We start from the raw sequence: 144,179 nt of genomic DNA on the forward strand, positions 1-144,179 counted from the left end.
GGCCTTGCTAAAGTCCATGTAGACAATGTCCATCGCCCTGCCCTCGTCAATCCTCTTGGTCACCTCCTCGAAAAACTCAATCAAATTCGTGAGATATGGTTTCCCGCACACAAAGCCATGCTGACTATCCCTAATCAGGCCATGCCTTTCCAGATGCATATAAATCCTGTCTCTCAGAATCCCTTCCAATAACTTTCCCACCACTGATGTAAGGCTCACCGGCCTGTAGTTCCCTGGCTTATCCCTGCTGCCCTTCTTAAATAAAGGCACATTAGCTATCCTCCAGTCTTCCGGTACCTCACCCGTGGCTAACGATGATACAAAAATCTCTGCCAGGACCCCAGCAATCTCCTCCTTTGCTTCCCATAGTATCCTAGGATACACCTGGTCAGGCCCTGGGGATTTATCCACCTTAATGTGCTTCAATACCTCCAACACCTCCTCCTTTGTATGTTGATATGCTCCAGGATATCGGTGTTCCCTCCCTTGAACTCACTAGCTTCCATGACCTTCTCCACGGTAAATACGGACGAGAAATATTCATTTAAGATCTCGCCCATTTCCCGTGGCTCCATCACATTGCCACACTGATCCTTAAGGGGACCTACTCTCTCCCTAGCTACCCTTTTACTCTTAATATGCTTCTGGAATCTTTTAGGATTCTCCTTTATCTTATCTGCCAGGGAAATCGCATGGCCCCTTTTCACCCTCCTAATTTCCTTCTTAAGTGTAGTCCTGCATCCCCTATACTCCTCGAGTGACTCGCTCGATCCCAGCTGCCTATACCTGCCTCCTTCTTTGTCCTGACCAGACCCTCAATATCCCTCGTCAACCAAGTTTCCCTAAACTTGCCAGCCTTGCCCTTCCATTTAACAGGAACATGTCGGCCCTGAACTCTTCCTATCTCACTTTTAAAAGCCTCCCACTTGCTAGACGTCCTTTTACCTGTAAACAGCCTCTCCCATTCAACTTTTGAGAGTTCCTGTCTGATGCCACAGAAATTAGCCTTCCCCCAATTTAGGACTTCAACCCGAGGACCAGTCCTATCCTTTTCCATAACTATCTTGAAGCTAATAGAGTCCTGGTCACTGGTCCCAAAGTGCTCCCCCACTGACACATCAACCACCTGCCCATCCTCATTTCCTAAGAGGAGGTTGAGTGTAGCCCCTTCTCTAGTAGGGCCATCCACATACTGCTTCAGAACACTATCCTGGACACACTTAACAAATTCTTCCCCATCTGATCCCTTAGCACTAAGGCAGTCAAAGTTGTTGGAGCTCTCCTGTTGCTCTGCTACCAAAACCAGATGGTTCTCAAAGATTCTGCATTAATTACCGAAAGTTTGATGCGGTAACTAAGACGGATTCCTATCCGATCTCAATACTCAAGGATTGTATCGTTAGGGTGCGGAACGCGGCCTTTATTAGCAAGATTGATTTGCTTAAGGGATATTGGCAAGTCCCCTGGACCAATCAAGCTGAAGAAATTTCTCCTTTTGTGACATCAGATGGTCTGTTCCAATATGTAGGCATGCCATTTGGTATGAAAAATGCACCGGTTACATTTCAAAGATTAACCAATCAAGTGATTGCTGGGTTGAGTAATCGTCTTGTCTGCATTGATCACCTTTTAGTGCACAGTGACACTCGGAGTGATCATGTCAGACATTTGAGAGCTCTATTTGACAGGCTGGTCAAAGCTAACCTCGTCATAAACCTGGCAAAGAGTGAGTTTGCCAAGGCCAAGGTCGCTTATTTAGGACATATCGTTGGTCAAGATCAAGTGTTACTGTGAGAGGCCAAGGCCCAGGTAATAATAGACTTTCCTGTACCCAAGACAAAAAAGTATTATGGTTTCTGGATACATGTGGGTTCTACAGGACATTTGTCCCTAATTTCAGCAGAGAAGTCACCCCATTGACAAATCTGTTGAAGAAAAAGCAAAGTTTGAATGGTCAGACTCATGCCAAACGACACTAGAGAAGTTAAAGACCATTTCGATAAAGGAGCCAGTTCTTGCAGCCCCAGATTTTAAGTAAGCTATTCAAGATGACTATCAACAGGAGTGATGTAGCGGTAGGAGTGGTGCTGCTTGATATGAATCGGCCCGTTAGCTACTTCTTGAGGAAGCTTAATAAGCATCAAAAGAAAGTATTCAACCATCGAGAAAGAGGCTTAAGTTTCTTAATAGCTCTTCTCTAGTAGGGCCATCCACATACTGCTTCAGAAAACTATCCCGGACACACTTAACAAGTTCTTCCTCATCTGGGTGGCACAGTGGCGCAGTGGTTAGCACTGCAACCTCACAGCTCCAGCGTCCTGGGTTCGGTTCTGGGTACTGCCTGTGTGGAGTTTGCAAGTTCTCCCTGTGACTGTGTGGGTTTCTGTTGGGTGCTCTGGTTTCCTCCCACAGCCAAAGACTTGTGGGTTGATAGGTAAATTGGCCATTGTAAATTGCCCCTAGTGTAGGTAGGTGGTAGGGAATATGGGTTTAATGTAGGATTAGTATAAATGGGTGGTTGTTGGTTGGCACAGACTCGATGGGCCGAAGGGCCTGTTTCAGTGCTCTATCTCTCTATAATCCCTTTACACTAAGGCAGTCCCAGTCAATATTAGGGAAGTTAAAATCACCTAGTATTACAACCCTATAATTTCTACACCTATCTGTCATTTCCCGACATATATGCTCCTCCAATTCCCCCTGACTATTGGGGGGCCTATAGTATAGTCCCATCAAAGTGATCACCCCTTTCTAATTATAAGTTCTACCCATATGGCCTCGTTGGACATTCCCCCCAGAATATCCTCTCTAAGTACTGCTGTGATGTCCTCCCTAATCAATAGTGCAACTCCACCTCTGTCATGCCAGAAGGATCAGTACCCTGGAACACTGAGCTGCCAGTCCTGCCCATCCCTCAACCACGTTTCGGTAATAGCTATAATATCACAATCCCATGTACCGATCCATGCACTGAGTTCATTTGCCTTACCTGTAAAGTTGAGCCTACCAGACCTTCCACGCTCCCTGTCCTGCCCCTGCCAGGCCTGCCTACTGGACTTGCTTGCTTTAACCTCTACATTTGCCTCAGCTATCTCATCTGAGAGACTACTACTTTGGGTCCCACCCCCCCCCCGCAACACTAGTTTAAACCTCCTGAGTAGTACTAGCAAACCTCCCCACAAGGATATTGGTCCCCCTCCAGTTTAGATGCAGCGCGTCCTTCTTGTACAGGTCACCTCTGCACCAGAACAGATCCCAATGATCCAAGTCGCTGAAGCCCTCCCGCCTACACCAGCTCTTCAGCCATGCATTCATTTGCCTAATCCTCCTATTCCTACCCTCACTAGCATGTAGCACAGGGAATAATCCTGATATTACAACCCTAGAGGTCCTGCTTTTTAACCTTCTGCTTAACTCCCTACATTCACTTTGCAGGAACTCATCTCTCTTCCTGCCCATGTCGTTAGTACCAACATGAACCATGACCTCTGGCTGCTCACCCTCCCCTTTCAGAATGTCCTGCAGCCACTCTGAGACATCCTTGACCCTAGCACCAGGGAGGCTACATACCATCCTGGAGTCTCGTTTGTGGCCACAGAAACGCCTATCTGCACCCCTTACGATAAATTAATTTTTATCTTTCGTTACTTTTTCTTTTATTTTTTGTGTTTATTTTATTTTAGTTTGTTCTGTTTCTTTCTAATGTGCCTACGCACTGTTTTTTTCATGTTTGTGCTTGTGGCTGTTCAGTTTTCAGTCCATTAACACACTATCTGTACTAATGCTTTGTCTTTCAGCACACCATTAACATACCATTTGCCTTTGCTCCATGACCTTCTGGTCAGTTATTCTCTGTGACCTTGTCCTATCAACACCTTCTCTTTTGTTATCTCTTGCCCACCCCACTTTACTTGTTTAAAATCTTTTACATTTCTTATATCCTCCAGTTCTGAAGAAGAGTCACTGACCTGAAACGTTAACTCTGTTTCTCTCTCCACAGATGCTGCCAGACCTGCTGAGTTTTTCCAGCACTTTGTTTTTATTTCAGATTTCCAGCATCCGCAGTATTTTGCTTTTATTATTGTGACATAAAGAAAATGTGGGAACATGAAATAAAGCAAACAATTCAAGAGCTGGCTAAAAGGAATAACTGGGCAGAGAGGGGATGTCATCATTAGAAAAATGTGAGGCCCTGGTTTCAATAAATGAACTGGCAGAAGGGTTAGGACAGGTTAGGGGTAAGGTTAATACTGTCATCCTTCAGAACAACACAGAATATAAAGGTACAATGATCTCAAAGACAATCTCTTCACAGAATCGTTACAGTGCAGAAGGAGGCTATTCGGCCCATCAGGTCCACACTAGCTCTCTGAAAGAGCAATTCCCTCAGTTCCATTCCCCTGCCTTCTCCCCATAACTCTGCACATTCTTCCTTTTCATATAACTGTCTAATTTGCTTTTTAATGCTTCAATTGAACCTGCCTCCACCACATTCTCAGGCAGCACATTCCAGACATAACCACACGTTTTTCCTCATGTCACTTTTGTTTCTCATACTTTAAATCCGTGCCGTCTCGTTCTCGATCCTTTCATGAGTGGGAACAGTTTCTCTCTATTCATTCTGTCCAGACCCCTCATGACTTTGAATGTCTCTATCAAATCACCTCTCCGCCTTCCCTTCTCCAAGGTAAACAGTCCTAACTTCTCCAATCTATCTTCATAACTGAAATTCTTCATCCCTGGAACCATTCTCGTGAATCTTTTCTGTACTGTCTCCAATGCCCTCACGTCTTTCCTAAAGTGCGGCGCTCAGAACTGGATGCAATACTCCAGCTGGGGCCGAACTAGTGTCTTATACAAGTTCAACATAACTTCCTTGCTCTTGTAGTCTGCCCTATTAATAAAGCCCAGGATACTGTATGCTTTATTCACCGCTCTCTCAACCTGTCCTGCCACCTTCAAGGACTGATGCAAATATACACCCAGGTCCCTCTGCTCCTGCATGCCCTTTAGAATGGTACCCTTTATTTTATATTGTCTCTCCACGTTCTTCTGATTTGGCCAGTGGTCAGGGACAGGAGAGTGTAGCTGCAGCTGAAGCAGGTAAAGGGACCCAGAGGGCAGGAGTGCAGGAGCCTCAGCTTTTGCAATTGTCCAACAGGTTTGAGGTTCTTTCAGCTTGTTTGGATGAGAGTGGGGGCTGCAGGGTGGATGAGCAACCTGACCATGGCATCATGGTACAAGAAGCCATTCAGTGGAGTGAGAAAAACAGAATGTAGTGGTAGTCAGGGACAGTATAGACAGGGGGAATTGATACTGTTCTCTGCAGCAAAGAGCGAGAGTCCAGATGACTGTGTTACCTATCGGGAGATGTGCTCAGGGCCGGAGAGGAACGTACAGTGGGAGGGGGAGGATCCAATCATCATGGTCCATGTAGGTACCAATGAAATAGCCAGGACAAGGAAGGAGGTTCTGCATAGTCAGTATGAGGAACTAGGCACCAAATTAAGAAGCAGAACCTCAAAGGTTATTACCTGGGCCACGTGCAAATTGGCATAGGCAAATAAGATTAGAGAAATTAATGCGGGGCTCAAAGACTGGTGTAGTAGAATGGATTCCGATTTGTGGGGCACTGGCACCAGTACTGGAGAAAGTGGTGGCTGTACCGTTGGGACGGTCTACACCTGAACCATGCTGGGTCCAGTGTTCTAGTGAGCCGCATAACTAGGGAAATAGAGAGGGTTTTAAACTGAATAGTGGGGGCAAGGGATTTAATTTGGGAAGATATGGAAAATCAAGGAGTAGAGACAAGGCAAGAGAGAAAGGTATTGATATGGGAAATGATAAACAGACTGTGACAGGAAGGAACAGAGCATACAAATCTAAAAGATAAGGCTAGAGGTTACAAAAATAATAAAAGGACAAAACTAAAGGATCTGTATCTGAATATACATAGCATTCGCAACAAAATAGATGAACTGAGAGCATAAATAGAAATAAATAATTACGATCTGATAGCCATTACAGAGACATGGCTGCAGGATGACATATATTGGGGCCTGAATATTGAAGGATACATGGCATTTAGGAAGGATAGGAAGCTAGGAAAAGGTGGAGGGGTAGCTCTGTTAATTAATGATGGTATTAGCACAATAGAGAAAGGATGACCTAAGTTCAGGAGACCAGGATGTAGAAGCAGTTTGGATAGAGATGAGAAATCATAAAGGCAAGATGTCACTTGTGGGAGTGGTGTACAGGCTACCTAACATTAACCACTGTAGGACAGGGTATAAAGGAAGAAATAATGGCAGCTTGTCAGAAAGGTATAGTGATAATTATGGGAGATTTTAACTAAGATATAGACTGGAAAAATCAGATGGGCAGAGGTAGCCCAGATGAGGAGTACATAGAAAGTTTTCGGGATAATTTCTTGGAACAAGATGTTCTGGAGCCAACCAGAGAGCAGGCTATACTAGACCTGGTATTGTGCAACGAGATAGGATTAATTAATGACCCCTAGGTAGCAGCGATCATAATATGATTCCATTTTACATTCAGGGAGGGAGAGAAGAGTCGGTCCGAGACTAGTATTTTCAACTTAAATAAGAGCGATTATGAGGACATGAAAGCAGAGCTAGCTAAAGTGAACTGGCAAATCAGGTTAAGAGATAGGTCAATAGAGATGCAGTGGCAGACATTTAAGGAGATATTTCAATACACAGAATAGATACATTTCAACGAGAAAGAAAAATTCCAAGGGTGGGACCCGCTATCTGTGGTTAACTAAAACAGTTAAAGATAGTATCAAACGTAATGAAAATGTCTATAATTGTGCAAAGATCTGAAGATTGGACAGAAGATAGAAAACAGCAAGGAATGACTAAAAGATTGGTAAGGAAGGTAAAATTAGAGTACGAGAGAAAACTAGCTAGAAATATAAAGACAGATAGTAACAGTTTCTATAGATATTCATAAATGAAGAGTTAACAAAGTGAGCGTTGGTCCTAAAGAAAGTGAGTCTGGGGAATTAATAATAAAGAATAAGGAGATGGCAGATGAATGAAACAGATATTTTGCATCAGTCTTCACTATTAAGGATAACAGTAACATCCCAGTATTAGCTACAGGTCAGGAAATGTTGCTTGAAGTCCTCACAGGACGTTGCTTGAAGACCTCACAGGATGATGTTTTCCTTCTCCAGCAAATTTCAACAATTAATGACTTGCAAACACTTTCAACAGAATCAATCTGACTTTAGAGTTTTTGAGGGAAAGAAGATTGTCCCAGTCTAACCTCCTTTTCTTCAATTTAAATTACCAGAGATCTCTGTTTTAGCTTGACTTTTTCATAGAATTTTGAGAGATAATAATTAAACAGACTAAAATCCTCTTCCTTCAGTTTAAATGGTTGAAAGCTCTTTTTCAGGTGTGCTCATCACAGCTGTGTCTTCTGTGTCTTTTCGAACAAACTGTCTCACTCATAAGCCAGTTCAAAACTGAATTGTAACAAATGTATTGCATCAGGCTCACTCCCAGTGGCTATATCTATGGTAACGAGAATGCACCCTTTGAATTGCAGTCTCCAAATGGCTGTTTCCAAGGCAACGAAAATGCACCTTCCTATAACTCCTAAGGCTTGCCGGCTCTTAAACTGATCCTTTGCAAGCCTTAAAGGCAAACCACATATACTGAAAAAAAAAATACAGGACCATGACACCTCCGCCCCCAGCAGAATGAAACGCCATTCCTGAAATGCGTTTCATTACAATGGGTAAAAAAATTAAAATTGAAAAAATGCCAACACATTTTTTCCCCACACATTTACAATTATACTCTACTAATAATTCACAGCTTTCTCATCACCATGCACATAGTTAAATCCACAACAAAGTATCTGTGATAACATTATTTTTCCCTGAAATGTGTACAGCCTTCAGATGATAAGGCTGTAACAACAGATTCCATCTAAAGATTCTAACATTTCGGTTCTTGAACATTTCCACTAATGTTAATGGGTAATGGCGGACATATACCTCAAAATGTTGGAGAGCTAGTAAGAGTCCCAATGTTTCCTTTTCCACAGTGGAATATTTTTTCTGATGACAACTTAGTTTTTTTGGAAAAATACTGTACTGGCTTCTCTATGCCGGATTCATCATTTTGCAGTAGAACTGCACCAACCCCAAGTCGCTAGCATCGATCGCTAATTTAAAGGGTTTAGTGAAATTTTAGTTTAGTGATACAGCACTGAAACAGGCCCTTCGGCCCAACGAGTCTGTGCCGACCATCAACCACCCATTTATACTAATCCTACACTAATCCCATATTCCTACCACATCCCCACCTGTCCCTATATTTCCCTACCACCTACCTATACTAGGGGCAATTTATAATGGCCAATTTACCTACCAACCTGCAAGTCTTTTGGCTTGTGGGAGGAAACCGGAGCACCCGGAGAAAACCCACGCAGACAGAGGGAGAACTTGCAAACTCCACACAGGTCGTACCCAGAATTGAACCCGGGTCGCTAGAGCTGTGAGGCTGCAGTGCTAACCACTGCACCACTGTGCCGCCCTTTGGAGCAAATTTGGAGCAGCCAACACTGGTTCATTAATTAGGATTGCTTTCAGCTTTTCAACAGCTGCCTGGCATTCATCTGACCATACCACTTTTGTTTTTCTTTTTTTGTAGCAAGTCGGTTAACGGAGCAGCCATAGTACTAAAGTTTCATACAAATTTCTGATAAAACCCGCACATCCCTAAAAATCTCATTATTTCCCATTTAGATTTAGGGATCCGGAACTCCATTAAAGCTTGCACCTTTGCCGTTTTTGGTAATACTTGACGTGCAGGAAGTGTGTCCAACTGCAGCTCTTGTTAGACCGCATGACGGCTCTCGAGCTGCGGATGGACTCACTTTGGAGCATGCGCGATGCTGAGGAGGTCGTGGATAGCACGTTTAGTGAATTGGTCACACCGCAGATTAGGATTGCTGAGGGAGAAAGGGAATGGGTGACCAAAAGGCAGAGAAAGAGCAGGAAGGCAGCGCAGGAGTCCCCTGCGGTCATCTCCCTCCAAAACAGGTATACCGTTTTGGATACTGTTGAGGGAGATGGCTCACCAGGGGAAGGCAGCAGTAGCCAGGTCCATGGCACCGTGGCTGGCTCTGCTGTTCAGAAGGGCGGGAAAAAGAGTGGAAGGGCTATAGTCGTAGGGGATTCGATTGTAAGGGGAGTAGATAGGCGGTTCTGTGGTCGAAAACGAGGCTCCCGAATGGTATGTTGCCTCCCAGGTGCACGGGTCAGGGATGTCTCAGATCGGCTGCAGAACATTCTAAAGGGGGAGGGTGAACAGCCAGTTGTCGTTGTGCACATAGGCACCAATGATATAGGTAAAAAACGGGATGAGGTCCTACAAGCAGAGTTTAGGGAGTTAGGAGCCAAGTTAAAAAGTAGGACCTCAGAGGTAGTAATCTCAGGATTGCTACCAGTGCCACGTGATAGTCAGAGTAAAAATGAAAGAATAGTCAGGATGAATGCGTGGCTTGAGAGATGGTGCAGGAAGGAGGGGTTCAGATTTTTGGGACATTGGGACCGGTTCTGGGGGAGGTGGGACTATTACAAATTGGACGGTCTACACCTGGGCCGGACTGGAACCAATGTCCTTGGGGGTGCTTTTGCTAACGCTGTTGGGGAGGGTTTAAACTAATGTGGCAGGGGGATGGGAACCAATTGAGGAGGTCAGTTGACAGTAAGGAGGTAGTAACAAAAGCCTGTAAGGAACTAGATAATGAAGTCAGTGTGACTAAGGGGAAGAGCAGGCAGGGAGCAGATGATGAATGTAAAGGGACTGGTGGTCTGAGGTGCATTTGTTTTAATGCAAGAAGTGTAGTAGGTAAGGCAGATGAACTTAGGGCTTGGATTAGTACCTGGGAGTATGATGTTATTGCTATTACTGAGACTTGGTTGAGGGAAGGGCATGATTGGCAACTAAATATCCCAGGATATCGATGCTTCAGGCGGGATAGAGAGGGAGGTAAAAGGGGTGGAGGAGTTGCATTACTGGTCAAAGAGGATATCACAGCTGTGCTGAAGGAGGGCACTATGGAGGACTCGAGCAGTGAGGCAATATGGACAGAACTCAGAAATAGGAAGGGTGCGGTAACAATGTTGGGGCTGTACTACAGGCCTCCCAACAGCGAGCGTGAGATAGAGGTACAAATATGTAAACAGATTATGGAAAGATGTAGGAGCAACAGGGTGGTGGTGATAGGAGATTTTAATTTTCCCAACATTGACTGGGATTCACTTAGTGTTAGAGGTCTAGATGGAGCAGAATTTGTAAGGAGCATCCAGGAGGGTTTTCTAGAGCAGTATGTAAATAGTCCAACTCGGGAAGGGGCCATACTGGACCTGGTGTTGGGGAATGAGCCCGGCCAGGTGTTTGAAGTTTCAGTAGGGGACTAATTTGGGAATAGTGATCACAATTCCGTAAGCTTTAAAATACTCATGGACAAAGACGAGAGTGGTCCTAAAGGAAGAGTGCTAAATTGGGGGAAGGCCAACTATACCAAAATTCGGCAGGAGCTGGGGAATGTAGATTGGGAGCAGCTGTTTGAAGGTAAATCCACATGTGATATGTGGGAGGCTTTTAAAGAGAGGTTGATTAGCATGCAGGAGAGACATGTTCCTGTGAAAATGAGGGATAGAAATGGCAAGATTAGGGAATCATGGATGACAGGTGAAATTGTGAGACTAGCTAAGAGGAAAAAGGAAGCATACATAAGGTCTAGACGGCTGATGAAAGACGAAGTTTTGAAAGAATATCGGGAATGTAGGACCAATCTGAAACGAGGAATTAAGAGGGCTAAAAGGGGTCATGAAATATCTTTAGCAAACAGGGTTAAAGAAAATCCCAAAGCCTTTTATTCATATATAAGGAGAAAGAGGGTAACTAGAGAAAGGATTGGCCCACTAAAGGACAAAGGAGGAATGTTATGCTTGGACTCAGAGAAAATGGGTGAGATTCTAAACGAGTACTTTGCATCGGTATTCACCGAGGAGAGGGACATGACGGATGTTGAGGTTAGGAACAGATGTTTGATTACACTCGGTCAAGTCGGCATAAGGAGGGAGGAAGTGTTGGGTATTCTAAAGGGCATTAAGGTGGACAAGTCCCCAGGTCCGGATGGGATCTATCCCAGGTTACTGAGGGAAGCGAGAGAGGAAATAGCTGGGGCCTTAACAGATATCTTTGCAGCATCCTTAAACATGGGTGAGGTCCCGGAGGACTGGAGAATTGCTAATGTTGTCCCTTTGTTTAAGAAGGGTAGCAGGGATAATCCAGGTAATTATAGACTGGTGAGCCTGACGTCAGTGGTAGGGAAGCTGCTGGAGAAGATACTGAGGGATAGGATCTATTCCCATTTGGAAGAAAATGGGCTTATCAGTGATAGGCAACATGGTTTTGTGCAGGGAAGGTCATGTCTTACCAACTTAATAGAATTCTTTGAGGAAGTGACAAAGTTGATTGATGAGGGAAGGGCTGTTGATGTCATATACATGGACTTCAGTAAGGCGTTTGATAAGGTTCCCCATGGCAGGCTGATGGAGAAAGTGAAGGCGCATGGGGTCCAAGGTGTACTAGCTAGATGGATAAAGAACTGGCTGGGCAACAGGAGACAGAGAGTAGCAGTAGAGGGGAGTTTCTCAAAATGGAGACGTGTGACCAGTGGTGTTCCACAGGGATCCGTGCTGGGACCACTGTTGTTTGTGATATACATTAATGATTTGGAGGAAAGTATAGGTGGACTGATTAGCAAGTTTGCAGACGACACTAAGATTGGTGGAGTAGCAGATAGTGAAGGGGACTGTCAGAGAATACAGCAGAATATAGATAGATTGGAGAGTTGGGCAGAGAAATGGCAGATGGAGTTCAATCAGGGCAAATGCGAGGTGATGCATTTTGGAAGATCCAATTCAAGAGTGAACTATACAGTAAATGGAAAAGTCCTGGGGAAAATTGATGTCCAGAGAGATTTGGGTGTTCAGGTCCACTGTTCCCTGAAGGTGGCAACGCAGGTAAATAAAGTGGTCAAGAAGGCATACGGCATGCTTTCCTTCATCGGACGGGGTATTGAGTACAAGAGTTGGCAGGTCATGTTACAGTTGTATAGGACTTTGGTTCGGCCACATTTGGAATACTGCGTGCAGTTCTGGTCGCCACATTACCAAAAGGATGTGGATGCTTTGGAGAGGGTGCAGAGGAGGTTCACCAGGATGTTGCCTGGTATGGAGGGCGCTAGCTATGAAGACAGGTTGAGTAGATTAGGATTATTTTCATTAGAAAGACGGAGGTTGAGGGGGGACCTGATTGAGGTGTACAAAATCATGAGAGGTATAGACAGGGTGGATAGCAAGAAGCTTTTTCCCAGAGTGGGGGATTCAATTACTAGAGGACACGAGTTCAAAGTGAAAGGGGAAAAGTTTAGGGGGGATATGCATGGAAAGTTCTTTACGCAGAGGGTGGTGGGTGCCTGGAACGCTTTGCCAGCGGAGGTGGTAGATGCGGGCACGATGGCGTCTTTTAAGATGTATCTAGACAGATACATGAATGGGCAGGAAGAAAAGAGATACAGAACCTTAGAAAATAGGCGACATGTTTAGATAGAGGATCTGGATCGGCGCAGGCTTGGAGGGCCGAAGGGCCTGTTCCTGTGCTGTAATTATCTTTGTTCTTTGTTCTTGCCCCACTACGTGTCCAAGGTAAGTTACTCTTGCCTTTCCGAATACACTTTTTCCCAAATTTACCATTAAGTCTGCAGCTCGTAACTTTTTAAACAAAAGTTTTCATTGGTTTAAGTGTTCTTGCCAAGTGTTACTATATATTAGTTCTTTTAGGCCTCCTTATCTCAAGAGACAATGGATACGCGCCTGGAGGTGGTCAGTGGTTTGTGAAGCAGCGCCTGGAGTGGCTATAAAGGCCAATTCTAGAGTGACAGGCTCTTCCACAGGTGCTGCAGAGAAATTTGTTTGTCGGGGCTGTTGCACAGTTGGCTCTCCCCTTGCGCCTCTGTCTTTTTTCCTGCCAACTACTAAGTCTCTTCGACTCACCACATTTTAGCCCTGTCTTTATGGCTGCCCGCCAGCTCTGGCGAACGCTATTAGTACATCATCGAGATATACTACACAGTTGGGAACACTGGCTACCACCTTTGATGGCTACCATCAATCTTCGAAAAGTCGCTGGGGCATTTTTTAGCCCGAATGGCATCACTCGGCACTGATAAAGACTGTCAGGCGTTACAAAAGCTGATATCTCTTTGGCTCAAGGAGTCAAAGGAACTTGCCAGTATCCCTTTAACAAGTCAATCTTGGTAAGAAACTTAGCATTGCCTATTCTGTCAATGCAGTCTTCTAAACGTGGAATTGGGTAGGAGTCTGCCTTTGTTACAGCATTAACTTTCCTATAATCTATACAAAATTGGGTTGACTCTTCAGATTTAGGTACTAGAACTACTGACGAAATCCAGTTACTCTGACTAGGTTCAATCAAATTGTTTTCCAGCATGTACTGGATCTCTGCTTTCACTTGGGCCTGTTTGTCTGGACTCAAGCGATAAGGATGTTGTTTTAAAGGAACTGTGCCCCCTATATCCACAACATGTGTGGCTCAGGTTGTACATCCCGGCTTATCCCTACAAACTCTTTTTAACCTTGCGAAAAGCCTGGTTAGGTTTTCTCGCTGTTTTGCCTCGAAGTGTAAAAGCCTATTGTTTAATTTTGATTTGATTTTTTGGATTTTGATTTAGAGATTCTGAACTGAAACAGGCCCTTTGGCCCACCGAGTCTGTGCTGACCATTAACCACCCATTTATAAAATCCTACACTAATCCCATATTCCTACCACATCCTCACCTGTCCCTATATTCCCCGACCACCTACCTATACTAGGGGCAATTTATAATGGCCAATTTACCTATCCACCTGCAAGTCTTTTGGCTGTGGGAGGAAACCGGAGCACTCGGAGGAAACCCATGCAGATACAGGGAGAACTTGCAAACTCCACACAGGCAGTACCCAGAATTGAACCCGGGTCGCTGGAGCTTGAGGTTGCGGTGCTAACCACTGCGCCACTGTGCCGCCATTCTGCATTCACTAATGAGATAGTTGGAGTTTCAATCTGAAAATTTCCTCGGCCTACTTCTGCCTCATCCTCACTATCCTTTTCCTTCTCCACAGTCCCGATTACCTGACATACCCGTACTGGCTTATCCCCCTCCCTGCGGTAATTTGGTTTGAGCAAATTAATGTGACACAACCGGTTCTTCATCCGGCGGTCAGGGGTGTCAATCAAGTAATCTACCTTACCCACTCTTTTGATCACTCTATATGGGCCACTGAACTGTGCATTCACTGATTCTCCCTTTGACAGTAACAACACTAATACTTCATCCCCCGGTTGAAAATCACGGGCTTTTTTTGCATTCTTGTCTGCCCATTTTTTCATATTGGCTTGGGATGCTTTAAGGTGTTCCTGAGCCAGACCACAAGCTTTTGAGAGCCTTTCCTGGAACACAGATACATAGTCTAGTATCAAAGATTCATTCTTTTGTTTCAAGAATCTGTCTTTTATAAGTTTTAGAGGACCTCTTACTTCATGTCCATAAACCAATTCAAAAGGACTGAAGACTCACTTGGTGAGTTTCTGGTGGCAAATAAAAGAAAGTCTAGTCTTTTGGCCCAGGGCGGCACAGTGGTTAGCACCGCAGCCTCACAGCTCCAGGGACCCGGGTTCAATTCCGGGAACTGCCTGTGTGCAGTTTGCAAGTTCTCCCTGTGTCTGCGTGGGTTTTCTCCGGGTGCTCCGGTTTCCTCCCACAAGCCAAAAGACTTGCAGGTTGATAGGTAAATTGGCCATTATAAATTGTCACTAGTATAGGTAGGTGGTAGGGAAATATAGGGACAGGTGGGGATGTTTGGTAGGAATATGGGATTAGTGTAGGATTAGTATAAATGGGTGGTTGATGTTCGGCACAGACTCGGTGGGCCGAAGGGCCTGTTTCAGTGCTGTATCTCTAATCTAAAATCTAATCATACGGATATTCGTGACAGTATGTTCTAATCATTGTTTTGAATGACTAAAGCTCCCTGTGACTGTGGGTGATAGTTGAAATTTTCAACTGTCTAATCCCCAAATTGCTCATAGCTTCTTGAAATATCCGAGACATGAAATTAGATCCTTGATCTGATTGAACTTCAAGTGGCAATTCATATCTCAAAGAATTGGGTTAACTTTTCTGCCACTACTCTGGCAGTAATTGCCCTCAAAGGAATGGCCTCGGGAAATCGAGTAGCCATATCCATGATAGTAAGTATGCATTGATGCCCCACTTTTGTTTTCAGCAAGGTTCCTACACAGTCTACTAATACCCTGCTAAATGGTTCCTCTGTAACCATAGGAGAAACTGATATTTTTGATCCAGCCAAATCATTTCCCTTTACTGGTAAACTGTGAACAACACCTACAGTTACTATGGCAGCATCTGTGGAAAGAGAAGGGACTGAAGGTATGGTTGCCAAATTTGCTGATGACACAATGATTGGTAAGAAAGTAACTGGTGAAGAGGACATAAGGGGACTGACTACAAATGGATATAGATAGATTAAGTGAGTGGGAAATACCCTGGCAAATGGAGTATAATGTGGGAAATTGTCCACTTTGGCGGGAAAAATTTAAAAAAAAGCAGATTATCTAAATGGTGAGAGATTGCAGAGCTCTGAGATGCAGAGAGATCTAGGTGTCCTAGTGCATGAATCACAAAAGATTAGTATGCAGGTACAGTACATAATTAGGAAAGCTAATAGAATGTTATTGTTTATCGCCAGGGGAATTGAATACAAAAGTAGGGAGGTTATGCTTCAACTATACAGGGATTGATAAGACCACATCTGGAGTACTGCTTACAGTACTGGCCTCCTTATTTAAGGAAGGATGTAAATGTGTTGGAGGCAGTACAGAGGTTTACTAGACTAATACCTGGAATCGGCAGGCTGTCTTACAAGGAAGGATTGGACAGACTAGGCTTGTATCTGCTGGAATTTAAAAGAGTAAGAGGTGACTTGATTGAAACATACAAGATCCTGAGGGGTCTTGACAGGGTGGATGTGGAAAGGATGTTTCCCCTTGTGGGTGAATCTGGAACTAGGGGTCACTATTTCAAAATAAGGGGTCACCCATTTAAGACAGACATGAGGAGAGATTTTTTTCTCTCAGAGGGTCATGAGTTTTTGGAATTCTCTTCCTCAAAAGGCGGTGGAAGCAGAGACTTTGAATATTTTTAAGGCAGAGGTAGACAGATTCTTGATAAGCAAGGGGGTGGAAGGTTATCGGGGTTAGGTGGAAATATGGAGTAATCACTTCAGCCATGAACTTATTGAATGGCGGAGCAGGCTCCTGTCCCGTTGGGTGGACAACACTTTGCCTCACACCAACCAAGTTGACTAAAATTGGGATACGTATCAGTGCCAGTAAGGGCCACAATATTAAGAGAAATTCAGGTAAACATGACCCTCCAGGGACTGCAAGCAGTTTTGACCATCCAATTCCACCCCTTTCTCTGAACCTTAAATCTCAAACAAGAGAATCTAACCATCTCCCCTTGACATTCAATGGCATTATGACCGCTGAATTATGAGGGGCATAGATAGACAGGAAAGACCTGTTTCCCCTAGTGGAGAGGTCAATTACCAGGGGGCACAGATTTAAAATGATTGGTAGAAGGATTAGAGGGGACATGAGGAAAAACATTTTCACCCAGAGGGTGGTGCGTGTTTGGAATTTACTGCCAGGGACGGTGGTGGAGGCAGAAACCCTCAACTCATTTAAAAAGGTACCTGGGCATGCACCTGAAGTGCTTTAACCTGCAAGACTACAGACCAGGTGCTGGAAGGTTGGATTAGATTGGGCGGCTAGATTTTTCAGCCGGCACAGACATGATGGGCTGAATGGCCTCCTTCTGTGTTGTAATTTTTCTATGGCTCTATATAAATACCGTGGCCACAAGAGCAGGTCAGAGGCTAGGAATCCTGCGGCGAGTAACTCACCTCGTGACTCCCCAAAGCCTGTCCACCATCTACAAGGCACAAATCAGGAGTGTGATTGAATAATCTCCACTTGCCTGGATGGGTGCAGCTCCAACAACACTCAAGAAGATCGACACCATCCAGGACAAAGCAGCCCGCTTGATTGGCAGCCCATCTACAAACATTCACTCCCTCCACCACCGACGCACAGTGGCAGCAGTGTGTACCATCTACAAGATGCAATGCAGCAACGCACCAAGACTCCTTCGACAGCACCTTCCAAAGCCACGACCTCGATCACCTAGAAAGACAAGTGCAGCAGTTGCATGGGAACACCACCACCTGCAAGTTCCTCTCCATGCCACACACAATCCTGACTTGGAACTATATCGCCATTCCTTTACTGTTGCTGGTTCAAAATCCTGGAACTCCCTAACAGCACTGTGGGTGTACCTACCCCACGTGGACTGCAGCAGTTCAAGGAGGCGGCTCACCACCACCTTATCAAGGATAATTAGGGATGGGCAATAAATGCTGTCCTGGACAGCAAGGCTCACATCCCATGAATGAAATAAAAATGATCACCTTGCATGGTTTATTACCACCCTGGTGATCAGTCCCGGTGGGAGATAGTATACGATATAGGACAACATCCCAGGATAATTATAGCCTCAGCTTTCCTCTTGGTACTGCAGGTCATGCTAATTACCCTTGTATTGATGGTCAGTTTGATGAAGAGAATTCTAAGACAGGTTACAAGGAGAAAAAATAGAATGGAAATGTTTTCACTGACCAAGAGATAAGCTTTGAGGCTACAAAAGGAAGAATCTTTTTGAACCTTGAGGTGGGGAATGTAGACAGAGGTAGGCCAGGTGGGGAAGACCCAAATAATTCTAATAACTTTATTAAACATTTCTCAACAGTAAGGACACTTACACATATTAAAACTAAGAATCTGCAATAGAAGGAGGTTGCAAGAGGTCATTTTGAGGATAAGGTTAGAACCTGTGAACAGACATCAATAGATTAATGATCTGAAAGGCTAGATAGGGTACGTTTTAGGGACTGAGTCAGATGTTTAGAAGATGGACTAAATACAAAGACATTATTAAGCCTATCAGAAAATAATTATATATTCCGTTACAAACTGTGAGAAAAGCAATGATAGCACCCCACAGACTGACTAAAGAGGATTACAGCATTCACCAGATGACTTAATTGGTTAACGTGTTCTGTTCTAATAAAAAATAACCAGAATGTGTCGACATGCTATCACATTAGCAAGACATTACGGAAACCAAAAAAGGTTCAATACACAAAAGCTCAGGGCTCTTGACCTGGTCTAGCTTCGAGCAGACTAACCAGATTAGAACGATGCATTCACAGCTCTTTCTGATGAGTCCTCTCATGAGTATCCAGTAATTAGATTAGAGATACAGCACTGAAACAGGCCCTCCGGCCCACCGAGTCCGTGCCGAACATCAACCACCCATTTATACTAATCCTACACTAATCCCATATTCCTACCAAACATCCCCACCTGTCCCTATATTTCCCTACCACCTACCTATACTAGTGACACTTTATAATGGGCAATTTACCTATCAACCTGCAAGTCTTTTTGGCTTGTGGGAGGAAACCGGAGCACCCGGAGAAAACCCACGCAGACACAGGGAGAACGTACAAACTCCACACAGGCAGTACCCGGAATCGAACCCGGGTCCCTGGAGCTGTGAGGCTGCGATGCTAACCACTGCGCCACTGTGCCGCCCTAATCTATGACTTCGATATGGAATGGGTCGTGTATTAGAAATAAAAAGCATTAAACCAATGTCTCATTGTTTCCCACTTTGAGCTTGTTTAAAAAAGGGTCGGATTATGGATAATCCTGTAAAAACACAGCGTATATTTAGCCTGTTAGGGGGTAAAGCACTAACGCTCTGTAACAATCTGAAATGAATCCCAGGATCCTGAAATGCGCTGTATCCTTTATCAGTGAATTTGTTTCCACAAAGGAAGTAGGTGAATGGCCTCTCTCCACTTTGTATTTGAAGTTTTTGCAGATGTGATGACTGATAGAATTCTTTTACACACACACACAGAGACACAGACACAAATGCCTATATGCAGTGCGAACACACTGGTGTCAGAAATTTAAGTGACCAAGTGAATCCCTTTCCACACACAGAGCAGGTGAACTGTCTCCCCCCACTGTGAACTCCCTGGTGTGCACGAAGGTTGTGTGAACACCAGAACCTCTTCCCACAGTGAGAGCAACTGAACAGTCTCTCGTCAGAGTGAGATCAGTTCTGTGGAGCTTTTAAATACCACAGTTAGAGCATTTATAAAGTAGCTCCTCAGTGTGAACATGTACATGCGCCAGCAGGTTGGATAAAGCAGCGAATTGCTTCCCACATTCAGTGCAGGTGAATGGTCTCTTCCCAGTGTGAACTCGGTGTGTCTGGATAAATTCGTAAACCTTTCCCACATAGGGGGCAGCCTCTCCCTAGTGTGAACATATTGGTGTGTCCGGAGGTTGGATGAATTAATTTCTTCTCACTTTTGGAAGAGATGAACAGCCTCTCCTTGGTGTGAACATGCTGGTATTTCAACAGGTCAGTGGATTCTGTGAATCCTTTCCCACGCATGGAGGAAGTAAATGGCTTCTCCCTGGTGTGAGTCCACTGATCTAACAGCAGGCTCGATGACAGAGTGAATCCCTTCCCACACACTGAGCAGATAAACGGCCTCTCCCCATCAATGAATTTCCAGCTGGAATGGGTAATTGAATCCCTTCCCATAGTCCCCACATTTTCACGGCTTCTCCGTGGTGCAGGTGTCTTTGTTTTTCTCCAGGTTGGACCATCAGTTGAAGCAGCGTCCAAGTACAGAACCCGTGTACAGTTTTCCCTGCTGTGAATGGTGCAATGTTTTTTCAGGCTCTTTAAAGGTTAAAGCTCTTTCCACAGTCAGTGCACTGGAACACACTCACTCTTGTGTGCGTGTGTCTCGGTGCTTTTCTAGTCACACTGATGTTTGAAATATTTGCCCACAGACAGAATGGACAAACACTTCTCCTTCCACATTCAAAGGCTGATAATATTCAGGTCCTGACGAATTGACTCACTGTCAGATCTTGATGCGATACTGGGTTTGAGTTTCTTGTCTATAAATTCTCCCCTTTTAATACCCTGTAAAATGAGTTTACAAAAGCCATCACTGTCAGTACAGAACAGAAATTCAAAAGTCAATTCTAGTTTCCATGGAAGATTTCTTTCCTCTCTTATTCCCCCAAAGTTGTAAATCCCCATCCCACACACTCTCCCTCCGCCCTGTGCTGAAATCCAAACCCATCGCACCATCTGCACTATTTCTTTCCACCGCTCCCACAAGCGATGAGAATGGTACCAGGGATTTGTATGGAGAGATTGGAAAAGCTGGGGCTGTTCCCCTTAGAGCAGAGTAGGTTAAGAGTAGATTTGATTGGGGTGTTCAAATTATGAACAGTTTTGATCATTTTTCCTTATTTACTCTGTTTCCAGCAGAAGCATTGGGTTCGTCTGGGATGACCAAACTCTCGAATTCCAGCCTGGCCTTCTCTGATCAGTCGAACATTTTCAAGACATCAGTTACTCTATCCTTAATTATACACTGTAGTAATTTCCAGACTCCCTACTATTTAAGATGTCGGATATAAACTAACAGCACAGTCACTGACAACAATCTCCTCCTGTCCGATATAAACCAACCCTACAGGACCAGAGAGATTAAAGTCAGCCCATTATTTGGATTGGACTTGTTTCCATTCCCATACCGAGGGAACTGCTGTACCTGATGGGAGGGACAAGATTTTGGGACACTTGATTCTCCATCAATTCCCATTCCCCTTCTTTCTGGTGGATAATGGAGGTGGTGCTGTGTGTAATGTGCAAGTCAGTAAGAATTGTCAGCAGGTGATTAATCAGCACTTTCTAATTGGAGATGTTAATCAGTGGAACATTACAGACACTGAATTGTAGATTCTGTACCAAACACCTATTTAGGATTGAAGTCACATTTCATAAGATTGTTGTAAATGGATATATGATGAGAATTCTGAATTTCTGAATTCGGGGGAAAGATCACAGGCTGTGGCTCTTAAAGGGACATTGCAGCCCTAGAACGCGGTCAGCTATATTTTTTTGTTATTCATTCTTGGGATGTGGGCATCACTAGCCAGGCCAGCATTTATTGCCCATCCCTAATTGCACTTGAGAAGGTGGTGGTGAGCTGCCTTCTTGAACTGCTGCAGTCCATTTGGGGTAGGTATACCCACAGTGCTGTTAGGAAGTGAGTTCCGGGATTTTGACCCAGTGACAGTGAAGGAACGGCGATATAGTTCCAAATCAGGATGGTGTGTGACTTGGGGGGGAACTTGCAGGTGGTGGTGTTCCCATGTATTTGCTGCCCTTGTCCTTCTTGTTGGTAGAGGTCGCGGGTTTGGAAGGTGCTGTCTAAGGAGCTTTGGTGCATTGCTGCAGTGCATCTTGCAGGATTCCTAGCCTCTGACCTGCTCTTGTAGCCACGGTAATAACATGGCTACTGCAGTTCAGTTTCTGGTCAAAGGTAACTCCTAGGATGTTGATAGTGGGGGATTCAGCGATGGTAATGCCGTTGAATGTCAAGGGGAGATGGTTGGATTCTCTCTTGTTGGAGATGGTCATTGCCTGGCACTTGTGTGGCGCGAATGTTACTTTCCACTTCTCAGCCCAAGCCTGGATATTGTCCAGGTCTTGCTGCATTTCTACACGAACTGCTTCAGTATCTGAGGAGTCACGAATGGTGCTGAACATTGTGCAATCATCAGCAAACATCCTCACTTCTGACCTTATGACTGAAGGAAGGTCATTGATGAAGCAGCTGAAGATGGTTGGGCCTAGGACACCACCCTGAGGAACTCCTGCAGTGATGTCCTGGAGCTCAGATGATTGACCTCCAACAACCACAACCATCTTCCTTTGCACTAGGTATGACTCCAGCCAGTGGAGGGTTTTCCCCCTGATTCCCATTGTCCTGAGTTTTGTTCCGGCTCCTTGATGCCATACTTGGTCAAATGCTGCCTTGATGTCAAGGGCAGTCACTCTCACCTCACCTCTTGAGTTCAGCTCTTTTGTCCATGTTTGAACCAAGGCTGTAATGAGGTCAGGAGCTGAGTGGCCCTGGCGGAACCCAAACTGAGCGTCACTGAACAGGTTATTGCTAAGCAGAATCGTAAACTCCAGCCCAGTTATATGGTTAATAATATCAGCAGAAACAAACCCCATCTGTCAGAATGAACATGATTTAGTCCTTGTTGTGATTAACAGCAGCAATAACAGCAGAATCCAACTCCTGCAGTCACTTGTGAACTTGCTGGTGTGTCAGTAGGTGAGATAGCTGAGTGAATCCCTTCTCACACACTGAACAGGTGAACGGCCTCTCCTGAGTGTGAATTCGTTGATGCGTCAGAAGGTTGGATGATGTCGTAAATCCCTTCTCACACACAGAGCAGATAAATGGCCTCTCTCCAGTGTGAACTCGCTGGTGCGTCAGAAGGTTCGATGAATTAGTGAATCTCTTCTCACACACAGAGCAGATGAATGGCCTTTCCCCAGTGTGAACTCGCTGGTGTGTAAGCAGTTGGGATAACTGAGTGAATCCCTTCCCGCAAACAGAGCAGGTGAATGGCTTCTCCCCGGTGTGAACTCGCTGGTGAATCAGTAGTTCAGATGACTGAGTGAATCCCTTTCCACAGACACAACAAAGAAAAGGTCGCTCCCCAGTGTGAAATCGCTGGTGTCTCAACAGAGTGGTTGACTGAGTGAATCCCTTTCCACACAAGGAGCAGGTGAATGGCTTCTCCCCGGTGTGACTGCGTCGATGAATTTCCAGCAGGGATGGGTAATTGAATCCCTTCCCACAGTCCCCACATTTACATGGTTTCTCTGTGGTGCTGGTATCCTCGTGTCTCTCCAGATTGGACAATCAGTTCAATTCTCGTCCAGACACAGAACACATGTACATTTTTTCCCCGCTGTGAATAGTGCGATGTTTTTTCAGGTTGTGTAGCTGGTTAAAACATTTCTCCTTCCATATTCAAAGGCCGATGAAATTCAGATCCTGATGAAATAGGTGATTCTCTCCTATTTTGATGTGATGTTTCGTTTGAGTTTACGTTCTCAAATCCTCCCCCTTCTATTACCCTGTAAATGGAATTCACAAAAGGCACCACTGTAAGTACAGGATAGAAATTCAGAATAGACAATTCTAGTTCCTATGGAACATTTTTTTCCTCTCTTGTTCCCAAAAGCTGTAAATCCCCATCTCTCACATTCTTCCCTCCTCCTGGTGCTGAAATCCAAACCCGTCACACCATCTGCACCATTTCTTCCTCCACTGCCAGTTTTCTCCCTCCCTTTACTCTGGCTGGGTTCAGTTCTCCAGCCCCAGTGCGCAGAGTGAGAAAAAAAATCAATGAGTCAATGATTTTCTCTCCTGGTCACTGGGACGCTGAAGCCCCGCCCAGTCTCCGGTCACCAAGATGGCTGCACATGCGCTCTACTCCTTGCTCAAACAAGATGGTGGCGATTAACATGGAGCTATTCCTTGGAATAAAATACGGAGCTGCAAACGAGGGACATGACAGTGCTAATTCAAGGCCTGCTGCCTACACCAGGTATTTTGAAGCTTCTCCGCCCACCCACTGGCTCCATTCCTCCCCTGTGCCCCGCCGACTCTCACCTGCCGCGAAAGCGTCTCTTAACACTCACACAGCTCTGATCAAAGTGATATTGCGCATGCTCCTGTTACAGTCCAGCACTACGCCTGCATGCTGGGCTCCGTAATGTGAATAGGGCACATTCATCTCTGTGGGGAATTAGAACCATAGAAAACTTACGGCACAGAAGGAGGCCATTCAGTCCATTGTGTCTGCGCTGACTGAAAAAACTAGCCACCCACCTTTCACAACTGGTCTGTAGTCTTGCAGGTTACAACACTTAAGGTGCATGTTCAGGCACCTTTTAAAAGAGTTGAGGGTTTCTGCATCCATCGCTTATCCAGGAAGTGAATTCTAGATGCCCACAACCCTCTGGGTGAAAAAGTTTTGCCTCACGTCCCCTCTAATCCCTCTACCAATCATCTTAAATCTGTGGCCCCTGCTAACTGACCTCTTCGCTAGGGGAAATAGGTCCTTCCTCTCTACTCTATCTAGGCCCCTCATAATTTTGTACACCTCAATTAAGTCACCCTTTAGCCTCCTCTGTTCTAAGGAAAACAACCATAGCTGATCCAATCTTCCCTCTGCAATTTTCAAACCCTGGCAACATTCTTGTAAATCTCCTCTGTAGTCTCTCTAGAGCAATTGTATCCTTCCTGTAATGTAGTGACCAGAACTGTACACAATACTCCAGCTGTGGCCTAACCAGCATTTTATACAGTTCCAGCATTACATCCCTGCTTTTGTATTCTATACCTCAGCCAATAAAAGGAAAGCATTCTATATGCCTTCTTTACTGCTCTTTCTACCTATCCTACCACCTTCAGAGACCTGTGGACATGCAGTTCTTCTACCCGTCTCAATATCCTCCCGTTTATTGTGTATTCCCTCGTTTTGTTTGCCCTCCCCAAATGCATTACCTCACACTTCTCCGGATTGAATTCCATTTGCCACTTTTCCACCCACTCAACCAAACCATTGATATCATTCTGGAGTCTGCAGCTATCCTCTTCACTATCAACTACACGGCCAATTTTTGTGTCATCAGCAAATTTCCCAATCATGCCTCTCAAATTTGAGTCCAAATCATTAATATATACCACAAACAGCAAGGGACCTAACACTGAGCCTGTAGAATGCCACTCGAAACCGCTTTCCATTTGCAAAAACATTCGTCGGCTATTACCCTTTGTTTCCTGTCACTGAGCCAAAATTGGATCCAATTCGCAACATTCCCCTGTATCCCATGGGCTTTTATTTCTCTGACTAGTCTGCCATATGGGACCTTGTCAAATGCCTGACTAAAATCCATGTAGACCACATCCACTGCACTAACCTCATCAATCCTCCTTGTTACTTCCTCAAAAAATTCAATCAAGTTAGTAAGAGGCAACCTTCCCTTAACAAATCCATGCTGACCATCCCTGATTAATCAGTTCCTTTCTAAGTGACAGAAATAATTCTGAGAGACAGGATAAACTAATAATTTACCCACTACCAAGGTCAGACTGACCAGCCTAGAATTATTTGGCCTATCCCTTGCACCCTTTCTAAACAATGGTGTAACGTGCGCACTTCGCCTATAGTGAGGATTTGAAGATGATCCTCCGATCATCCGCTATTTCCTCCCTCGCTTCCTTTAACAGCCTGGGATACCAACTATCCGGCCCTGACAATTTATCCACTTTCAAGGACGTACTTCCTCTCTCATTATGCTTATCGTATCTAATATTTCACACTCCTCCTCTTCTGTTACACTGTCTGCACCATCCTTCTCCTTTGTGAAGACAGAGACAAAAAAACTCATTAAGAACCCTGCCCACATCTTCTGCATCCACACACAAGTTCCCTTGTACATCTCTGATAGGTCTACCCTTTCCTTAGTTACCCTCTTGCACTTAATGTATTGATATAACGTCTTTGAGTTTTCTTTGATTTTACCTGCCAATAATTTTTCATGTCCTCCCTTTGCTTTCCTAATTTCCTTTTTTACTTCACCCCTGCACTTTCTATACTCCTGTAGGCTTCCTACAGTATTAGGTTTTTTTGTGATTGTCATAAGCTTTCTTTTTCTGCTTAATCTTACCCTGTAGGCTTCTAGGTCCCAAACAGGTCCCTCCAGGTTTTACAGGTCGCAGCTGGAGGCTGGCGGGATTGGTCCCTGGCAGTCAAGTATGTGGATTTAAGCGGCCGGATCCACAGCGGGGTCGTGTCGGAGTCGGAGGTGCAGTGCCTGGACTGGGACGATGATGGGCGGGTGCCGGGGGCCCAGCGAGGCCTCGGCCCCCCCACCCCCACTCTCGTGTGGAAAATCCTTGGTCGGATCCCGGGAGAAGAAGCTCCACTTCGCGGCCGGCTATAGCGGCGGCCCACCCCCTCCGCACCCCCTCCCCTCCCCCCTCACACCCACTTCCCTCTCCCTCCATGAAAATCGCAGCTTACTTGTTAGGGCCCCTGCTCACGGATGGGAGCTAACAACGCCACTTCCTTGTGGGCGTCTCGGGATAGACCAAGGCTAAGGGAGTAAACCCTAACAGAAAATCCGGAGCGGAGCCCCGAAGGCGGTCATGTGTCACCTTTGGCATATTTCCGGCAGTTCCTGCAGCCATACCGGTGCCAAACGTCATGCTCTGCACTCCTTTGGACCCCACTAGGAAGGCAGAGAGGGGTTTTGACGCTTGGGCTACTCACAACCACCATACATCTGCCCAGGCATAGTCGCCTCACAGGGACACGGAAGGTAGCAGTTACGGGTAGTAAGTCCAGCTCAATTGGCATAGAGATTGGGCGCCACGGGTTGTCTTAGTCGGTGGGAGAGGTCATTGCATCTCACTGGACAGCTACCACCCGCCTCAAACCGGGCAGCCCCTGGTCAGAAAGGTTCTGTCCCGCCACAGTCCACCTGCTTCAATGGGTGCTTGGCGCTCAGGGTCATTGCCCGACAAGAGGATTGTAACACCGCACCAAACAGCACAACACAAAAAAGGAAAGAAGGTACCAGCCCTTTGTTTTGCAAGCTGGAACGTCAGAACTGTGTGTCCTGGCCTGTCGGAAGACCTTACACAAACCAATGACTGCCATCATTAACAATGAGCTCAGTAGACTCAATGTGGACATTGCAGCACTTCAGGAGACATGCCTCCCTGCAAGCGGATCTCTAAGAGAGCAAGACTACACCTTCTGCTGGCAGGGTAGGGATCCTGAAGAACCAAGACAGCATGGAGTGGGCTTCGCCATCAGAAATTCTTTGCTCAGCATGATAGAGCCACCTTCAAATGGCTCGGAACACATACTGCCCATCCGACTGCTCACCGCCTCTGGCCCAGTACACTTACTCAGCATCTATGCTCCAACACTCTGCTCCCCACCTGAAGTTGAAGACCAGTTCTACGAGGAACTCCATAATATTAGCAGCATCCCCAATACCGAACATTTGTTCCTGTTGGAGGGCTTTAATGCCAGGGTTGGGGCCGACCATGACTCATGGCCCTCCTGCCTTCGGCACTATGGCATTGGAAGGATGAATGAGAATGGACAGAGACTGCTGGAGTTGTGTACCTATCACAACCTCTGCATCACCAACTCGTTCTTTCATACTAAACCCTGTCACCAGGTTTCATGAAGACACCCAAGATCATGTCGTTGGCACCAGTTGGACCTAATTGTTGCAAGGCGAGCCTCTATAAACAGTGTCCAAATCACACGCAGCTTCCACAGTGTGGACTGCGACACCAACCACTCCCTGGTGTGCAGCAAAGTTAGACTCAAAACAAAGAAGCTACATCACTCCAAGCAGAAGGGATACCCCCGCATCAACACTAACAGAATTTCTTATCCACAGCTGTTACATAAGTTTCTAAATTCACTTGAAAAAGCCCTTCAAAACCTGCAGGAGATGCAGAGACAAAGTGGGCCCACATCAGAGATGCCAACTATGACTCAGCAACGACCACCTTTGGCAAATGTGAGAAGCAGAATGCAGACTGGTTTCAATCTCACTTTGAAAAGCTGGAACCTGTCATAGCCGCTAAGCGCACTGCACTGTTGAACTACATGAAAGCCCCCAGCGAGTTAACATCCGTAGCACTTAAAGTAGCCAGATGCCCTGCACAAAGAACAGCCAGGTATTGTGCAAATGGCAACACCTAGGCAGTCATATTCAGCTGGCCTCTGACACCGGAAACATCAGAGGAATATATGATGGTATCAAGAGCGCTTTTGGGCCAACCATCAAGAAGATCGCCTCCCTCAAGTCTAAATCAGGGGAAACGATCACTGACCAACACAAGCAAATGGACCGCTGGGTGGAGCACTACCTAGGACCGTACTCCAGGGAAAATGTCACTGATACCGCCCTCAGTGCAGCCCAGTCTCTGCCAGTCATGGATGAGCTGGCTGAACAGCCAACAAAATCGGAACTCATTGATGCCATTGATTCTCTAGCCTGTGGAAAAGCTCCTGGAAAGGATGGCATTAACCCGGAAATAGTCAAGAGTGCCAAGCCTGCTATACTCTCAGCACTCCATGAACTGCTTTGCCTGTGCTGGGATGAGGGAGCAGTACCACAGGACATGCACAATGCCAATTATCACCCTCTTTAAGAACAACTGTGACCGCAACAACTACCATGGAATCTCCCTGCTCAGCATAGTGGGGAAAGTCTTTATTCGACTCATTTTAAACAGACTCCAGAAGCTGGCTGAGCATGTCTATCCTGAGACGCAGTGCTGCTTCCGAGCAGAGAGATCCACCTTTGACATGCTGTTCTCCCTTCACCAGCTACAGGAGAAATGCCGTGAACAACAGATGCCCCTCTACGTTGCTTTCATAGATCTCACCAAAGCCTTTGACCTCGTCAGCAGACACGGTCTCTTCAGACTACTAGCAAAGATTGGATGTCCACCAAAGCTACTAAGTATCATCACCTCATCCCATGCCAATACGAAAGGCACAATTCAGCATAGCGGTGCCTCATCAGACCCCTTTCCTATCCTGAGTGGCGTGAAACAGTGCTGTGTTCTCGCACCTACACTGTTTGGGATCTTCTTCTCACTGCTGCTCTCACATGCGTTCAAGTCTTCAGAAGAAGGAATTTTCCTCCACACAAGATCAGATGGCAGGTTGTTCAACCTTGCCTGTCTCACAGCGAAGACCAAAGTACGGAAAGTCCTCATCAGGGAACTCCGCTTTGTTGACGATGCTGCATTAACATCCCACACAGAAAAGCGTCTGCAGAGACTCATTGACAGGATTGCGGCTGCCTGCAACGAATTTGGCCTAACCATCAGCCTCAAGAAAGCGAACATCTTAGGACAGGACGTGAGAAATGCTCCATCCATCAATATTGGCGACCACGCTCTGGAAGTGGTTCAAGAGTTCACCTACCTAGGCTCAACTATCACCAGCAATCTGTCTCTCGATGCAGAAATCAACAAGCGCATGGGAAAGCCCACTGCTATGTCCAGAGTGGCCAAGAGGATGTGGGAAAATGGCGCACTGACACGGAACACAAAAGTCCAAGTGTTTCAAGCCTGTGTCCTCAGTACCTTGTTCTACGGCAGCAAGGCCTGGACAACGTATGTCAGCCAAGAGCGACGTCTCAACTCATTCCATCTTCGCTGCTTCTGGAGAATCCTTGGCATCAGGTGGCAGGACCGTATCTCCAACGCAAAAGTCCTCGAGGTGGCCAACATCCCCAGCATATACACTCTACTGAGACAGCGGTGCTTGAGATGGCTTGGCCATGTGGGCCACATGGAAGATGGCAGGATCCCCAAGGACACATTGTACAGCGAGCTCGCCACTGGTATAAGACCCACCGGCCGTCCATGTCTCCGTTTTAAAGACGTCTGCAAACGCGACATGAAGTCTTGTGACATTGACCACAAGTCATGGGAGTCAGTTGCCAGCGATCGTCAGAGCTGGCAGACAGCCATAAAGACGGGGCTAAAGAGTGGCGAGTCGAAGAGACTTGGTAAGAAAAAAGACAGAAGTGCAAGGAGAGCCAACTGTGTAACAGCCAATTTTATCTGCAGCACCTGTGGAAGAGGCTGTCACTCTAGAATTGGCCTTTATAGCCACTTCAGGCGCTGCTCCATAAACCACTGACCACCTCTACGGGCTTACCCATTGTCTCTTGAGACAAAGAGGCCAAAGAAGGCGGCGGCTTCTCGATAACCAGGGGGCTCTAGATTTGGCCATACCACCCTTTATCTTTGTGGGACATGTCTACACTGTGTCTGTCGTATCTCGCTTTTTAATGCCTCCTACAATCTGTCACTGATTTTCCTTCAAGTAGCTGTATCCAGCCCACTTTCGCCAGATCCTCTCTCAGCTTCGTAACGTTTGCCTTCCTCCAATTTTTTTTTAATTTCCAAAATATACTTTATTCATAAAAATCTGTAAAAAATACATTCCCAAACCGTTTCAAACAGCACCAAGTCAAAAAATACAAACAGTGCAAAGGCAGTCCGTTTCCTTCTATACAATCATGAGTTGCCTCACAACCCTTTGTAAACCGTGGCGCGGAGTCAACTCCCCCTTGTCCCCTTTATTCCCTGCACCCACTTGATCCTGGCTGTCATGTGGGACTGAAGTCCTCTTAATTCAGGCTCAGGCTGGCTGTTTGGGATATCAGGTTTTAAGAGAGCCACCCTCCAGCTTAATCCACAGCTACAGTTAATGGCTTAGTACAAAGAGGAGGAACTCAGTCCTTTCTTTAACTATCAATTTACTTTATTCACGTTGTTGTACAATGTAAGAATAAGGCTTATACTTTTTTTTAATTTCCAAAATATACTTTATTCATAAAAATCTGTAAAAATTACATTCCCAAACAGTTTAAAACAGCATCAAGTCAAAAAATACAAACAGTGCAAAGGTGATGTTTCCTTCTATACAATCATGTGTTGCCTCACAACTCTTCCATTTCATAGTCATGCCATATACATTTTTACATTTACAGCACACCAAATTTTCCCGATACAGTTCGAGGGGTTTCCCATGGATCCAGCCCCTCAGTTCAGCTTGGTGGGGGGACCTTACACTGTGGTCTTTCCCCATTGAGCCTTTGCTGTGGCTGCCCCAAGCTTTAGTGCGTCCCTCAGCACGTAGCCCTGGACCTTGGAATGTGCCAGTCTGCAACATTCGGTGGTGGACAACTCTTTGCGCTGGAAGACCAGCAAGTTTCGGACAGACCAAAGGGCGTCTTTCACTGAATTGATAGACCTCCAGCAGCAGTTGATGTTTGTCTCGGTGTGCGTCCCTGGGAACAGCCCGTAGAGCACAGACTCCTGTGTTACAGAGCTGCTTGGGATGAACCTCGACAAAAACCACTGCATCTCTTTCCACACCTGCTTTGCAAAGACACATTCCAAGAGGAGGTGGGCGACCGTCTCTTCCCCACCACAGCCACCGCTGGGGCATTGTGCGGAGGGGGCGAGACTTCGGGCGTGCATGAAGGATCTGACGGGGAGCGCCCTTCTCACCACCAGCCAAGCTACATCTTGGTGCTTGTTTGAAAGTTCTGGTGATGAGGCATTCCGCCAAATGACTTTGGCGGACTGCTCGGGGCACCATCCGACAGGATCCCCCGTCTCCTTTTCCCATAGGGCCTTGAGGACGTTCCGTGCAGACCACTGCCTGATGGATCGGTGGTCGAAGGTGTTTTCCCGCAGAAACTGCTCCACGAAGGATAGGTGGTACGGCACGGTCCAACTGCATGGAGCGTTCCGCGGCAATGTGACCAGGCCCATCCTTCACAACACCGGGGACAGATAGAACCTCAGCACATAGTGACACTTGGAATTTGTGTACTGGAGATCTACACACAGCTTGATGCAGCCGCACACGAAGGTGGTCATCAGGATGAGGGCCACGTTGGGTACATTTTTCCCGCCCTTGTCCAGAGATTTGAACATCGTGTCCCTCCGGACCCGGTCCATTTTAGATTCCCAGATGAAGCGGAAAATGGCTCGGGTGACTGCCACAGCGCAGGAGTGGGGTATGGGCCAGACCTGCGCCACGTACAGCAACAACGTGAGCGCCTCGCACCTGATGACCAGGTTCTTACCCAAAATGGAGAGAGATCGCTGCCCCCACATACCCAACGTTTGTCGTACCTTGGCGACTCGCTCCTCCCAGGTTTTGGTGCACGCCCCGGCCCTTCCGAACCATATCCCCAGCACCTTCAGGTAGTCTGACCTGACGGTGAAGGGGACAAAGGATCGGTCAGCCCAGTTCCCAAATAACATGGCCTCGCTCTTGCCGTGGTTAACTTTGGCTCCCGAGGCCAGTTTGAACTGGTCGCAGATGCTCATCAGTCTGCGCACGGACAGCGGATCCGAGCAGAAGACGGCGACGTCTTCCATGTACAGGGAGGTTTTCACCTGAGTGCCTCCACTGCCTGGGATTGTCACCCCTCTTATGCTCGCATCCTTCCTAATAGACTCAGCAGAGGGTTCAATACAGCAAACAAACAAGACCGGGGAGAGAGGACAGCCCTGTCTGACTCCAGATTGGATCGGGAAACTTTCCGATTCCCACCCATTGACTGAGACTGCGCTACTGATGTTTGTGCAGAGCAGTTTGATCCAATTGCAGATTCCCTCCCCAAACCCCATTTTGGAAAGCACATCCATCATGTAGGTGTGTGATATCCTGTTAAAAGCCTTCTCCTGGTCCAGGCTGATGAGTCAGGTGTCCACCCTCCTGTCCTGTACATAGGCGATCGTGTCCCTGAGTAGCGCGAGACTATCAGTGATCTTCCTGCCGGGTACAGTGCAGGTCTGATCCGGGTGAATCACCAACTCCAGAGCAGACTTGACTCGACTGGCTATGACTTCCAGCAGGTCCGGGCCGACCCAGTCCCACAGGGCCGAGTACAACGCGACCGGTAAGCCGTCGCTTCTGCAAGTTTTACTCGTCTCGAAGGACTCGACGGCCTTTGTCAGCTCGTCCAGAGTTAGCGGCTTGTCCAGTCTCTCCCTCCTGCTGTCATCTAAGACCTCTGTGATAGATGACAAGAAGGACTGGGAGGCTCTGCTGTCTGTGGGCTTCGCGTCATAAAGCACAGCATAAAAGGATTTGCTGATCCTTAGTATGTCGGACCGCGAAGACGTTACTGAGCCATCTTCTTCCTTCAGGCTGCTGATAACAGAGCTCTCTCTGTGTACTTTTTGGAAGAAGTAACGTGAGCACGTCTCATCCTGCTCGATGGAGCGGACTCTGGACCGGAAGATGATCTTGGAGGCCTCCGTGGCAAAGAGCGAGGCCTGCTGGCTCTTCACCTCTTGCAGGTCCTCCTTGACCTCGACCCCCAACTGGAGCAGATTTTGCATACTTTTCTGGAGTCGAGACATTTCCCTCTGTCTCTCTCTCGCCCTCTGAACACCTTTGTGGATGAAGAACCTCTTGATGTTCTCTTTGATTGAGTCTCCAGTTCACTGGTGGGAAGCAAAGAGGGGTTTCACGGTCCTCCAACCTTTGTAATCCCTTTTGAGTTCCTCAACGTTCTCTGCGGTCAGCAGTGTAGCATTGAGCTTCCACGTCCCTCTGCCAACCCGCTGGTCATCCTGGTAGTGACAGTCGGCCAGTAAGAGGCAGTGGTCGGAGAAGAACACTGGCCTGATGTCGGTGGATCCGACCGTGACACAAACAGGAAGTCAATCCTGGAACGGGCAGACCCATCCGATCTTGACCAGGTGTATCTACGCTGCGCTCTGTCTGCAGGTTTGCTGAAGACGTCGTGCAGTTTGGCATCTTTAACTGTTTCTATTAGGAATCTGGACGTATCGTCCAGTTTGCTGTCGTCACTGCCGGATCGTCCAGCCGTATCGATGATGCAGTTGAAGTCACCGCCTAGGATGACCGGCCTGGACGTCGCCAGCAGCAGTGGGAGCTGCTGGAAGACGGTCAGCCGCTCGCTGCGTTGTACCGGGCGTACACGTTGATCAACTGGAGCGGAGCGTTGTTGTACATCACGTCTGCTACGAGGAGGCGACCGCCCACCACCTCCTTAACTTCGGAGATGGTGAAGTTACCTCCCCGCAGCAGAATACCCAGGCCGGAGGAATGGCAATCATTACCCCCCGACCAGATCGATGGCCCGTGGGACCACCATCGCGACCACTGCCTGTAGGTGCTGAGGTGTGGTATTCCACACTCCTGCAGAAACAGTAGGTCGGCTTTGACCTTGGAGAGGTAATCCAAGGTTGAAACACAACGCGTAGTGGATTTAATGCTACGCACATTAATAGAAGCAATTCTTACAGCCATTTTTTTAAAGTTAGTTGTTGCTTCCCATACCATTTGTCCTCGCTAGTCCCAGTCCTTCGGGATGTTCCTGCATACCCATCGTGTGCGCAAGCAGTTTCACGTTGGTTGGGCTCAGAAACCCGAGTCTTGTAGTCAGCAAGGATTGGGTTGTCCTCTGCTGCTTCCCTCTGTTCCTCCTCAAAAACATCACTGCTCCCGGCCTCCCGGAGCTGAGGTGCGCCAGACGCGTCTTTGCTCTCGGTGTCCCGGAGCTGGGATACCCTGGTTGTGTCGTTTGGTGTGGCGCTTTGGTGTTGAGGCACACTGGGCCCAGCACAGCTTCCAGTGCCTGGGGGCTTGGATGCATTATCTTCCATCTCCTTGGAGTTCTGCCGCCTCTTTTGAAGGGGCCGTCGTTCCAGCATTTCCCCGTCCAGTGAAGAGGAGCTGTTTTAGTCTGTTTCAGAAGGTAGCCTCCTCTTGCCACTGGTTTGGGTGGTGGCCTGTTCCGCTTTTGGATGTTTTTTCTTTGTGGTTTTCCTTTGTACCACTTGCCACTGACCTGTTTCTCCATCTGCTGCCTCCTCCTCCATTGATTCTGCCTGTGGAGGAGGGGTTTCCGGGTGCAGGGTAGGTGCTGGGTCACTGGTTTCAGCTGCCTTCCCTTTCTTCTTCTCAGGTTGAAGTTCCTCACTGCGGAGAAGGTTGCTGGTCTCCTTTCGAACACTGGATGCCTTCGTCGAACCTTCTCCCGGCCTTTCCTTGGACCTTGCCACCTGAGCATAACTGAGGCAGCGTTTGGGGCAGGTTTTGTAGAGATGGCCTGCCGCACCGCACAAGTTGCAACACTTAGTCTGCTTACAGTCCTTGGTCTGATGGCCTTCCTCCTTGCAGTTCTTAGAAACAACCGTGCTGCAGTTGGCAGCCACTTGACCAGATTTGCCACAGGTGCGGCAAACTCTGGGCTGCCCAGCGTAGACCAAGAAGCCTCGACTTCCCCCGATAGTGAAGCTGGAGGGAGGGTGGATGATGGCTCCTCTGGGATTGACCTTCAAGGTCACCTTGACCTGCCGCTTGCTGGTCCAAATCCCAAAGGGGTCCTTGACATCAGTGCTGTTGCCGGCCACCTCGACGTACCTGGCGAGAAAGGTGAGTACATCCACCACCGGAACATGGGGGTTGTAGAGGTGAATCGTCACCACCCAGTCCCGTAGTGACGGAAGCGTAAAGAGCGGCTCTGCTGTGAGGATTGACAGTGGCGCCCGGTCCCCTTTCTCCTTGAACGCCTTCAGGAACTTGGTGCATCACGCCACGTTCCAGAACGTCACGTCGAATATCCACTGCTGGGGAAATCCTGCAGGCAGAAGACATCCGTCACTTGAAATCCACAGCAATCGAATAGAATTTTCTTGATGAAGAAGGTGCGATCGACCGGTGCATCTCCTTCCTTATCCTTTACGACCACCCGAACGGTGTTGCGCACTCCCTGGGCTGAAGCTCGAAGGTTGGTTATAGCCATTTCACTGAAAGCCTACCCAGGATTAAAAAGGCAATGATCATGGTCTCTTCTTAACCAAGTAAGCACTGATAAGAACAGATACTGCACTTGATCTTAGCCAAAAGGCCGAGAAGCTTATACACTTAGTTAGACAAAAGCATACAACTCCAACTGAGTTATACAGTTAATAACAAAACTAGCTAGAATTCATAAGCACACCCACTAGGTTCCTCTGACCTTTCCCTGACCTAGTCACAGAAAACTTAAGGATATTACCCGAAAAAGGGAGAGTTAACGCTGGCCAGGCGTTCCGTTCTCTCTCTCTCTTCTACGTCGTCGCCGCGTTGCTCACGCAGGGTCTTCCGCTTCCACGATGGTTGATCTCCGGAGTTTTCGCTAGCTCTATGCCCAAAAAGCTCTCTTCTTATCCTCCCTCTTTTAGAATTAGAATTAGAATATTACAGCGCAGTACAGGCCCTTCGGCCCTCGATGTTGCGCCGATCATCTGACCTACACTATTCTATTTACATCCATATGTCTATCCAATGACCACTTAAATGCCCTTAAAGTTGGCGAGTCTACTACTGTTGCAGGCAGGGCGTTCCACGCCCCTACTACTCTCTGCGTAAAGAAACTACCTCTGACATCTGTCCTATATCTTTCACCCCTCAACTTAAAGCTATGTCCCCTCGTGTTTGCTTATCTCTCCAAATCTGAGCTGTCTCTTTCCGGTCGGCTTAAGCCTGCTCACCTCGTTCACATCTTCTCTTAATTGGCCCAGGCCCAAAGACATCGTGTCCAAATAAGGCCCTTTTCCTGTGATTGATCCTTTGTCTTGTCTCATAGTAATTACTTCAAACTGGTTTTTACCAGCACAGGCCAGTGTCCGAGCTCCAGGTTACTACAGGTCAAACAATTCCAGCAGTTTGTAACTGATTCTGTGTTTCTTACAGCCCCTGGCCAACACCTTCCATTTCACTGTCGTGCCAGATGCATTTTTACATTTTACAGCAAACGAAAATTTTCCCAATACAGTTCGAGGGGTTTCCCATGGATCCAGCCCCTCAGTTCAGCTTGGTGGGGGGACCTAAAACACAGTGGTCTTTCCCCATTGAGCCTTTGCTGCGGCTGCCCCAAGCTTTAGTGCGTCCCTCAGCTCGTAGTTGCCTTCCCCCAATTTAGAACTTTTACTCCTGTTTTATCTTCGTCCTTTTCCATGATTATGGACAATCATCCTGACTTGGAACTATATTGCCATTCCTTCACTGTCACTGTGTCAAAATCCTGGAACTTCCTTCCTAACAGCACTATGGGTGTACCTATCCTACATGGACTGCAGCAGTTCAAGAAGGCAACTCACCACCACCTGTTCCAAGGGCAATTAGAGTTGTGCAATAATGGTGGTTTAGCCAGCGACTCCCACATCCTATGAACGAATTAAAAAAAGCCCCGCCATTGGCAGCCGTAAAGGAAGGTTCAGAGATTTCGGCCATCTTTGTAAGGGCTGACAAAAGGGTACAAGTAAACCAACATTAAAATTAAAATATACCTGCATAATACTTCGTCCAAGAAGAACTGCAAATGAGGTCCACACCAGCTTGGAAAGGATAAAGACTTTTTTTTTAACAAAATAGGTAACATTATGAAACGTCCTCACAGGCCGTGGCGTACATCGCTCTGCGGCGAAATGCCTAGCTTAATGCCGTTGATGCAGACCTGCCCCTGACCAAGACGGCGACGATGGACTTCTGACGTTCCCGACTGCAGTTGGTACGCATGCGCGAACTGCCCGTGTGGCGATCGGCCGAGGGAAACGGTTAACGGTTGCCGGCGTTGCCATGGCTGCGGGAGCGGTGCGCGCCCGTACGGTTGGGGTATCGAGCTGAGTAGCAGCAGCAGGTGAGTGGTAAGGAGAGGGCCTGGGGCTCGAGTGGGAGCCGGTAGCCCTGCAGAGGAAACAACTGTAAGTGGGGCAACTCAAACAGTGAAACACGGGGATTTTAATGCCACAGCCATTTTGAGGGGGAGGCAATGGGTAGTGGAAAACATGGTTGATAATTCATAGAAAGTTTAGGGCACAGAAAGAGGCCACTTGGCCCAGCGTGTCTGTGCCGGCAGAAAAACAATCCACCTATTCTAATATAATAAATAAAAGCAAAATACTGCAGATGCTGGAAATCTGAAATGAAAACAAAAAGTGCTGGAAATATTCAGCAGGTCTGGCAGCATCTGTGGAGAGAGAAGCAAAGTTAACATTTCAGGTCAGTGACTTTTCATCAGAACTGATAAGAAATGTAAAAGGTTTTCAGCAAGTAAAGCGGGGCTGGGCAAGAGATAACAAAAGAGAAGGCGTTGATAGGGCAATGTCACAGAGAATAACTGACCACAAGGTCATGGAGCAAAGCAAACGGTATGTTAATGGTGTGCTGAAAGGCGAAGCATTAGTGCAGAGAGGGTGTTAATTGACTGTAAAGCACAAAGTACTTCAAGCACAAATATTTAAAAAAAACACAAACAGTGGGTAGGCACAGTAGAAACAAACTAAACAAAGTAAAAAAACTAAAATAAAATAACAATATAAAAAAGAAATAACTAAACATTAAAGGGGGAGGGGCCCGTCATTCTCTGAAATTATTGAATTCAATGTTAATCCAGCAGGCTGTAGCGTGCCTAATCGGTAAATCAGATACTGTTCCTCAAGCTTGCGTTGATGTTCACTGGAACCCTGCAGCAAGCCCAGGACAGTGATGTGGGCAGGAGAGCGGGGTGGCGGTGGTGGGTGTTGCACCGGCAAACAACTGGATGCTCGGGGTCATGCTTACAGACTGAGTGCAGGTGTTCCACAAAGCGGTCACCCAATCTGTGTTTGGTCTCCCTAATGTAGCGGAGACCACATTGTGAGCGGCGACTACAGCATACTAAATTGAAAGAAGTACATGTAAATCGCTGCTTCACCTGAAAGGAGTGTTTGGGGCCTTGGATTATGAGGAGAGAGGAGGTAAATGGGCAGGTATTACACTGCTTGCGATTGCAGGGGAAGGTGCTGCGGGAAGGGGATGAGGTGGTGGGGGTTATGGAGAAGTGGACGAGGGTGTAGGGGAGGGAATGATCCCTTCGGAATGCTGACGGGAAGGGAGGGGAAGATGCGTTTGGTAGTGGCATCACACTGGAAGTGGAAGCTGATGGGGTGGAAAGTGAGGACAAGGGGAACCCTGTTGTGGTTCTGGGAGGGAGGGGAAGGGATGATGGTAGAGGTGCAGGAAATGGGTCAGACACGGTTGAGGGCCCTGTTAACCACAGTGGGAGGGAAATCTTTGGTTGAGGAAAAAGGAAGACATATCAGAAGCACTGCCGTGCAAGGTAGCATCATCAGAGCAGAAAAGTCGGAGACAGAGAAACTGGGAGAATGGAATGGAGTCCTTACAGGAGGCAGGGTGTGAAGAAGTGTAGTCGAGGTAGCTGTGGGAGTTGGTGGGCTTATATTGAATATTAGTAGACAGCCTATCCCCAGAGATGGAGACAGAGAAGTCGGTGAAGGGAAGGGAAGTGTCAGATATGGACCATGTGAGGGTGAGAGAAGGGTGGAAATTAGAAGCAAAGTTGATAAAGTTTTCTCGTTCCGGGTAGGAGCAGGAAGTGCCACCAATACAGTCATCAATGTACTGGAAAAAGACCTATTCTAATCCCATCTTCCAGCATTTGGTCCACAGCCGTGCAGTTTACGGCACTTGAGGTGCATATCCAGACTTCCTTTGAATGAGTTGAGGGTTTCTGCCTCAACTACCCTTTAAGGCAATGAGTTCCAGAACCCCACCACCCTCTGGGTGAAAAAGGTTTTCCTCACCTCCCCTCTAATTTTTCTACCAATCACTTTAAATCTATGCCCCCTTGTCACTGACTTCTCTGCTCAGGTGAATAGACCCTTCACCTCCACTCTATCCAGGCCCCTCAAAATTTTGTACATTTCAATCAGATCTCCCCTCAGCCTTCTCTGTTCCAAGGAGAACAACCCCAGCCTATCCAATCTTTCCTCATAGCTGCATTTTTCCAGTCCTGTCAACATCCTCGTAAATCTCCTCTGCACCCTCTCTGGTGCAATTACATCCTTTCTGTAATGAGGTGACCAGAACTGTACACAGTACTCAAGTTGTGGCCTAACCAATGAATTATACAGTTCCAGAATAACCTCTCTGCTCTTGTATTCTATACCTCGGCTAACAAAGGAAAGGCTTCCATATGTCTTAATCATCTTCTCGACCTGTCCTACTACCTTCAGGGATCTGTGGACATTCACTCCAAGGTCCCTCACTTCCTCTACACTTCTCAGTATTTTCCCATTAATTGTGTATTCCTTTGCCTTGTTTGACCTCCCCAAATGCATTACCTCACACTTCTCCAAGTTGAATTCTATTTGCCACTTTTCTGCCCATCTGACCAGACCATCAATATCTTCCTGCAGCCTACAGCTATTCTTCTTGCTATCTACCACATGGCCAATCTTTGTGTTGTCTGCAAACTTCTTGATCATGTCCCCTACATTTACGTCCAAATTGTTAATATATATACTGCAAAAAGCAGGTGACCCAGTACTGAGCCCTGTGGAACGCCACTGGAAACAGCCCTCCAGTCACTAAAACAGCCGTCAACAATTACATTTTGCTTCCTGCACTGAGCCAATTTTGTATCCACCTTGGTGCATTTCCCTGGATCCCATGGGATTTTATTTTTTTAACCAGTCTGCCATGTGGGACCTTGTCAAAAGCCTTGCTAAAATCCATGTAGACCACATCAACTGAACTACCCACATCTATCTTCCTTGTTACTACTTCAAAAAATTCGATCAAGTTGGTCAAACAAGATCTTCCCTTAATAAATCCATGCTGACTATCCTTGATTAACCTGTGCCTTTCTAAGTGACAGTTTATCCTGTCTCTCAGAATAGATTCCAATAATTTGCCTACTACTGAGGTTAGTCTGACTGGTCTGTAATTATTCGTTCTATCCCTCGCTCCCTTTTTAAACAGAGGTACAACGTTAGCAGTTCTCCAATGAAATCCTGCGTCCGCTCACTCCACCAACACCAACCCCCCTTCCTGTGCATGGAACATTCCTTCGACCACTCATCCACCCGCTACACATCCACCCAATGGGTCTCTCCCTCCCCACACACCTCTCCCACCCTTCTCCCTTTGAACTGAACATTTCTTCCACCCACTGCACATCCACCTAATGGGTCCCGGCCCAGATTGATACTCAGCATGAAACCAGTGAAAGGGCGAACTCATCATCGGGATGCTAGAATGGGCAAGAGTTGGAAGCGGTTCGAATTAATACATTTTATGTGCTGTTATTAAAAACAGGTGCACACCCTCAGTGAATTACAGTCTCTTCGTACCATTCCTATATCTTCTACATAGTGCATTCCGTGTGGTTTCAGCAGGGGTAGAGTCAGGCTGCTCTGATCCCTGTTCTCCCTGCTGAGATGCTTTTGGTATCTGCCCTCTGGGTTTCAGAGCCCTTGAGGGTCCTGTCAAAGACTGCTCCACCTGTACATGTGCAGGGGCAGACTCGGCTATTGGGAGATGAGGCAGCATGTTGGGTACTGGCTGTTGGGGTGGGGTAACAGGTGAGAAGTGAGAATGATTTGAGTGGAGTTCCCACTTCCATGTTTCCTTTCTCCATCATCTCTCTTCTGGACCAGTGTCACAGCATTCCTACCACTCTGATGCAGTCCAGCTTGGTGGAGATCAGTGAGGTGTTGTAAATGTATATATACTGCAGTACAGAGGGATCTGGGTGTTCTTGTACAGGAAACACAAAAAGTCAGCATGCAGGTGCAACATGTAATTGGGAAGGCAAATGGAATTTTGGCCTTTATTGCTAGGGGGTTAGAGTTTAAAAATAGGGAAGTCTTATTACAACTGTACAGGATGTTGGTGAGGCCACACCTGGAGTACTGCGTACAGTTTTGGTCCCCATATTTAAGGAAGGATATACTAGCGTTGGAGGCAGTTCAGAAAAGGTTCACTAGGCTGATTCCTGAGATAAAGGGGTTGTCTTATCAAGAATGGCTAAATAGATTAGGCCTTTATTCATTGGAGTTTAGAAGAATGAGAGGTGATCTTATTGAAGCATATAAGATTCTGAGGGGGCTTGACAGGGTAGTTGCTGAGAATATGTTTCCACTGGTGGGGGAATTCGAACTAGGGGACATAATTACAGAATAAGGGGGCACACCTTTAAAACTGAGATGCGAAGGAATTTCTTCGCTCAGAGGATGGTGAATCTCTGGAATTCTCTACCTCAGAGAGTAGTAGAGGCTAGGTCACTAATTGTATTCAAGGAGGAGGTAGGTAGATTTTTGAAATCTCGGGGAGTTGAGGGTTATGCAGAGCAGGCCTGAAAGAGGAGTTGAGGACTGGGACAGATGAGCCATGATCTTATTGAATGGCGGGCAGGCTCAAGGGGCTGAATGGCCTACTCCTGCTACTACTTGTGTGTAAGGCCACATAATCAGTATCTATGATCCTCTTTAATGCAGCAGACCTCACTGTCATTGTCGCGGTCAGGGCCTGCATGAACCCATTTCAGAGCCATGCTTGAAGCTCCATGGAGGTGGCCACCTTCTACGTGGCAGTCTCTGGAACTCCTCCAGCCCTACAACACTGTGAGTTCCCTGCGCTCTTCCAATTCTAACACCTTCCATATAGTTCCTGGCTGTCCTCCAGTTCTGAGTCCTTCCATATAGCTCCCTGTGCTCCTCCAATTCCTACCCCTTTGTTACAACCAGGTGAGAAAGATGTCTAGGGGTCCCTCTCAGCCTTCACCTACTCGTAGCATAACAGGGTTTAATTTTAAACACACCGTGTTTTTAGCTCCCCCCTTGGTGAATCCTCGTTCACCGCTTTCCAATTGTAAGGCAAAGAAACCAGCACAACAGGCTTTCTTAGGTTTAAAGAAGAAAAGTTGAAATTTATTAAATTTGAACTTAAACTCCAATTTGGTCGACGTCTACAGATACACGACGTGCCCACGCTAGCATGCATATGCGATACACACATGCTAACAGAAACAAAAAAGAGCAGAAGAAAAATAAAGCGGAAAGGTTTGAGGCAATATCTGAAGAGTTTTTGTTATAGTTCTTCGAACTCACTGTAGAATTCTTGATTGTAGGTAGATCTTGCTTTTCGTTGGGGCCCAGTATTATTATTAAACCTTGTTCGCTGTAGGAGACTTTTTTCTCTTGGGGTTCATGTGTCTTCAGTGGATTCAGAGGCTTGTGAGAAAGAGATGGGAGCAGACAGGAGAGATCTTCTCAGTCCAGGAGCAAACAGGCACTCTTTCTGAGTTCAAACTGTTTGTACAATTCAGAAAAACCCAGGTTGCCAAGCAGGTTAGTCATGTGACTAACTGGGCTGACCACATCTTGGATTACAGCAGTCTCTGGAATGCGCCTCTTACACAATACCTGGTGATCAAGGTCCATTGTGGGTTGAATGTGTCAGGGAATGGTCCTTTGTCCTTCTCATCACCATCTGTTAATATACAAATGTCTTTTCCAGCCGTGGCTGATCTGTTTAACAAGTCCTTTCTTCACTCCAGTAACAGTTCAAAATCAATGTCCATGACAAAATTAATGTGCCTCATTCTTGGCAGATGGGGGCCTAGCATGACATCTTCCACATCCCCTACTTCCATCACTCCATCATTGGCAGCTGTGCCTTCAGCTGCCGAGGCCCCAAGCTATGAAATTCCCTCCTTAAACCTCACTTTCCTCTTCAAAAATTGACCTATTCAAATAACTTTTGATCATCTGTGAAGCACCTGGGGGTGTTTTACTACGTTAAAGGGACTATATAAAGACAAGCTATTGTTATTATCTTATATCGGTAGACTCAGGACTGTCACACAAACATATTAAATCTCTGTAGAATAATTACCACAGTCATCTTCAGACTGGAAACTTAAAGCTGCCATTTCATTTCAGTCAGGAACAGATCCCAGTTTTACACCAATCTCTGATTTGACAGAATGTTTCCAGCATTCACTGTTGTTCTTACGGACTCTAAAGAAGTCTTGGATGGAGACTTCTGTTCTGTCCCTCGGAGATCTGAACCATGGAAGAGAGCACCTGGATTGCATTTGTTATATGCCTCAAGATTAACCCGCACGTTCAGTCCTGGATGTCATTAACAGCAGCGTGCAACCCCTGCAGTCAAAAGATTACTTGTGGATATAAAGCTGTTCTCACAGTTACAACATGTGAAAGAGCTCTTATCTGTGTGAATTTGCTGGTGGGTATACATGTGAATCCCTTCCCACACAGGCAGCAGGTGAATGGCCTCTCCGACACACGCACACACTGGTGTCTCAGCAGATCGGAGGAACGAGTGAATCCCTTTCTTAAACTTCGGTTTAAGAATACTGGGCCCCAACGAAAAACAAGATCTACCTACAATCAAGGATTCTACAGTGACTCAAAAACTCTTCAGATATTGCCTCAAACTTTTTCCACTTTATTTCTTCTGCTCTTTTCTGTCTCTATTTACATGTGTGTATCACGTATGCATGCTTGCGTGGGCAGTCGTGTATCCGTAGGCATCAACCGAATTTGAGTTTAAGTGCAAGTTTAATAAATTTCAACTTTCTTTTCTTTAAACTTAAGGAAACATGTTTATGCTGGTTTCTTTGCCTTATAATTGGAAAGTGGTGAACAAAGATTCACCAAGGGGGAGATAAAGAAATGGTGTGTTTAAAGTTAAACCCTGTTACGGTAAGACCAGGTGAAAGCTGAGGGGGAACCCTAGATACCTTCCTCACCCAGGTCGTAACATTTCCCACACACGGAGCAGGTGAACAGCCTCCCCCTGGTGACACATCAGCGAGTTCACAACAGGTGGGATGACTGAGTGAATCCTTAGCCACAGATGGAATAGGGGTACAGCCTCTCCCCAATGTGAACTCACTGATGTGCCAGCAGTCATATGACTGAGTGAATCCCTTCCCACACACTGAGCAGGTGAACAGCGTCTCCCCTGTGTCACTGCATCAATGAGTTCCCAGCAGCGATGGATAGTTGAATCCCTTCCCACAATCTCCACATTTCCACGATTTCTCTGTGTTGTGGGTGTCCTTGTGTGTTGGATGATCAGTTGAAGCTTCCTTCACCCACAGAACACTTGTATGGTTTCTCCCTACTGTGAATGGTGGGATTTCTTTTTCAGTCTGTGTAACTGGTTAAAGCTCTTTCCATAGTCAGTGCACTGGAACACTCTCACTTGGGTGTGTGTGTCTCGGTGCTTTTCCAGTCACACTGATGTTTGAAATCTTTTCCCACAGACAGAACAGACAAACGTTTCTACTTCCACATTGGAAGGCCGATAATATTCAGGTCCTCATGAATTGAATGACGGTCAAATTTGGATGCTTGGTTCAAGTTGCCCTCTCTGCAAACCCTCCCCTTGCAATACCCAGTAAAAGGAGTTTACAAAACTTATCACTGTCAGTACAGGATAGAAATTCAGAACAGACAATTCTAGTTTCAATGGAATATTTCTTCCTGTCTTGTTCTCCCAAAGCTGTAAATCCCCAACCTACACACACCCCCCTCCTCCCTGTGCTGAAATCCAAACCCATCCCACCCTCTACATCATTTCTTTCTTCCATTGCCAGTCCCTCCCTCTACTCTGGCTGGGTTCAGTTCTCCAGCCCCTGTGTGCACACTGAGAATAAAATTAATGAGTCAATGATTTTCTCTGCTGGTCACTGGGACCCTGAAGCCCTGCCCACACTCCTGCGTCACCAAGGTGGCCGTGCATGCGCTCTGCTCGCCGCTCAACCAAGATGGTGGCAATTTACCTAGGCCTGTTCCCAGGAAAAAGCCCGACACCTGCAAATGCAGGACCTGGATATTCTTATTCGGGCTTACGGCCTACACTAGGTGTTTCTGAAGCCACCCTGTGCATGGCTCCAGATGTACAATTTTTGATCCCAGCGTGTAGGAGCAACAACAGAATCGTTACAGTGCAGAAGGTGGTCATTCGGCCCATTATGTCTGCATTGGCTCTCCGAAAGAGCAATTCCCTCCGTTCTATTCCCCTGCCTTCTCCCCATAACCCTGCACATTCTTCCTTTTCATATAACTGTCGAATTCCCTTTTGAATGCTTCAATTGAACCTGCCTCCACCACTTCCTCAGGAAGCGCATTCCAGACCGTAACCACTTAGAACATAGAACATTACAGCGCAGTACAGGCCCTTCAGCCTTCAATGTTGCGCCGACCTGTGAAACCGTCTGACCTACACTATTCCATTTTCATCCATATGTCTATCCAATGACCACTTAAATGCCCTTAAAGTTGGCGAGTCTACTACTGTTGCAGGCAGGGCGTTCCACGCCCCTACATCTCTCTGTGTAAAGAAACTACCTCTGACATCTGTCCTATATCTATCACCCCTCAACTTAAAGCTATGTCCCCTCGTGTTTGCCATCACCATCCGAGGAAAAAGGCTCTCACTATCCACTCTGTCCAACCCTCTGATTATCTTATATGTCTCTATTGACCAGAACTGCACGCAATACTCCAGGTGCGGCCGCACCAGAGTTCTGTACAGCTGCAGCATGACCTCGTGGCTCCTAAACTCGATCCCCCTACTAATAAAAGCTAACACACCATATGCCTTCTTAACAGCTCTATTAACCTGGGTGGCAACTTTCAGGGATTTATGTACCTGGACACCAAGATCTCTCTGCTCATCTACACTACCAAGAATCTTCCCATTAGCCCAGTATTCTGCAATCCTGTTACTCCTTCCGAAGTGAATCACCTCACACTTTTCCGCATTAAACTCCATTTGCCATCTCTCAGCCCAGCTCTGCAGCCTATCTATGTCCCTCTGTAACCTACAACATCCTTCGGCACTATCCACAACTCCACCGACCTTCGTGTCATCCGCAAATTTACTAACCCACCCTTCTACACCCTCATCCAGGTCATTTATAAAAATGACAAACAGCAGTGGCCCCAAAACAGATCCTTGCGTTACACCACTAGAAACTATACTCCAGGATGAACATTTACCATCAACCACCACCCTCTGTCTTCTTTCAGCTAGCCAATTTCTGATCCAAAGCACTAATTCACCTTCAATCCCATACTTCTGTATTTTCTGCAATAGCCTACCGTGGGGAACTTTATCAAACGCCTTACTGAAATCCATATAGACCACATCCACGGCTTTACCCTCATCCACCTGTTTGGTCACCTTGTCAAAAAACTCAATAAGGTTTGTGAGGCACGACCTACCCTTCACAAAACCGTGCTGACTATCTCTAATGAACTTATTCTTTTCAAGATGATTATAAATCCTATCTCTTATAACCTTTTCCAACATTTTACCCACAACCGAAGTAAGGCTCACAGGTCTATAATTACCAGGGCTGTCTCTACTCCCCTTCTTGAACAAGGGGACAACATTTGCTATCCTCCAGTCTTCCGGCACTATTCCTGTCGACAATGACGACATAAAAATCAAGGACAAAGGCTCTGCAATCTCCTCCCTGGCTTCCCAGAGAATCCTAGGATAAATCCCATCTGGCCCAGGGGACTTATCTATTTTCACACTTTCCAAAATTGCTAACACCTCCTCCTTGTGAACCTCAATCCCATCTAGCCTAGTAGTCTGTATCTCAGTATTCTCCTCGACAACATTTTCTTTCTCTACTGTAAATACTGACAGTAAATAAAACAGCTCTTGACTTGCTGTGTGAAAAAGTTTTTCTCATGTCACTTTTGCTTCTCTTATCAAATACTTTAAATCTGTGCCCTCTTGTTTTCGATCCTTTCATGAGTGGGAACAGTTTCTGTCTATCCATTCTGTCTACACCCCTCATGATTTTGAATACCTCTATCAAATCACCTCTCAGCCTTCTCTTCAAGGAAAACAGTCCTAACTTCCCGAATCTATCTTCACAACTGAAATTCCTCTCCCTGGAATCATTCTTGTGAATCTTTTCTTTACTCTCTCCAATAATCTCATGTCTTTCCTAAAGTGCAGCACCCAGAACTGGACACAATACTCTAGCTGAGGCCAAACTAGTTTCTTATACAAGTTGAATATAATTTTTTTTTAATTCATCCATGGGATGTGGACATGTCTTTTATTACCCATCCCTAATTGCCCTTGAGAAGGTGGTGAGCTGTCTTCTTGAACCGTTGCAGTCTATTTGGAGTAGGTACACCCACAGTGCTGTTACGCAGGGAGTTCCAGGATTTTGACCCAGCGACAGTGAAGGAACGGTGATATGGTTTCAAGTCAAGATGGTGTGTGGCTTGGAGGGGAACATGCAAGTGGTGGCGTTCCCATGCAATTTCTGCCCTTGCCTTTCTAGGTGGTAAGAGATTGTGGGTTTGGAAGGTGCTGTCGAAGAATCCTTGGTGCGTGGCTGCAGTGCATCTTGTAGCTGATACACTCTGCTGCCACTATGCGTAGTGGTGGAGGGGGTGAATGTTTGTGGATGGGGTGCTAATCAAGTGGGCTGCTTTGTCCTGGATGGTGTCGAGCTTCTTGAGTGTTGTTGTAGCTGCACCCATCCAGGCAAGTGGAGAGTATTCCATGACACTCCTCACTTGTGTCTTGTAGATGGCAGACAAGCTTTGGGGAGTCAGTAGATGAGTTACTCGCGGCAGGATTCCTAGCCTCTGACCTTGTAGCCACAGTATTTATATGGCTACTCCAGTTCAGTTTTTGGTCAGTGGTAACCCCCAGGATGTTGATATTGGGGGTTTCAGTGATCGTAATGTCGTTGAATGTCAAAGGGAGATGGTTAGATTCTCTCTTGTTGGAGATGGTCATTGCCTGGCATTTGTGTAGCGCGAATGTTGCTTGCCACATATCAGCCCAAGCCTGGATATTGTCCAGGTCTTGCTGCATTTCTACACGGACTGTTTCAGTATCTGAGGAGTCGTGAATGGTACTGAACATTGAGCAATCATCAGCGAATAACCCCACTTCTGACCTTATGATTGAAGGAAAGTCATTGATGAAGCAGCTGAAGGTGGTTGGGCCTAGGACACTACCCTGAGGAACTCCTGCAGTGATGTCCTGGAACTGAGATGATTGACCTCCAACAACCACAACCATCTTCCTTTGCTCTAGGTATGACTCCAACCAGCGGAGAATTTTCCCCCTGATTCCCATTGACTTCAGTTTTGCTAGGGCTCCTTGATGCCATACTCATGCTGCCTTGATGTCAAGGGTAGTCACTCTCACCTTACCTCTCGAGTACAGCCCTTTTTGTCCATGTTTGAACCAAGGCTGTAATGAGGTCAGGAGCTGAGTGGTTCTGGTGGAACCCAAACTGAGCGTCAGTGAGCATGTTAGTTTAGTTTAGTTTAGTTTAGTTTAGAGATACAGCACTGAAACAGGCCCTTTGGCCCACTGAGTCTGTGCCGACCATCAACCACCCATTTATACTAATCCGACATTAATCCCATATTCCTACCACATCCCCACCTGTCCCTATATTTCCTACCACCTACCTATACTAGGGGCAATTTATAATGGCCAATTAACCTATCAACCTGCAAGTCTTTGGCATGTGGGAGGAAACCGGAGAACCCGGAGGAAACCCACGCAGACACAGGGAGAACTTGCAAACTCCACACAGGCAGTACCCAGAATTGAACCCGGGTCGCTGGAGCTGTGAGGCTGCGATGCTAACCACTGCGCCACTGTGCCGCCCTTATTGCGAAGCAAGTGCTGCTTGGTAGCACTGTCACTGACACCTCCCATCACTTTACTGATGATTGAGCATGGACTGATGGGGCAGTAATTGGCTGGGTTGGACTTGTCCTGCTTTTTGTGTACAGGACATACCTGGGCAATTTTCCACAACGCCGCGTAGATGCTAGTGTTGTAACTGTACTGGAACAGCTTGGCTAGGGGTGCGGCAAGTTCTGGAGCACAGGTCTTCAGTACTATTGTCGGAATATTGTGAGGACCCATAGCCTTTGCAGTATCCAGTGCCTTCAGTCATTTCTTGATATCACACAGAGTGAATTGAATTGGCTGAAGTCTGGCATCTGTAATGCTGGGGACCTCAGGAGGAGGCCGAGATGGATCATCAACTCGGCACTTTTGGCTGAAGATTGTTGCAAATGCTTCAGCCTTATCTTTTGCACTAATGTGCTGGGCTCCCCCCATCATTGAGGTTGGGGATATTTTTGGAACCACCTCCTCCAGTTAGTTGTTTAATTGTCCACCACCATTCACAACTGGATGTGGCAGGACTGCAGAGCTTAGATCTAATCCGTTGGTTATGGGATCACCTAGCATTGTATATCGCATACTGCAAGTAGTCCTGAGTTGTAGCTTGACCAGGTTGACACCTCATTTTGAGGTATGCCTGGTGCTGCTCATGCAATGCCCTCCTGCACTCCTCATTGAACCAGGGTTGGTCTCCCAGCTTGATAGTAATGGTAGAGTGGGGGATATGCCGGGCCATGAGATTACCAATTGTGGTTGACTACAATTCTGCTGCTGCTGATGGCCCACAGCGCCTCATGGATTCCCAGTTTTGCATTGCGAGATCTGTTCAAAATCTATCCCATTTAGCACTGTGGTAGTGTCACACAACACATTGGAGGGTATCCTTGATGTGAAGGCGAGACTTCGTCTCCACAAGGACGGTGAGGTGGTCACTCCAACCAATACTGTCATGGACAGATGCATCTGTGGCTGGCACTTTGGTGAGGACGAGGTCAAGTATGTTTTTGCCTCTTGTTGGTTCCCTCACCACCTACCGCATACCCAGTCTAGCAGCTACGTTCTTTCGGACTCAGCCAGCTCGGTCAGTAGTGGTGCTAAGGTGCCACTTTTGGTGATTGACATTGTACCCAGAGTACATTTTGTGCGCTTGCCACCCTTAGTGCTTCCTCCAAGTGTTGTTCAACATGGAGGAATACTGATTCATCAGCTGAGGGAGGGCGGTAGGTGGTAATCAGCAGGAGGTTTTCTTGCCCATGTTTGACCTGATGCCATGAGACTTCATGGGGCCGGAGTCGATGTTGAGGACTCCCAGGACAACTCCCTCCCAATTGTACCGCTGTGCTGCTACCTCTACTGGGTCTGTCCTGCCGGTGGGACAGAACATACCCGGAGATGGTGATGGTCGTGTCTGGGACATTGTCTTTAAGGTATGATTCTGTGAGTATGATTCTGTCAGGCTGTTGCTTGACTAGTCTGTGGGACAGCTCTCCCAACTTTGGCACAAGCCCACAGATGTTAGTAAGGAGGACGTTGCAGGGTTGACATGCTGGGTGTGCCGTTGTCGTTTTCAGTGCCTTCCTTGCTCTTGTACTCTATGCCCCTATTAATAAAGCCCAGGACACTGTATGCTTTATTAACCGCTCTCTCAACCTGTCCTGCTACCCTCAATGACTTATGCACATGTACAGCTAAGTCCCTCTGCTCCTGCACCGCCTTTAGAATTGTACCCTTTATTCTATATTGTCTGTCCATGTTCTTCCTACCAAAATGAATCACTTCACATTTCTCTGCATTGAACTTCACCTGCCACCTGTCTGCCCATTCCACCAACTTGTCTATGTCCTTTGGAAGTTCTACACTATCCTCCTCACAGTTCACAATACTTCCAACTTTCGTATCACCTGCAAACTTTGAAATTGTATCCTGTACACCAAGGTCTAGGTCATTAATATATATCAGGAAAACCAAGGGTCCCGACACTGATCCCTGGGGAACTCCACCACAAATCTTCCTGCAGCCCAAAAAATATGCATTAACCAGTACTCTTTGTTTCCTGTCACTCAGCCAATTTCGTACCCATGTTTCTACCGTCCCTTTTATTCCATGTGCTACAAGTTTGCTCACAAGTCTGTTGTGTGGCAGTGAATCAAACGCCTTATGAAAGTCCATGTACAGCACATCAATAACATTGCCCTCATCAACCCTCTCTGTTATCTCCTCAAAAAACTCCAGTAACTTAGTTAAACATAATTTTCCCTTAAGAAATTGATACTGGCTTTCCATAATTAACTCGCATTTGTTCATGTGACTAATGATTTTGTCCCGAATTATTTTTTCTAGAAGTTTTCCCACCACCGAAGTTAAACTGACTGGCCTCTAGTTGCTGGGCTTATCTTTACACCTTTTTTTGAACAACGGTGTAACGTTTGCAATTCTCCAGTCCTCTGGCACCACCCCTGAGTCGAGGGAAGACTGAAAAATTATGGCCAGTGCCTCTGATTTCCACACTTAGTATCCTTGGATGCATCTCATCTGGTCCTGGTGCTTATTCACTTTAAGTACAGACAGCCTATCTAATACTACTTCTTTATCAATTTTAAACCCCTCTAGTGTCTGAATTACCTCCGCTTTCACCATTGCCTGGGTTCCATCTTCTTCCTTGGTAAAGATAGATGCAAAGTATTCATTTAATACCTCAACTATGCCCTCTGCCTGCATGTATAAATCCCCTTTCTGGTCCATAATCGGCCCCATTCCTCCTTTTACCACCCTTTTACTACTAATATGCCTATGGAAAACTTTGGGATTTCCTTTAATGCTAGCTGTCACTCTTTTCATGCTCTCTCTTTGCTTGTCTTATTTGCTTTTTCACTTCCCCTCTGGACTTTCTATAGTCAGTCTGATTCTCAGTAGTATTATCTACCTGGCATCTCTCATTAGCACACTTTTTCTTCTTTATCTTAATCTCTACCTCTTTTGTCATCCAGGGAACTCTGGATTTGTTTGCTGTACTTTTCCCCTTTGAGGGAACGTACCTTGACTGTGCCCAAACTATTTCCTCTTTGAAGGTTGTTCATCTACCAGTTTTCCTGCCAGCTTTTGACTCCAATTTATTCGCCCCCAGCTCCATTCTTACCCCATTGAAGTTGGCCTTCCCCCAGTTAATTGTTCTTACCCTGGATTGTTCTTTGTCCTTTTCCATAGTTAGCCTAAACCTTATGATACCATGATCATTATCCCCTAAATGCTCTCCTGCTGATACTTGATCCACTTGGTCCACCTCATTCCCAAGAATCAGGTCTAGCAATGCCTCCTTTCTCGTTGGACTAGCAACATACTGTTGTAGAATATTTTCCTGAACACATTCTAGGAACTCTTGCCCCTCACTGCCCTTTACACTACTATTATCCCAGCCTATGTTTGGATAGTTAATGTCCCCCATTATAACTACCCTATAATTTTTACCCCTCTCTAATTTCCTTGCAAATTTGTTCCTCCATGTCCTTCCCACTAGCTGGTGGCCTATAGACAACGCCGAGCAATATAACCGCACTGTTTTTGTTCCTTAGCTCTAGCCAAATTATTTTTGTCCTTGACCCCTCTGGGACATCCTTTTCTCCAGCACTGCAATGCTTTCCTTAATCAATACTGCCACCCCTCCCCCCTTTTTCCCCTTTCTATCTTTGTGTATCCAGGAATATTTAACATGCAGAACTGAAACAGGCCCTTCGGCCCACCAAGTCTGTGCCGGCTATCAACCACCCATTTATACTAATCCTACATTAATCCCATATTCCCTACCACATCCCCACCTTCCCTCAATTCTCCTACCACCTACCTACCTACACTAGGGGCAATTTCTTTGGTCTTCTTATCTCGAGAGACAATGGATAAGCGCCTGGAGGTGGTCAGTGGTGTGTGGAGCAGCGCCTGGAGTGGCTATAAAGGCCAATTCTAGAGTGACCGGCTCTTCCACAGGTGCTGCAGAAAAATTTGTTTGTCGGGGCTGTTACACAGTTGGCTCTCCCCTTGCGCTTTTGTCTTTTTTTCCTGCCAACTGCTAAGTCTCTTCGACTCGCCACACTTTAACCCCGCCTTTATGGCTGCCCGCCAGCTCTGGCGAACGCTGGAAACTGACTCCCACGACTTGTGATCAATGTCACAGGACTTCATGTCGCATTTGCAGACGTCTTTAAAGCGGAGACGTGGACGGCCGGTGGGTCTGATACCAGTGGCCAGCTCACTGTACAATGTGTCTTTGGGGATCCTGCTATTTTCCATGCGGCTCACATGGCCAAGCCATCTCGTGCCGCTGACTCAGTAGTGTGTATAAGCTGGGGATGTTGGCTGCCTCGAGGTCTTCTGTGTTGGAGATACAGTCCTGCCACCTGATGCCAAGTATTCTCCGGAGGCAGCGAAGATGGAATGAATTGAGACGTCGCTCTTGGCTGACATACGTTGTCCAGGCCTCGCTGCCTTAGAGCAAGGTACTGAGGACACAGGCTTGATACACTCGGACTTTTGTGTTCCGTGTCAATGCGCCATTTTCCCACACTCTCTTGGCCAGTCTGGACATAGCAGTGGAAGCCTTTCCTATGCGCTTGTTGATTTCTGCATCTAGAGAAAGGTTACTGGTGATAGTTGAGCCTAGGTAGGTGAACTCTTGAACCACTTCCAGAGTGTGGTCGCCAATATTGATGGATGGAGCATTTCTGATGTCCTGCCCCATGATGTTCGTTTTCTTGAGGCTGATGGTTAGGCCAAATTCATTGCAGGCAGCCGCAAACCTGTCGATGAGACTCTGCAGGCACTCTTCAGTGTGAGATGTTAAAGCAGCATCGTCAGCAAAGAGGAGTTCCCTGATGAGGACTTTCCGTACTTTGGACTTCGCTGTTAGACGGGCAAGGTTGAACAACCTGCCCCCTGATCTTGTGTGGAGGAAAATTCCTTCTTCAGAGGAATTGAAAGCATGTGAAAGCAGCAGGGTGAAGAAAATCCCAAAAAGTGTGGGTGCCAGAACACAGCCCTGTTTCACGCCACTCAGGATAGGAAAGGGGTCTGATGAGGTGCCGCCATGTTGAATTGTGCCTTTCATATTGTCATGGAATGAGGTGATGATACTTAGTAGCTTTGGTGGACATCCAATCTTTTCTAGTAGTCTGAAGAGACCACGTCTGCTGACGAGGTCAAAGGCTTTGGTGAGATCAATGAAAGCAATGTAGAGGGGCATCTGTTGTTCGCGGCATTTCTCCTGTATCTGACGAAGGGAGAACAGCATGTCAACGGTCGATCTCTCTGCACGAAAGCCACACTGTGCCTCAGGGTAGACGCGCTCGGCCAGCTTCTGGAGCCTGTTTAGAGCGACTCGAGCAAAGACTTTCCCCACTATGCTGAGCAGGGAGATTCCACGGTAGTTGTTGCAGTCACCGCGGTCACCTTTGTTTTTATAGAGGGTGATGATATTGGCATCGCGCATGTACTGAGGTACTGCTCCCTCGTCCCTGCACAGGCATAGCAGTTCATGTAGTGCTGAGAGTATAGTAGGCTTGGCACTCTTGATTATTTCAGGCGTAATGCTGTCCTTCCTGGGGGCTTTTCCGCTGGCTAGAGAATCAATGGCATCACTGAGTTCCGATTTGGTTGGCTGTATGTCCAGCTCATCCATGACTGGTAGAGGCTGGGCTGCATTGAGGGCGGTCTCAGTGACAACATTCTCCCTGGAGTACAGTTCTAGGTAGTGCTCAACCCAGCGGTCCATTTGTTTGCGTTGGTCAGTGATTATGTCCCCTGATTTATATTTGAGGGAGGCGATCTTCTTGATGGTTGGCCCAAAAGCGATCTTAATGCCATCATACATTCCTCTGATGTTTCCGGTGTCTGAGGCCAGCTGAATATGACTGCATCGGTGTTGCCAGTAGTCATTTGCGCAGCGCCTGGCTGTTCATTGTGCAGTGCTTCTGGCTGCTTTAAGTGCTACGGGTGTTAACTCGCTGGGGGCTTTCTTGTCGTTCAACAGTGCAATGCGCTTAGCGGCTATGACAGGTTCCAGCTCTTCATTATGAATTTGAAACCAGTCTGCATTTCTCTTCGCACGTTTGCCGTAGGTGGTCAAAGCTGACTCATAGATGGCATCTCTGATGTGGGCCCACTTGGTCTCAGCATCCCCTGTGGGAGTGTTTTGAAGGGCTGTTAGAAGTGAATTTAGAAATTTTTGTAATAGCTGTGGATGCGAAATTCTGCTCGTGTTGATGCGCGGGTGGCCCTTCTGCTTGGAATGATGCAACTTCTTTGGTCTGGAGTCTAACCTTGCTGCACACTAGGGAGTGGTCGGTGTCGCAGTCCGCACTGTGGAAGCTGTGTGTGATTTGAACACTGTTTAAGGAGGCTTGCCTTGTGACGATGAGGTCTAGCTGGTGCCAACGACGCAATCTTGGGTGCCTCCATGAAACCTGGTGACAGGGTTTAGTGTGAAAGAACGAGTTGGTGATGCAGAGGTTATGATAGGTACACAACTCAAGCAGTCTCTGCCCGTTCTCATTCATCCTTCCAACGCCACAGCGCCCAAGGCAGGAGGGCCATGAGTTATGGTCGGCCCCAACCCTGGCATTAAAGTCCCCCAGCAGGAACAGGTCTTTAGCTTCAGGTGGGGAGCAGAGTGTTGGAGCATAGATGCTGAGTAGGTGTACTGGACCAGAGGTGGTGAGCAGTCGGATGGACAGTATGCGTTCCGAGCCATTTGAGGGAGGCTCTATCATGCTGAGCAAGGAGTTTCTGATGGTGAAGCCCACTGCATGCTGTCTTGGTTCTTCAGGATCCCTGCCCTGCCAGAAGAAGGTGTAGTCTTGCTCTGCTAGAGATCCACTCGTGGGGAGGCGTGTCTCCTGAAGTGCTGCAACGTTGACATTGAGTCTCCTGAGCTCGTTGTTAATGATGGCGGTCTTCCGAGAATCATTGATTCCGGTCTTCCGATAGGCCAGGACACATAGTTCTGACGTCCCTCTAGGACATCCTTTTCTCCAGCACTGCAATGCTCTCAATCAATACTGCCACCCCTCCCCCCTTTTTCCCTTTTCTATCTTTGTGTATCCAGGAATATTTAACACACAGTCATTGAGAGATACAGAACTGAAACAGGCCCTTCGGCCCACCAAGTCTGTGCCGAATATCAACCACTCATTTATACTAATCCTACATTAATCCCATATTCCCTACCAGATCCCCACCTTCCCTCAATTCTCCTACCACCTACCTACACTAGGGGCAATTTGCCATGGCCAATTTACCTATCAACCTGCAAGTCTTTGGCTGTGGGAGGAAACCAGAGCACCCTGCGGAAATCCACGGGGTCACAGGGAGAACTTGCAAACTCCGCACAGGCAGTACCCAGAACCAAACCTGGGTTGCTGGATCTATGAGGCTGCGGTGCTAACCACTGTGCCGCCCCTTCTTTGTCCTGTCCTTCTTTGAGCCAGGTCTCTGTTCTAACTACAACATCATATTTCCACATGGTAATCTGCACCTGTACCTCACCAGTCTTATTAACTACCCTCCATGCATGCACATTAACCCTGATTCAGACTTTATTACTTTCTCCGTTACTCTGACCCCACCTAATAACTTGTTATTTCCTACTCTCATGCTATCTATCTCCCCCAGTATTCTGTGCTCCTTTGTATTCCTCTGATTCTTGCTCCTGGTTCCCACACCCCTGACAAGTTACCAGTTTTGCTTCCCTCCAATCTGAGCTCCCTCTCAGGTTCCCATCCCTCTGACAATATAGTTTAAACCCTCCTCAACAGCACTAGCAAATCTCCCAGTCCCAGTCCTGCTTTGATGCAACCCGTCCATCTTGTACAGGTCCCACCTGCCCCAGAACCAATCCCAATGTCTCAGAAATCTGATGCCCTCCCTCCTACACCAGTTCTCCAGCCACATGTTCAATCACTGAATACTCCTATTCCTATGCTCACTTGCACGTGGAACTGGGAGTAATCTGAGATTACTGCTTTTGAGGCCCTGCTTTTTAATCTCTTTTGCTCCCTAAAATCTGCTTTCAGGACCTCATCCCCCTTCTTACATATATACCAATGTGGACCATGACCTCTGGCTGTTCACCCTCCCCCAGAAGAATGTCCTGCAGCCTCTCCGTGACATCCTTGACCCTGGCACCAGGGAGGCACCATCCTGGAGTCACATTTACTGCCGCAGAAACACCTGTCTGTTCCCCTAACAAACGAATCCCCTATCACTACTGCTCTTCCACTCTTCTTCCTCCCCTCATGTGCAGCTGAGCCACCTGTGGTGACACAAACCTGGCTCTGACTGCACTCCTCTGAGGAACAATCGCCCTCACCAGTATCCAGAATGGAAAACTGGTGAATTAGATCATATTCGGGCACTCCTGCATGCCTGCCTGGTTCTCTTTAACTGCCTGGTGGTCACCCATTCCCTATCTGCCTGCATGCCCCCAAACATGCTATCCATGGAAGCATCAAAAGTAGGTGGAAAATGACTTTCTGTGATACAGAAACTTGAGTGCATGGACTCTCTGCCATGGTTCAGTGCTGGATGTGATTAATAACAACTTTGTATACAGTTTTGGTCTCCATAAGTAAGGTGATATACTTGCCAGAGAGGAGGTACAACAAAGGTTCGCCAGGCTGATTCCTCTGATGGGGGATTGTCCTTTCAGAAGAGGTTGAGTAGTTGACGCCTATATGCTCTAGGGTTTGAAAGAACACTTGTAGTCAGATCCAGCATTGGTTAGCTACATAGTAAAGCTCCCACTGCAATGTCTCATCAAACACCCGCAGCCCATAATGAGCAGGGCTCAGGGAGGTTGGTGACTCGCCATTGCAGTGATGTCATAATGTAGCTCCATTCAGCCCAGCTGGTCCTTTCCACGCCCCTTTAAAGGTGGAGAGCTGGGACATTCTGTCTTGAAACATATCCCACCTGTTCATACTGAGAATCCAAGGGGAATAACCCAGGCCCAGAATGTGGAACGCAAGCAAGGGGGTAAGAGGAAGAGAGATGGTGCAGTGTGGGAGATTTGGGAGGAGGCTGCTAATTCTCAGGGGCTGATGAAACAATGTGCTTTGATTGGTGGATCCAGCAGTGCAACTGAAACCAAACCAAAAGGAACAAATAAAGATTCAAAAACAGAATAAAAAGTGCTGCAGTAGGTCTGGCTGCATCTGAGGAGAGAGAAGCAAAGTTAACGTTTCAGGTCTGTGACCTTTCATCAAAACTGGCAAAGGTTAGAAAAGAATTAGGTTTTAAGCAAGTGAACGGGAGTCGGGTGAAGGAGAGAACAAAGGGGAAAGTGTTTGATAGGGCAGAGGGAGATTAAATAACACAGCTGTCCTGGAACAAAGGCAAAGCATGTGTTAATACTTTTGAAAGACAAAGCATTAGTCCAGAGAGACAGTTAATAGCAGAATAATGAGCAGCTCTGACTACATGAAAAGCGGGTGCATGGTTAAAAAATAAAATATTAAAAAAAGGCCAGTTATGCTCTGAAGTTATTGAACTCAATGTTCAGTCCGCTAGGCTGGAGAGTGCCTAATTGAAAGATCAGGTGCTGCTCCTCGAGCTTGCGTTGATGTTCACTGGAACACTGGAGCAGGCCAAAGACAGAAATGTTAGTATGAGAGCAGGGGTGAGTGTTGAAATGGCAAGCAACCGGAAGCTCGGGGTCATGCTTTCGGACTGAGCGGAGGTGTTCAGCAAAGTGGTCACCCAATCTGTGTTTGGTCTCCCCAATGTAGAGGAGACCACATTGTGAGCAATGAATACAGTATACTAAATTGAAAGAAGTACAAGTAAATCGCTGCTTCACCTGAAAGGAGTGTTTATTGCCTTGGATAGTGAGGAGAGAGGAGGTAAAAGGGCAGGTATTAGACCTCCTGCGATTGCATGGGAAGATGAGGTGTTGGGGGTAATGGAGGAGTGAACCAGGGTGTCCCGAAGGGAACAATCCCTTTGGAATGCTGACAGGGGAGGGGAGGGGAAGATGTGTTTGGTGGTGGCATCGTGCTGGAGGTGGCAGAAATGGCGGAGGATGATCTTCTGGATGTGGAGGCTGGTGGGGTGGAAAGTGAGGACAAGGGAACCCTGTCACGGTTCAGGGAGGGAGGGGAAGGCGTGAGGGCAGAAGTGCGGGAAATGGGCCGGACACAGTTGAAGGCCCTGTCAACCACAGTGGGGGGAAATCTTTGGTTGAGGAAAAGGGAAGTCATTTCAGAAGCAATGTTGTGGAAGGTTGCATCATCAGAGCAGATGTATCGGAGATGGTGAAACTGGGAGAATGGAATGGAGTCCTTACAAGAGGCAGGGTGTGAAGAATTGTAGTTGATGTAGCTGTGGGAGTTGGTGGGCTTATATTGAATATTAGTGGACAGCCTATCTCCAGAGATGGAGACAGAGAAGTCAAGTAAGGGAAGGGAAGTGTCGGAGATGGACCAGGTGAGAGAAGGGTGGAAATTGGAAGCAAAGTTGATAAAGTTTTCCAGTTCGGGACGGGAGCAGGAAACAGCACCAATAAAGTCCTCAATGTACTGGAAAAAGAGTTGGGGGAGCGAGGCCTGAGTAGGACTGGAACTAGGAATGTTCGACATATCCCATAAAAAGACAGGCATAACTAGGACCTATGCGGGTACTCATAGCAACACCTTTTACTTGAAGGAAGTGAGTGGAGTTGAAGGAGAAGTTGTCCAATGTGAGAACAAGTTCAGCCAGGTGGAGGAGGGTGGTGTTGGATGGGGACTGGTTCGGCCTCTGTTTGAGGAAGAAGCGGCGAGCCCTCAACCTGTCCTGGTGGGGTTGGAAGTGTAGGGAGATTGGATGTCCATAGTAAAGAGGAGGCGATTATGGCCAGGAAACTGGAAATTGTCAAAATGACGCAGGGCGACTGAAGAGTCACAGATGTGGGTGGGAAGAGACTGGACTAGGGGAGAAAAGATAGAGTCAAGATAGGAAGTAATAGGTTCGGTGGAATAGGAACAGGCTGACACAATGGGTTTGCCAGGACAGTACTGTTTGTGGATTTTAGGAAGGAGGTAGAAGCGAGCTGTCCGGGGTTACAGGACTATGAGGTTGGAAGCTGCAGAGGGAAGATCTCCAGAGGAGATGAGGTCAATGACAGTCCTGTTTACAGTAGCTTGATGTTTGGTGGTGGGGTCATGGTCCGGGGAGAGGAAGGAAGTAGTGTCTGAGAGTTGACGCTCAGCCTCTGCAAGGTAGAGGTTGGTACGCCAGACAACAACTCTTTTTCCAGTCCATTGATGACTGCATCGATGGCGTTTCCTGTTCCTGCCCGGAATTGGAAAACGTTATCAACTTTTCTTCCAATTTCCACCCTTCCCTCACCTTTACATAGTCCATCTCTGACACTTCCCTTCCCTTCCTCGACTTCTCTGTCTCCATCTCTGAGGATAGGCTGTCCACTAATATTCATTATAAGCCCACGAACTCCCACAGCTACCTCGACTACACTTCTTCACACCCTGCTTCTTGCAAGGACTCCATTCCACTCTTAGAGTTTCTCCATCTCCGAAACTTCTGCTCTGATGATGCAACCTCCCACAAAAGCGCCTCTTCCGTTTTCCTCAACCGAGGATTCCCCTCCCCGACCCCCCACCAATGTGGATGATATTTCCCGCACTTCTGCCCTCAGGCCTTCCCCTCTCTCCCAGAACCACGACAGGGTTCCCCTTGTCCTCACTTTCCACCCCACCTGCCTGTACACCCAGAGGATCATCCTCCGCCATTTCCGCCATATCCAGTGTGATGCCACCACCGAATACATCTTCCCCTCCCCTCCCCTGTCAGCATTCCGAAAGGATCTTTCCCTCCACGACACCCTGCTCCACTCCTCCATTACCCTGTCACCTCGTACCCTTTCCACAGCACCTTCCCATGCAATCGCAGGTGTAATACCTGCCCTTTTACCTCCTCTGTCCTCACTGTCCAAGGCCCCAAACACTCCTTTCAGGTGAAGCAGCAATTAACTTGTACTTTCAATTTAGTATACTGTATTCGCTGCTCACAATGCGGTCTCCTCTACATTGGGGAGACCAAACACTGATTGGGTGACCACTTTGCAGAACACCTCCGCTCAGTCTGAAAGCATGACCCTGAGCTTCTGGTTGCTCATTTCAACACTATCACCCTTTGTTCTCTCCCCTATTCCCCTTCCCTTGACTTGCTTAAACCTAATTCTTTTCTAACCTTTGCCAGTTCTGATGAAAGTTCACAGACCTGAAACGTTAACTTTGCTTCTCTCTCCACAGATGCTGCCAGACATGCTGAGTATTTCCAGCACTTTTTGTTTTGTTTCAGATTTCCAGCATCTTCAGTATTTTGCTTTAATTAAATAGATTCAATCCAACGGAAACACAGCAGAATAATGAGAAGAAACCACAATCAGCAGAAAAATTAAGTGAGCATCGACTGCTTTTTGTGGGAGAATGAATTTCATGCGTCAAAGTGGTAGAGGCCGTGTCCAGCAAACCTCTTAAAATCACACCACATTTAGACTCCATATGTGGATGGACCCCAATTTTATGAACATGGACAATATAGATTCGAGGTGCTGTGTGTTTGCTTCCACATGACAGCCATAATACCCTTATTAAATACCCACCACAATATTCAGCCCAGGAAGCTGCTGTTAGTACTGTGCTCACAGCCCTGGAAACTGTTACTTATAGAATCACCATGTATTCTGACAGCTTCTTTGGTTGTAATTCCCTCATGAAATACCTATCTCCCCGACAAAAATACTGCTTCTCCACAGCAGAAATGAAAATGCTCAAGCACCACTCCGAACTCTCCATAATCTGGGATATTGCTGAAGATACAACAGCAGCAGGAGTTAGTGAAGAGGGTGACCGTTATAACCAGGTAGACTTACTCACCAGGAAAGCTGCTTGAGAGGGGATTCCATGGGATCCACCCAAAGCACAATCACTGGCATCAATACACCAGAGTCCAGTTATACCTGATTTAAAAACTTATCAGGACGCTGACCCTGATGCGACTATTGTCAAAGAGGCTGTACACCACGGGAAAGACTTTCCCTCATCTCTCTCCCCAAGTAAGGACTCACTTGCTCTACGTGATGAAGTTTTGTATCACAAAGTTGGCTCCAATTTGTCTTGAGTCACACCTCTATATCTCAAAATAATTAAATTTGTTTTTGCATCAAATTGAGGAACACTGCTCCGTTTCTCCAGTGCTCGATATGTTACAATTATTATTGATGGCCAATGAGTCACCAGGATGACCACCACCACCATAAAATGAATCCAGTCCCTGCCAAATGAAAGGTCCCAATGGGCACATTCCATCTGAATGATGGCCCTGGGAAACATTGTAGATTGATTTTACAGGCTCACTAACCACAGTAAAAAGAGGGAACTGGTATATCCTGATAGTTATAGATATGTTTACCCAGTGGATTGAAGCTTTCCCAGCCTGTAAAAATGATGCAGTAACTTCACTAAAATCTTGAGGGAATAGATCTTTACCAGATGGGGTTTTTGAAAAGAATAGAGTGATAATGGTTGTCATTTCACATTAGAAATAATGCAACAGCTCTGTTGTCTTGTCGGTGGGAACAACATTTCCACATCCCCTACCACCCAGAGTCTAGTGGGATGGTGGAGCTTCTTAATCACTATAGAAACAAAACTGAAAAAAAGCTGTTATGAAGGGCGCTGATGATCTGGTCAAGGCCAATGACTGGGTCATTGCTTTGCCTGGTGTCTTCATGACCATTTCAGCTCACGACAGGTTGGCAAATCCAGATTGTGCCCCCCACTGAAGTCCCACTCCCCATTGTTACTCGTCAGACTCATGACCAATTTCTCCAGAACCTCCAAGAAACCTTAGCATCATCCAGACTGTCCATCTCAACGCCACCAGGGAGAACCACCCTACCCATCATGTTAACTGCTCAATGGGAGATGAAGTAATGTTAAAAGCATTTTAAAAAGGGGTAGGGCTGGAAGGCCAACTGGAAAGGTCCAGATGATCTGGATTTGGAGAGAGAGAGGAGGTTTACCAGGATGTTGCCTGGTCTGGAGGGCATTAGCTATTAGGAGAGGTTGGAAAAACTCAGATTGTTTTCACTGGAACGACGGAGGTGGAGGGGCGACATGATAGAGGTTTACAAAGTTATGAGCGGCATGGACAGAGTGGATAGTCAGAAGCTTTTTCCCAGGATGGAAGAGTCAGTTACTAGGGTACATAGGTTTAAGGTGCGAGGGGCAAAGTTTAGAGGGGATGTGCGAGGCAAGTTTTTTTTACACAGAGGCTGGTGAGTGCCTGGAACTTGCTGCCAGGGGAGGTGGTGGAAGCAGATACGATAGCGACGTTTAAGAGACATCTTGACAAATATATGAATAGGAAGGGAATAGAGGGGATATGGGCCCCGGAAGTGCAGAAGGTGTTAGTTTCGGCAGGCATCAAGATCGGCGCAGGCTTGGAGGGCCGAATGGCCTGTTCCTGTGCTGTACTGTTCTTTGTTCTTTGATCTGGATAAATGGAAGAAAGAAATATTAAATTGACTATTGAGAAACGAGGAAAGGAAGCAAAATATCTGTGGGATCAGGGAGATCAGTGTAAACTGTACAAAATGAAACTGTCGGGTCACTCGATAGAGAATGAACACTGTGTTTAATTTTATCCAACAGGGACAAGATGTGGATGGTCATTGTGCTCCTGGACTGTGTCCAGGCTGAAGTTCTGTTCCTACCATACGATCCTTCCCCCAGATTGTCCTTTCTGAGCTCCAGCCAGGTGATGCTAAACACTTTGCTGGGAAAGTCAAAAATCTACAACAATGTGTTTAAAGAAAAATGAATTATTTCACATTTATTCAGAATATTAAACTCTAACATAGTTATTGGGGTTACTAACATCAGCAGAAACAAACGACAACTGACAATGAGCATGTGATTAACAGCAGAAATGTTAGCAGAATCCAACCCTTGCTGTCACATGTGAAATCTCTGGTGTGTCAGTAGATGAGTTGATTGAGTCAATCCTTTTCCACACACTGAGTAGGTGAACAGCCTCTCCCCACTGTGAGTGTGTTGGTGTTTCAGCGGGTGGGATTAATGAATGAATCCTACTCACACACACAGCAGGTATTTTTTTTTTTTTAGAACATTACAGTGCAGTACAGGCCCTTCGGCCCTCGATGTTGCGCCGACCTGTGAAACCATCTGACCTACACTATTCCATTTTCATCCATATGTCTATCCAATGACCACTTAAATGCCCTTAAAGTTGGCGAGTCTACTACTGTTGCAGGCAGGGCGTTCCACGCCCCTACTACTCTCTGAGTAAAGAAACTACCTCTGACATCCGTCCTATATCTATCACCCCTCAACTTAAAGCTATGTCCCCTTGTGTTTGCCATCACCATCCGAGGAAAAAGACTCTCACTATCCACCCTATCTAACTCTCTGATTATCTTATATGTCTCTATTAAGTCACCTCTCCTCCTCCTTCTCTCCAACGAAAACAACCTCAAGTCCCTCAGCCTTTCCTCGTAAGACCTTTCCTCCATACCAGGCAACATCCTAGTAAATCTCCTCTGCACCCTTTCCATAGCTTCCACATCCTTCCTATAATGCGGTGACCAGAACTGCACGCAATACTCCAGGTGCGGTCTCACCAGAGTTTTGTACAGCTGCAGCATGACCTCGTGGCTCCGAAACTCGATCCCCCTACTAATAAAAGCTAACACACCATATGCCTTCTTAACAGCCCTATTAACCTGGGTAGCAACCTTCAGGGATTTATGCACCTGGACACCAAGATCTCTTTGTTCATCTACACTACCAAGAATCTTCCCATTAGCCCAGTACTCTGCATTCCTGTTACTCCTTCCAAAGTGAATCACCTCACACTTTTCTGCATTAAACTCCATTTGCCATCTCTCAGCCCAGCTCTGCAGCCTATCTATGTCCCTCTGTACCCTACAACATCCTTCGGCACTATCCACAACTCCACCGACCTTAGTGTCATCCGCAGATTTACTAACCCACCCTTCTACACCCTCTTCCAGGTCATTTATAAAAAAGAGGTGAATGACCTCTCCCCGGTGTGACCTCTCTGGTGTGTCAATGGATCCCTTTTGGTTTTAAATCTCCTCTTGCAGTCAGAACATTTAAAAGGTTTCTTGTCATTGTGAACAAGCTGGTGGCTCAGTAGGTGGGATGGCTGAATGAATCCCTTTCCACACACACAGGGCAGCTGAACAGCCTATCTCCAGCGTGAAGTCACTGGTGTATCAGCAGGATGGATGACTGAGTGAATCCCTACCCACACATGGAGCAGGTGAACGGCCTCTCTCCGGTGTGAACTCACTGGTGTGTCAGTAGGTGAAATGATTTGAGTGAATTCCTTGCCCCACACAGAGCAGGTGAATGGCCTGTGAATGTGCCTATTAGTTCCCAGCTCAAACAGGCAATTAAATCCTTTCCGAGTGTCCCCACATTTACAGAGTTTCTCCCCAGTGTGACCGCAGTTGTGTCTCGACAGGCCAGATGATCAGCTGATGCCTCATGCACACACAGAACACATGTTCTGTTTCTCCCCAATGTGAACGGTGCTGCTTGACTCCATGTTCAAAGGCTGATGATATTCACTTCCTGGTGAATTGAACGACTGTGTCAGTTCTTGATGTGATGCTTAATTTGATCTCCTGTCTGCAAATCCTCCCCATTGAACACTTGTAAAATTAATTTAAAAGAGGGGAAAAGAAGCATATGAGGGAGAACCCACAAAAATACAAAAGGCACATTGTGAAATTGAGCTGAATGAATCTGGTAACTTTTGGGCCAGCACTAGGAAAAAGTGACCACGAAAGCTGCAGATTGTCATTGAACACCCAACTGGTTCACTAATGCCCTTCATGAAAGGGAACCGCCAACCAGTCTGGGCCTACATAAGAGTCTGGGCCTCTATGAGAGAAAAGAGAGAGAGAAGTGGGAGGAAGTGAAGGCAAGGGACTTTATACATCAGCAACTCGACCAGAACTCTGTAACCTTCACCACCTGGTAAGATTCCCCTCCAAGTTCCACACCATCTTGACTTGGAGATATATCGCCATTCCGACTGCAGTGGTTCAAGAACACCTTCTCAACGGGTAACTGGGCATTGGCGCCTTGCTGATGATGCCCACATCCCAAGAATGAATGGAAAAACGCAGGTATATGTAAAATAGATTAAAAGCCTCGACATGAATACTCTCTCCTAAAAATAGCACACATTGTTAAGCAACCTAATCTCCCCTAAAATCGACCTCCTTTAACAGTTTCACATCGACAATTGTTGGGTTCGAGTGGGCTGAAAAGTACTCTGGATTAAACCCAGCAGTTTCTCTTCCATCTTCACTCCAGCTCAAACTGATGCAACAAAACAACACCTGCACAGGAGGTCAAGGACCGATTTCCCCATCCACTCACACTGATACAAAGCGGCTCTTTATTGTTCATGTGTGTTTCCAGACTGGATTCTGTGAGCAACACCTGCAGTAAAACAGAAGCAAAATACTGCAGATGCTGGAAATATGAATAAGACAAGAAAATGTTGTTAATACTCAACAGATCAGGCAGCATCTGTGGAGAGAAATAGTTAACGTTTCAAAATGACCTTCCGTCAGCCTTCAATGAACACGTACCGACATCCGCTAAATAATGGCGGCAGTAGTTCCCACCATTCTCTGCGCCTCGGAAACCGCTCTATCCAGCGCGCTGATTTCCCTGGGGGCCGAGAGTGCGCATGCTCCCCAGGCCAAGCGCGGGGCATTCTGGGCGGCTTCGATGCTGTTCTTTGTTGCGAGTGGGAGTCAGTGGAAACGGGAGAAGCAGCGGGTTAATGGTGCTGCTTCCCACGGGCTATCCGGCACTGATCTGGGGCCTCAGACTGCTCGGATTATAAATTGGATTTAAAGGAAAATGTTAATTACAATAATTGTTTTGATTTGAAATAGTTTAGTTTATAAATTGAATCCAGTTTCTCTCATTGTATTTCCCAACTCAGAGTCATGGCCTCATTTGTTTTTTTCTTCTGAGTCCCTGAACTCCATCTTTTTTTATTATTCGTTCTTGGGATGTGGGCGTCGCTGGCTAGGCCAGCATTTATTGCCCATCCCTAATTGCTCTTGAGAAGGTAGCAGTGTCATGTTGCCGAGAGCTGATTGATTGTCCTGGGAAGCAACAGGAAGAAGCTCAGGCCGGAGGGCCAAGGGAACAGCGGCTTCTGTCAGCAAGCGCGGGCCTTGAGGGCTGCAACCTGAGGCTCCAGTCAGGTGAGTCAGTGTGAACCCCCTGGCAAAACTATTTATCCTTTCAGAGTTAAATCAATGTTTCTTTTATCAACAAGCCACTTTCACATTTGTCGGTATTTTGTTTTCCTGGAGTCCCTAGTCTGAGTTTCAGACACTTCAATGCCAAATGGATACGGTGTTTAAAGGTCATTCATTTCCCTCTTTCCATTCCGCTGTTAGCGTTATTGATTTGCCCCTCATTATGTATCTATTTGTGATATTTAGAGGGAAAAACTCTTCTTTCCACACATTTATTAGTTAAAAAAACATTCTTTCTGTTAGCAATGTTAATATTCTGTACTAGGGGAGATGCCTGGTGGCTTCAGCCTTTAAAATTCTGATCCTTTTGTTCAGTTCCCTCCATGGCCTCACCCCTCCCTATCTCTGTGACCTCCTCCAGCCCCACAACCCTTTTAATAAGGAGAAACTGTTTCAAGTGTCAGAAGGATCAGTAAGCAGATGACACAGATTGAAGGTAATTGGCAAAAGAGCCAGAGATGACATGAGGGGAAAAAGTTAAGCATTGAGTTATGATCTGGAATACACTGGCTGAAAGGGTGGTGAAAGCAAATTCAATAGTAACTTTCAAAAGGGATAAATACTTGAATTGGAAAAATCATCAGGACTATGGGGAAAGGACAGGAGAGTGGGGCTGAATTGCACAGGTCTTTCAAAGTGCTGGCACGGGCACGATAGGCTGAATGGCCTCCTTCTATGCTGTTATTTTTATGAACTATCTATACCTTTAATTCTGGCCTCTTACTCACCAATAACCTGTCACATACTCAGTTTGGGTTACATCAGGGCCATTCAGCTGCCAACTTCAAGAGGGCGGCGCAGTGGCCAGCACCGCAGCCTCACAGCTCCAGTGACCTGGCTTCGTTTCTGGGTACTGCCTCTGCGGAGTTTGCAAGTTCTCCCTGTGCCCGCGTGGGTTTCCTCCGGGTGCTCTGGTTTCCTCCCACATGCCAAAGACTTGCGGGTTGATAGATAAATTGGCCATTGTAAAAAAAAGTTGCCCCGAGTGTAGGTAGGTGGTAGGAGAATTGAGGGAAGGTGGGGATGTGAGAGGGAAAATGGGATTAATGTAGGATTAGTGTAAATGGGTGGTTGATGGTCAGCGCGGACTCATTGGGCCGAAGGGCCTGTTTCGGTGCTGTATCTCTATGACTCATTACATCCTTGGCCCAGACAAAGGAGCTGAATTCCAGAGGTGAGGTGAGAGTGACTGTCCTTGACATCAGGGCAACATTTGACCGAGGATAGCATTAAGGAGCCCGAGTAAAATTGAAGTCAATCCAAATCAGGACGAAAGAACTCTGGCTGGAATCATACCAAGTATTAAGAAAGGTGGTGGTTGTTGTTGGCAGCCAAATCATCTTGGCTCCAGGATATCACTACAGGAATTCCTCAGCGCAGTGTCCTAGACCCAACCATCCTCAGTTGCTTTATTAATGACCTTCCCTTCATCAGAAATGGGGATGTTGGCTGATGATTGCACAGTGTTCAGTTCCATTCACAACAGATAATGATGCAGTCTGTGCACGTATGCAGCTAGACATCTGCAATATTCAGGCTTGGGCTGATACGTGGAAAGTAACATTCATGCCACATAAGTGCCAGACAATGAACATTGCCAGCAAGACAGCATCTAACCATATCCTCTTGACATTCATAGGCAAATCCCCCACCATCTACATTGACCAGAAACTTAACTGGACGAGCCACACAAATACTGAGGCTACAAGAGACGGTCAGAGGCTGGGAATTTTGCGATGAGTAACTCAGCTCCCGTCTCCCATAGCCTGTCCACCATCTACAAGGTACAAGTCAGGAGTGTATCGAATACTTGAAGGAGTGCAGTTCAATCAACACAAGATGTTTGACACCATCTGGGATAAAGCAGCCTGCTGATCAGTACCCCATCCACCAATTTTAACGTTCACTCCTTCCACCACTGATGCACAGTGGCAGCAGTGTGTGCCATCTACAAGATGCACTGTAGCAATGCAGCAAGGCTCCTTCCAAACCTGTTAAACTCGACTGCCCAGAAACACAAGGGCAGCAGGTGTATGGGAACACCACCACTTTCAACATTCTCTCCAAATCACACACAATCCTGACTTGGAAATATATCGCCATTCCTTCACTGTCACTGGATCAAAGTCCTGCAACGTCCTCCCTAACAGCATTGTGGGTATAACTGCACCACATGGGCAGCAGCGGTTCAAGCAGGTGGCTTACCACCACCATCTCAAAGGCAATTATGGATGTGGAATAAATGCTGACTTTCCAGTGATGCTCAGATCCCATGAATGAATTATAAAAAGTAAGAAACTAGAATTGTTTGTTCTGAATTTCTATTCTGTACTGTCTTTTAAAACTCCTTTTACAGGGTATTAGAAAGGGAGGATTTGCAGACACATCAAAATCTGACAGATTTACTCAATAAATCAGGAGCTGAATATCATTGGCTTTTTAATATAGGAGAAATGTTTTAACCAGTTACATGGCCTGAAGAAACATTGCATCATTCACTGCTGGGAGAAACGGTACACGCGCTCTGCGTGTGGATGAGGTTTGAACTGATCATCCAACCTGGAGATACACGCGGGCACTGGCACCACGGATAAACCGTGGAAATGTGGGGAATGTGGGAAGGGATTCAGTTCCCCATCAAAGCTGGAAACTCATCGGCGAAGTCACACTGGGGAGAGGCCGTTCACCTGCTCAGTGTGTGGGAAGGGATTCACTCATTCATCCAACCTTCTGAGACACCAGCAAATTCACACTGGGCAGACTATAGTCATCTGCTCTCTGTGTGGGAAGGGATTCAGTCATCCATCGAACCTTCTGAGACACCAGCAAATTCACACTGGGGAGAGGCCATTCACCTGCTCTGTATGTGGGAAGGGATTCACTCAGTCATCCTACTTGCTGTCACACCAGCAAGTTCACACAAGGGAGAGTCCATTCAATTGTTCTGTGTGTGGGGAGGGATTTAATCGATTATCCAGACTTCTGAAACACCAGTGCATTCACACTGGGGAGAGTCCGTTCACCTGCTCCATGTGTGGGAAGGGATTTAATCGCCCATCCAAACTACTGACACACCAGCGCATTCACACTGGGGAGAGGCCATTCACCTGCTCCACGTGTGGGAAGGGATTCACTAATTCATCCGACCTTCTGACACATCAGCGAGTTCACACGGGGGAGAGGCCGTTCACCTGCTCCATATGTGGGAAGGGATTCACTCGGTCATCCCACCTTCTGACACATCAACTTGTTCACACTGAGGATAGACCTTTTCAATGTTCTGACTGTGAGAAGACCTTTAAAAGTAAAAGGGATCTGCTGATACACCAGCGAGTTCACACTGGGGAGAGGCCATTCACCTGCTCCATATGTGGGAAAGGATTCACTCAGTCACCCTCCCTACTGACACACCAGCGAGTTCACAAGTGACTGCAAGGGCTGCTGTTGTTAATCACATCCAGGACTGAATCATGTTCATTCTGATAGTTCGGATTTGTTTCTGCCAATGTTAATAATCCATATAAATGGACTTCTATTTAATATTCTGGATAAATATCAAATAGCATGTCAAACTGTTTTTAAACACATTGTTGTAAATTTTTAATTTTACCACCTGAGTGTTTAACATCACCTGGCTGGAGCTCAGAAAGGACAATCTGAGGGGAGGATTGTATGGCAGGAACAGAACTTCAGCCTGGATACAGACCTTCAGAGTCACGCTGAGAGGGACAAATGGCACTTTGGTCTTTCTCGACTCTGTTCACTGACAGCAAAGTCCCTGCGTGGATTAATCCTGAGGTGTGTAAGAAATGTGTCCCAGCCTCTCTCTTCCATGTTCTGAGCTCCTCGGCACAGAATAGAAGGCTCCTTTACAACTGTGTTGAGAGTCAGGAAGAACAATGGTGAATGTTGGAAATGTGTCGTCAAATCAGAGATTGGTGTAAAACTGTGATCTGTTCATGAATTAATGTGAAATAGCAGGTTTAAGTTTGCAGTCTGAAAGTGACTGTGGTAATTAGTCTACCAAGCTTTAATGCGTTTGTAGTATAGTTTCAAGACTTCCAATTTAAGACAGTATTAACTTATTTAAAATAAACCTGTTTAAAATAAATTGGTTTAACACTGCATTAATATTATAGAATCATAAAATGCTTACTGCACAGAAAGAGGATATTTGGCCCTTTTTTGTCTGCTGGCTCTCTGAAGGAACAGTTCACCTAGTGCCACACCCCACCTTTTCCCCGTAGCCCTGCACATTCTTCCTTTTCAGATAACAATCCTATTCCCTTTTGAATGCCTCAATTGAACCTGCCTCCACCAGACTCTCAGGCAGTGCATTCCGGATCCTAACCACTCGCTGTGTGAAAAAGTTTTTCCTCATGTCGCCATTGCCTCTTGTGCCAATTACATTAAATCAGTGCCCTCTTGTTCTTGATCCTTCCACCAATGGGAACAGTTTCTCTCTATCTACTCTGTCTAGACCCTCATGATTTTGAATACCTGTATTAAATCACCTCTCAACCTTCTCTTCTCCAAGGAAAACAGTCCCAACTTCTCTAATCTATCCACACAACTGAAGTTCCTCATCCCTGGAACCATTCTTATCAATCTTTTCTGTACCCTCTCGAAAACCTTCACATCTTTCCTAAAGTATGATGCGCAGAACTGGATGCAATACTTGAGTTGAGGATGAACCAGTATTTTATACAAGTTTAACATTTTTAAAAAATTCATTCATGGGATGTGGGCGTCACTGGCGATGCCAGCATTTATTGCCCATCCCAAATTGCCCTTGAGAAGGTGGTGGTGAGCTCATACTTTCATAAAAAGTATGGGGCGGCACAGCTGGTGCAGTGGTTAGCACTGCAGCCTCACAGCTCCAGCGACCTGGGTTCAATTCTGGGTTCTGCCTGTGTGGAGTTTGCAAGTTCTCCCTGTGTCTGCGTGGGTTTTCTCCGGGTGCTCCGGTTTCCTCCCACAAGCCAAAAGACTTGCAGGTTGATAGGTAAATTGGCCATTATAAATTGCCCCTAGTATAGGTAGGTGGTAGGGAAATATAGGGACAGGTGGGGATGTAGTAGGAATATGGGATTAGTGTAGGATTAGTATAAATGGGTGGTTGATGGTCGGCACAGACTCGGTGGGCCGAAGGGCCTGTTTCAGTGCTGTATCTCTAAACTAAACTAAAACTTTCTTTTGTACTCTGTGCCCTATTGATAAAGCTTAGGATGCTGTATGTTTTATTAACCGGGCTTTCAACTTGTCCTTCCACCTTCAATCATTTATGCACATATACACCCAGGTCTCTCTGCTCCTGCACCCCCTTTAGAATTGTACATTTTATTCTTTATTGTCTCTCCACATTCTTTCTACCAAAATGAATCACTTCACACTTCTCTGCATTAAATTTCATCTGCCACCTGTCTGCCCATATGTCCTTTTGAAGTTTTACACTATCCTCCTCACAGTTCACAATACTTCCATGTTTTGTATTCATCTGCTTAATATAGCAGATGGAGGAGTTCACAGGAGCCTGTTAGCTACTGGTACTATTATACAACAGACATTTGGGGCTGAACTTTACCAGCCCCTCGACGCCATGGGTTATGGCAGGGACGCCCATAAAATGCTTGCGGGAGAGGCCCGCCTCAACCCACGACGCCGAGAAGGCCTCGCCGCATATTATTGGCGGCAGGACCTCAGTGCGCCGCCACCCCCCCCCCCCCCCCCCCCACGCCGCTTGATGGCGGCACCCCAATTACCACATGCAAAGCACCTACTTCTCCTAATTATGCATCCCGCCACCTCTCGCTCCACACTTACGCATTTTATGTTGAACAGGCGGCTGTCACATGCCATCCCGTTCATGAACATAAAAGCCGACGGGACATAAGAAGCTGGAGTACTCGACAGTGAAGGTAAGTCCAGATAAATCAGGGGTCTTATCTCTGCATTCTTGAAGGGAGGTGGGAGGGGGTTGGGACTACTGAAGGCAAAGCTCTGTTGGCATGAAGGGTGGTATTGTGTACCCTCCCTCCATGAATGCTGTCCACTCTGCGCCATTGTATGCTTGTGTGTGTGAAGGAGCAATGGCACTCTAGTCACCCCGTGTGTGGGGAGGGTGCCAGAACCATCAGGAGTGTAAAGGGTACCTGACTGGTGAAGGCAAGCGATGCAGCTGGTAGAATCTTCATGTGGTTATGCTATGCAACTCTTAATAAGAGCAAAGATGGGCCATGCCATACCACATAGTTGATCCACGAAAGTACCTGATGTACCAGTCAACAACAATGCCTGCCCTGTTAGGAACCTTTGATTAAGTGAAGGAAACAACTTTATTTATCACATGGAAATGGGGATGTCTCATCTTAGATTGTGTGATCTGCTTCTCCTGAGGATCCATATGCGCCAGAGGCAAAGTCAGATGTGGTCCACGTAGAGATCCCTGGTCGTGAGCAGCAGCCCCCAAAGGCATCGCCATTATAGGTCACTGCGCATCTGCAGGCCCACATGACATGCCAGCAGGTGTCAGGTGATTGTGCATATAAAGAAGGTGGTGACACATCTCTGTGCCCTGCCCAACGATGACCTGCAGCCCATGGGCTTCAGTGGACATCCTATGCCCTGCGATCCTTATAGTGGCAGCGGCTCTTAAGTTTGACGCCTATGCAGCATTTCAGGGGCCCACCAGAGACCTTTGTGGGGTCACACAGTCAGCAGTGCACCGCTGCATCAGGGAGGACACCAATGCCCTGCACTGGAGGCCAGTGAGTATGTGCACTTCAGGACGGATCCTAACAGCCAGGCCCAGAGGGACATTGGTTTCGGCACCATTGCCAGGTTACCACCTGCAACATTACCATTATGGGATTCCTCTCAATCTAGGTACAGCTGGTATGTAATCACCAAAGATGCTTCATGCAAATCTGTGCCCGCTTCTCAGGCAGCTGCCATGACACCTGGGTCCTGCGCCAGTTCCAGCTTCCACTGCTGTTCACTGAACTGGCTCAGATGGAGGGGTGGCAGCTTGGAGACAAGGGCTATCCCTTGCAGACATGGCTCCTGACATGAGTGACAGAACCCGCCCCCCCACTATGCTGCAGAGGAGAGATACAATGCTAGCCACTGAGCTAAAAGAGCCACCATTGAGCAGGCAATCGGCATGCTGAAAAAGCACTTGCAATCCTGTAGTACAGGCCAAAAAGGCCAGCTCCTTTCTTTGCTGCATGTTGTGCTCTGCACAACAAGGCACCCAATAGGGGCCAGGCCTGGCATGATGATGAGAGATGGCAACAGGATTCCTCCTCGGACTATGAGGACGCTAAGAACCTACAATATGAAAGACGCATGGGAGGGCAGATGGCACCCAGGCTAGCAGTAAGCTAGGAATGTACGGCAGCGGCTTATCAGACAAAGGCTCTCTGCTCCATGAGCTCTGCAAGCCATGCATCACCCTTGCTCACTTGCTGTGCACCAGTCCACATCTGCAGCATCTCTGTGTAAACCATTAGAGGCAGCAGCTGACTGAGCCAATGTCCATGTCACTGCATCCGTGGAGATGCTGATGAATTATGGTGGCATTGCAATGATATTGCATACATTAGCTTTCTTGAAGGGCCAACGGTGCAAAGGGATGTGACATTGGTGCTACATGCTGGCACACATCATACACACAGAAAAAAGGTGAAGAGCATTTAGTGAAAGACGTATTCACATCAAAATAAAAGCAAAATACTGCAGATGCTGGAAATCAGAAATAAAAACAAGAAATGCTGGAAATACTCAGCAGGTCTGGCAGCATCTATGCAGAGTTAATGGTTCAAGTTAGTGAACCTTCAATAGAACTGGCAAAGGTTAGAAATGTAATAGGTTTTAAGCAAATAAAGCAGGGGTGGGGCAAGAGATAAAAGGCAAGGTGTTGATAGGACAAGGTCACAGAGAATAACTGGCCAGAAGGTCATGGAGCAAAGGCAAACGGTATGTAAATGGTGTGTGAATAACAAAGCATAGTGCAGAGAGGGTGGTAATGGACAGAAAAATGAACAGCCCTGGCCGAAAGCACAAGCATGAAAAAAAGTGGTCAGGCACATGGTAAGAAAAATGAATGATGTAACAAACAAATAAAAAAATAAAAAAATAACTGAAAATGAAAAGAGGGGCCTGTCATGCTCTGAAATTATTGAACTCAATGTTCAGTCCGGCAGGCTGCATCATGCCTAATTGGTAAATGAGATGCTGTTCCTCGAGCTTGCATTGATGTTCACTGGAACACTGCAGCAATCCCAGTACAGATATGTGGGCATGAGAGCAGGGGGGAGTGTTGAAATGGCAAGCAACCGGAAGCTTCGGGTCATGTTTTCGGACTGAATGGTGGTGTTCCGCAAAGCGGTCACCCAGTCTGCGTTTGGTCTCCCCAATGTAGAGGAGACCACATTGTGAGCAGTGAATACAGTATACTAAATTGAAAGACGTACAGGTAAATCACTGATTCTCCTGAAAGGAGTGTTTGGGGCCTTGGATAGTGAGGAGAGAGGAGGTAAAAATGCAGGTATTACACCTCCTGCAATTGCATGGGAAGGGGATGAGGTGTTGGGGGTAATGGAGGAGTGGATCAGGGTGTCACGGAGAGAAAGATCCCTTTGGAATGCTGACGGGAAGGGAGGAGAAGATGTGTTTGGTAGTGGCATCACGCTGGAGGTGGCAGAAATGGCGAAGGATGATCCTTTGGATGTGGAGGCTGGTGGGGTGGAAAGTGAGGACAAGGGGAACCCTGTTGTGGTTTTGGGAGGGAGGGGAAGGGGTGAGGGTAGAGGTGCAGGAAATGGGCCGGACACGGTTGAGGGCCCTGCGAACCACAGCGGGGGGGATTCATTGGTTGAGGAAAAAGGAAGACATATCAGAAGTGCTGTTGTGGAAGGTAGCATCATCAGAGCAGATGCGTCGGAGACGGAGAAACTAGCAGATTGGAATGGAGTCCTTAGGGGCTTGGATGGGGCAGAATTTGTAAGGAGCATCCAGGAGGGCTTCTTGAAACAATATGGAGATAGTCCAATTAGGGAAGGGGCCGTACTGGACCTGGTATTGGGGAATGAGCCTGGCCGGGTGGTCGAAGTTTCAGTAGGGGAGCATTTCGGGAACAGTGACCATAATTCTGTAAGTTTTAAGGTACTTGTGAATAAGGATAAGAGCAGTCCTCGGGTGAAGGTGCTAAATTGGGGGAAGGCTAATTATAACAATATTAGGCAGGAACTGAAGAATTTAGATTGGGGGCGGCTGTTTGAGGGTAAATCAACATCTGACATGTGGGAGTCTTTCAAACGTCAGCTGATTAGAATCCAGGACCGGCACGTTCCTGTGAGGATGAAGGATACGTTTGGCAGGTTTCAGGAAACTTGAATAACGCGGGATATTGTGAGCCTAGTCAAAAAGAAAAAGGAAGCATTCGTAAGGGCTAGAAGGCTAGGAACAGATGAAGCCCTTGAGGAATATAAAGTAAGTAGGAAGGAACTTAAGCAAGGAGTCAGGAGGGCTGAAAGAGATCATGAAAAGTCATTGGCAAACAGGATTAAGGAGAATCTCAAGGTTTTTTTATACGTATATAAAGAGCAAGAGGGTAGCCAGGGGAAGGGTTGGCCCACTCAAGGACAGAGGAGGGAATCTATGTGTGTAGCCAGAGGAAATAGGCGAGGTACTTGACGAGTTTCTTCTGGATCTTGGTGGCAAATGCGGGGGGTGGGACAAAAATGACCAACAGCATCGAGGCCACCAGTTGGTTTATGACCAGTGCTCAGCCTCTGTAGGAAAGCACTCGGAGCAGTGCTATCCAGCGCCTCAGTCGAGTGATGACATTGGCCTCCAACTCCTGCTCGTTTGCCTGCCAGGCTTCTTCAGCGGGGCTAAGGTCGATTCCCAGATAGAGGAGGTGCTCCATGCAAAAGGTGTTAACTCCTCCGGCAGGGAGTCCACCCGTCACTGACCCACCAAGAGTCTGGAACATTTCTCCCAATTGATCCTTGCAGAGGACGCGACAGGAAAGGTCTGCTGGCACTTGCGCATCCTCCGCAAGAAACGGGATCTGTGATCACGAGGAGCATGTCATCAGCGTAAGCCGAGAGGGCGACCCACATGCCCGGCCTGGGCAGAGCCAAATCCGCCAACCTCCTGCGAAGCAGGCACAGGAATGGCTCCACGCAGATGGTATACAACTGGCTGGACATCGGGCATCCTTGAAGTACTCCTCTCCCAAAGCGAAGGGGCTCCGTCAAGGACCCATTAACTTTGACCAGACACTCTAAGGCAGTGTATGAAAGTCGGACATGGGCCACAAAATGCGGCCCGAGTCCAAATTCGCGCAGAGTCCCAAAAAGATATTCATGATCCACCCTGTCGAATGCCTTCTCCTGATCGAGGGAAAGTAAAGCGTCCGACAGACCAGTCCTCTGGGAAAGATGGATATGGTCCCAGACCAGGTGGATGTTGTTCCGGATGGACCGGCCCAGGACCGTGTAGGACTGGTCGGGTGGATCATGTGGGCCAACACGTAGCCCAGGCGGGTAGACATAGCCCGGGCAAAGATCTTATAATCCGTGCTGAGGAGGGAGACCGGACTCCAGTTCTTAAGCAAGCAGAGATCGTCCCTCTTCGGCAGCAGGGCGATGCCTGCCCTGTGCCACAAGGGGGCAACTCCCCGGTCGCCAGGTTTTTCCTTAGGACCCACGCGTAGTCTCCCCCCAGGACATCCCAGATTAAAATCACCCATGATTATTGCTGTCCCTTTATCACAAGCACCCAATATCCTTGTATACTTCATCTTACATTGTGGTTACTGTTAGGGGGCCTGTAAACCACTCCCACTAGTGACTTCTTTCCCCTACTATTCCTCATCTCCACCCAAACCAATTCTACATCCTGATCTCCTGAACCAAGGTCATCTCTAACTATTGCACCAATGCCATTCTTGATTAAGAGTGCTACCTCTCTACCTTTACCTAGCTTCCTATTCTTCTTGAATGTCATATAGCCTTCAATATTCAGGACCCAATCCTTGTCATCCTGCAGTCTTCTGTGCCCTCCGCCAATAAGCACGTGGCTCAGGTAATAATCCAGAGATTATTACCCTTGAGGTCCTGCTCTTCAATTTGGTGCCTCGCTCCTCATACTGTCCAAGCAGAACCTCTTTCCTAGTCCTACCTATGTCGTTGGTACCTACATGGACCACGACAACTGGATCCTCCCCCTCCCACTCCAAGATTCTGCCCAGCCCTGAGCAGATGTCCCGCACCCTGGCACCAGCCTTCTGGACTTATGCTCTCGGCTGCACAGAACAGTGTCGATCTCCCTCACTATACTATCCCCTACTACCACTACATTCCTTTTTGCTCTCCCCAATTGAATGGCTTCCTGCACCACCACCTTGCAGACCTCATTTCATCCACACAGGTTGAGTGCATCTCAAACCTGTTCAACAATTGCAAAGCCGGAGGCTCCTCTACTACTGTCTCCTCGATCCCTTTACCTGCCTCACTCACGGTCACATCCTCCTGTCCCTCACTGCTGACCAAAACAGATGACCCTGTTCTAAGAGGTGTGACTGTCTTCCAGAACAAACTGTCCAGGTATTTCTTCCCCTCCTTTATATTGTGCAGTGTTTGCAGTTTGGCTTCCAGATCAATAATCCTGATCCGGAATTCCCCTAGCTGCTTACAATTTCTGCAGATTGTCTTGGCATCCAAAAGTTCCCACATACCACAGCTGCAACATAACATCTGTCCTGCCATTGTTACTTATGCTATTAGTTAATTTACTTTAATTACTTTCTTAATCACATTCTTAATTAACTCTCACTGTTTCCCAATCTACCAAGCTCAATTAGTGTAACTAAATGAAACCTTGCAATTTCTAAAATTACCTGAGTTTTGAAAGATAAATGATAAAACACTCACCAACCAATCACGTACCTTGGAGTCAAAGGAAGAAGACTCACCAGCTGCTGGAAGCTAGAAAAGATAGGAAAAGGAGTCCCTCTTTCTCCCTCTGCACCGAACTTACCACGTGCACCAAATTCCAGCTTCACTCTGACAATGTTTCACTCAAGCAGATGTCTCTTCTCACTGCGTTCAATTAAGAACTGGTCTGCTTTATATGGAGATTCTGATGACTCATTAGCTCAGCTTCTGCTACAATAATTAGCACCTATTGAACCTAACTACTTTCAACTGATTGACAAATAACTGCCACTGTTGGCTGCTTCTTGTTTAACAAGGCTATTTACATAATCAGTGGGAGGCATTCAAAAGCAAGATTCTACAGGCACAGTATAGGCATATTCCCACAAAGATAAAGGGTGGTACTGCCAAATCTAGAGCCCCTGGTTATCTAGAAGCTTACAGCGTAAATTAAAGCAGAAAAAGAAAGCTTATGACAATCAAAAAAATCTTAAAATTTTAGCCTAGAGAAGTATAGAAAGTGCAGGGGTGAAGTAAAAAAAGGAAATTAGAAAAGCAAAGAGAGGACATGAAAAATTATTGGCAGGTAAAATCAAGGAAAACCCAAAGATGTTTTATCAATACATTAAGAGCAAGAGGATAACTAAGGAAAGGGTAGGTCCTATCGGAGATGTACAAGAGAACTTATGCGTGGATGCAGAAGATGTGGGCAGGGTTCCAAATAAGTTTTTGTCTCTGTCTTCACAAAGGAGAGGGTTGATGCAGACATTGTAGTTAAAGAGGAGGAGTGTGAAATATTAGATACAATAAGCATAATGAAAGTGGATAAATCGCCAGGACCGGTTGGATTGTATCCCAGGTTGTTAAAGGAAGCCAGGGAGGAGATAGCGGATGCGCTGAGGGTCATCTTCAAATCCTCACTAGAAACAGGAGAGGTAACAGACGATTGGAGGGCTGCGAATGTTGTACCATTGTTTAAAAAGGGTGCGAGGGATAGGGCAAATAATAATAGGCGGGTCAGTCTGACCTTGGTAGTGGGTAAATTGTTAGAATCAATTCTGAGAGATAGGATAAACTGCCACTTAGAAAGGCACGGATTAATCAGGGATAGTCAGCATTGATGAGGGTAGTGCAGTGGATGTGGTCTACATAGATTTTAGTAAGGCATTTGACAAGGTCCCACTTGGCAGATTGGTCTGTAAAATGAAAGCCAATGGGATACAGGGGAATGTGGCAGGATCCATAATTGGCTCAGGGACAGGAAACAAAGGGTAGTAGCCGACGGATGGTTTTGCGAATGGAAAACTGTTTCCAGTGGCGTTCCACAGGGCTCAGTGTTGGGTCCCTTGCTGTTTGTGGTATATATTAATGATTTGAACTTAAATGTGGGAAGCATGATTGGGAAATTTGCTGATGACACAAAAAGCATATGGAATTCTTTCCTTTATTGGCTGAGGTACAGAATTCAAAAGCAGGGATGTAATGCTGGAACTGTATAAAACGCTGGTTAGGCATACAGTTCTGGTCACCACATTACAGAAAGGACATAATTGCTAGGAGAGAGTACAGAGGAGATTTACAAGAATGTTGCCAGGGTTTGAAAGTTGCAGCTATGAGGAAATATTGGAAAGGCTAGGGTTGTTTTCCTTAGAACAGAGGAGGCTGAGGGGTGACTTAATTGAGGTGGACAAAATTATGAGGGGCCTAGATAGAGTAGACAGGAAGGACCTGTTTCCCCGAGCGGAGAGGTCAATTACCAAGGGCACAGATTTAAGGTGATTGGTAGAAGGATTGAAGGGGACATGAGGAAAAACTTTTTCACCCGGTGGGGGGAGGGGGTGGTGGTGTCTGGAATTCACTGCCAGGCATGGTGGTGGAGGCAGAAACCCACAACTCATTTAAAAGTTACCTAGACATACACATGAAGTGCTGTAACCTGCAAGGCTATGGGCCAGGTGCTGTAAGGTGGGATTAGGTTGGGCAGCTAGTTATTTCGGCTGGCACAGACATGACGGACTGAATGGCCTCCATCTGTGCTGAAATTTGTCTATGGCTGTAGGCTGAGGGACAGGAAGCCCAAGAGGAATTAGTCTTTTGCAGCTGCAAAATTACAGAGCAGTCTTATCGCTGGTCTTCCAGTTTGGGGGGGTGGGTGATGTTTTCACCTGGGACAGCTGAAGCTGCCTAGGCACACAAAATTTTCCAGATGTTATCAAACAACAATAAGGTCTCTTCACCTGGGCAGCTCCTGCTGTCCCAGGCTAAGTGGTTGGGGTGGGGAGGATGCTCCCTATTCAATGATAACAACACAGAAGCCCCCTATTGAAACAGGCAGCTCCACCCTGGTCTTCTTGCCTCTTCTTTCCCCCAACAATCAAATAAAAAAAAGACTGCAATACAAACATACAAATTAGGAGCAGGAGTAGGCCACTTGGCCTTTTGAGCCTGCTCCTCCATTCAATAAGTTCATGGCTGAACTGATTACTCCACATTTCCACCTACCCCGATAACCTTCCACCCTCTTGCTTACTCGACACCCCTAATCATAAATCCTAGGATCCCATCTGCTTTTTAACCATGTTATCAACTTATCTTCCCACTTGTAAAGGTTTGTGTTTCTGAACCCCCTGCAGGGTTTAGAGATATTAAGATAACCTGTTTAAAATACATTGACATCAAATGTCTGATAGTGTGTATTATGGGGAAGAGAAGTTTAGTCTGAGTTAGAAACTCAAACAGGCACTTCGACGCCGACAGGTTGCCTTGGCAACACTGATAAGACATTTCATTCCACAGAATTGGCTCATTGGAAATGCTAATCAGATCAGGGGAAAGGACTGGGTTTGGTTGTTATTAACCACAATATAAATTTAAACCAGAATGAGGAATAGAATATATGAGATTATAATTGTGTGATGTTTATACCTATAATTGTGAAACTATAAGAAATAACAGAATTAAGAGTAGGCAGGGTAGTTTAGGGATAATAAGAAAATTACTGAAGAAAAGTAACTGCTGGGAACCAGGGAATGTGTCCTTATAATATAAGTAAGTTAAATGAGTGGGCAAAGATTTGGCAGATGGAGTAAAATGTGGGAAAATGTGAGATTATCTGCTTAGGTAGGAAGAATAGAAAAGTTAGATATTTAAATGGAGAGAGACGACAGAATTCTGCACTGGAGAGGGATCTGGGTGTGTTCGTGCATGAATCACAAAAACGTTTGCATCAGTACAAGTAATTAGGAAGGCAAATGGAATGTTGGCATTTATTGCAAGAGGGATGGAGTAAAAATTTGGGAAGTCTTGCTACAACTGCATAGGGTATTGGTGAGACCACACGTAGGGTACTGTGTACAGTTTTGGTCTCCCTATTTAAGGAGAAATATACTCGTATTGGAGGCAGTTCAGAGAAGGTTGAGCCTATAGTCATTGAAGTTTAGAAGAATAAGAGGTGATCTTATTGAAACATATAAGATTCTAAGGGCGCTTGACAAGGTAGATGCTGAGAGGATGTTTCCCCTCTTGGGGGAATCTAGAACGAGGGAGAACAGTTTCAGAATAAGGTATCTCCTATTTAAGATGGAAATGAAAAGGAATTTCTTCTCCGAGGGTTGTTAATCTTTGGAAATTCTCAACCTTGGACGGCAGTAGAGGCTGAGTTATTGAATATATTCAAGGCTGAGTTAGACAGATTTTTGATCTACAAGAGAGTCAAGGGTTACGGGGGTCCGGCAGGAAAGTGGAGTTGAGGTCACGATCTGATCAGCCATGATATTATTGAATGGCGCAGCAGGCTCGAGGGGCCGAATGGCCTACTCCTCTTAGTTCTTATGTTCTCCCCCCAGAGTGAACTCACTGGTGTGTCAGCAGGGTGGATGACTGAGTGAATTTTTTCAAACATGTGGAGCTGGTGAATTGTCTTTTCCCAGAGTGAGTGTGTTGGTGTTTCAGCAGATCTTTTTTCCTTTTAAAGGTCTTCTCAGAGTCAGGACATTTAAGTGGCCTCTTAGAATGAGCAAGTTGATGTGTCAGAAGGTGGGATAACTGACTGAATCTATTCTCACACACATAGCAGGTGAATGGCCTCTCCCCGATGTGAATTTGCTGGTGTGTCAGCAAATCCTTCTGTTTTTAAATCCTTTCTCACTGTCAGACCATCTAAAAGGCCTCTTATCAGTGTGAGTAAGTTTGTGTGTCAGAAGGTAGTATAACTGAGTGAATCCTTTCCAGCAGACGGAGCAGGTGATGGCCTCTCCCCAGTGTGACTGTGTTAATGAGTTTCCAGCTGGGATGGGGAAAATGAATCCCTTCCCACAGTCCCCACATTTCCACAGTTTGTCCGTGGTGCGGGTGTCCTTGTGTCCCTCCAGGTTGGACAATCAATTGACGCCTTGACCACACACAGAAACACATGTGTGGTTTCTCCCCACCGTGAACAGTGCGATGTTTTTTCAGGCTGTGTAACTGGTTAAAGCTCTTTCCACAGTCAGTGCACTGGAACACTCTCACTCGGGTGTGTGTGTCTCGGTGCTTTTCACACTTATGCTTGAAATCTTTTCTCACAGACAGAACAGACAAACATTTCTCCTTCCACATTCGAAGGCCGATGATATTCAGGCCCTGATGAATTGAGTGACTCTGTCAGATCTTGATGTGATGTTTGGTTTGAGTTTCATGTCTGTAAATCCTTCCTTTCTCATAGCAAGTGAAAAAAGTTTACAAAAGTCAGCATTCTAAGTACAGGAAAGAAATTCAGAAAAGGCAAATCTAGTTTCTATGGAATTTTATTTCCTGCAAAGTTATAAATCACCATCCCACACACTCTCCCTCCCCATTGTGCTGAAATCCAAATCCACCACACAAAACATGTTTCCACAAGTCCCAATTTTCTGAATGCAAGAACTCTGGTTCCAGTTCCATATGAACTGCTTCTCCTCCCCGTCCCCCTCCACCCCCCACAACGCTCTCCTCCCCGAATGTGCTGAATCTACCTGGGTTCAGTTCTGTGCTCACTGATTCATAGAATGGTTACAGCAGAGAATGAGGCCATTTGGCCCAATATGTCCATGCTGGCTCTCTGCAACAGCTACTAAGTTACTCCCACTCCCCTACCTTTTCCCCATCACCCTGCAATTTTTTTCTTTGCAGAGAAATATCTAGTTCTCTTTTGAATCAATTGAATCATATGAATTAGGGGCAGGAGTAGGCCACTCGGCCCCTCGAGCCTGCTCCGCAATTCAATAGGTTCATGGCTGAACTGATTACTCCACATTTCTACCTACCCCTGATAACCTTCCAACGCCTTGCTTATCAAGAATCTATCTATCTATCTCTGCCTTAAAAATATTCAGACTCTGCTTCCACTGCCTTTTGAGGAGGAGAATGCCAAAGACCCACGACCCTCAGAGAAAAAATTTCTCCTCAACTCTGTCTTAAATGGGTGACCCCTTATTTTTAAACAGTGACCCCTGGTTCTAGATTCTGCTACAAGGGGAAACATCCCTTCCACATCCACCCTGTCAAGACCCCTCAGGATAGTACATGTTTCAATCAAGTCATCTCTTACTCTTCTAAATTCCAGCGGATACAGGCCTAGCCTGTCCAATCTTTCCTCGCAAGACAGCCCGCCCATTCCAGATATTATTTATATGGACTTCCAGAAGGCATTTGATAAAGTCCCACATAAGAGACTGTTAACTAAGGTAGAAGCCCATGGAGTTGAGGGCAAATTATTGACATGGTTAGAAAGTTGGTTGAGTGGTAGGCGACGGAGAGTGGGGATAATGGGTAAGTACTCCGATTGGCAGGATGTAACTAGTGGTGTCCCGCAGGGATCTGTGTCGGGGCCTCAATCATTCACATTATTCATTAACGAGTTGGATGATGGCATAGTAAGTCATATATCCAAATTTGCTGATGATACAAAGTTAGGAGGTATTGTAGACAGTCTAGATGATAGCATACAATTGCAAAGAGATATTGACAGACTAGGTGAGTGGGCAAAACTGTGGCAGATGGATTTCAATGCGGGCAAGTGTGAGGTTATCCATTTTGGACCAAAAAAGGATAGAGTAGGGTACTTTCTAAATGGGAAGAGGTTAAGTACAGTGGATGTCCAAAGAGACTTGGGGGTTCAGGTGCATAGATCTTTAAAATGCCATGAACAAGTGCAGAAAATAATCAAAAAGACGAAAGGAATGCCAGCCTTTATATCCAGAGGATTGGAGTATAAAGACACAGAGGTTATGCTGCAGCTGTACAAAACCCTGGTTAGACCCCACTTGGAGTACTGTGAGCAGTTCTGGGCACCACACCTTAGGAAGGATATATTGGCCTTGGAGGGAGTGCAACGTCGGTTTACAAGAATGATACCTGGACTACAGGGGTTAAGTTACGAGGAGAGATTACACAAATTAGGCCTGTTTTCGCTAGAATTTAGAAGGTTAAGGGGTGATCTGATTGAAGTCTTCAAGATATTAACAGGAAAAGACAGGCTAGATAAAGATAAACTGTTTCCACTGGTTGGAGATTCTAAAACTAGGGGGCATAGTCTAAAAATTAGGACCAGACCGTTCAGGAGAGATGTTATAGATAGATAGATATTGTTAAGCAAAGATTTCAAGGGATATGGGCCAAAGGCAGCTATATGGAGTTAGGCTGCGGATCAGCCATGATCTCATTGAATGGCGGGACAGGCTCGAGGGGCTGAATGGCCTACTCCTGTTCCTATCTTCCTATGTTCCTATTAGTCTAGTAAACCTTCTCTATACTGCCTCCAACGCATTTACATCCTTCGTTAAATAAGGAGACCAGTACTGTACAGAGTACTCCAGATGTGGTCTCACCAATGCCCTGTATAGCTGAAGCATAACCTCCCTACTTTTGTATTCAATTCCCCTCGTGATAAATGATAACATTCTATTGGCTTTCCTGATTATGTGCTGTACCTGCATACAAACGTTTTGCGATTCATGCACCAGGACACCCAGATCCCTCTGCATCTCAGAGTTCTGCAATCTCTCACCATTTAGATAATATGCTTCTTTTTTATTCTTCCTGCCAAAGTGGACAATTTCCCACTTTCCCACATTATAGTCCATTTGCCTCCAACACACTCCCAGGTAGTGGATTCCAGACCCGAACCACTCACCCAGCCTCCAATACACTCCCAGGCAGTGCATTCCAGACGTAAACCACTCACCCAGCCACCAACACACTGTTAGGCAGTGGATTCAGATCCAAACCACTCACCCAGTCTCCAGCACACTGTTAGGCAGTGGATTCCAGATCCAAACCACTCACCCAGTCTCCAATGCACTCCCAGGCAGTGCATTCCAGATCCAAACCACTCACCCAGCCTCCAATACAGGGTTCTGCCATTTACTGTATACTTCCCACCTGCATTAGATCTTTCAAAATGTATTACCTCACATTTGTCCGGGTTAAACTCCATCTGCCATTTCTCCACCCAAGTCTCCAACCGATCTATATCCTGCTGTATCCTCTCATCACTATCTGCAACTCCACCAACCTTTGTGTCGTCCGCAAACTTACTAATCAGACCAGCTACAGTTTCCTCCAAATCATTTATATATACACTACAAACAGCAAAGGTCCCAGCACTGATCCCTGTGGAACACCACTAGTCACATCCTTCCATTCAGAAAAGCACCCTTCCACTGCTACCCTCTGTCTTCTATGACCGAGCCAGTTCTGTATCCATCTTGCTAGCTCACATCTGATCCCGTGTGACTTCACCTTTTGTACCAGTCTGCCATGAGGGACCTTGTCAAAGGTTTTACTGAAGTCCATGTAGACAACATCCACTGCCCTTCCTTCATCAATCATCTTCGTCACTTCCTCAAAAAACTCAATCAAGTTAGTGAGACACGACCTCCCCTTCACAAAACCATGCTGCCTCTCGCTAATAAGTCCATTTGTTTCCAAATGGGAGTAAATCCTGTCCCGAAGAATCCTCTCCAATAGTTTCCCTACCACTGACGTAAGGCTCACCGGCCTGTAATTTCCTGGATTATCTTTGCTACCCTTCTTAAACAAAGGAACAACATTGGCTATTCTCCAGTCCTCTGGGACCTCACCTGTAGCCAATGAGGATACAAAGATTTCTGTCAAGGCCCCAGTAATTTCCTCCCTTGCCTCCAGATCCAAACCACTCACCCAGCCTCCAACACACTCTCGGGCAGTGCATTCCAGATCTAAACTACTCACCTCGTAAAAAAGATTTTCCTTAGTCCCCATTGCTTCATTTGCCAATCATCTTAAATAGGTATCCTCTGGTTGTCAACTCTTCTGCTAATGGTAACAGTTTCTCCCTATGTACTGTGTCCAGATTCCAAATGATTTTGAACATAAGACCATGAGAAATAGGAGCAGGAGTAGGCCATTCAGCCCCTCAAGCCTGCCCTTCAATTCAATGATATCATGGCTGATCTGTCCTAGGCCTCAACTCCTCTATCAAATCTCCTTTCCGCCTTCTCTTCTCAAAGGAGAAGCCCCAGCTTTGACAATCTATCCTTGTAACTGAAGTCTCTCATCCATGGAACCATTCTCATAAATCCTTCCTGTACCCTGTCCAATGTCTTTGCATCCTTCCTTTGTGTGGTATCCAGAATTGGACACAATACTCCCAGTTGAGGCCGAACTGGTGTTTTATAAAAGGTTTATCATAACTTCCTTGCTTTTGAGCTCTATGCCTCTATTTATAAAGCCCAGGATCCCCTATGCCTGATTAACCACTTTCTCAACCTGCCCTGCCATCTTCAATGATCTGTGCACATATACCCCCAGGTCCCTTTACTGACCCCTGGTGAACCCCAGTATACACATTCTTCCAGTTTGAAAAACAACTTTTCACCAATACTCTGTTTCCTATCACTCAGCCAATTTCAAATCCTTGCTGCTATTGTCCCTTTTATTACATGGGCTTTACTTTGCTGACAAGCCTGTTATGTGGCCCTTTATAAAGTCTTTTGGAAGTCCACGTACACCAAACAAAGAACAAAGAAAATTACAGCACAGGAACAGGCCCTTCGGCCCTCCAAGCCTGCGCCGATCCAGATCCTCTATCTAAACATGTCGCCTATTTTCTAAGGGTCTGTATCTCTTTGCTTCCTGCCCATTCATGTATCTGTCTAGATACATCTTAAAGACGCTATCGTGCCCGCGTCTACCACCTCCGCTGGCAACGCGTTCCAGGCACCCACCACCCTCTGCGTAAAGAACTTTCCACGCATATCCCCCCTAAACTTTTCCCCTCTCACTTTGAACTCGTGACCCCTAGAAATTGAATCCCCCACTCTGGGAAAAAGCTTCTTGCTATCCACCCTGTCTATACCTCTCATGATTTTGTACACCTCAATCAGGTCCCCCCTCAACCTCCGTCTTTCTAATGAAAATAATCCTAATCTGCTCAACCTCTCTTCATAGCTAGCGCCCTCCATACCAGGCAACATCCTGGTGAACCTCCTCTGCACCCTCTCCAAAGCATCTACATCCTTTTGGTAATGTGGCGACCAGAACTGCACGCAGTATTCCAAATGTGGCCGAACCAAAGTCTTATACAACCAGATCAACTGCAGTACCCTCATCAACTCTCTGTTACTACATCAAAAAACTCCAGCAAATTAGTTAAACATGATTTACCCTGAACAAATCCCTGCTGGCTTCCCTTAATTAATCCACATTTCTCTATGACTGATCTTGATGTGATATTGTCTTTGAATTTCCTGTCTGCAAAGCCTCCTCTTACAATCCACCCTGTCGACGGTTTATACAAAAGTCTATACTTTAACTTCAGGATATTATTTCCTGAGTCGATTGAGATATGATGATTGACAGCGGTTTTCACCAATCGGGAGTGTGGATCTGGGCTGTGATTGGCTCCTTGTGGTGGTGATCTATCCAATGGCAGTGGAGAGGGTCTGGATTTCTGCCAGTGAGTTCAGTGGATCGGACTCCAGGCTCTGTCTGTGTGAAACCCGGAAGAAGCCTCCCGGATCTGAATGGTCTTTACACAACCCAGAAATACTTCAACATCCCATAGCCAATTGTTCAAACTATTTGAAGAAATCAACCTGGTGGAGTGGAGACATATTTTAATATTTGTGAGTAAATGGCTTGGATTTTCTGTTTTTCTTATTAGTTTCAGATATTTAAATAAATGGGGGGGGGGGGGGGGGGGTGTGGGCGGCTCTTAAAGGGACAGACGCGGTTTCCTCTCGCTATAGTTAAAGGGACCATGCTTTCCTGACCTGAAATGTAGCATCAGGTAAAACCAACATCAGAAATAAACACAAAGTCATGGAAATACACAGCAGGTCTAGCAGTATCTGTGGAGTTCCGATGTTAGGCGCGGGGGTGTGGTGGGGGTGGTCAAATGTCCGAGAGACTAGTGAGACCCTGATTTTAGCACAAACCATTCAGTTTGACAGAGTTAAAATCAGTCCCCACCAGCAGCCCCTCCCCCAACATCTCCATATAAAGCAGTGTCTGTAACATTGTGCACTTGTCGAGACGCTGGAGGGCAATCGGTGACTGCAGAAAAAAACCCAGTCAGAATCAGCACCTTGAAGGGAGGAGAGTGGGGAAGCAGTGAGTGTAGAAGTGAACCCAGAAGGTAAGCAGCATCAGGGGAGAAGAGGGAGAGGGGGAACAAGTGAGTGAAGAACTGAACCCAACCAGTGTCAGTGTCTTCAGGGGAGGAGAGAGAGGGGGAGCCAGTGAGTGTAGAACTGAATTCAACCAGAGTCGGCACCTTCAGGGGTTGAGAGAGAGGAATCAGTGAGTGCAACACTGGCATCTCCCCAGCAATGTGGAGAATTGCCCAGGTATGTCCTGTACACAAAAAGCAGGACAATTCCAACCTGGCTAGCTACCACCTCATCAGCCTACTCTCAATCATCAGTAAAGTGATGGAAGGTGTCGTCAACAGTGCCAACAAGCAGCACTTGCTTAGCAATAACCTACTCAGTGATGCTCAGTTTGGGTTTGGCCAGGGTCACTCAGCTCCTGACCTCATTACAACCTTGGTTCAAACATGGACAAAAGAGCTGAACTCAAGAGGTGAGAGTGACTGCCCTTGAGATCAAGGCAGCATTTGAGCGAGAATGGCATCAAGGAGCCCTAGCAAAACTGAGGTCAATGGGAATTGGGCAAAACTATCCGCTGATTGAAGCCTTACCTAGCGCAAAGTAAGATGGTTGTGGTTGTTGGAGGTCAATTATCTCAGCTCCAGGATATCACTGCAGGAGTTCCTCAGGGTAGTGTCCTAGCCCCAACCATCTTCAGCTGTTTCATCAGTAACCTTCCTTTAATCATAAGGTCAGAAGTGGGGATGTTTGCTGATGATTGCACAATGTTCAGCACCATTCGAGACTCCTCAGATACTGAAGCAGCCCGTGTAAAAATGCAGCAAGACCTGGACAATATACAGGCTTGGGCTGATAAGTGGCAAGTAACATTTGTGCCACACAAGTGCCAGGCAATGACCATCTCCAACAAGAGAGAATCAAACCATCTCCCCTTGACATTCAATGGCATTACCATCACTGAATCCCCCACAATCAACATCCTGGGGGTTACCGTTGACCAGAAACTGAACTGGAGTAGCCATATAAATACTGTGGCTACAAGAGCAGGTCAGAGGCTAGGAATCCTGCGGCGAGTAACTCACATCCTGACTCACCAAAGCCTGTCCACCATCTACAAGGCACAAGTCAGGAGTGTGATGGAATACTCTCCACTTGCCTGGATGGATGCAACTCCAACAACACTTAAGAAGCTCAACACCATCCAGGACAAAGCAGCCCGCTTGATTGGCATCCTATCTACAAACATTCATTCCCTCCACCACTGACGCACAGTGGCAGCAGTGTGTACCATCTACAAGATGCACTGCAGCAATGCACCAAGGCTCCTTAGACAGCACCTTCATAACTCGCGATCTCCACCACTTAGAAAGACAAGAACAGCAGATGCATGGGAACACCACCACCTGCAAGTTCCCCTCCAAGCCATAGACCAGCCTGACTTGGAACTATATTGCCTTTCCTTCACTGTTGCTGGGTCAAAATCCTGGAACTCCCTTCCTAACAGCACAGTAGGTGTACCTACCCCACATGAACTGCAGCGGTTCAAGAGGGCAGCTCACCACCACCTTCTCGAGGGCGATTAGGGATGGGCAATAAATGCTTGCCTAGCCCGCAACACCCACATCCCATGAATGAATAAAAAAAAAAGAATGCAGTGGAGGCCAAGACAAGGAGATAGATATATTTCTTAATGCCAGAGGGATCAAGGGATATGAGGAGAAAGCGGGAACAGGGTACTGAATTAGATGATCAGCCATGATGTTTTCTGAATGGGCCGAAGGGCCCATTTCCCAAAGGGCTGAATGGCCTACTCCTGTTCCTATTTTCTATGTTTCTATGAGAGAATGAGACTCCACACTTGTAAAACAAATTTTTCAAGGCAAGATTGTTCACCAGTAATGATCACTTATTACAACAGCAACAAATTTTTGTAGTGCCATTCACGTAATAAAACATCCAAAGGCTCTTCACAGGAGTATTATAAAACTAAGTATGACACTGAGCCACATAACGAGATATTAGGCCAGATGGCCAAAAGCCTGGCCAAAGAGGTAGGTTTTAAGGAGTGTCTTAAAGGAAGAAAGCAAAGGAGGTGGAGAACTGTAGGGCGGGAATTCCAGAGCTGAGGGCCTAATCAGCTGAAGGCACGGCCACCAGTGATGGGGATGCAGATATCCTGGAGGGTTGTGGGGCTGGAGGAGTTTACAGGGATAGGGAGGATTGGAAAACAAGGATGTGAATTTTAAAATCAAGATGTAGCTTGACTGGGAGCCAATATGGGTCAGTGAGCACAAGGGTGATAGGTAAATGGGACATGGTGCAAGTTAAGACACAGGAAGCAGAGTTTTGGATGATTTCAAGTTTATTCAAGTTTTTTTCAAGTAGAATGTGGGAGATCAGCCAGGCGTGTACTTGAATAGTCAAGTCTAGAAGTAAAACCGGCATTAATGAGGGTTTCAGTGTCAGATGGGCTGAGACAGGGCAAAGTTGGAAGATGGCCGTCTTAGTGACGGCGTGAACATTATGCTCTTAACTCACTTACTCCTAAATGCAGCAGACTAACTTTTTCAGGAGTTTTAAACTGTGGAACTAATGGGCAAGGACAGCGTGTTCATGCTGTTACAAATATTTCAATGCAGGGTCTATTGGTGGATATTGCAACAGCGCACCCTGTGGAGGGACTGTAACAGCGCACCCTGTGGAGGGACTGTAACAGCGCACCCTGTGGAACATAGAACATTACAGCGCAGTACAGGCCCTTCAGACCTCGATGTTGCGCCAACCTGTGAAACCATCTGACCTACACTATTCCATTTTCATCGATATGTCTATCCAATGACCACTTAAATGCCCTTAAAGTTGGCGAGTCTACTACTGTTGCAGGCAGGGCGTTCCACGCCCCTACTACTCTCTGTGTAAAGAAACTACCTCTGACATCTGTCCTATATCTATCACCCCTCAACTTAAAGCTATGTCCCCTCGTGTTTGCCATCACCATCCGAGGAAAAAGGCTCTCACTATCCACCCTGTCCAACCCTCTGATTATCTTATATGTCTCTATTAAGTCACCTCTTCTCCTCCTTCTCTCTAACAAAAACAACCTAAAGTCCCTCAGCCTTTCCTCGTAAGACCTTCCCTCCATACCAGGCAACATCCTAGTAAATCTCCTCTGCACCTTTTCCAAAGCTTCCACATCCTTCCTATAATGCGGTGACCAGAACTGCACGCAATACTCCAGGTGCGGCTGCACCAGAGTTCTGTACAGCTGCAGCATGACCTCGTGGCTCCTAAACTCGATCCCCCTACTAATAAAAGCTAACACACCATATGCCTTCTCAACAGCTCTATTAACCTGGGTGGCAACTTTCAGGGATTTATGTACCTGGACACCAAGATCTCTCTGCTCATCTACACTACCAAGAATCTTCCCATTAGCCCAGTATTCTGCAATCCTGTTACTCCTTCCGAAGTGAATCACCTCACACTTTTCCGCATTAAACTCCATTTGCCATCTCTCAGCCCAGCTTTGCAGCCTATCTATGTCCCTCTGTAACCTACAACATCCTTCGGCACTATCCACAACTCCACCGACCTTCGTGTCATCTGCAAATTTACTAACCCACCCTTCTACACCCTCATCCAGGTCATTTATAAAAATGACAAACAGCAGTGGCCCCAAAACAGATCCTTGCGGTACACCACTAGAAACTATACTCCAAGATGAACATTTACCATCAACCACCACCCTCTGTCTTCTTTCAGCTAGCCAATTTCTCATCCAAAGCACTAATTCACCTTCAATCCCATACTTCTGTATTTTCTGCAATAGCCTACCGTGGGGAACTTTATCAAATGCCTTACTGAAATCCATATAGACCACATCCACGGCTTTACCCTCATCCACCTGTTTGGTCACCTTGTCAAAAAACTCAATAAGGTTTGTGAGGCACGACCTACCCTTCACAAAACCGTGCTGACTATCTCTAATGAACTTATTATTTTCAAGATGATTATAAATCCTATCTCTTATAACCCTTTCCAACATTTTACCCACAACTGAAGTAAGGCTCACAGGTCTATAATTACCAGGGCTGTCTCTACTCCCCTTCTTGAACAAGGGGACAACATTTGCTATCCTCCAGTCTTCCGGCACTATTCCTGTCGACAATGACGACATAAAAATCAAGGACAGAGGCTCTGAAATCTCCTCCCTGGCTTCCCAGAGAATCCTAGGATAAATCCCATCTGGCCCAGGGGACTTATCTATTTTCACACTTTCCAAAATTGCTAACACCTCCTCCTTGTGAACCTCAATCCCATCTAGCCTAGTAGTCTGTATCTCAGTATTCTCCTCGACAACATTTTCTTTCTCCACTGTAAATACTGACGAAAAATATTCATTTAACACTTCCCCTATCTCCTCCGATTCCACACACAACTTCCCACTACTATCCTTGATTGGCCCTAACCTATCTCTAGTCATTCTTTTATTCCTGATATACCTATAGAAAGCCTTAGGGTTTTCTTTGATCCTATCCGCCAATGACTTCTTGTGTCCTCTCCTTGCCCTTCTTATCTCTCCCTTCAGATCCTTCCTGGCTAGCTTGTAACTCTCAAGCGCCCTAACTGAGCCTTCACGTCTCATCCGAACATAAGCCGCCTTCTTCCTCTTGACAAGCTCTTCAACTTCTTTAGTAAACCACGGCTCCCTCGCTCGACAACTTCCTCCCTGCCTGACAGGTACATACTTATCAAGGACACGCAGTAGCTGCTCCTTGAATAAGCTCCACATTTCGATTGTGCCCATCCCCTGCAGTTTCCTTCCCCATCCTACGCATCCTAAATCTTGCCTAATCGCATCATAATTTCCTTTCCCCCAGCTATAATTCTTGCCCTGCTGTATATGTATCTGTATATCTGTATCTGTGGAGGGACTGTAACAGCGTACCCTGTGGAGGGACTGTAACAGCGCACCCTGTGGAGGGACTGTAACAGCGCACCCTGTGGAGGGACTGTAACAGCGCACCCTGTGGAGGGACTGTAACAGCGCACCCTGTGGAGGGACTGTAACAGCGCACCCTGTGGAGGGACTGTAACAGCGCACCCTGTGGAGGGACTGTAACAGCGCACCCTGTGGAGGGACTGTAACAGCGCACCCTGTGGAGGGACTGTAACAGCGCACCCTGTGGAGGGACTGTAACAGCGCACCCTGTGGAGGGACTGTAACAGCGCACCCTGTGGAGGGACTGCAACAGCGCACCCTGTGGAGGGACTGTAACAGCGCACCCTGTGGAGGGACTGCAACAGCGCACCCTGTGGAGGGACTGCAACAGCGCACCCTGTGGAGGGACTGCAACAGCGCACCCTGTGGAGGGACTGCAACAGCGCACCCTGTGGAGGGACTGCAACAGCGCACCCTGTGGAGGGACTGCAACAGCGCACCCTGTGGAGGGACTGCAACAGCGCACCCTGTGGAGGGACTGCAACAGCGCACCCTGTGGAGGGACTGCAACAGCGCACCCTGTGGAGGGACTGCAACAGCGCACCCTGTGGAGGGACTGCAACAGCGCACCCTTGACATTCAATGGCATTACCATCACTGAATACCCCACTATCAACATCCTGGGGGTTACCATTGACCAGAAACTGAACTGGAGTAGCCATATAAATACAGTGGCTACAAGAGCAGGTCAGAGGCTAGGAATCCTGCGGCGAGTAACTCACATCCTGACTCTCCAAAGCCTGTCCACCATCCACAAGGCACAAGTCAGGAGTGTGATGGAATACTCTCCACTTGCCTGGATGGGTGCAACTCCAACAACACTCAAGAAGCTCAACACTATCCAGGACAAAGCAGCCCATCTACAAACATTCACTCCCTCCACCACTGAGGCACAGTGGCAGCAGTGTGTACCATCTACAAGATGAACTGCAGCAATGCACCAAGGCTCCTTAGACGGCACCTTCAAAACTTACGATCTCCACCACCTAGAAAGACAAGAACAGCAGATGCATGGGAACACCACCACCTGCAAGTTCCCCTCCAAGCCATAGACCATCCTGACTTGGAACTATATTGTCTTTCCTTCACTGTTGCTGGGTCAAAATCCTGGAACTCCCTTCCTAACAGCACTGTGGGTGTTCCTACACCACATGGTCTGCAGCAGTTCCAGAAGACAGCTCACCACCACCTTCTCATGGACAAAGACGAGAGTGGTCCTAAAGGAAGAGTGCTAAATTGGGGGAAGGCCAACTATACCAAAATTCGGCAGGCGCTGGGGAATGTAGATTGGGAGCAGCTGTTTGAAGGTAAATCCACTTTTGATATGTGGGAGGCTTTTAAAGAGAGGTTGATTAGCGTGCAGGAGAGACATGTTCCTGTGAAAATGAGGGGTAGAAATGGCAAGATTAGGGAACCATGGATGACAGGTGAAATTGTGAGACTAGCTAAGAGGAAAAAGGAAGCACACATAAGGTCTCGGCGGCTGAAGAAAGACGAAGCTTTGAAAGAATATCGGGATTGGAGGCGCAATCTGAAACGAGGAATTACGAGGGCTAAAAGGGGTCATGAAATATCTTTAGCAAACAGGGTTAAGGAAAATCCCAAAGCCTTTTATTCATATATAAGGAGCAAGAGGGTAACTAGAGAAAGGATTGGCCCACTCAAGGACAAAGGAGGAAAGTTATGCGTGGAGTCAGAGAAAATGGGTGAGATTCTAAACGAGTACTTTGCATCGGTATTCACCGAGGAGAGGGACATGACGGATGTTGAAGTTAGGGACAGATGTTTGATTACTCTAGGTCAAGTCGGCATAAGGAGGGAGGAAGTGTTGGGTATTCTAAAAGGCATTAAGGTGGATAAGTCCCCAGGTCCGGATGGGATCTATCCCAGGTTACTGTGGGAAGCGAGAGAGGAAATAGTTGGGGCCTTAACAGATATATTTGCAACATCCTTAAACACGGGTGAGGTCCCGGAGGACTGGAGAATTGCTAATGTTGTCCCCTTGCTTAAGAAGGGTAGCAGGGAAAATCCAGGTAATTATGGACCGGTGAGCCTGACGTCAGTGGTAGGGAAGCTGCTGGAGAAGATACTGAAGGATAGGATCTATTCCCATCTGGAAGAAAATGGGCTTATCAGTGATAGGCAACATGGTTTTGTGCAGGGAAGGTCATGTCTTACCAACTTAATAGAATTCTTTGAGGAAGTGACAAAGTTGATTGATGAGGGAAGGGCTGTAGATGTCATATACATGGACTTCAGTAAGGCGTTTGATAAGGTTCCCCATGGTAGGCTGATGGAGAAAGTGAAGGCGCATGGGGTCCAAGGTGTACTAGCTAGATGGATAAAGAACTGGCTGGGCGACAGGAGACAGAGAGTAGCAGTGGAAGGGAGTTTCTCAAAATGGAGACGTGTGACCAGTGGTGTTCCACAGGGATCCGTGCTGGGACCACTGTTGTTTGTGATATACATAAATGATTTGGAGGAAAGTATAGGTGGTCTGATTAGCAAGTTTGCAGACGGCACTAAGATTGGTGGAGTAGCAGATACTGAAGGGGACTGTCAGAGAATACAGCAGAATATAGATAGACTGGAGAGTTGGGCAGAGAAATGGCAGATGGAGTTCAATCAGGGCAAATGCGAGGTGATGCATTTTGGAAGATCCAATTCAAGAGTGAACTATACAGTAAATGGAAAAGTCCTGGGGAAAATTGATGTCCAGAGAGATTTGGGTGTTCAGGTCCACTGTTCCCTGAAGGTGCCAACGCAGGTCAATAGAGTGGTCAAGAAGGCATACGGCATGCTTTCCTTCATCGGACGGGGTATTGAGTACAAGAGTTGGCAGGTCATGTTACAGTTGTATAGGACTTTGGTTCGGCCACATTTGGAATACTGCGTGCAGTTCTGGTCGCCACATTACCAAAAGGATGTGGATGCTTTGGAGAGGGTGCAGAGGAGGTTCACCAGGATGTTGCCTGGTATGGAGGGCGCTAGCTATGAAGAGAGGTTGAGTAGATTGGGATTGTTTTCATTAGAAAGACGGAGGTTGAGGGGGGACCTGATTGAGGTGTACAAAATCATGAGAGGTATAGACAGGGTGGATAGCAAGAAGCTTTTTCCCAGAGTGGGGGATTCAATTACAAGGGGACACGAGTTCAAAGTGAAAGGGGAAAAGTTTAGGGGGGATATGCGTGGAAAGTTCTTGACGCAGAGGGTGGTGGGTGCCTGGAACGCATTACCAGCGGAGGTGGTAGACGCGGGCACGATAGCGTCTTTTAAGATGTATCTAGACAGATACATGAATGGGCAGGAAGTAAAGAGATACAGACCCTTAGAAAATAGGCGACAGGTTTAGATAGAGGATTTGGATCGGCGTAGGCTTGGAGGGCCGAAGGGCCTGTTCCTGTGCTGTAATTTTCTTTGTTCTTTGTTCTCAAGGGCAATTAGGGATAGACAATAAATGCTGGCATGGCCAGCATCGCCCACATCCCATGAATGAATTAAAAAAAAAAGAAGGAAGTGGAGGCCAAGACAAGGAGATAGATATATTTCTTAATGCCATTGTAAATTGCCCCTAGTGTAGGTAGGTGGTAGGGAATATGGGATTACTGTAGGGTTGGTATAAATGGGTGGTTCTTGGTCGGCACAGACTCGGTGGGCCGAAGGGCCTGTTTCAGTGCTGTATCTCTAAATAAAAAATAAAATAAAATACCCAGTGACGCTCACATGAATGAATAAAAAAAAAACTGAACCCAGCCAGAGTCAGCACCTTCAGGGGAGGAGAGAGAGAGCAACCAGTGAGTTTAGAACTGAACCCAGAAAGTCATCAGTTTCAGGGGAGTAGAAGAACGGGATGCAGTGAGTAGAGCAGGACACAGCCAGAGTGACTAAGTCCAGGGGAGGAGAGAGAAGAGACCCCATGCGTGTCGAACTGAACCCAGTCAGAGACAGCACCTTCAAGGGAGGAGGGAGAGGAACCAGTGATTGTCGAACTGAACCCAGCCAGAGACAACATTTTCTTGGGAGGGAGAGAGGGGAACCAATGAGCGTAGACCTGAACCCCAGCCAGAGTCAACACCTTCAAGGGAGGGGGAGGGGGGTGGGGAAGAGGACCCAGTGACTGTGGAAGTGAACCCAGAAAGTCAGCACCTGCACATGAGGAAGAAAGAGAGTGGGAAGGGAACCATTTATTGTAGGACTGAAGCCAGCCGGAGTCAGCACCTTCAGGGGATGAGAGCGAGGGGCACCAGTGTGTGTCGAACCAAATGCAACCAGAGTCAGCCTTCTAGGGAAGAGAGAGAGAGGACCAGTGAGTGTGGAGCTGAACTCAGACAGAGTGAGCACATACAAACATACGAATTAGGAGCAGGAGTAGGCCACTCGGTCCTTTGAGCCTGCTCCGCCATTCAATAGGTTCAGGGCTGAACTGATCATTCCACATTTCCACCTACCCCCGAGAACAATTCACCTCCTTGCTTATCAAGAATTTATCTACCTCTGCCTTAAAAATATTCAAAGACTCTGCTTCGACTGCCTTTTGAGGAAGAGAATTCCAAAGACTCACGACCCTCTGAGAGAAAACATTTCTCCTCATGTCTGTCTTAAATGGGTGACCCCTTATTTTTAAACAGTGACCCCTAATTCTAGATTCACCTACAAGAGGAAACATCCTTTCCACATCCACCCTGACAAGACCCCTCAGGATCTTCTTTGTTTCAATCAAGTCGCCTCTTACTCTTCTAAATTCCCAGCGGATACAAGCCTAGTCTGTCCAGTCTTTCAAAGAACAAAGAACAGTACAGCACAGGAACAGGCCATTCGGCCCTCCAAGCCTGTGCCGATCTTGATGCCTGCCTAAACTAAAACCTTCTGCACTTCCCTCTATTCCCATCCTATTCATGTATTTGTCAAGATGCCTCTTAAACGTCGCTATTGTACCTGCTTTCACCACCTCCCCCGGCAGCAAGTTCCAGGCACTCACCACCCTCTGTGTAAAGAACTTGCCTCGCACATCCCCTCTAAACTTTGCCCCTCTCACCTTAAACCTATGTCCCCTAGTAACTGACTCTTCCACCCTGGGAAAAAGCTTCTGACTATCCACTCTGTCCATGCTGCTCATAACTTTGTAAACCTCTATCATATCGCCCCTCCACCTCCGTCGTTCCAGTGACAACAATCCGAGTTTATCCAACCTCTCCTCATAGCTAATGCCCTCCAGACCAGGCAACATCCTGGTAAACATCTTTCCTTGTAAGACAGCCCGCCAATTCCAGGGATTAGTCTAGTAAACCTTCTCTGTACTGCCTCCAACGCATTTACATCCTTTCTTAAATAAGGAGACCAGTATTGTACACAGTATTCCAGATGTGGTCTCACCAATGCCCTGTATAGTTGAAGCATAACCTCCCTACTTTTGTATTCAATTCCCCTAGCAATAAATGATAATATTCTATTAGCGTACCTAATTATGTGCTGTACCTGCAGACTAACCTTTTGCGATTCATGCACAAGGACACCCAGATCCCTCTGCATCTCAGAGCTCTTCAATCTCTCACCATTTAGATAATATGCTTTTTTATTCTTCCTGCCAAAGTGGACAATTTCACATATTCCAACATTATACTTCATTGCCACGTCCTTGCCCACTCACTTAACCTTTCTATATCCCTTTGTAGCCTCCTTATGTTCTCTTCACAAGTTACTTTCCTACTTGTCTTTGTGTCATCAGCAAGTTTAGCAATCCTTCCTTCGGTCCCTTAATCTAAGTCATTTATATAAATTGTAAAAAGTTGAGGCCCCAGCACAGATCCCTGTGGCACACCACCAGTTACATCTTGCCAACCAGAAAATGATCTATTTATGCCTACTCCCTGTTTCCTGTTAGCTAACCAATCTTCTATCCATGCCAATATGTTACCCCCTACACCATGAGCTTTTATTTTCTGAAATAACCTTTAATGTGGCACCTTATCAAATACCTTCTGGAAATCTAAGTACAATATATCCACCGGGGGCCCCCCTTTATCTACAGCACATGTAACTCCCCCAAAGAACTCCAATAAATTGGTTGAACATGATTTCCTTTTCACAAAACCATGTTGACTCTGCTGATTATCTTGAATTTTTCTAAATGCCCTGCTACAACATCTTTAATAATAGCTTCTAACATTTTCCCTAAAACAGATGTTAAGCTAACTGGCCTGTAGTTTCCTGCTTTCTGTCTCCCTCCCTTTTGGAATAAAGGAGTTACATTTGCTATTTTCCAATCTAATGGAACATTCCCCGAATCTAGGGAATTTTGGAAAATTAAAACTAATGCATCAACTATCTCACTTCTTTTAATACCCTAGGATGAAATCCATCAGGACCCGGGGACTTGTCAGCCCGCAGCTCCAACAATTTGTTCAGTACCACTTCCCTGGTGATTGTAATTTTCTTGATTTCCTCCCTCACTTGCATTTCCTGACTTACAGCTAATACTGGGATGTTACTTGTATCCTCAATAGTGAAGACCAATGCAAAATATCTGTTCAATTCATCTGCCATCTCCTTATTATCCATTATTAAATGCCCAGACTCACTTTTTATAGGACCAATGCTCACTTTGTTAACTCTTTTTTAAATATAAGAACATAAGAACTAGGAGCAGAAGTAGGCAATTTAGCCCCTCGAGTCTGTTCCGCCATTCAATATGATCATGACTGATCTCATCTTGGCCTCAACTCCACTTTCCTGCCCATTCTCCATAACCCTTCAACCATTACTAATTATAAGAAACTGTTACTATCTGTCTTTATATTTCTAGCTAGCTTTCTCTCGTACTCTTAACTTTACCTTCCTCATCAATATTTTAGCCATTCTTTGCTGATTTTTATATTCTGTCCAATCTTCTGATCTGCCTCTCATCTTTGCGCAATTATAGGCTTTTTCTTTAAGTTTGATACTAACTTTAACTGTTTTAGTTAACCAAGGACGGCGGGTCCCACCCTTGGAATTTTTCTGTCTCGTTGAAATATATCTATTCTGTGTATTGAAATATCACCTTAAATGTCTGCCACTGCATCTCTATTGATCTATCCCTTAACCTGATTTGTCAGTTCACTTTAGCTAGCTCTGCTTTCATGCCCTCATAATTGCCCTTATTTAAGTTTAAAATACTAGTTTAATTGCATCATTTAAACCATACTCTTCGCGCCCTCAAACTGAATGTAATATTCAATCATATTATGATCGTTGCTACCTAGAGGCGCCTTAACTATGAGGTCATTAATTAATCCTATCCCGTTGCACAATACCAGGTCTAGTATAGCCTGCTCTCTGGTTGGTTCCAGAACGTATTGTTCCAAGAAATTATCCTGAAAACAATTTATGTACTCCTCATCTAGACTAACTCTGCCCATTTGATTTTTCCAGTCTATATGTAAGTTAAAATCCCCGAGAATTATCGCTGTACCTTTCTGACAAGCTGCCATTATTTCTTCCTTTATACCCCGTCCTACAGTGTGTTTAATGTTAGGTAGCCTGTACACCACTCCCACAAGTGACATCTTGCCTTTATGATTTCTCATCTCTCCCCAAACTGCTTCTTGTCTCCTGAACTTAGGTCATCCCTCTCTATTGCGCTAATACCATCATTAACTAACAGAGCTACCCCTCCACATTTTTCTAGCTTCCTGTCCTTCCTAAATACCATGTACCCTTCAATATTCAGGTCCCAATCTATGTCATCCTGCAGTTATGTCTCTGTAATGGCTATCAGATCGTACTTATTTATTTCTATTTGCGCTCTCAGTTCATCTGTTTTGTTCCGAATGCGACTTGCATTCAGATACAGAGTCTTTACTTGTGTCCTTTTATTATGTTTGTAAATTCTAGCCTTATCTGTTGACTTACTCTTAGATTTGTACGCTCTGCCCTTCCTGTCACAGTCTGTTTATCATTTCCCATATTAATACCTTTCTCTCTTGCCTTGTCTACTCCTTGATTTACCATATCTTCCCAAATTTGATCCCTTGCCCCCACTATTCAGTTTAAAACCCTCTCTACTTCCCTAGTTATGTGGCTCGCTGGAACACTGGTCCCAGCATGGTTCAGGTGTAGACCATCCCAACGATACAGCCACCACTTTCCCCAGTACTGGTTCCAGTGTCCCACGAACCGGAACCCACTTCTATCACACCAGTCTTTGAGCCAGCATTAATTTCTTTAATCTTATTTGCCCTATGCCAATTTGCACATCCAGAGATTATTACCTTTGAGGTTCTGCTTCTTAATTTGGCACCTAGTTCCTCATACTGACTATGCAGAACCTCTTTCCTTATCCTGCCTATGTCATTGGTACCTACATGGACCACTGTGACTGGATCCTCCCCCTCCCACTGTACGTTCCTCTCCAGCCTTGAGCAGATGTCTTGAACCCTGGCACCGGGCAGGCAACACAGCCGTCTGGACTCTCACTCTTTGCTGCAGAGAGCAGTGTCAATCCCCCTAACTATACTGTCCCCTACTACCACTACTTTCCTTTTCTCACTCTCCACTTGAATGGCTTCCTGTATCAGGGTGCCATGGTCAGGTTGCTCATCCACCCTGCAGCTCCCACTTTCATCCAACAAGCTGAAAGAACCTCAAACCTGTTGGACAATTGCAAAGGCTGAGGCTCCTGCACTCCTGCCCTCTGGGTCCTCTTACCTGCCTCAGCTGCAGTCACACTCTCCTGTCCCTGACCACTGACCAAATCAGAAGACCCTATCCTAAGAGGTGTGACCGCCTCCTGGTACAAAATGTCTAGGTAACTTTCCCCCTCCCTGATGTGTCGCAGTGTCTGCAGCTCGGACTCCAGTTCAATGACTGAGTCAAAGCTCTTCGAGACGCAAACACTTACTGCAGACATGTTTGCCCTGGATCACACTGGCATCCAGGAGCTCCCACATGCTGCAGCGAGACACATCACCTGTCCTGCCATTCCTTAATGTGTTTTAATTAACTACTTAATTATTTTATCCAATTATTTACTTTATTTTCCTTTTTTTGTATATATTTTATTCAGCTTACCACTAGTTCCTTTACTATTTTAAACGTTAGGATCAGAATGGCGGCACAGTGGCGCAGTGGTTAGCACCGCAGCCTCACAGCTCCAGCGACCTGGGTTCAATTCTGGGTACTGCCTGTGTGGAGTTTGCAAGTTCTCCCTCTGTCTGCGTGGGTTTCCTCCGGGTGCTCCGGTTTCCTCCCACTTGCCAAAGACTTGCAGGTTGATAGGTAAATTGGCCATTAGCAATTGCCCCTAGTATAGGTAGGTGGTAGGGAAATATAGGGACAGGTGGGGATGTGGTGGGAATATGGAATTAGTGTAGGATTAGTATAAATGGGTGGTTGATGGTCGGCACAGACTCGGTGGGTCGAAGGGCCTGTTTCAGTGCTGTATCTCTAAAAAAAAACTAATCACTTGCCAGATACTCACCAAACAGGTCGCTTCTTCCCTGCTCTCTGTTGATTGAGGGGAGGAGTGGGAGGGGAACCAGCCAGTCATTGTGGATTTAAAATGGGAAAAACAGTTTGTGCAGAACTAACTGGACAAGTGCAAAACAGGAATGGAGTCCAAAAAAACTGATAATCGAATCAGTCAGGTGCCACATGACAGAGAAAGACAGAACAATGTGCTTAATAACCATTTTGACTGTTCTGCAATGGTTTCTAACTGTCTGGTTCAATAACTGTTTCAACAGTTAGAAACCATTGTAAATATGAGGACATGTGAGGTAATGCATTTTGGAAGATCTAATACAGGTGGGAAGTATACAGTAAATGGAAGAACCCTTAGGAGTATTGACAGGCAGAGAGATCTGGGCGTACAGGTCCACAGGTCACTGAAAGTGGCAACACATGTGGATAAGGTAGTCAAGAAGGCATACGGCATGGTTGCCTTCATCGGTCGAGGCATAGAGTATAAAAATTGGCAAGTCATGCTGCAGCTGTACAGAACCTTAGTTAGGCCACACTTGGAATATTGTGTGCAATTCTGGTCACAACACTACCAGAAGGACGTGGAGGCTTTGGAGAGGGTACAGAGGAGGTTTACCAGGATGTTGCCTGGTCTGGAGGGCATTAGCTATGAGGAGAGGTTGGAAAAACTCTGATTGTTTTCACTGGAACGACAGAGGTGGAGGGACGACATAATAGAGGTTTAGAAAGTTATGAGTGGCATGGACAGAGTGGATAGTCAGAAGCTTTGTCCCAGGGTGGAAGAGTCAGTTACTAGGGGACATAGGTTTAAGGTGCGAGGGGCAAATTTTAGAGGGGATGTGCGAGGCAAGTTCTTTACACAGAGGGTGGTGAGTGCCTGGAACTTGCTGCCAGGGGAGGTGGTGGAAGCAGATACGATAGCGACGTTTAAGAGGCATCTTGACAAATACATAAATAGGAAGGGAATAGAGGGATACGGTACCCGGAAGTGCAGAAGGTTTTAGTTTAGACAGGCATCAAGATCGGCACAGGCTTGGAGGGCCGAATGGTCTGTTCCTGTGCTGTACTGTACTGTTCTTTGTTCTTTTTATGTCTGGGTGAGAACGAGGAAGACGGTTGAGGAGCTGATCTTGGTTTTACACAATCGCAGGAAATTAAGTGATGCACAGTTCATCCAGCTGTACACTGGATTGATTAAAGAGAACTGGGCCTCTAACTCACAGAGTCATAGAGTCCTTTATGGCACAGGAGGCCATTTAGCCCATTGTGTCCAGGCTGGCTCTCCACGGAGATGTGCAGTCATCCCACTTTGCCCCAACAAGCAGGATCCATATGAAAAGAAGACATTGTGGGAGGCCCAGTATCATAAGAATTATAGAATAGTATCGCATAGATGGAGGCCATTCTGCCCTTTGAATCTGCTCTTTTGAGGAACATTCAAATTCTGTTCTTTCCCCTGCAGTTTTTTCCTGTTTCAAGTACGTATTGAATTCCCTTTTGCAGGCTCTTACTGAATCTGTATCCACCACCCCCTCAGGCCGTGTATTCCAAATTCTAACTAAATTGTACCATCTGGCCTGTATTGTCTCATCATTTTACCTACCAAAATATATCTCACACTTTTCAAAGTTGAATTTCATCTGCCATGTGCCCATCCATTCCACCACCCTGCCTATGCCCTTTTGAAGTCTATTACTATCTTCCTCACTGTTTACTACTTCTCCAAGTTTTCTGCGTGTCATCTGCAAATTTCCAAGTTGTGCTCTGTACCTTCAAGTCCAAGTCATTAATGCATATCAAAAACAACAGCGATCTTGGTACTGAACCCTGAGGAACTTCACTGTAAACCTCACTCCAGTCTGAACAACAACCATTCACCACAACTCCCTTAGCCAATTTGTATCTGTGCCACTGATGCGTGGGTTTCAATTTTGCTAACAAGTCTGATAAGTATTACTTTTTCAACCGCCTTTTGGAAATTCAAATACACAATATCAACTGCACTGCCCTCATCCGCCATCTCTGTTACCTCATCAAAAACTCTATCAAGCTGGTCAAACACGATTTTTCCTGAATTTGTTCTGATGAAAGGTCACACAGACCTGAAACGTTAACTGTTTTTCTTTCCTGAGTATTTCCAGTGTTTTCTGCTTTTGTTATCCTGAATAAATCCATACTGCCTCTCTCTTATTAGTCCTTGTTTGTCCAAGTGTGTAAGAAATAATTGCAAGTAATTGGACTATCTGTTCATTGGTTCAAAGCTGACTCCATATTGGTAACATGGTTTTATTTAAACATAAGTGAGACTTAATACATTCAGTATTTCAACAGTAGATTACAATTCAGGGGGGCAATTTAGTGTAACCCCAAAGGGAGTGATAAAAGTCCCCATCTCAATCAGATGGCAGCAAATGATTTTCTTTGCACTGATCCGGGCTTCCAATGGTAGGGTGTTTACCCAGGTTCCCTGCAGGTCAGAAAGTCCCCTATCAATGCCTATAGGAGCCTAGTGTGCTGGCTTGGAGGGGTGATAGGGGGTGTAGAGGGCTGGTCTGTAAGCATGCACAGTGCGGGTGGTGGCAATAGACTGAGGTGAAACAGGTGGCTGGGGAGGAGATGGTGGGCACAGGGGAGGAATTGGAGCCGTGGGTGGGCTGGGAAACATCATTAACACACGGGGTAGGACTGAGGCCATGAATAAGAGCATTTTTATTTCTCATGCAGTGTGACTCATTTTGTTCTTATCAGTTGTTTTTGGACTCCATTCCTGTTTAGTCCTTGTCTAGATATTACTGCACAAACTTTTTTTCTATTTTAAATTCTCCTCTCTCTCCTCCACTGAGGGTGCTGCACTTACAGTGATGACTATTGTAAACTCCTTTTACAGGGTATTAGAAGGGAAGGATTTGCATATTTCCATCTATGGAAAAAGATTTCAAACATCAGTATGACTTGGAAAAGTACCGAGACACACACACCCGAGTGAAAGTGTTCCAGTTCACTGACTGTGGAAAGAGCTTTAACCAGTTACACAGCCTGAAAAAACATCGCAGCATTCACAGTGAGGAGAAACCATACATGTTCTGCATGTGGACGAGACTGCAACTGATCGTCCAACCTGGGGAGACACAAGGATGCCCACACCGTGGAGAAACCATGGAAATGTGGTGACTGTGGGAAGGGATTCATCTCTCCGTCCAAGCTGGAATCTCATCGACGCAGTCACACAGGGGAGAGGCCATTCATCTGCTCCATGTGTGGGAAGGGATTCACTAGGTTAAACAACCTCACTTCACACCAACTTGTTCACACTGATAAGAGACTATTTAAATGTTATGACTGTGAGAACAGCTTTAAAAACACAAGGGGTCTGCAGACACACCAACGCATTCACACTGGGGAAAGGCCATTCACCTGCTCCCTGTGTGAGAAAGGATTCTCTTGTTTAACCAATCTCAATTCACACCAACTTGTTCACACTGATAAGAGACCATTTAAATGTTCTGATTGTGAGAAGAGCTTTAAAAGCAAAAAGGATCTTCAGGCACACCAACGCACTCACACTGGCGAGAGGCCATTCAGCTGCTTCAGGTGTGGGAAGGGATTCACTTGTTTAACCAATCTCACTTCACACCAACTTGTTCACACTGATAGACCTTTTAAATGTTTTGACTGTGAAAAGAGCTTTAAAAGCACAATTGATTTGCTGAGACACCAGCGAGTTCACACTGGGGAGCATCCATTCCCCTGCTCCGTGTGTGGGAAGGGATTCACTAGTTCATCCAACCTGCTGAGCCACCAGTGAATTCACAAGTGACTGCAGGGATTGGAATCTGCTGTTATTGCTGCTGTTAATTGAATCCAGGACTGAACCATGTTCATTCTGACAGTTGGGTTTTGTTTCTGGTGATATTAATAACCCTATAACTGTATTTTTTACACAGAGGGTGGTGAGTGCCTGGAACTTGCTGCAGGGGAGGTGGTGGAAGCAGATACGATAGCGACGTTTAAGAGACATCTTGACAAATATATGAGTAGGAAGGGAATAGAGGGATATGGGCCCCGGAAGTGCAGAAGGTGTTAGTTTAGGCAGGCATCAAGATCGCCGCAGGCTTGGAGGGCTGAATGGCCTGTTCCTGTGCTGTACTGTTCTTTGTTCTTTGATATCTATCAAATAAATAGCTTAGATTCAAATGCACAGTGTGCCGAGACCTTGATTTCTCCAAAATAAGAGGAGACTAATTGATGCCCTGTTACCGACTGTTTCATTCTTGGGCTTTTTTTCCTTTCTAACTTCAGATTATTTCAGTTCTTATACCTTTGGTTACTCTCATGGACAAGTCCTAGCTCCCCATACCTTCCAGAGTGCCTCGCCTAGCCTTGGTATTGTAAGGTTACAAGTTTGATACCAGTTGACCAAACTTTTCTATATCAACATACTTTGGACGGCCAAAAGACCTTTTCAAAATAAACTGTACAGCTGGATTCTGCAAGCTGTCTTTCACGGATTAGAAAGAACTATTGGACTATCAGAAAAAACAAGGCTCCATCTAAGCTATGGAATATCTGGCTGTGAGGCCCACAGCCCTACGTGTAATTAAGAGAAACTAATAACAAACAACTACACTTTGAAGCTCTGTTAAGTCTTTCAGTTAACTGTACCTAATTTTAAAAAATGTTGTTGGAATATGAAAGTTAATTAGTGTGTAGACCTTTTTGGAATACTTTATGTTTCAGTAGTTTGATAAGAAATGAGAAAAGGCGGATTGGATAACTATTATGAACAGCTCCGAACATAAATAATTGATAACAGGCCAGTACAAACAATGAAATCCCTGGTAGATGGTTTGAAGGCCAGTGATGGGATGCTTTAAGGGAATTATAAAAGCAGTTATGGGAACAGTACAAGATGAGGTAAGGGAAGATGTTGTAAAACCTGATTGATTAAGACTCTAGAAGCTCATGAAAGGTAGATTATGTTAGGGCAGGCTTTCACTGCATGGTTTAAATGAAGAACTTGATGCACTATTGGACTTTTTGTATTGAGAAGAACTTTTAGAGGACAATAAGGACTAACAAGGCAAGGGAATATACAATGGATGGTAGGACCTTAGGAAGTACAGAAGGTCAGAGGGATCTTTGTGTACTTGTCCATAGATCACTGAAGGCAGCAACACAGGTAGATAAGGTGGTTAGGAAGGCATATGGGATACTTGCCTTTATCAGCCGAGGCATAGAATATAAGAGCAGAGAGGTTATGAAGGAGCTGTATAAAACGCTACAGTTGGAGTACTATGTACAGTTCTGGCACCACACTATAGGGAGGATGTGGTTGCACTGGAGAGGGTGGAGAGGAGATTCGCCAGGATGTTGCCTGGGCTGGAGCATTTCAGCTATGAAGAGAGACTGAAAAGGCTAGGGTTGTTTTCCTTAAAACGGAGAAGGCTGAGGGAGGACATGATTGAGGTATACAAAATTATGAGGGGCATTGATAGGGTAGATAGGAAGAAACTTTTTCCCTTGGCGGAGGGATCAATAACCAGGGGCTATAGATTTAAGGCAAGGGGCAGGAGGTTTAGAGGGGATTTGAGGAAAAAACTTTTCACCCAGAGGGTGGTTGGAATCTGGAATGCACTGCCTGAAGAGGAAGTATTTAGATGAGCACTTGAAACACTATAGCATACAAGGCTACAGGCCAAGTGCTGGAAAATGGGATTAGAATAGTTAGGTGCTTGATGGCCGGCATGGAACACGATGGGCCGAAGGGCCTGTTTCTGTGCTGTATAACTCTATGACTCTAATAAGGCCCTGTCAATATAACAAGTCGGGTCCACCTCTGAAAAGGGGTATAAAAGATGGTGACTAAAACACAGCGTGACTGCAGTCGGAAGGAGTTGACTTGGATATTGACCTCACCTACGAGGATCTGCAATCAATGCTGGACTGATCATTTGTAGGTGGTTGTATGTATAATCTCTGGTAACATTATTAGTGTACTGCTCAGATCCATAGGTAAGCGTTAATTGTGGAGGGTTCAATAGTGGTTTTGAAACTGTCTTAAGGATAATAAAGTCTTAAATACAAAACTCAGGTGTCCTGTGTAATTTCTCCTAATTAGAGTCATAGAGTGATACAGCACTGAAACAGGCCCTTCAGCCCACCCAAGTCTGTGCTGACCATCAACCACCCATTTATACTAATCCTACATTAATCCCATATTCCCTACCACATCCCCACAATTTTCCTACCTACACTAGGGACAAATTTCAATGGCCAATTTTACCTATCAACCTGTAAGTCTTTGGCTATGGGAGGAAACTGGAGCACCCGGCAGAAACCCACACGGTCACAGGGAGAATTTGCAAACTCTGCACAGGCAGTACCCAGAACCGAACCTGGGTCACTGGAGCTGTGAGGCTGCAGTGCTAACCACTGCGCCACTCCAAATTCTCAAGAATGAATCATTAACCTGTGGATCTCAGGACTGAAGTCTTAGAGTATCCAGGGAAGGTTCTTTACGCAGAGGGTGGTGGGTGCCTGGAACGCGTTGCCAGCGGAGGTGGTAGACACGGGCACGATAGCGTCTTTTAAGATGTATCTAGACAGATACATGAACGGGCAGGAAGCAAAGAGATACAGAGCCTTAGAAAATAGGCGACATGTTTAGATAGAGGATCTGGATTGGCGCAGGCTTGGAGGGCCGAAGGGCCTGTTCCTGTGCTGTAATTTTCTTTGTTCTTTGTTCTCCTTTGTATCAGTAACATGCCTGGGATCACAACTAAACGCAATACTCAGTCTGTTAATCACTTTAATCATTGGACTTAGCATGTGCCCCACAGCATCTCTCTCACCTTCTATGTGTGAATACAGCATCACACCTGTAAACCTGGTGTAAATTTCAATTTAGATCCATTACACAAATGTATTTAACAAGTAAACTAATTAAATAATTGGCAAAAAGACAGAGATGGGATGAGGAGACTTTTTTCACTCAGCCTTTTGTGATCTGGAATGCACTACCTGGAACTGGTAGAAATAGATTCCACAGTAACTTTCAAAAGTGAATTGGATCTCTAGTTAGTTGGAAGAGTTTGCAGGGCTCTGGGGAAAGGGCAGGGGAGTGGGACTAATTGGCAGCTCTTTCAAAGGTAGTCACTACGTTATAAGGCTGCTCAATATTGACAGGAGAAAGGCTGATGTCCAACTCCCCCAAAATAAAGATTGTTCCAACTCTCTGAGCATTCCTTGAATTCTTTGTAAATGCCTTTGAAGTGCTGATAGATTCCTTCCTTTGAATTTCTACTCCCATGTTCTGGGGTGCAGGCAGTACCAGGCCCAGAAGGAGCAGCAAACCTGGTTCAGAGTGGGCATGCTTGGTGTACCCTTATCCAGGGTTTTCCAATGAGCAGGTGAATAAGGCCATAAAAAAACAAACCAAGCACTGGGGTTTATAACTCGAGGAATAAAATAAAAGGAGTACAGTGAACATTTCTGCTCTCCATGCTATAAAAAGAATATAGAGGCACTGGAGAAGGTGGGAAAATGATTTACAAGGATGATCCTAGAACTGAGAGGATATACTTACCAGGAAAGACTGAACAGGCTGGAGCAAAGTCAAGGCGTGGCCAGTCAGATGGTTTTAAAATTATGAAGATGCTTGATAGGGTAGACGTAGAGAAGATGTTTCCACTTGTGGGAGTCCAACACTAGGGACCTGAATATAAGATTGTCACAATAAAGAATTCTTTATCCAGGAACTGGTTAGAATATGGAACTTGTTACCACCTGGAGTTTTATTTCATGAGATTTGGGCATCACTGACAAGGCAAGCATATTTTGCCCATCCTAATTACCCTTGACAACTGAGTGGCTTACTTGGCCATTTCAGAGGGCAGTTAAGAGTCAACCATATTGCTATGAGTCTGGAGTCACATGTAGGCCAGACCAGGTAAGGACAGCAACAAAAACAAGAAATGCTGGAATCACTCAGCAGGTCTGGCAGCATCTGTGGAAAGAGAAGCAGAGTTAACGTTTCGGGTCAGTGACCCTTCTTCGGAACTGACAAATATTAGAAAAGTCACAGATTATAAACAAGTGAGGTGGGGGTTGGGCAAGAGATAACAAAGGAGAAGGTGCAGATTGGACCAGGCCACATAACTGACCAAAAGGTCACGGAGCAAAGGCAAACAATATGTTAATGGTGTGTTGAAAGACAAAGCATTAGTACAGATTAGGTGTGAATATACTGAATATTGAACATCAGCAAGTGCAAACCTGAAGAAGAACAACCTGAAAAAAACAGTGGGTAAGCAAACTGAACAAACTAAGATGAAATGAAATAAATGCAAAAAAAGATTGTAAAAAATGTAAAAAGGAATGCAAAAAAAAGGAAGAAAAAATAACTAAAAATGAAAGTAAAGTGGGGGGCTGTCATGCTCTGAAATTATTGAACTCAATGTTCAGTCCGGCAGGCTGTAGTGTGCCTAATCGGTAGATGAGATGCTGTTCCTCGAGCTTGCGTTGATGTTCACTGGAACACTGCAGCAATCCCAGGACAGAGATGTGAGCATGAGAGCAGGGGGGAGTGTTGAAATGGCAAGCAACCGGAAGCTCAGGGTCCTGCTTGCGGACTGAGCGGAGATGTTCCGCAAAGCGGTCACCCAGTCTGCGCTTGGTCTCCCCAATGTAGAGGAGACCACACTGTGAGCAGCGAATACAGTATACTACATTGAAAGAAGTACAAGTAAATCGCTGCTTCACCTGAAAGGAGTGTTTGGGGCCTGGGATAGTGAGGAGAGAGGAGGTAAATGGGCAGGTATTACACCTCCTGCGATTGCAAGGGAAGGTGCCCTGGGACGGGGACGAGGTGGTGGGGGTAATGGAGGAGTGGACCAGGGTGTCACGGAGGGAACGATCCCTTCGGAATGCTGACAGGGGAAGGGAGGGGAAGATGCGACTGGTAGTGGCATCACGCTGGAGGTGGCGAAAATGGCGGAGGATGATCCTTTGGATATGGAGGCTGGTGGGATGAAAAGTGAGGACAAGGGGAACCCTGTCACGGTTCTGGGAGGGAGGGGAAGGGGTGAGGGTAGAGGTGCGGGGAATGGGTCGGACACGGTTGAGGGCCCTGTCAACCACAGTGGGGGGAAATCCTCGGTTGAGGAAAAAGGAGGTCATATCAGAAGCACCGTCATGGAAGGTAGCATCATCAGAGCAGATGCGTCGGAGACGGAGAAACTGGGAGAATGGAATGGAGTCCTTACAGGAGGTAGGGTGTGAAGAAGTGTAGTCGAGGTAGCTGTGGGAGTCAGTGGGCTTATAATGGATATTGGTAGACAACCTATCCCCAGAGATGGAGACAGAGAAGTCGAGGAAGGGAAGGGAAGTGTCAGAGATGGACCATGTAAAGGTGAGAGAAGGGTGGAAATTGGAAGCAAAGTTGATAAAGTTTTCTAGTTCGGGGCGGGAGCAGGAAACGGCACCGATACAGTCATCAATGTACCGGAAAAAGAGTTGGGGGAGGGGGCCTGAGTAGGACTGGAACAAAGCATCCGCAGTATTTTGCTTTTATTTCAGGTAAGGACAGCAGATTTCTTTCCCTAAAGGATTAATGAACAAGGTGGGTTTTTATGACAATCAATGATACCTCATGGTACCGTAACCAAGACAATCTTTCAATGCCAGATTTTTTATTAATTAAATTTCCACCAGCTACACTGATGGGATTTGTACCTGTGTTCCCAGGGAATTAACCTGGATCTCTGGCGTATGAGTTCAGTGATATTAATACTATGCCACTGAGGTGAACAGTATAAATGCAAAATGTTTTGTCAGCCCATCGAAATTGGTGTCAGTGGGGCAATAAATAAATTATACAGAAACCAGAGTGCCTGGGTCAGCAGCTCTGATGGGAAGTATGCTGCCCGCCACTTTTCCATAACTGATACAACAGCAAAATACTTCAGATGCTGGAAACCTGAAAAAAAAAACAGAAAATGGTGGAAATACTCAGCAGGTCGGGCAGGATTTGTGGAGAGAGAAACAAAGTTAACGTTTCAGGTCGAAGACCTTTTTCCGGGTACCAACTCGTACCTCAGGGCCTGCCTATTCTGCTTTATTTTCTAAATGTTTTCTAATTGTGTGAGGGAATCCTACAAGGCCTCATTTTTTGTGTTGTTAATGGCTTTAATGAGCCTGCAAATGTTGTTTTCGTGGTGGAAAGGGGTGAAAAACAGTACTAACGATGCCTCAAAGGTTGGGGCAGAAAAGTTCACTTCATCAGCACAGATCTCATTGAATGGGAGAACAGGCTCGAGGGGCTAAATGGCCTATTCCTGTTCCTATATTCCTATGAGTACAGCCTGCTGGGAGCAATACCAACATTTGGAGTCAGAAATTGGAGGCACGTTGTCGAAATTTTTATATGATACCAAGTTTGTCCTTGTGGAGACCAAATCCTATCTTCAGCCTGAGGACACGCTTCATCTTGTGTGACAATACGACTGCTAGGTGGAATATACTAAGAACAGGCCTAACAGTTCAAAGGTGCTGTAGACCACCAGCAGGTGCAGAATTGTATTCCACCACAATTTGCAACCTCATGGTCTGGCATATCACACATTGCTCCATTACCATCAAGCCAGATGACCAACACTGGTTCGATGAAGATTTGCTTAGAGAGTTGAAAATATGTGGCATAGTCTAAAAATTAAAACCAGACCTTTCAGAATGGAATTAGGAAACACATCTACACACAAAGGGTGGTAGAAGTTTGGAACTCTCATCTGAAAATGGAAATGGATGCTAGATCAATTGTTAATTATAAATCTGAGTTTGATAGCCAAAGATATTAAAGAGTATGGGGCAAAGGTGGGCAGATGGAATTAGGTCAGAACAGCCATGATCTCATTGTATGACATGGCTTGAAGAGCTTGATAACTTAGTCCTGTTCCTATGAGTGCAGAATAATATACCAGCAGCACCAGGTGTAGAACAACAACCATTTGTATTTATATGGTGTCTTTAACATTATAAAACATCCCAAGGTGCCTCACAGGGGTATTATAAAATAAGATATGACATTCAGCCACATAAGGAAATATTAGAACTGATGACCAAAAGCTTGGTCAAAGAGGTAGGTTTTAAGGAGCATCTTAAAGGAGGAAAGCGAGGTACAGAGATGGCGAGATGTAGGGAGAGTATTACAGAGCTTAGGGCCCAGGCAGCTGAAGGCATGGCCACCAAAGGTGAAGTGATTAAAATCAGGGATGCTCAAGGGGCCAAAATTGGAGGAATGCAGATATCTTGGAGGATTGTGGGGGGAGGGGTTAGAGGAGATTACAGACAGAGGGAGCATCAATGCCATGAAGGGATTTGTAAACAAGTTTGAGGTGTTGTTCAATTGAGAGCTAATATAGGTAATTAGCACAGGGGTGAAGGTGAACAGGATGGTGTGAGTTAGTACATAGGCAACAGAGTTTTGGATGGCCTCAAATTTATGGAGGGTACAATGTGGGAGGACGGTCAGGAGTGTGTTGGAATAGTCACATCTAGAGGAAACAAATGCGTGGATGTGGGTTTTAACAGCAGATGAGCTGAGGTGGGGCGGAGTCAAGCAATGCCATGGAGAAGGAAATAGGCGGCCTGAGTGATGGTGTGGATATGTGGTTGGATGTGATGTTTGCAGTCTAGAGGAATCCATGGGTCATATATATATATATATATATATATATATATATATATATTCAGTGTGAGAGGTTGCAGTCCCTGTTTAGTTACCTAAAGGGGCTGCTCCATAACTTTTCATTACATTTTAGCCCCATGTTCCTAATATTTGGCCATCCACTGCAGAGGAGGTGGATAAGTCAGAGCTTCACCTGGAGCTGCCCTTGGGCTGGTTAAAAGAGCAATTTGTAGGTCCAGGATAGGCCAAGCCCATGGTGGGGGAGCATTCCTGCTAGTCTCTCTTCCTGGTCTTCTCTGTGGTCTGGGTGGCCCTGGAGAGGGAGCGTGTGGTGTCCACTGGTATACTTGATACCTTCTATGACCATTGGGCACCTTAGGGTACAGAGTGTCTCATAGATACTGGTAACAACATTCCGGTTTAGTTGGGAAGGTTCCCTTTGCTTTTGTTGGGACTTTATTGTTGATTAGACCACATGTTTGGGGGGGAACAAGAGAAGGAAGAATGTTTCATAGAAACCAAAATTTTCTGTCCTGAATTTCTATCCTGGACTTACAATGAAGACTTTTGTAAACTCCTTTTACAGAGTATTTGAAGGGGAGGATTTATAGATGGAAAACTCAAACCAAACATCACATCAAGATCTAACAGAGTCACTCGATTCATCAGAGCATAATATAATGCTAACCGACTCAATCTCTCCTCATACTACAGTCCCACCATCCCAGGAATCAGTCTGGTAAACCTTTGCTGTACTCCCTCTATAGCAAGAACATCCTTCCTCAGATAAGGAGACCAAAACTGCACGCAATATTCCAGGTGTGGCCTCACCAAGGCCCTGTATAATTGCAGCAAGACATCCTTGCTCCTGTACTCGAATCCTCTCGCTATGAAGGCCAACATACCATTTGCCTTTTTTACTGCCTGTTGCACCTGCATGCTTACCTTCAGCAACTGGTGTACGAGAACACCCAGGTCTCACTGCATATTCCCCTCTCTCAGTTTATAGCCGTTCAGATAATAATCTGCCTTCCTGTTTTTACTACCAAAGTGGATAACCTCACATTTATCCACATTATACTGCATCTGCCATGCATTAGCCCACTCACCCAACTTGTCCACATCACCCTGAAGCCTCTCTGCATCCTCCTCACAACTCACCCTCCCACCCAGTTTTGTGTCATCTGCAAACTGGAGATATTACATTTAGTTCCCTCGTCTAAATCATGAATACATATTGTGAATAGCTGGGGTCCTAGCACCGATCCCTGCAGTACCCCACTAGTCACTGCCTGCCATTTGGAAAAAGACCCGTTTATTCCTACTCTTTGTATCCTGTCTGCCAACCAATTTTCTGTCCGTCGCAATACACTACCCCCAATCCTATGCGCTTTAATTTTACATGCTAATCTCTTATGTGGGACTTTGTTGAAAACCTTGAAAGTCAATAAACCACATCCACTCACTGTCCTTCATCAACTCTACCAGTTGAAGAATTCTAGTAGATTTGTCAAGCATGATTTCTCTTTCGTAAATCCATGCTGACTCTGTCTGATTCTACCTGTTCTCCAAGTGCTCTGCTTTAAAATCTTTGATAATGGACTCCAGAATTTTCCTCACTACCGACGTCAGGCTGACTGGTCGATAATTACCTGTTTTCTCTCTACCTCCCTTTTTAAGTAGTGGAGTTACATTAGCTACCCTCCAATCTGTAGGAACTGTTCCAGAGTCTATAGAATCTTGGAAGATGACCACCAATGCATCCACTATTTCTAGGGCCACTTCCTTAAGTACTCTGGGATGTAGATTATCAGGCCCTGGGGATTTATTGGCCTTCAATCCCATCAATTTCCCCAACACCATTTCTCTACTAATACTGATTTCCTTCAGTTCCTCGCCCTCACTAAGCCCTGTGTTCCCCAACATTTCTGGTATGATATTTGTGTCCTCCTTTGTGAAGACAGAACCAAAGACAGATGTGTTGGAAGGATACTGTCAAATTCCTTTGACAGCCCAGGGTAAGAAAAAATCTGTTTCTGTGACACTGGACAGGGTTTTCCAATGTCAAGTGATGCTATATAGGTTAAGGGATACTCGAGAAACGTCTCAGAGAATAGTGAACCCAGTAGTGGTCAGTGCTCCTAGCTGTGCAGCTCACTTGGCTGAGGTGATGGACACTAGGGACACTTGGAAGAAAAACATGAAACAATTGGAAGACTATGTTTGTAAATTTGAAATGGGTTAATTGGACCACCTTTTGAAAATTTAAAGCCAAAATGTTCGGTGGACCTTGTTGCTGTAGTCTAAACATTTTTTTTTTACAAATGTGTGTATCTGTAAATGCGTGCAAAAAAGTTAGCATTGTTTCAATTTGTATTTTTTTTTAACCATTGTAATAAAATGCATATCAGGAATGGCATTCCATTCTGCTAGGGGCGGAGGTGTCATGGTCCTGTAGTTTTTATTCGGAATATGCAGTTTTCCTTTAAGGCTTGCAAGGGATCAGTATTGCTTTAAGAACCAGCAAGCCTCAGGAGTTATAGGAAGGTGCATTTTAGTTGCCTTAGAAACAGCCATTTGGAGACTGCAATTCAAAACACATTACCATAGATATAGCCACTGGGAGTGAGCCTGAGTGAGTGAAACATTTGTTTCAATTCAGTTTTGAACTGGCTTTTAGAGTCATAGAGAGATACAGCACTGAAACAGGCCATTCAGCCCACCAAGTCTGTGCTGACCATCAACCACCCATTTTTACTAATTCTACCTTAATCCCATATTCCTTACCACATCCCCACAATTCTCTTACCTACACTAGGGGCAATTTACCTATCAACCTGCAAGTCTTTGTCTGTAGGAGGAAACCAGAGCACTCGGTAGAAACCCACAGGGTCACAGGGAGAACTTGCAAACTCCGCACAGGCAGTACCCAGAATTGAACACAGGTCACTGGAGCTGTGAGGCTGCGGTGCTAACCACTGCACCACTATGCCACCTAGTGGGACAGTTTGTTCTAACAGAACACACACAGAAGACACAGAGACAGCTGTGGTGTTCAGACACCTGAAAAGAGCTCTCAACCATTTAAACTGAAGGAAGAGGATTTTAGTCTGTTTAATTATTATCTCTCAAAGTTCTCAGAAAAAGTCAAGCCAAAACAGAGATCTCTGGTAATTTAAATTGAAGAAAGGGAAATTCGACTGGGACAATCTTTTATCCCTCATAAACTCTAAAGTCAGATTGATTCAATTGAAAGTGTTTGCAAGGAAAGCATCATTGTACTGCTGGTATAAGACTGTTCTACTGTGGAAGAACATCTTATCCCCCATCGGACAGCTGTGAGGACTTCAAGCAACATTGGACTGTAAATTTGCAAGGACTCTAATTTTTTCTATTATAAATGTTGTTTATATCTTCATAATGTTTAAGTATATAGTTCTTCGAATTGAAGAGTTAATTTGTTGATTTAAAGATACCTGCTTTTGTTAGCTTCATTCAGGCGTTAATAGATGGTACAATTTGGCTGGGTCTTTCTTTAATTTGGAACTTTTTAAATGATATGTTAGCTGATCTGTGGAACGACGGGATTGAATTAACATTGCGTTGGGCCCACCACAATCAGAATTGTATGTTTTGATTGGGGACATTGACAGGAGCGATCGGTCCGAACAAAGGATACAACATGGCATGGATATGGAGAAATACCAGGGGAGTCAGGATAACTGAATTGCTCTTGAAAATAGCCAGACAGACTCAAAGAATGGAATAGCCTCTTTCTGTGCTGGTCTGTTCTATAATTCCAGATTCAATGAATTTGTCCCTTTAGCTCCATGGGAATTCCTCCCTGAATTTACCACAGGACACCTACGTTATCGTGTGACAGGAGAAACAGATAAACACTTTTCAGAATGCGAAAAAAAATTCACCACTCAGCCTTCAGTTCTCAGCAACAATTCCACACCCGGTTTCAACATCTGTTTCAGCTGAAAGGTCACAGACCTGAAATGTTAACTCTGCTTATCTCTCCACAGATGCTGCCTCACCTGCAGAGTATTTCCAGCACTTTGTGATTTTATTTCTGAATTTCCTTCCCTGATTCTTTGGAAGCAGATCACTCTCATTAGGATACATTTTGGATGGAAACTGGCCGCCCTCCACCTCTGGGAAATGCCATTCTGATCCTGTGAAGGGCGAGTCTTGTTTGGAAAGTGGGTTTCGCGTCGTCTCAACTGCACATTCTCAAAGTCACATTTCCAGGATGTGAGATTCACAGACACAGTCAACGTGTTTCAGCTGTGACAAGCGAAGATGACAGGGATACCCAAGAAGTAGGACTGTGGGGTGGGTATACCCAGCAACCAGCACTGCGAGGCAGGAATACCCATCAATCTGCACTGCGGGGCAGGGATACCCAGGAACAAGCTCTGCTGGGCAGGTATACACAGGAACTAGCACTGAGGGGCATGGATACACAGGGATACCCAGGAACTAGCAATGCAGGACAGGTACATACAGGAACTCTGCATAAGGATACACAGGGGCAGCACAGTTAGACAGGGATAGCCAGAGTAGATCACAGCTGGACAGGGATAACCAGAGCCCATCACAGCCGGACAGGGAAAACTAGAGTCTATCTTAGCTGGACAGGGATAACCAGAGTCGATCAAAGCTGAAGAGGGATAACCAGAGACTATCACAACTGGACCGGGATAGCCAGAATCTATCACAGCTGGACAGGGATGTTCAGAGTCGATCACAGCTGGACAGGGGTAACCAGAGTCCATCACAGCTGGACAGGGATGTTCAGAGTCGATCACAGCTGGACAGGGGTAACCAGAGTCCATCACAGATGGACAGGGATAACCAGAATCTATCACAGCTGGACAGGGATGTTCAGAGCCCATCACAGCTAGACAGGGATAAACAGAGTCTATCACAGCTGGACAGGGATAACCAGAGTCTATCACAGCTGGACCGGGATAGCCAGAATCTATCACAGCTGGACAGGGATGTTCAGAGTCGATCACAGCTGGACAGGGGTAACCAGAGTCCATCACAGCTGGACAGGGATGTTCAGAGTCGATCACAGCTGGACAGGGGTAACCAGAGTCCATCACAGATGGACAGGGATAACCAGAATCTATCACAGCTGGACAGGGATGTTCAGAGTCGATCGCAGCTGGACAGGGATAACCAGAGTCCATCACAGCTGGACAGGAATAACCAGAGACTGGTACAACTGGACAGGGATAGCCAGTGTCGATCACAGCTGGACAGGGATAACCAGAGTCGATCACAGCTGGAAAGGGATACCAGAGTCCATCACAGCTGGAAAGGGATAACCAGAGTCTAACATGACTGGACAGTGATAACCAGAGTCTATCGTAACTGGACAGGGACAACCAGAGTCGATCACAGCTGGACAGGGATAACCAGAGTCTATCACAGCTGGACAGGGATAAACAGAGACCATCATAACTGGACAGGGATAACCAGAGTCGATCACAGCTGGACAGGGATAACCAGAGTCCATCACAGCTGGACAGGAATAACCAGAGACTGGGACAACTGGACAGGGATAGCCAGTGTCGATCACAGCTGGACAGGGATAACCAGAGTCGATCACAGCTGGAAAGGGATACCAGAGTCCATCACAGCTGGAAAGGGATAACCAGAGTCTAACATGACTGGACAGTGATAACCAGAGTCTATCGTAACTGGACAGGGACAACCAGAGTCTATCACAGCTGGACAGGGATAACCAGAGTCTATCACAGCTGGACAGGGATAAACAGAGACCATCATAACTGGACAGGGATAACCAGAGTCGATCACAGCTGGACAGGGATAACCAGAGTCTATCTTAGCAGGACAGGGATAACCAGAGTCGATCACAGCTGGACAGGGATAACCAGAGTTGATCACAGCTGGACAGGGATAACCAGAGTCTATCACAGCTGGACAGGGATAACCAGAGTCTATCTTAGCAGGACAGGGATAACCAGAGTCGATCACAGCTGGACAGGGATAACCAGATGCTATCTTAGCAGGACAGGGATAACCAGAGTCGATCACAGCTGGACAGGGATAACCAGAGTTGATCACAGCTGGACAGGGATAACCAGAGTCTATCACAGCTGGACAGGGATAACCAGAGTTGATCACAGCTGGACAGGGATAACCAGAGTCTATCACAGCTGGACAGGGATAAACAGAGACTATCACAACTGGACAGGGATAACCAGAGTCGATCACAGCTGGACAGGGATAACCAGAGTTGATCACAGCTGGACAGGGATAACCAGAGTCTATCACAGCTGGACAGGGATAACCAGAGTCTATCACAGCTGGACAGGGATAACCAGAGTTGATCACAGCTGGACAGGGATAACCAGAGTCTATCACAGCTGGACAGGGATAACCAGAGACCATCATAACTGGACAAAGAAAACCAGAGTCTATCTTAGCTGGACAGGGATAACCAGAGTCGATCACAGCTGGACAGGGATAACCAGAGTCTATCTTAGCTGGACAGGGATAACCAGAGTCGATCACAGCTGGACAGGGATAACCAGTGTCTATCTTAGCTGGACAGGGAAAACCAGAGTCCGTCACAGATGGACAGGGATGATCAGAGTCAATCACAGCTCCACAGGGGTAACCAGAGTCGATCACAGCTGGACAGGGATAACCAGAGTCAAACGTGGCTGGACAGGGATAACCAGAGAATATCATAAATGGACAGAGATAACCAGAGTTGTTCACAGCAGGACAGGGATAACAAGAGTCGATCACAGCTGGAAAGGGATAACCAGAATCTATCACAGTTGGACAGGGACAACCAGAATCTATCACAGCTGGACTGGGACAACCAGAGTCAATCACAGCTGGACAGGGATAACCAGAGTCTATCACAGCTGGACAGGGACAACCAGAGTCAATCACAGCTGGACAGGGACAACCAGAGTCAATCGCAGCTGGACAGGGATAACCAGAATCTATCATAGCTGGACAGGGAAAACCAGAGTCCATCACAGCTGGACAGGGATAACCAGAGAATATCATAAATGGGCAGAGATAACCAGAGTTGTTCGCAGCTGGACAGGGATAACCAGAGTCGATCACAGCTGGAAAGGGATAACAAGAGTCGATCACAGCTGGACAGGGATAACCAGAGACTATCATAACCGGACAGTGATAACCAGAGTCTATCACAGCTGGACCGGGATAGCCAGAATCTATCACAGCTGGACAGGGATGTTCAGAGCCCATCACAGCTAGACAGGGATAAACAGAGTCTATCACAGCTGGACAGGGATAACCAGAGTCTATCACAGCTGGACCGGGATAGCCAGAATCTATCACAGCTGGACAGGGATGTTCAGAGTCGATCACAGCTGGACAGGGGTAACCAGAGTCCATCACAGCTGGACAGGGATGTTCAGAGTCGATCACAGCTGAACAGGGGTAACCAGAGTCCATCACAGATGGACAGGGATAACCAGAATCTATCACAGCTGGACAGGGATGTTCAGAGTCGATCGCAGCTGGACAGGGATAACCAGAGTCCATCACAGCTGGACAGGAATAACCAGAGACTGGTACAACTGGACAGGGATAACCAGTGTCGATCACAGCTGGACAGGGATAACCAGAGTCGATCACAGCTGGAAAGGGATACCAGAGTCCATCACAGCTGGAAAGGGATAACCAGAGTCTAACATGACTGGACAGTGATAACCAGAGTCTATCGTAACTGGACAGGGACAACCAGAGTCTATCACAGCTGGACAGGGATAACCAGAGTCTATCACAGCTGGACAGGGATAACCAGAGTTGATCACAGCTGGACAGGGATAACCAGAGTCTATCACAGCTGGACAGGGATAACCAGAGTCTATCTTAGCAGGACAGGGATAACCAGAGTCGATCACAGCTGGACAGGGATAACCAGAGTTGATCACAGCTGGACAGGGATAACCAGAGTCTATCACAGCTGGACAGGGATAACCAGAGTTGATCACAGCTGGACAGGGATAACCAGAGTCTATCACAGCTGGACAGGGATAAACAGAGACTATCACAACTGGACAGGGATAACCAGAGTCGATCACAGCTGGACAGGGATAACCAGAGTTGATCATAGCTGGACAGGGATAACCAGAGTCTATCACAGCTGGACAGGGATAACCAGAGTCTATCACAGCTGGACAGGGATAACCAGAGTTGATCACAGCTGGACAGGGATAACCAGAGTCTATCACAGCTGGACAGGGATAACCAGAGACCATCATAACTGGACAAAGAAAACCAGAGTCTATCTTAGCTGGACAGGGATAACCAGAGTCGATCAAAGCTGAAGTGGGATAACTAGAGACTATCACAATTGGACAGGGATAACCAGAGTCTATCTTAGCTGGACAGGTATAACCAGAGTCGATCACAGCTGGACAGGGATAATCAGAGTCTATCTTAGCTGGACAGGGAAAACCAGAGTCCGTCACAGATGGACAGGGATGATCAGAGTCAATCACAGCTCCACAGGGGTAACCAGAGTCGATCACAGCTGGACAGGGATAATCAGAGTCTATCTTAGCTGGACAGGGAAAACCAGAGTCCGTCACAGATGGACAGGGATGATCAGAGTCAATCACAGCTCCACAGGGATAACCAGAATCTATCATAGCTGGACAGGGAAAACCAGAGTCAATCGCAGCTGGACAGGGATAACCAGAATCTATCACAGCTGGACAGGGACAACCAGAGTCTATCACAGCTGGACAGGGACAACCAGAGTCAATCACAGCTGGACAGGGATAACCAGAGTCTATCACAGCTGGACAGGGACAACCAGAGTCAATCACAGCTGGACAGGGATAACCAGAGTCTATCACAGCTGGACAGGGACAACCAGAGTCAATCACAGCTGGACAGGGACAACAAGAGTCAATCGCAGCTGGACAGGGATAACCAGAGTCTATCACAGCTGGACAGGGACAACCAGAGTCAATCACAGCTGGACAAGGATAACCAGAGTCTATCACAGCTGGACAGGGACAACCAGAGTCAATCACAGCTGGACAGGGACAACAAGAGTCAATCGCAGCTGGACAGGGATAACCAGAGTCTATCACAGCTGGACAGGGACAACCAGAGTCAATCACAGCTGGACAGGGACAACCAGAGTCAATCGCAGCTGGACAGGGATAACCAGAATCTATCATAGCTGGACAGGGAAAACCAGAGTCCATCACAGCTGGACAGGGATAACCAGAGAATATCATAAATGGGCAGAGATAACCAGAGTTGTTCGCAGCTGGACAGGGATAACCAGAGTCGATCACAGCTGGAAAGGGATAACAAGAGTCGATCACAGCTGGACAGGGATAACCAGAGACTATCATAACCGGACAGTGATAACCAGAGTCTATCACAGCTGGACCGGGATAGCCAGAATCTATCACAGCTGGACAGGGATGTTCAGAGCCCATCATAGCTAGACAGGGATAAACAGAGTCTATCACAGCTGGACAGGGATAACCAGAGTCTATCACAGCTGGACCGGGATAGCCAGAATCTATCACAGCTGGACAGGGATGTTCAGAGTCGATCACAGCTGGACAGGGGTAACCAGAGTCTATCACAGCTGGACCGGGATAGCCAAAATCTATCACAGCTGGACAGGGATGTTCAGAGTCGATCACAGCTGGACAGGGGTAACCAGAGTCCATCACAGCTGGACAGGGATGTTCAGAGTCGATCACAGCTGAACAGGGGTAACCAGAGTCTATCACAGCTGGACCGGGATAGCCAGAATCTATCACAGCTGGACAGGGATGTTCAGAGTCGATCACAGCTGGACAGGGGTAACCAGAGACTATTACAACTGGACAGGGATAACCAGAGTCGATCACAGCTGGACAGGGATAACCAGTGTCTATCTTAGCTGGACAGGGAAAACCAGAGTCCGTCACAGATGGACAGGGATGATCAGAGTCAATCACAGCTGCACAGGGGTAACCAGAGACGATCACAGCTGGACAGGGATAACCAGAGTCTATCACAGCTGGACAGGGATAAACAGAGACCATCATAACTGGACAGGGATAACCAGAGTCCATCACAGCTGGACAGGGATAACCAGAATCTATCACAGCTGGACAGGGATGTTCAGAGTCGATCGCAGCTGGACAGGGATAAACAGAGACTGGTACAACTGGACAGGGATAACCAGTGTCGATCACAGCTGGACAGGGATAACCAGAGTCCATCACAGCTGGAAAGGGATAACCAGAGTCTAGCATGGCTGGACAGTGATAACCAGAGTCTATCGTAACTGGACAGGGACAACCAGAGTCTATCACAGCTGGACAGGGATAACCAGAGTTGATCACAGCTGGACAGGGATAACCAGAGTCGATCACAGCTGGACAGGGATAACCAGAATTTATCACAGTTGGACAGGGACAACCAGAGTCTATCACAGCTGGACAGGGACAACCAGAGTCAATCACAGCTGGACAGGTATAACCAGTGTCTATCACAGCTGGACAGGGATAACCAGAGACCATCATAACTGGACAAAGAAAACCAGAGTCTATCTTAGCTGGACAGGGATAACCAGAGTCGATCACAGCTGGACAGGGATAACCAGAGTCTATCTTAGCTGGACAGGGATAACCAGAGTCGATCACAGCTGGACAGGGATAACCAGTGTCTATCTTAGCTGGACAGGGAAAACCAGAGTCCGTCACAGATGGACAGGGATGATCAGAGTCAATCACAGCTGCACAGGGGTAACCAGAGTCGATCACAGCTGGACAGGGATAACCAGAGTCTATCACAGCTGGACAGGGATAACCAGAGTCAAATGTGGCTGGACAGGGATAACCAGAGTTGTTCACAGCTGGACAGGGATAACCAGAATCTATCACAGCTGGACAGGGATAACCAGAGTCGATCACAGCTGGACAGGGATAACCAGAGTCGATCACAGCTGGATAGGGATAACCAGAATTTATCACAGTTGGACAGGGACAACCAGAGTCTATCACAGCTGGACAGGGACAACCAGAGTCAATCACAGCTGGACAGGTTTAACCAGAGTCTATCACAGCTGGACAGGGACAACCAGAGTCAATCACAGCTGGACAGGGACAACCAGAGTCTATCACAGCTGGACAGGGATAACCAGAGTCCATCACAGCTGGACAGGGATAACCAGAGTCTATCTTAGCTGGACAGGGATAACCAGAGTCGATCACAGCTGGACAGGGATAACCAGTGTCTATCTTAGCTGGACAGGGAAAACCAGAGTCCGTCACAGATGGACAGGGATGATCAGAGTCAATCACAGCTGCACAGGGGTAACCAGAGTCGATCACAGCTGGACAGGGATAACCAGAGTCGATCACAGCTGGACAGGGATAACCAGAGTCGATCACAGCTGGATAGGGATAACCAGAATTTATCACAGTTGGACAGGGACAACCAGAGTCTATCACAGCTGGACAGGGACAACCAGAGTCAATCACAGCTGGACAGGTTTAACCAGAGTCTATCACAGCTGGACAGGGACAACCAGAGTCAATCACAGCTGGACAGGGACAACCAGAGTCTATCACAGCTGGACAGGGAAAACCAGAGTCCATCACAGCTGGACAGGGATAACCAGAGAATATCATAAATGGGCAGAGATAACCAGAGTTGTTCGCAGCTGGAAAGGGATAACGAGAGCCTATCACAGCTGGACAGGGATAACCAGAGTCGATCACAGCTGGAAAGGGATAACAAGAGACGATCACAGCTGGACATGGATAACCAGAGTCGATCAAAGCTGAAGAGGGATAACCAGAGACTATCATAACCGGACAGTGATAAACAGAGTCTATCACAGCTGGACCGGGATAACCAGAGTCTATCACAGCTGGAAAGGGATAGCCAGAATCTATCACAGCTGGACAGGGATGTTCAGAGTCGATCACAGCTGGACAGGGGTAACCAGAGTCCATCACAGCTGGACAGGGATGTTCAGAGTCGATCACAGCTGGACAGGGGTAACCAGAGTCCATCACAGCTGGACAGGGAAGTTCAGAGTCGATCACAGCTGGACAGGGGTAACCAGAGTCTATCACAGCTGGACCGGGATAGCCAGAATCTATCACAGCTGGACAGGGATGTTCAGAGTCGATCACAGCTGGACAGGGGTAACCAGAGACTATTACAACTGGACAGGGATAACCAGTGTCGATCACAGCTAGACAGGGATAACCAGAGTCTATCACAGCTGGACAGGGATAAACAGAGACCATCATAACTGGACAGGGATAACCAGAGTCGATCACAGCTGGACAGGGATAACCAGAGTCTATCTTAAATGGACAGGGATAACCAGAGTCGATCACAGCTGTAGAGGGATAACCAGAGTCTATCACAGCTGGACAGGGATAAACAGAGACTATCACAACTGGACAGGGATAACCAGAGTCTATCGTAACTGGACAGGGACAACCAGAGTTGATCACAGCTGGACAGGGATAACCAGAGTCCATCACCGCTGGACAGGGACAACCAGAGCTGATCACAGCTGGACAGGGATAACCAGAGTCTATCACAGCTGGACAGGGATAACCAGAGACCATCATAACTGGACAAAGAAAACCAGAGTCTATCTTAGCTGGACAGGGATAACCAGAGTCTATCTTAGCTGGACAGAGATGACCAGAGTCGATCACAGCTGGACAGGGATAACCAGAGTCTATCTTAGCTGGACAGGGATAACCAGAGTCGATCACAGCTGGACAGGGATAACCAGAGTCTATCTTAGCTGGACAGGGATAACCAGAGTCGATCACAGCTGGACAGGGATAACCAGTGTCTATCTTAGCTGGACAGGGAAAACCAGAGTCCGTCACAGATGGACAGGGATAACCAGAGTCGATCACAGCTGGACAGGGATAACCAGAGTCGATCACAGCTGGATAGGGATAACCAGAATTTATCACAGTTGGACAGGGACAACCAGAGTCTATCACAGCTGGACAGGGACAACCAGAGTCAATCACAGCTGGACAGGTTTAACCAGAGTCTATCACAGCTGGACAGGGACAACCAGAGTCAATCACAGCTGGACAGGGACAACCAGAGTCTATCACAGCTGGACAGGGACAACCAGAGTCTATCACAGCTGGACAGGGATAACCAGAATCTATCATAGCTGGACAGGGAAAACCAGAGTCCATCACAGCTGGACAGGGATAACCAGAGAATATCATAAATGGGCAGAGATAACCAGAGTTGTTCGCAGCTGGAAAGGGATAACGAGAGCCTATCACAGCTGGACAGGGATAACCAGAGTCGATCACAGCTGGAAAGGGATAACAAGAGTCGATCACAGCTGGACAGGGATAACCAGAGTCGATCAAAGCTGAAGAGGGATAACCAGAGACTATCATAACCGGACAGTGATAAACAGAGTCTATCACAGCTGGACCGGGATAACCAGAGTCTATCACAGCTGGAAAGGGATAGACAGAATCTATCACAGCTGGACAGGGATGTTCAGAGTCGATCACAGCTGGACAGGGGTAACCAGAGTCCATCACAGCTGGACAGGGAAGTTCAGAGTCGATCACAGCTGGACAGGGGTAACCAGAGTCTATCACAGCTGGACCGGGATAGCCAGAATCTATCACAGCTGGACAGGGATGTTCAGAGTCGATCACAGCTGGACAGGGGTAACCAGAGACTATTACAACTGGACAGGGATAACCAGTGTCGATCACAGCTAGACAGGGATAACCAGAGTCTATCACAGCTGGACAGGGATAAACAGAGACCATCATAACTGGACAGGGATAACCAGAGTCGATCACAGCTGGACAGGGATAAACAGAGACTATCACAACTGGACAGGGATAACCAGAGTCTATCTTAAATGGACAGGGATAACCAGAGTCGATCACAGCTGTAGAGGGATAACCAGAGTCTATCACAGCTGGACAGGGATAAACAGAGACTATCACAACTGGACAGGGATAACCAGAGTCTATCGTAACTGGACAGGGACAACCAGAGTTGATCACAGCTGGACAGGGATAACCAGAGTCCATCACCGCTGGACAGGGACAACCAGAGCTGATCACAGCTGGACAGGGATAACCAGAGACCATCATAACTGGACAAAGAAAACCAGAGTCTATCTTAGCTGGACAGGGATAACCAGAGTCTATCTTAGCTGGACAGAGATAACCAGAGTCGATCACAGCTGGACAGGGATAACCAGAGTCTATCTTAGCTGGACAGGGATAACCAGAGTCGATCACAGCTGGACAGGGATAACCAGAGTCTATCTTAGCTGGACAGGGATAACCAGAGTCGATCACAGCTGGACAGGGATAACCAGAGTCGATCACAGCTGGACAGGGATAACCAGTGTCTATCTTAGCTGGACAGGGAAAACCAGAGTCCGTCACAGATGGACAGGGATAACGAGAGTCTATCACAGCCGGACAGGGATAACCAGAATCTATCACAGCTGGACAGGGATAACCAGAGTCGATCACAGCTGGAAAGGGATAATGAGAGTCTATCACAGCTGGACAGGGATAACCAGAATCTATCACAGTTGGACAGGGACAACCAGAATTTATCACAGCTGGACAGGGACAACCAGAGTCAATCACAGCTGGACAGGGATAACCAGAATTTATCACAGCTGGACAGGGACAACCAGAATTTATCACAGCTGGAAAGGGATAATGAGAGTCTATCACAGCTGGACAGGGACAACCAGAGTCAATCACAGCTGGACAGGGACAACCAGAGTCTATCACAGCTGGACAGGGACAACCAGAATCTATCACAGTTGGACAGGGACAACCAGAGTCAATCACAGCTGGACAGGGACAACCAGAGTCAATCACAGCTGGACAGGGATAACCAGAATTTATCACAGCTGGAAAGGGATAATGAGAGTCTATCACTGCTGGACAGGGACAACCAGAGTCAATCACAGCTGGACAGGGATAACCAGAATGTATCACAGCTGGAAAGGGATAATGAGAGTCTATCACAGCTGGACATGGATAACCAGAACCTATCACAGCTGGACAGGGATAACAAGAGTCGATCACAGCTGGACAGGGATAACCAGAGTCGATCACAGCTGGAAAGGGATAACCAGAGTCTATCACAGCTGGACAGGGATAACCAGAGTCTACCGTGGCAGGACAGGGACAACCAGAGTCTATCACAGCTGGACAGGGATAACCAGAGTCAATCACAGCTGGACAGGGACAGAAAGAGTCAATCACAGCTGGACAGGGATAACCAGAGCCTATCACAGCTGCCCAGGGATAACCAGAGTCTATCACAACTGGACAGGGAAAACCAGAGTCCATCACAACTGGACAGGGATAACCAGAATCTGTCACAGCTGCCCAGGGATAACCAGAGCCCATCAAAGCTAGACAGGGATAACATGAGTCCTTCAGACCTGGAAAGGGATAAACAGAGTGTATCACAGCTGGACAGGGATAACCAGAGTATACCATAACTGGACAGAGATAACGACAGTCGATCACAGCTGGACAGGGATGTTCAGAGTCGATCACAGCTGGACAGGGATGTTCAGAGTCGATCACAGCTGGACAGGGATAACCAGAGACTATTACAACTGGACAGGGATAACCAGAGTCGATCACAGCTGGAAAGGGATAACGAGAGTCTATCACAGCTGGACAGGAATAACCATAGTCGATCACAGCTGGACAGGGATAACCAGAGTCGATCACAGCTGGACAGGGATAACCAGAATCTATCACAGCTGGACAGGAATAACCAGAGTCGATCACAGCTGGACAGGGATAACCAGAGTCGATCACAGCTGGAAAGGGATAACGAGAGTCTATCACAGCTGGACAGGGATAACCAGAATCTATCACAGCTGGACAGGAATAACCAGAGTCGATCACAGCTGGACAGGAATAACCAGAGTCGATCACAGCTGGACAGGGATAACCAGAGTCGATCACAGCTGGACAGGGATAACCAGAATTTATCACAGCTGGAAAGGGATAATGAGAGTCTATCACAGCTGGACAGGGATAACCAGAATCTATCACAGCTGGACAGGGACAACCAGAGTCTATCACAGCTGGACAGGGACAACCAGAGTCAATTACAGCTGGACAGGGATAACCAGAGTCAACACAGCTGGACAGGGACAACCAGAGTCAATCACAGCTGGACAGGGACAACCAGAGACAATCGCAGCTGGACAGGGATAACCAGAGTCGATCACAGCTGGACAGGGATAACCAGAATTTATCACAGCTGGAAAGGGATAATGAGAGTCTATCACAGCTGGACAGGGATAACCAGAATCTATCACAGCTGGACAGGGACAACCAGAGTCTATCACAGCTGGACAGGGACAACCAGAGTCTATCACAGCTGGACAGGGACAACCAGAGTCTATCACAGCTGGACAGGGACAACCAGAGTCAATTACAGCTGGACAGGGATAACCAGAGTCAACACAGCTGGACAGGGACAACCAGAGTCAATCACAGCTGGACAGGGACAACCAGAGACAATCGCAGCTGGACAGGGACAACCAGAGTCAATCACAGCTAGACAGGGATAACCAGAGTCTATCACAGCTAGACAGGGATAACCAGAATCTATCACAGCTGGACAGGGAGAACCAGAGTCTAACGTGGCTGGACAGGGATCACCAGAGTCTATCACAACTGGACAGGCATAACCAGAGTCCATCACAACTGGACAGGGATAACCAGAGTCTATCACAGCTGGACAGGGATAACCAGAATCTATCACAGCAGGACAGGCATAACCAGAGTCCATCACAACTGGATAGGGATAACCAGAGTCTATCACATCTGCCCAGGGATAACCAGAGTCTATCACAACTGGACAGGGATAACCAGAGTCAATCACAGCTGGACAGGGACAACCAGAGTCTATCACAGCTGGACAGGCATAACCAGAGTCTAACGTGGCTGGACAGGGACAACCAGAGTCTATCACAGCTGGACAGGGATAACCAGAGTCTATCACATCTGGACAGGGATAACCAGTGTCTATCACAGCTGGATAGGGATAACCAGAGTCAATCATAGCTGGACAGGGACAGAAAGAGTCTATCACAGCTGGATAGGGATAACCACAGTCTATCACAGCTGGACAGGGATAACCAGAGTCTATCACAGCTGGACAGGGAAAACCAGAGTCTATCACAGCTGGACAGGGAAAGCCAGAGTCTATCACAGCTCGATTGGGATAACCAGAGTCAATCACAGATGGACAGGGATAACCAGAGTCTATCTCAGCTGCCCAGGGATAACCAGAGTCCATCACAACTGGACAGGGATAACCAGAGTCTATCACAGCTGCCCAGGGATAACCAGAGTCAATCACAGATGGACAGGGATAACCAGAGTCTATCTTAGCTGGACAGGGATAACCAGAATCTATCACAGATGGACAGGGATAACCAGAGTCTATCACCACTGGACAGGGATGTACAGAGTCGATCACAGCTGGACCGGGATAGCCAGAATCTATCACAGCTGGACAGGGATAATTAGAGTCGATCACAGCTGGACAGGGATAACCAGTGTCGATCACAGTTGGATTGGGATAACCAGAGTCTATCACAGCTGGACAGGGATAATCAGAGTCTATCTTAGCTGGACAGGGATAACCAGAGTGCATCACAGCTGGACAGGGATAACCAGAGTCCATCACAGCGGGACAGGGATAACCAGAGTCCATCACAGCTGGACAGGGATAACCAGAGTGCATCACAGCTGGACAGGGATAACCAGAGTCGATCACAGCTGGACAGGGATAACCAGAGTGCATCACAGCTGGACAGTGATGACCAGAGTCTATCTTAGCTGGACAGGGATAACCAGAGTGCATCACAGCTGGACAGTGATGACCAGAGTCTATCTTAGCTGGACAGGGATAACCAGAGTTGATCACATCTGGACAGGGTTCACCTGAGTCCATCACAGCTGGACAGGGATAACCAGAGTTGATCACAGCTAGACAGTGATGACCAGAGTCTATCTTAGCTGGACAGGGATAACCAGAGTCCATCGCAGCTGGACAGGGATAACCAGAGTTGATCACAGCTGGACAGGGATAACCAGAGTGCATCACAGCTGGACAGGGATAACCAGAGCCCATCACAGCTGGACTGGGATAATCGGAGTCCATCACGCTTTTGTGATGGGTAGTTCGTGCCTCACAAACCTTATTGAGTTTTTCGAGAAGGTGACCAAACAGGATGATGAGGGTAAAGCAGTGGATGTGGTGTATATGGATTTCAGTAAGGCGTTTGATAATGTTCCCCACGGTAGGCTATTGCAGAAAATACGGAAGTATGGGGTTGAAGGTGATTTAGAGCTTTGGATCAGAAATTGGCTAGCTGAAAGAAGACAGAGGGTGGTGGTTGATGGCAAATGTTAATCCTGGAGTTTAGTTACTAGTGGTGTACCGCAAGGATCTGTTTTGGGGCCACTGCTGTTTGTCATATTTATAAATGACCTGGAAGAGGGTGTAGAAGGGTGGGTTAGTAAATTTGCGGATGACACTACGGTCGGTGGAGTTGTGGATAGTGCCGAAGGATGTTGTAGGGTACAGAGGGACATAAATATGCTGCAGAGCTGGGCTGAGAGATGGCAAATGGAGTTTAATGCGGAGAAGTGTGAGGTGATTCACTTTGGAAGGAGTAACAGGAATGCAGAGTACTGGGCTAATGGGAAGATTCTTGGTAGTGTAGATGAACAGAGAGATCTTGGTGTCCAGGTACATAAATCCCTGAAGGTTGCTACCCAGGTTAATAGGGCTGTTAAGAAGGCATATGGTGTGTTAGCTTTTATTAGTAGGGGGATCGCGTTTCGGAGCCACGAGGTCATGCTGCAGCTGTACAAAACTCTGGTGAGTGCGCACCTGGAGTATTGCGTGCAGTTCTGGTCACCGCTTTATAGGAAGGATGTGGAAGCTTTGGAAAGGGTGCAGAGGAGATTTACTAGGATGTTGCCTGGTATGGAGGGAAGGTCTTACGAGGAAAGGCTCAGGGACTTGAGGTTGTTTTCGTTGGAGAGAAGGAGGAGGAGAGGTGACTTAATAGCGACATATAAGATAATCAGAGGGTTAGATAGGGTGGATAGTGAGAGTCTTTTACCTCGGATGGTGATGGGAAACACGAGGGGACATAGCTTTAAGTTGAGGGGTGATAGATATAGGACAGATGCCAGAGGTAGTTTCTTTACTCAGAGAGTAGTAGGGGCGTGGAACGCCCTGCCTGCAGCAGTAGTAGACTCGCCAACTTTAAGGGCATTTAAGTGGTTATTGGATAGACATATGGATGAAAATGGGATAGTGTAGGTCAGATGGTTTCACAGGTCGGCGCAACATAGAGGGCCGAAGGGCCTGTACTGCGCTGTAATGTTCTAATTCTAATCACAGCTGGACAGGGATAACCAGAGGCCATCACAGCTGGACAGGGATAACCAGAGGCTATTATAACTGGACAGGGAAAACCAGAGTCTATCACAGCTGGACAGGGATAGCCAGAGTTGATCACAGCTGGACAGTGATAACCAGAGGCCATCACAGCTGGACAGGGATAACCAGAGGCCATCACAGCTGGACAGGAATAACCAGAGACTATCACTGCTGGACAGGGATAACCAGAGTCCATCAAAGCTGGACAGGGATAACCAGAATCTATCACAGCTGGACCGGGAAAACCAGAGTCTATCACAGCTGGACAGGGATAACCAGAGTCCATCACAGCTGGTCAGGGATAACCAGAGTCCATCACAGCTGGTCAGGGATAACCAGAGTCCATCACAGCTGGTCAGGGATAACCAGAGCCCATCTCGGCTGGACAGGGATAACCAGAGTCCTTCAGACCTGGAAAGGGATAACCAGAGTGTATCAAAACTGGACAGAGATAAGCACAGTCTGTCACAGCTGGACAGGGAAAACCAGAGTCGATCACAGTTGAACAGAGGTAACCTGAGACTATTATAACTGGACAGGGAAAACCAGAGTCCATCACAGCTGGACAGGAATAACCAGAGACTATTATAACTGGACAGGGAAAACCAGAGTCTATCACAGCTGGACAGGGATAGCCAGAGGCGATAACAGCTGGACAGGGATAGCCAGAGCCGATCACAGCTGGACAGGGATAACCAGAGACTATTATAACTGGACAGGGAAAGCCAGAATCTATCACAACTGGACAGAGGGAACCAGAGTCGATCAAAGCTCGACTGGAATAACCAGAGACTATTATAACTGGACAGGGGAAACCAGAGTCTATCACAGCTGGACAGGAATAACCAGAGACTATTATAACTGGACAGGGAAAACCAGAGTCTATAACAGCTGGACAGGGGTAACCAGAGTCGATCACAGCTGGACAGGAATAACCAGAGACTATTATAACTGGACAGGGAAAACCAGAGTCTATCACAGCTGGACAGGAATAACCAGAGACTGTTATAACTGGACAGGGAAAACCAGAGTCTATCACAGCTGGACAGGAATAACCAGAGACTATTATAACTGGACAGTGATAACCAGAGTCTATCTTAGCTGGACAGGGATAATCAGAGTTGATCACAGCTGGACAGGGATAACCAGTGACTATTATAACTGGACAGGGATAACCAGTGTCTATCACAGCTGGACAGGGATAACCAGAGTCCATCGCAGCTGGACAGGGATAACCAGAGTTGATCACAGCTGGACAGGGATAACCAGAGTCTATCTTAGCTGGACAGGGATAACCACAGTCCATCGCAGCTGGACAGGGATAACCAGAGTTCATCACAGCTGGACAGGGAAAACCAGAGTCTATCACAGCTGGACAGGGGTAACCAGAGTCCATCACAGCTGGACAGGAATAACCAGAGACTATTATAACTGGACAGGGAAAACCAGAGTCTATCACAGCTGGACAGGAATAACCAGAGACTATTATAACTGGACAGGGAAAAACAGAGTCTATCCCAGCTGGACGGGAATAACCAGAGACTATTATAACAGGGCAGGGATAACCAGAGTCTATCACAGCTGGACAGGAATAACCAGAGACTATTATAACAGGGCAGGGATAACCAGAGTCTATCACAGCTGGTCAGGGATAAGCAGAGTCCATCACAGCTGCCCAGGGATACCCAGAGCCCATCACAGCTAGACTGGGATAACCAGACTGCATCACAGCTGGTCAGGGATAACCAGAGTCTATCTTAGCTGGACTGGGATAATCGGAGTCCATCACGGTTTTGTGACGGGTAGTTCGTGCCTCACAAACCTTATTGAGTTTTTCGAGAAGATGACCAAACAGGTCGATGAGGGTAAAGCAGTGGATGTGGTGTATATGGATTTCAGTAAGGCGTTTGATAAGGTTCCCCACGGTAGGTTATTGCAGAAAATACGGAAGTATGGGGTTGAAGGTGATTTGGAGCTTTGGATCAGAAATTGGCTAGCTGAAGGAAGACAGAGGGTGGTGGTTGATGGCAAATGTTCATCCTGGAGTTTAGTTACTGGTGGTGTACCGCAAGGATCTGTTTTGGGGCCACTGCTGTTTGTCATTTTTATAAATGACCTGGAAGAGGGTGTAGAAGGGTGGGTTAGTAAATTTGCGGATGACACTAAGGTCGGTGGAGTTGTGGATAGTGCCGAAGGATGTTGTCGGGTACAGAGGGACATAGATAGGCTGCAGAGCTGGGCTGAGAGATGGCAAATGGAGTTTAATGCGGAAAAGCGTGAGGTGATTCACTTTGGAAGGAGTAACAGGAATGCAGAGTACTGGGCTAATGGGAAGATTCTTGGTAGTGTAGATGAACAGAGAGATCTTGGTGTCCAGGTACATAAATCCCTGAAGGTTGCTACCCAGGTTAATAGGGCTGTTAAGAAGGCATATGGTGTGTTAGCTTTTATTAGTAGGGGGATCGAGTTTCGGAGCCATGAGGTCATGCTGCGGCTGTACAAAACTCTGGTGAGACCGCACCTGGGGTATAGCGTGCAGTTCTGGTCACTGCATTATAGGAAGGATGTGGAAGCTTTGGAAAGGGTGCAGAGGAGATTTACTAGGATGTTGCCTGGTATGGAGGGAAGGTCTTACAAGGAAAGGCTGAGGGACTTGAGGTTGTTTTCGTTGGAGAGAAGGAGGAGGAGAGGTGACTTAATAGAGACATATAAGATAATCAGAGGGTTAGATAGGGTGGATAGTGAGAGTCTTTTACCTCGGATGGTGATGGGAAACACGAGGGGACATAGCTTTAAGTTGAGGGGTGATAGATATAGGACAGATGTCAGAGGTAGTTTCTTTACTCAGAGAGTAGTAGGGGGTGGAACGCCCTGCCTGCAGCAGTAGTAGACTCGCCAACTTTAAGGGCATTTAAGTGGTCATTGGATAGACATCTGGTTGAAAATGGGATAGTGTAGGTCAGATGGTTTCACAGGTCGGTGCAACATCGAGGGCCGAAGGGCCTGTACTGCGCTGCAATATTCTAATTCTAATCACAGCTGGACAGGGATAACCAGAGTCGATCTTAGCTGGACAGGGATAACCAGAGTTGATCACAGCTGGACAGGGATAACCAGAGTCTATCTTAGCTGGACAGGAAATAGCAGAGTCCTTCAGACCTGGACAGGGATAACCAGAGTCCATCACAGCTGGTCAGGGAAAACCAGAGACTATTATAACTGGACAGGGAAAACCAGAGTCTATCACAGCTGGACAGGGATAGCCAGAGGCGATAACAGCTGGACAGGGATAGCCAGAGCCGATCACAGCTGGACAGGGATAACCAGAGACTATTATAACTGGACAGGGAAAGCCAGAATCTATCACAACTGGACAGGGGGAACCAGAGTCGATCAAAGCTCGACTGGAATAACCAGAGACTATTATAACTGGACAGGGGAAACCAGAGTCTATCACAGCTGGACAGGAATAACCAGAGACTATTATAACTGGACAGGGAAAACCAGAGTCTATAACAGCTGGACAGGGGTAACCAGAGTCGATCACAGCTGGACAGGAATAACCAGAGACTATTATAACTGGACAGGGAAAACCAGAGTCTATCACAGCTGGACAGGAATAACCAGAGACTGTTATAACTGGACAGGGAAAACCAGAGTCTATCACAGCTGGACAGGAATAACCAGAGACTATTATAACTGGACAGTGATAACCAGAGTCTATCTTAGCTGGACAGGGATAATCAGAGTTGATCACAGCTGGACAGGGATAACCAGTGACTATTATAACTGGACAGGGATAACCAGTGTCTATCACAGCTGGACAGGGATAACCAGAGTCCATCGCAGCTGGACAGGGATAACCAGAGTCTATCTTAGCTGGACAGGGATAACCACAGTCCATCGCAGCTGGACAGGGATAACCAGAGTTCATCACAGCTGGACAGGGAAAACCAGAGTCTATCACAGCTGGACAGGGGTAACCAGAGTCCATCACAGCTGGACAGGAATAACCAGAGACTATTATAACTGGACAGGGAAAACCAGAGTCTATCACAGCTGGACAGGAATAACCAGAGACTATTATAACTGGACAGGGAAAAACAGAGTCTATCCCAGCTGGACGGGAATAACCAGAGACTATTATAACAGGGCAGGGATAACCAGAGTCTATCACAGCTGGACAGGAATAACCAGAGACTATTATAACAGGGCAGGGATAACCAGAGTCTATCACAGCTGGTCAGGGATAAGCAGAGTCCATCACAGCTGCCCAGGGATACCCAGAGCCCATCACAGCTAGACAGGGATAACCAGAGTGCATCACAGCTAGACTGGGATAACCAGAGTGCATCACAGCTGGTCAGGGATAACCAGAGTCTATCTTAGCTGGACTGGGATAATCGGAGTCCATCACGGTTTTGTGACGGGTAGTTCGTGCCTCACAAACCTTATTGAGTTTTTCGAGAAGATGACCAAACAGGTCGATGAGGGTAAAGCAGTGGATGTGGTGTATATGGATTTCAGTAAGGCGTTTGATAAGGTTCCCCACGGTAGGTTATTGCAGAAAATACGGAAGTATGGGGTTGAAGGTGATTTGGAGCTTTGGATCAGAAATTGGCTAGCTGAAGGAAGACAGAGGGTGGTGGTTGATGGCAAATGTTCATCCTGGAGTTTAGTTACTGGTGGTGTACCGCAAGGATCTGTTTTGGGGCCACTGCTGTTTGTCATTTTTATAAATGACCTGGAAGAGGGTGTAGAAGGGTGGGTTAGTAAATTTGCGGATGACACTAAGGTCGGTGGAGTTGTGGATAGTGCCGAAGGATGTTGTCGGGTACAGAGGGACATAGATAGGCTGCAGAGCTGGGCTGAGAGATGGCAAATGGAGTTTAATGCGGAAAAGCGTGAGGTGATTCACTTTGGAAGGAGTAACAGGAATGCAGAGTACTGGGCTAATGGGAAGATTCTTGGTAGTGTAGATGAACAGAGAGATCTTGGTGTCCAGGTACATAAATCCCTGAAGGTTGCTACCCAGGTTAATAGGGCTGTTAAGAAGGCATATGGTGTGTTAGCTTTTATTAGTAGGGGGATCGAGTTTCGGAGCCACGAGGTCATGCTGCGGCTGTACAAAACTCTGGTGAGACCGCACCTGGGGTATAGCGTGCAGTTCTGGTCACTGCATTATAGGAAGGATGTGGAAGCTTTGGAAAGGGTGCAGAGGAGATTTACTAGGATGTTGCCTGGTATGGAGGGAAGGTCTTACAAGGAAAGGCTGAGGGACTTGAGGTTGTTTTCGTTGGAGAGAAGGAGGAGGAGAGGTGACTTAATAGAGACATATAAGATAATCAGAGGGTTAGATAGGGTGGATAGTGAGAGTCTTTTACCTCGGATGGTGATGGGAAACACGAGGGGACATAGCTTTAAGTTGAGGGGTGATAGATATAGGACAGATGTCAGAGGTAGTTTCTTTACTCAGAGAGTAGTAGGGGGTGGAACGCCCTGCCTGCAGCAGTAGTAGACTCGCCAACTTTAAGGGCATTTAAGTGGTCATTGGATAGACATCTGGTTGAAAATGGGATAGTGTAGGTCAGATGGTTTCACAGGTCGGTGCAACATCGAGGGCCGAAGGGCCTGTACTGCGCTGCAATATTCTAATTCTAATCACAGCTGGACAGGGATAACCAGAGTCGATCTTAGCTGGACAGGGATAACCAGAGTTGATCACAGCTGGACAGGGATAACCAGAGTCTATCTTAGCTGGACAGGAAATAGCAGAGTCCTTCAGACCTGGACAGGGATAACCAGAGTCCATCACAGCTGGTCAGGGAAAACCAGAGCCCATCTCGGCTGGACAGGGATAACCAGAGTCCTTCAGACCTGGAAAGGGATAACCAGAGTGTATCAAAACTGGACAGAGATAAGCACAGTCTGTCACAGCTGGACAGGGAAAACCAGAGTCGATCACAGCTGAACAGAGGTAACCTGAGACTATTATAACTGGACAGGGAAAACCAGAGTCCATCACAGCTGGACAGGAATAACCAGAGACTATTATAACTGGACAGGGAAAACCAGAGTCCATCACAGCTGGACAGGAATAACCAGAGACTATTATAACTGGACAGGGAAAACCAGAGTCTATCACAGCTGGACAGGGATAGCCAGAGTCGATCACAGCTGGACAGGGATAGCCAGAGCCGATCACAGCTGGACAGGGATAACCAGGGACTATTATAACTGGACAGGGAAAACCAGAGTCTATCACAGCTGGACAGGGATAACCAGAATCTATCACAGCTGAACAGGTGTAACCAGAGCCGATCACAGCTGGACAGGGATAACCAGAGTCCATCACAGCTGGTCAGGGATAACCAGAGTCTATCTTAGCTTGACAGGGATAACCAGAGCCCATCTCGGCTGGACAGGGATAACCAGAGTCCTTCAGACCTGGTAAGGGATAACCAGAGTGTATCAAAACTGGACAGAGATAAGCATAGTCTGTCACAGCTGGACAGGGAAAACCAGAGTCGATCACAGCTGAACAGAGGTAACCAGAGACTATTATAACTGGACAAGGAAAACCAGAGTCGATCACAGCTGGACAGGGATAGCCAGAGTCGATCACAGCTGGACAGGGATAGCCAGAGTCGATCACAGCTGGACAGGGATAACCAGAGACTATTATAACTGGACAGGGAAAACCAGAGTCTATCACAGCTGGACAGGGATAGCCAGAGTCGATCACAGCTGGACAGGGATAGCCAGAGTCGATCACAGCTGGACAGGGATAACCAAAGACTATTATAACTGGACAGGGAAAACCAGAGTCTATCACAGCTGGACAGGAGTAACCAGAGTCGATCACAGCTGGACAGGAATAACCAGAGACTATTATAACTGGACAGGGAAAACCAGAGTCTATCACAGCTGGACAGGGGTAACCAGAGTCGATCACAGCTGGACAGGAATAACCAGAGATTATTATAACTGGACAGGGAAAACCAGAGTCTATCACAGCTGGACAGGAATAACCAGAGACTATTATAACTGGACAGGGAAAACCAGAGTCTATCACAGCTGGATGGGAATAACCAGAGACTATTATAACAGGACAGGGATAACCAGAGTCTATCACAGCTGGACAGGGATAACCAGAGTGCATCACAGCTAGACAGGGATAACCAGAGTTCATCACAGCTGGACAGTGATGACCAGAGTCTATCTTAGCTGGACAGGGATAACCACAGTGCATCGCAGCTGGACAGGGATAACCAGAGTCTATCTTAGCTGGACAGGGATAACCAGAGTCCATCACAGCTGGGCAGGGATAACCGGAGTGCATCGCAGCTGGACAGGGATAACCAGAGTCTATTTTAGCTGGACAGGGATAACCAGAGTTGATCACAGCTGGACAGTGATGACCAGAGTCTATCTTAGCTGGACAGGGATAAGCAGAGTCGATCACAGCTGGGCAGGGATAACCAGAGTGCATCGCAGCTGGACAGGGATAACCAGAGTCTATTTTAGCTGGACAGGGATAACCAGAGTTGATCACAGCTGGACAGGGATAACCAGAGTCTATTTTAGCTGGACAGGGATAACCAGAGTTGATCACAGCTGGACAGTGATGACCAGAGTATATCTTAGCTGGACAGGGATAACCAGAGTCCATCACAGCTGGACAGGGATAGCCAGATTCGATCACAGCTGGAAAGGGATAACCAGAGTCCATCACAGCTGGACAGGGATAACCAGAGTTGATCACAGCTGGACAGTGATGACCAGAGTCTATCTTAGCTGGACAGGGATAACCAGAGTGCATCGCAGCTGGACAGGGATAACCAGAGCCCATCACAGCTGGACAGGGATAACCAGAATCCATCACGCTTTTGTGATGGGTAGGTCGTGCCTCACAAACCTTATTGAGTTTTTCGAGAAGGTGACCAAACAGGTGGATGAGGGTAAAGCAGTGGATGTGGTGTATATGGATTTCAGTAAGGCGTTTGATAAGGTTCCCCACGGTAGGCTATTGCAGAAAATACGGAAGTATGGGGTTGAAGGTGATTTTAAGCTTTGGATCAGAAATTGGCTAGCTGAAAGAAGACAGAGGGTGGTGGTTGATGGCAAATGTTCATCCTGGAGTTTTGTTACTAGTGGTGTACCGCAAGGATCTGTTTTGGGGCCACTGCTGTTTGTCATTTTTATAAATGACC

At 46.6% G+C, this 144,179-nt stretch overlaps 3 protein-coding genes and 1 pseudogene across 5 annotated transcripts; 2 read left to right on the top strand and 2 right to left on the bottom strand.

The window, feature by feature from the left end:
- Positions 1-17,971: 17,971 nt before the first annotated feature.
- Positions 17,972-24,152, bottom strand: LOC137351485 (zinc finger protein 239-like). Its single transcript, XM_068015933.1, has 3 exons — positions 24,062-24,152; positions 23,872-23,968; positions 17,972-23,069 (listed from the first exon to the last, which is right to left on the bottom strand). The coding sequence occupies exons 1-3, from the start codon at positions 24,150-24,152 to the stop codon at positions 22,460-22,462; spliced, it is 798 nt and encodes a 265-aa protein (XP_067872034.1). The 3' UTR covers positions 17,972-22,459.
- Positions 24,153-35,573: 11,421 nt separating this feature from the next.
- Positions 35,574-35,709, bottom strand: LOC137351843 (U2 spliceosomal RNA; annotated as a pseudogene).
- A 1,407-nt stretch (positions 35,710-37,116) lies between these two features.
- LOC137351837 (zinc finger protein 239-like) lies at positions 37,117-110,798 on the top strand. 3 transcript variants are annotated; one of them, XR_010969585.1, is made up of 2 exons: positions 37,117-37,470; positions 64,040-64,179. XR_010969585.1 is itself a non-coding variant. In XM_068016739.1 (2 exons), exon 2 carries the CDS (start codon positions 107,995-107,997, stop codon positions 108,544-108,546), a length of 552 nt encoding a protein of 183 aa, XP_067872840.1. In that variant the 5' UTR covers positions 37,117-37,470; positions 107,629-107,994; the 3' UTR covers positions 108,547-110,798. The 3 variants fall into 3 exon arrangements, 2 of the variants coding, with proteins under 2 accessions (XP_067872840.1, XP_067872839.1); XM_068016739.1 differs by lacking the exon at positions 64,040-64,179 and adding an exon at positions 107,629-110,798; XM_068016738.1 differs by lacking the exons at positions 37,117-37,470; positions 64,040-64,179 and adding exons at positions 89,497-89,794; positions 107,629-110,798.
- Positions 110,799-130,900: 20,102 nt separating this feature from the next.
- On the top strand, positions 130,901-131,980 carry LOC137351486 (clumping factor A-like). Its single transcript, XM_068015934.1, has one exon. The coding sequence runs from the start codon at positions 130,901-130,903 to the stop codon at positions 131,978-131,980; it is 1,080 nt and encodes a 359-aa protein (XP_067872035.1).
- The last annotated feature ends 12,199 nt before the right edge of the window (positions 131,981-144,179 follow it).

This window comes from Heterodontus francisci, chromosome 36, assembly GCF_036365525.1.
Source record: "Heterodontus francisci isolate sHetFra1 chromosome 36, sHetFra1.hap1, whole genome shotgun sequence".
In the NCBI taxonomy this organism is placed as follows: Eukaryota; Metazoa; Chordata; class Chondrichthyes; order Heterodontiformes; family Heterodontidae; genus Heterodontus; species Heterodontus francisci.

What these genes read in the sequence shown, in the direction of transcription:
- LOC137351485 (XM_068015933.1), bottom strand. Translation starts at nt 24,152, where the DNA reads ATGGATGCAGAAACCCTCAACTCTTTTAAAAGGTGCCTGAACATGCAC. An exon ending in CTACAGACCAGTTGTGAAAG is followed by an intron (nt 23,969 to 24,061) that starts GTGGGTGGCTAG and finishes AATTCCCCACAG; the next exon opens with AGATGAATGTGCCCTATTCA. An exon ending in ATCACTTTGATCAGAGCTGT is followed by an intron (nt 23,070 to 23,871) that starts GTGAGTGTTAAG and finishes CAATCTGGAGAG; the next exon opens with ACACGAGGATACCAGCACCA.
- LOC137351837 (XM_068016739.1), top strand. Translation starts at nt 107,995, where the DNA reads ATGTGTGGGAAGGGATTCACTAGGTTAAACAACCTCACTTCACACCAA.
- LOC137351486 (XM_068015934.1), top strand. Translation starts at nt 130,901, where the DNA reads ATGGACAGGGATAACGAGAGTCTATCACAGCCGGACAGGGATAACCAG.